This window comes from Alnus glutinosa, chromosome 5, assembly GCF_958979055.1.
Source record: "Alnus glutinosa chromosome 5, dhAlnGlut1.1, whole genome shotgun sequence".
NCBI lineage: Eukaryota > Viridiplantae > Streptophyta > Magnoliopsida > Fagales > Betulaceae > Alnus > Alnus glutinosa.
Genome location: NC_084890.1, coordinates 23,554,724 through 23,698,902, shown reverse-complemented (window position 1 = coordinate 23,698,902; position 144,179 = coordinate 23,554,724). Strand labels below are relative to the sequence as shown.

General features: G+C 36.0%; 9 protein-coding genes, 1 long non-coding RNA gene and 2 pseudogenes across 23 annotated transcripts in view; 10 read left to right on the top strand and 2 right to left on the bottom strand.

Moving 5' to 3' along the window:
- The window catches only part of LOC133868102 (BTB/POZ domain-containing protein At1g30440), a 6,820-nt gene extending 3,469 nt beyond the window's left edge, over positions 1-3,351 (top strand). Inside the window, exons 3-4 of the mRNA XM_062304923.1 lie at positions 532-1,758; positions 2,496-3,351. Coding sequence (XP_062160907.1) covers positions 532-1,758; positions 2,496-3,068 — 1,800 coding nt within the window. The 3' untranslated portion in view covers positions 3,069-3,351. The remainder of the gene's footprint in view (positions 1-531; positions 1,759-2,495) is intronic.
- Positions 3,352-20,799: 17,448 nt separating this feature from the next.
- On the bottom strand, positions 20,800-24,457 carry LOC133869663 (uncharacterized). The gene is made up of 5 exons (XM_062306721.1): positions 24,247-24,457; positions 23,616-23,828; positions 22,668-22,816; positions 22,508-22,576; positions 20,800-22,419 (listed from the first exon to the last, which is right to left on the bottom strand). The coding sequence occupies exons 1-5, from the start codon at positions 24,433-24,435 to the stop codon at positions 20,883-20,885; spliced, it is 2,157 nt and encodes a 718-aa protein (XP_062162705.1). The 5' UTR covers positions 24,436-24,457; the 3' UTR covers positions 20,800-20,882.
- Positions 24,458-25,397: 940 nt separating this feature from the next.
- LOC133869120 (trans-cinnamate:CoA ligase, peroxisomal-like) lies at positions 25,398-26,852 on the top strand (annotated as a pseudogene).
- A 27,583-nt stretch (positions 26,853-54,435) lies between these two features.
- LOC133869119 (uncharacterized) lies at positions 54,436-55,092 on the top strand. Its single transcript, XM_062306084.1, has one exon. The coding sequence runs from the start codon at positions 54,436-54,438 to the stop codon at positions 55,090-55,092; it is 657 nt and encodes a 218-aa protein (XP_062162068.1).
- Positions 55,093-58,027: 2,935 nt separating this feature from the next.
- LOC133868264 (cation-chloride cotransporter 1) lies at positions 58,028-70,126 on the top strand. 2 transcript variants are annotated; one of them, XM_062305078.1, is made up of 14 exons: positions 58,028-58,126; positions 58,342-58,554; positions 59,376-59,525; positions 59,613-59,691; positions 60,177-60,268; positions 61,559-61,673; positions 63,234-63,334; positions 63,505-63,566; positions 64,222-64,446; positions 65,086-65,200; positions 65,875-66,069; positions 67,722-68,122; positions 68,343-68,504; positions 68,738-70,126. In XM_062305078.1, exons 2-14 carry the CDS (start codon positions 58,370-58,372, stop codon positions 69,826-69,828), a joined length of 2,973 nt encoding a protein of 990 aa, XP_062161062.1. In that variant the 5' UTR covers positions 58,028-58,126; positions 58,342-58,369; the 3' UTR covers positions 69,829-70,126. The 2 variants fall into 2 exon arrangements, with proteins under 2 accessions (XP_062161062.1, XP_062161061.1); XM_062305077.1 differs by having other exon boundaries at positions 58,052-58,126; positions 58,298-58,554.
- Positions 70,127-76,196: 6,070 nt separating this feature from the next.
- Positions 76,197-79,591, top strand: LOC133869651 (cationic amino acid transporter 1-like). Its single transcript, XM_062306707.1, has 3 exons — positions 76,197-76,870; positions 77,393-78,098; positions 78,634-79,591. Exons 1-3 carry the CDS (start codon positions 76,447-76,449, stop codon positions 79,286-79,288), a joined length of 1,785 nt encoding a protein of 594 aa, XP_062162691.1. The 5' UTR covers positions 76,197-76,446; the 3' UTR covers positions 79,289-79,591.
- Positions 79,592-89,198: 9,607 nt separating this feature from the next.
- On the top strand, positions 89,199-94,623 carry LOC133868414 (cationic amino acid transporter 1-like). 3 transcript variants are annotated; one of them, XM_062305304.1, is made up of 4 exons: positions 89,199-89,425; positions 90,300-90,712; positions 92,664-93,262; positions 93,782-94,623. In XM_062305304.1, the coding sequence occupies exons 2-4, from the start codon at positions 90,301-90,303 to the stop codon at positions 94,541-94,543; spliced, it is 1,773 nt and encodes a 590-aa protein (XP_062161288.1). In that variant the 5' UTR covers positions 89,199-89,425; position 90,300; the 3' UTR covers positions 94,544-94,623. The 3 variants fall into 3 exon arrangements, with proteins under 3 accessions (XP_062161288.1, XP_062161286.1, XP_062161289.1); XM_062305302.1 differs by having other exon boundaries at positions 89,201-89,341; XM_062305305.1 differs by lacking the exon at positions 89,199-89,425 and adding an exon at positions 90,048-90,218.
- A 1,620-nt stretch (positions 94,624-96,243) lies between these two features.
- LOC133869118 (adenylate isopentenyltransferase 3, chloroplastic-like) lies at positions 96,244-102,259 on the top strand (annotated as a pseudogene).
- A 34-nt stretch (positions 102,260-102,293) lies between these two features.
- On the top strand, positions 102,294-113,123 carry LOC133869117 (cationic amino acid transporter 1-like). The gene is made up of 2 exons (XM_062306083.1): positions 102,294-102,485; positions 112,644-113,123. The coding sequence occupies exons 1-2, from the start codon at positions 102,294-102,296 to the stop codon at positions 113,121-113,123; spliced, it is 672 nt and encodes a 223-aa protein (XP_062162067.1).
- A 9,449-nt stretch (positions 113,124-122,572) lies between these two features.
- LOC133869745 (uncharacterized) lies at positions 122,573-124,878 on the top strand. Of its 2 annotated transcripts, none has more exons than XR_009900515.1 (5): positions 122,573-122,774; positions 122,859-123,172; positions 123,261-123,737; positions 123,965-124,103; positions 124,593-124,878. It is a non-coding gene; the product is annotated as an uncharacterized LOC133869745 (long non-coding RNA). The 2 variants fall into 2 exon arrangements; XR_009900514.1 differs by having other exon boundaries at positions 124,007-124,103; positions 124,593-124,877.
- Positions 124,879-126,316: 1,438 nt separating this feature from the next.
- Positions 126,317-132,431, bottom strand: LOC133867675 (ras-related protein RABC2a-like). 10 transcript variants are annotated; one of them, XR_009900138.1, is made up of 6 exons: positions 131,864-132,431; positions 130,911-131,031; positions 129,762-129,830; positions 128,922-128,987; positions 126,844-128,083; positions 126,317-126,779 (listed from the first exon to the last, which is right to left on the bottom strand). XR_009900138.1 is itself a non-coding variant. In XM_062304432.1 (5 exons), the coding sequence occupies exons 2-5, from the start codon at positions 130,906-130,908 to the stop codon at positions 126,576-126,578; spliced, it is 342 nt and encodes a 113-aa protein (XP_062160416.1). In that variant the 5' UTR covers positions 130,909-131,031; positions 131,838-132,431; the 3' UTR covers positions 126,317-126,575. The 10 variants fall into 10 exon arrangements, 4 of the variants coding, with proteins under 4 accessions (XP_062160416.1, XP_062160414.1, XP_062160413.1 ...); XR_009900139.1 differs by having other exon boundaries at positions 126,902-128,083; XR_009900137.1 differs by having other exon boundaries at positions 126,317-126,979; positions 128,018-128,083; positions 131,864-132,427.
- Positions 132,432-139,971: 7,540 nt separating this feature from the next.
- Positions 139,972-143,972, top strand: LOC133867643 (cationic amino acid transporter 1-like). Its single transcript, XM_062304393.1, has 3 exons — positions 139,972-140,525; positions 141,904-142,502; positions 143,024-143,972. Exons 1-3 carry the CDS (start codon positions 140,114-140,116, stop codon positions 143,795-143,797), a joined length of 1,785 nt encoding a protein of 594 aa, XP_062160377.1. The 5' UTR covers positions 139,972-140,113; the 3' UTR covers positions 143,798-143,972.
- Positions 143,973-144,179: the final 207 nt, after the last annotated feature.

The window sequence follows — 144,179 nt, the reverse complement described above, 5'->3', positions numbered from 1 at the left end:
ATTGGGAAAATGATCATTTATAATGCTTATATACCCAGATTCTGCTTGCCAGGGCTATTAACAATGAACAAGTTTTCAATTACCTGTCCAATAGTCTCTTGGTGTAGAATTAGGTTTAGATTTTAGTAATTCTTCATCCTCCCCCTCCATTTTGAAACCTTGCCTCTTGATTATTGTAAGTTGCATGTTTTGCTACATTGTCAGAAATTTTCTTCTCTTGATTTCTTGCTCAAGCTTGTTGTTGACTCCTACTCAAGGTGGGGGCAGTCTCGTTATAACGTGGACCTGCATGTCAAACTAACTAGAGATCAGCATATGATCATTGTAAAGAACTTTTGATGAACTGCACTTTATTAAGTCTATCTTTTATTTTTCCTTTTGTAATTGTCCTGTTCAGTTTACCTTGTTGTCCAGTAAATTATGCATTAAATGATTGCAGGAATTTTTTATTGCTTCATATCAGCTGTAAGGTATAGTTCTTACTTGTTTAGGTGTATAATTTCTTACACTTTTTAATAATTGATAATGCAGTTCCCTTTGCTCTCTAGAAGCGGGGTTATGGAAAAATTGATTGCAGAAGCATCTGAAGAAGGAGAAGAAGGATGTGTCATAAACCCTCCTGACATTCCTGGTGGGGCTAAAACGTTTGAACTTGTGGCCAAGTTCTGCTATGGAGTGAAGCTTGAACTTACGTCCTCAAATGTTGTGTACCTACGCTGTGCGGCCGAGCATCTTGAAATGAAAGAGGAGTATGCTGAAGGCAATTTGATTACTCTGGCCGAGACCTTTCTGAATCAAGTAGTTCTTCGAAGTTGGAAAGACTCACTAAAGGCTCTGCAAACCTGCGATGATGTTCTCCCCTATGCTGAAGAACTTAACATTACAAAAAGGTGCATTGAGTCGCTAGCTGCTAAGGCATGTACTGACCCAAATCTATTTGGCTGGCCTGTTACGGAGCACAGTGGGCCCATGCAGAGCCCCGGAGGGAGTGTGTTGTGGAATGGGATAAGTACAGGGGCTAGACCAAAGAATTCAAGTTCAGATTGGTGGTATGATGATGTATGTACTTTAAGTTTGCCTCTCTATAAAAGGTTGATTTCAGTCATGGAAACTCGGGGCATCAAACAGGATATTATTGCTGGGTCCCTCACTTCCTATGCAAAAAGGTACCTGCCAGGTTTCAATCGGCGTCAGGGAGCCAGTGAGTCCAGTAACCGTCTGGCACCGGTGGCTATGGGGGCTCCACCATCAGAAGAAGACCAGAAGCTTTTCTTGGAAGAGATTGATAGGCTACTTCCAATACAAAAGGGCCTAGTGCCAACTAAGATCCTATTTGGTCTACTTCGAACATCCATGATTCTGCGAGTGAGCCAGTCTTGCATATCAAATTTGGAGAAAAGGATTGGAATGCAGCTTGATCAAGCTACAGTGGAAGATCTGTTGATGCCCAATTTCTCTTATTCCATGGAGACACTATACAATGTTGACTGTGTGCAACGGATTCTTGAGCACTTTATTGACATGGATCAGGTTTCAGGTGGGGCCTCTCCATGTGCAATTGATGATGGCCAATTGATTGGCTCACCTTCATTGACACCAGTCACAATGGTAGCCAAGTTAATCGATGGGTACCTTGCAGAGGTTGCCCCTGATGTTAATTTGAAGCTCCCCAAATTTCAGGCTCTTGCTGCTGCAGTTCCTGACTATGCAAGGCCGTTGGATGATGGTCTTTATCGTGCGATAGACATTTATCTGAAGGTACTGCTTATTTCATTGTCACATAGAAATCCTGGGCCTGAATAGCTTATAATTCATTTTGACTCCTAGCATAGTTGAACAGGAAATTGTGTGAAAGAACATACCGTGTCTTTAGCCCAAACTCACTACTCTCAATCCTGACCAATTTCAGCTGTTGACCGCACCCAATTTGAATCACCTCAATTCAAATTCAGTTGGGCAGGGTTACAATTTTGGCAGGATTTGGTTTCTTTGATTTTTGATTTTTTAGATCTTATTTTCTTTTTCTTTGGCTTTTCTTTTCTTTCTCCTATTAGAACGTGCCCCCATGTTTATGTAGTTGGTACTTGATTCATGAAAGTTTGGCTGACACTCAGCACTGCAACACCAAGTTGCTTCTCTCTGTGTGAAACTGAAACAAACTAATGCCACCAACCAAAGCGGGTTTCACATCGACTTGGTTTCAGTCTGGAAATTTTTTGCCAGACAGGGCTACCTTCTGCTGAGTCCCCAATTTTTAATCCTTATGTCCTTTTTATTTGTATTTATTTGCACTTAATTGACAGAGCAATGAGCTTCAAGATTGTTGCTGTTGTGCACTGGATTTACCAGGGTCTGAAATCATGTTATAGGCCCTTAGAAAAATGAAAAGGAGAAAAAAAGAAAAAAAAAAAGAAGACAAAAAACGTATACTAGATTGGAAACACGCTCTTTAAGATTGGGCTAATTTGGTTTCCCTTTGGTTGTCAAACCTGCAGTCACACCCATGGTTGGCCGAGTCCGAAAGAGAACAACTCTGCAGGCTGATGGACTGCCAGAAGCTTTCCTTAGAAGCTTGCACCCATGCTGCACAGAATGAGAGGCTTCCGCTTAGAATAGTTGTTCAAGTTCTCTTCTTTGAGCAGCTTCAGCTTAGGACATCCATTGCTGGCTGCTTTCTGGTTTCAGAGAATCTTGATGGATCAAGACAGTTAAGAAGTGGGCTTGCTGGATCTAATGAAGGAGGAGGAGGAGGAGGAGGAGGAGGAGGCTGGGCCACCGCTGTGAGGGAGAATCAGGTTTTGAAGGTGGGAATGGATAACATGAGGTTGCGAGTATCCGAGCTCGAAAAGGAATGTACAAACATGAGGCAGGAGATTGAAAAGTTGGGTCGTGTAAAGGGTTCTAGTGCCTGGGGAAGCGTGTCGAAGAAATTCGGGTTTAAGTTGAAGTCTCAGATGTGCAGTGCTCAAGCTGAATCTGTTAGCAATCAGAATACTGGTAATGGGAAGGTCGAGAAGTTGAAGGAAAGGCATGGAAAGAACAAGAAAAACTCATCTCATATTGAATAGACCACCCTTTCTTAATTATTTATTATTTTGTATCATTTCCTTTATAAGTTCTTATCATTTGTAGTTCCACTTTCTTTCTTTTTTTTGTCCTCTCCAAGTTAGAAACAAAGATTTCATCTCCCCGCTTCTGTTTGTTTTCTTTTAGTTTTTCCATCATCTTAACCAAGTATGATATAGAGATGGATGGAAGAAAGTGTAATGTGTTTCTTGTAACTGAAGCAAGGGTCTCTCTCTGTGTACAATTTAATAACGTACGTCAATGTCAATGTCAATGTCAAAGTCAGTACGTTTCTTGTTAGATTAAAATAATAATTTTCTTATTTTATTAAATATTATGTATTTTTTTATTTATTTTTTTTTAAATTAAAATCTTCAAAAATAGATGGGCGGCTACCCAAAGCTTTTAAAATTGGAAATTAGAAATACAGAGTAAATTGTAATCGTGCGATTACTTCGAGATTTATTTTAAGAATGAACATAAATTTCTTATAAATTGGTTTATAGGAATTAGTTGTAAAGTTTGTATTTGATGTTTCGCTTGTTTAGGCGTAAAATGTTTTCTAAAATATATTTTCTGCATTTTTCGGTATTTGATGATGGCAAAATAATGGTCAATGAAAATTATTTTTAGTTTGATCATAAAAGTTTTTATAATTTTTAGAAAACTGTAAATCTTTTTTTGGATTTAATCTCTTTATTTTTACACACACATTTGTGGGAATCTGTTACCGCCAGATACTGAAGTTTGTTGGTAACTCGAATTTACCGTTGAAGATTCCCAAATTTTGGTATCCAATTGTCAGAATTCGGGGGCCCTTTTTTTTTTTTTTTTTTTTCGGATTCTAACGAGTTTGGCCGGAATCTGAAAATTTCTGTCGGAATCTGGCGACTTTGTCGGATTTTGGCCTTTTTTCCAGATTACGACAACGGTTGCCAGATTCTGTTTTATGCCGTCGGTGATTTTTTCATACAAGCCAAACGTTGGAAAATATTTTTAGGAAATTCATATTTTTTGAAAAATAATTTCATTGAAAATATTTTACGACGAAAAACATTTTGCGTTGAAACAAACGAATCATAATTTTTTCATTTTAACAAGGATGACATGTGTTTTTTAAGCATGTAAGAAACATATATTTTCTTATTAATACTATTAAAAAAAGGTCCAAAATTAGCTACCAACCAATTTGTAGCGGTTTAATAAATTGACAAGTGTCTTAAACCATGTGAGAGACATATACAATTTCAATGTACTTTAACCATGTTAACTTCCTTTTTCTTTTCTTTTTTTTTTCTTTTTTTTCAATTTTCTGTTTTATCGTGATGAGCAGGTTCATTTTGTTAGATTTTTTTTCCTGCTTATAACCCCAGAAAATTTAGCATTTTCTTTTATGAGAACCCAAAATTTTTTTTGTTATAATATTAAGTATAATTAATTAAAAGAGATTTTTTTTTTTTTTTTTTTGTATAATATTAAGTTAAAAAAAAAAAAAAAAAAACGTGGCAGAAGCCTCTAGATCGAAGTCTTCTTCCCCAGCCAAACCAGCCCTCAAACGTGTCTCAGAAATTTTTCTTTTTTTTCGCCACATCTCCCTTCCTCTTCCATACGTTGCAGTTCATTTTTCCACACTTTGCAGCTCACCTGCAACACGTTGCAGCCATGCCTGACCTTCTCAGAATGATGCAGCCACGAACGCCTCTTCTCCTCCTCACCTCCTCTAAAGCTAACATGCACTGGGGTAGAATCAAAAGAACAGCAGGTATTATTTTCTCTCTGTTTTGTCTAGTTGCTGCGCTTGTTTCAAGTGTTTAAGGATTGATAGCATTGAGTTTTATTTTTATTTTTTATTTTTATTTAAAAGGCATTTGTCGTATGCGTAACCCATAATGGGAGGAATAATGATTCCCTTACAACTTTCGCACAACTTCCAATATTACTTCTAAACACATTGGGTGATACCCATATTTGTTGTACGCGTAACCCTTAATGTGAACAACTCTCATACAACCCCTAGGCATATTGAATGGGGCTTACATGTGGGACCCACATACATAGGTTACATCCAATGTATATGGAGTAATGCTAAAAATACAATCTCATTCCAACTATTGCATAACTCCAAGGCATAATGGGGTGTGATCCATCAATGAGTCCCACCCCATTGTGCCTTGAAGTTGTGCAATAGTTGGGGTGGGGTTGTTCGTGAATCAGAGTCCATGTATATGAATTATGTGGGAGTTGTGTGAGAGGGGTTGTAAGAGAATTACTCTTCTAACGAGAGACATGGTGGTGTGAAAGAAAACAAAATAAACGTATAGATAATATTTTTGTTTTATTTTATTTTGGATGAAATAAAATTTTTAATTTTTTTTTTTTAAGAATAATACTAAAAAATTGCACTCCTATGACATTCTCTCTTCATCCTAGTGAGCTGAAATAATAGTGCCGATTAGTTTTTAATTTTTAATTAAGATTAATTTAAAGGCTGATAGGTACAACCACATCAACTTAGCGAGATGGCAGGATTAGCATTACTAAAATGCTAAAAAAACCGATTCTCTTGTTATGGGTCAGTGCCCTCCGCCATGAGATTCTCATATTCTGCAAAAAAAAAAAAAAAAAAAAAAAAAATTGTTCTTTTATTTTTAGGCTACTATTTTTTTAGTAGAGTTCTCCTCCAACTCAATTTGAAAAAAAACTTTGTACTTTCTTAAATTGATTTTCCGAACATTTTTAAATAAACATTCATATCTAAATATTATGAGATGCAGCCAAGAATTGGCAGTAATTAGATCATTCTTTTTCATCATGGAAAGACACAAGTATATATGCCATCACGTCTCAACTGTGCATGCTAGGACAACATAATGGTATATGTTTTTTCTTTTTTTTTTTCTTTTTTTTGGGATGAATAAAATCTTTTATAACCAAACTCATCTCAAATTAAACAACCTCTCAAGCACAAACTCGAAAAAGTTCTCAAACAAGAGAACACCCCATCAACAGGGACAAGGATCATATGGAGAGGATTCTATCCGTTTAGTTAAATAGAAGGAGTATAGTTGTCTTTTCACATTTTTACAAAATGCAAAAAGACAATTATACCCTATTTTTTACACTAAACGGAGAAAATTCTCTCCATTTCAAATGGAGCCCACAATCCCAATACAGGAAAACAACAAACAAATCAACAGAAGCACAAAATACAACAAGGAAACCAACTTAGACAACCAACCGAAACTACATCCTCCAAATCTGTGAAAGCTTAATCGAGATTGGAGTCTTGGAGAATAATTATACTTCTTTCTGGATATAACCCAAGCTTTAACTTCTCATGTAATTTGAGCTACAAGGGTCTTTTTTGTCCGATGGTTATTATCATGGCACAAATCATTTCTCAACCGCCAAATATGGTACACGGTAGCAGCCAAATGGTATTTTGCATGCATTTTAAAGAACAAATGAGCGATTAAATGGAAAAATCTTGGAAACAAACCAAAGATGCTTGAAATACAGAAGCAACACCTATATTCGTTGAATTTAATTTATTAACATTCCAAGACAAATTTAAGAGACTCGCTCGACAAGATATAAAAAAAATTAATTAAAATCACACATAACTAAAGAGTTAATTTCACATGATTATTAGGTGAGAGACTTCAAAGCTTTAGCAATTACAAAGACAATAGCCACCAATGCACAAGTACGGGCATTTCGGCCCCCGCCAAGCAGCGCAAACCCGAGCACATTCGAGATTGATTTTGCATTCAGTTCCCGGTGGTATCTTTCCGCCTTCTTCTGCTTGTACCTCTGATGCCAAACCTAATTGCCAATATATATATATTTTTCTATCGGTCAATACTATAGTTATATATATATATATAAAATAAATAAAAAAATAAAAAAAGAAGAAGAAGAAGAAGAAGCAGAAGAAGAAGAAAAAAGAGGAGCTAGAGAGAGAGAGAGAGAGAGAGAGATACCAGAGAGAGTGATCAAGAGGACAATGAAGAAGATTGATTTGAGAACAATTTTCTCCATCTTCTTAAGGTTTTTTGTTCAGTATGATTTTGAATTGAGAATATTGTAGTTTGTTTCTGTGGTTAAATGGTGAAAGGCTCAAACTATATTGGTCAAGTAACATAAAATCGACATTTATGATGGATGGTAAGATGCAAATATAGTAAGAAATATATTTGGGGTGTTTTTTGTTTTTTAAATAGATAAATCATTTTGTTAATGCATGTGTTTTGAAATGTTCAAACCCTATTTTAGGTATGTTCATTAATGTGTTTAGGGGTTGTTTTTTGTTTTCGCTTTGAAAAAGTGAAAATAATTTTGAGTGTTTTGTATTTTTAGATTATCTGTTAATATTTTTGTTTATGAGAATAGAAAACAAAATACCGAAGAAAGAAAATTTTAAGAAATGGAGAGAAATTCCCTACAAATCAGTTTGTAAGAAATTAATTTGTTGTAAACAAATTTCTAATAACGACATGTGTCCCTTGCATGTAAAAAACACATGTTTTTAAATTACATGTGCTTCTTACATATTTTTTTATTAAATTAAATGACAAATGTCGCTTTTAGAAGCTCGTTTGTATGAGTTTCCTACAATGATTATCAGCCAGATCCTGGCCAACCGGTCAGGATCCGACAGATTTGACCTGGAATCGATCTGGTGGATCTGGATTCGGCGGATCTATCTGGGGAACGGCTGGAGGTGGCGAATTTGGCCGAGGAACAGCTAGAGGTGGTCTGGGTTCTACTGGACTTGGTAGTGGGGAATGAGGTGTGCTGGGGTCATTTTTCGTCTCTAGCACAACAACATACATGCTATTATTTTTATAAGAGTATTTAAGCCAGATCCTATAAATTGTTTTCTTATATTTCCTAAATTTAATCATGAACCAGGCTTTAGTCTATAATTAATAATTAACCGGGCCCAATTTGATCTAATTAATTGGCTTTATGATAATTTAGACGTTTTGATCTTTTCACAAAGAAAAAAGTTAGATTAAGGAAATAAATCCCTTATCCAAAAACCAAAAAAGAAAGAAATCAAGAGGAGCAATATATCTTCCATGATTTTGTATGCCATTCTTTCCGTTTGTGTTTGGGAAGCTATGTTAAGATAATCATAAAGAAGGTCATAAATGCTTTCCTATTTTGAAATTTTAACGTTAATTTTTTTCTTAATATTCTTCCTTGGAAGAATCATACTTATGGTTTTTAATTATTTATTTCCTTAATAATCTAAACTCAATCTTCTCCAAGTGTTATCATGTATATATCTTTATTTGAAAATTCACTTTGATATTAAAAAGTTTCTTCTTATAGAGGGTGATTCGCTGAATGTGGTTGCGGCTTTTCAGCGGGACACAAAAATTTTGTTGCACAGTTTACAATTTTTCGAGGTTAAGCACATACTGCGGGAGGCTAATACAGCGGCCCACATTAGCAAAAAAAGCTTTATTGTATTCGGAAGATAAAGTCTAGATGAGAGAATATTCTTCCTTAATCCAAAGCATTGTATTTACTAAGCGAGGTTCTTCTACTAGATTTGGAGCACAAGATCATTTTTTTCTCAAAAATAAATAAATAAATAAAAATGAAATTTACAACCATCCACCTGACCAAGTTCGGAGTTCAACATATTTCACCATTACCCAATTTCCAAATTCACAAAAGTGAAATTTTAAACCTTTCCTGGCATGTATCCAATACCTATAGACATGTATCAAATACCCCTTTTTTTTTTTTTTTTTTTTCAAAAAAAAAAAAACCATATAAAAATTGGCCATCTTTCCTTGCTTCACAATTATTCTTCAGGTAAGCACTAGAACCACCTTGAGTCAAGCCCGAGTGCAAAAAGATTAAGTCTTGCATTAAATATATATCACAACTGTGGGCGGTTAATATAATAATATAGCATATTAGCATATTTGGATTAGGCTTAGGTTTTTAGATTGAACAGTGTCCCAACCGAAAGAAAAGATAATGCTATAGAAATATAAAATAAAAAGTGGAATAAATAAAATAAGAACAAGAATTTTCCGTGGTTCTATATATGACTTACATCCATATGATAAAGCCCAAAAGACAACATTATGCTTTTATTCTTTGATAAATGTACAGTACAAAAGGCTCTATTTATAGAGCTTACAGATGAAATATAATCCTAATCAAATCCCTTAATTTAGGGTGATTCAATATCATCAAATCCCTAAATTCAAAGTAATCAAATCTTTATCAATTCTCATCAAATCTCTAACTTCACGGTAATTTAAATATACTCTAACACATGTTATATTATAGTGTCACCGAAAGCCTCCCCTCCCCTAACTGTCAATCTCTCTAACAAACTATAGAGTAACACTACAAAAACATGCCCTTTAATAGTGTTTTTCTCTTGGCATTTATGCTCCATTTGTCTAAACGTAAAATGGTTTCCGTCGTAAAATAGTTTCAGGGAACTCATTTTTTAGGAAAATATTTATCACCGAAAGCATTTTTTGATGTTTGGCGCGTACGAAAAATCACAAATATTTTTTATATTTTCATTCAATCATATTAACTAATAAAAATCAATTTTTATTCATAATATCTAAATATTGATGTAAAATAATATAAAAATCACTGGTGACGAGATTTTGTCATTGCCTGGCAGGATTCCGGCCACTTTCACCGAATTTCGGCTACTGTTGCCGGAATTTGGACAATTTTGTCGGAATTTGGGTAGGCCGAATTTCGGCAAAAGTGGCCGGAATCCAACCAAAACGGCTGGATTCCGGCCAATAGGCAACACCTATATTTGCTTGAAATATAGAAGCAACACCTATATTTGCTGAATTTTATTCCTTAACATTCCAATACAAATTAAGGAGACTCGCTCGATCCACATAAAACATTAATTGAAATCACACATATATAATTAAATAGTTCATTAATTTCACATGATTATTAGGTGATCGAGAGGCTTCAAAGCTTTAGCAATTACAAAGACAGTAGCCACCAATGCACAGGTATGGACATCTCGGCCCCCGCCAAGCGGCACAAACCCGAGCACATTCGCGATTGCTTTTGCATTCGGTTCCCGGTGGTATCTTTCCGCCACCGCCTGCTTGTACCTCTGGTGCCAAACCTAATTGCCAACATTGTTTTCATCAGTCGATCAGTTCTATATTTTCAATATAAAATTAAGAGAGAGAGAGAGAGAGAGAGAGAGAGAGAGAGAGAGAGTTACCAGAAAGAGTGATCAAGAGGACAATGAAGAAGATTGATTTGAGAGTAGCTTTCTTCATCTTCTTAAGGTTTGTTTGTTCAGTATGATTTTGAAGTGAGATTGTAGTGTGTTTCCTGCGGTTAAATAGTGAAAGGCTCAAACCATATTTGTCAATTAACATAAAATCGACATTTATGATGGATGCATGGTAAGATGCAAATATAGTAAGAAACAGATTAGGGGTGTTTTTTGTTTTTTAAATAGTGAAACCATTTTGTTAATGTGTCTTGAAAGGTTCGAATCCTCTTTTTGTTATGTTCATTAATGCCTTTAGGGGTTGTTTTTTATTTGAAAACGTGAAATAATTTTGAGTGTTTTGTATTTTTAAATTATTCGTTAAAATTTTTGTTTTTGAGAATAGAAAACAAAAGACGACCAAAGAAAGAAAATTTTAAAAAACGAAGTCGAGGATGCAAATGTGTTTTTAGTGGCTTTCCTTTAGTCGAGGATGCATGGTTAAAAAAGTTTCCATACAAAGATTATAAATTGTTTTCTCATGTTTCCTAAATTGAATCGTGACCAGGCTTTAGTCTATAATAATTAATGGACATAAATTTCTTCCAAATTGATTCATAGAAAAAATTTTACAACTCATATATAAAAAGGACATGTGTCTTTTAAACATGTGAGAAACACTTGTTATTTTATTAATGCTATTAAAAAAGCATGTAAGAAGTACATGCTATTTAAATAACATGTACTTCTCATATACCAAGGGACACATGTCAATCTTATATGTGGGTTGCAGGAAATTTCCAACAAACCGGTTTGTAAGAAATTTTTGTCCATAATTAAGGGGGCCAAATTCAATCTAATTAATTGGCTTTATGATAATTTAGAAGTTTTGATCTTTTCACAAAGAAAAAAGTTATATTAAGGAAATAAATCCTTTATCCAAAGAAAGAAAGATATCAAGAGGGAGCAATATATCTTCCATGATTTTGTATGCAATTCTTTCCCTTAATGCATTTGGGAAATTATGTAAGATTTTTTTTTTTTTTTGAATCATGGAAAGCTTTTCCATTAATCACGAAAATCAAACTTGCTCAGAAACTACAACAATGTTGATATAAGGAGGGCAAACCTCCATCCGGACACAATCAATAGACAAATTAAGAGCAGCTTTAGCCAACCAGTGTGCTGCTTGATTGGCTGATCTACGTACATGACATACATGTGAGTCTGTGAAAAGAACCAACAGGGACTTGATATCATGGATGATTTGACCCCAACTATTCCAGCTAAAAGAATTCGAAACAATAGCAGCAATCACAGGTTGACAGTCTCCCTCAAGAACCACCTTCTACAAGCCCAAGACACAAGTCAAAGTTGTTGCTGACCATGCTGCCAAAGCCTCCCTGTAGTTGGGTCGCTGATAAAAGGGATAACTGCTGCCTTAGTTGCCACAAACACACCACAGCTATCATGCAGCACAACGCCCAGACCCAACTTCTTTGCTGGAATGTCCAAGGCTGCATCCCAATTCAACTCTATCCATCCCACCTTTGGTTTGCTCCACACCTTAAGAGGAATACCCGGAGAGTTCACCCTTTCTTCTTTCCTGTGAACCAAGGAATAAGTTTCCAAGTTTTCCTTTGCTGCCATCACTATAGAAATAGCGGAAGCAAACTCATTCCTAAAAATGAAAGCATTCTGTCTCAGCCAAATAAGCCTAGCCACCGTCATAGCCTCTACAAATTCCTCAGTCTCAAGTTTTAACAATAATTGTTGAACTAAGCCCAGGCCATCATTACATTCCACCACAAGCATTTGTATTCGGCGACTACCTTTCTGCCACACTGCCATAGACGAAGGGCACTCCCACAAGATATGGAAGACTGTCTCTACCTGTTGCGGGCATATTGAACAAGAGGGCTCCTGGTTGAGCATTTTTAGAGCCAGTTTTGCTTTAGTAGGAAGTAGATTATGACCAACCTTCCACACAAAATGCTTCACTACAGCAGGGGCCTCCAAGTTCCAGATTTCCTTCCAAACACCAACCTGTTCTCCCGCCCTAGAGCATTCGCCCAGCAACTGTGCTCTGCGAGATACCTCCATATGGTAGGCACTCTTCACGGAAAAACATCCATGGGTGGTTCCACGCCAAATCAACCAATCCACACTCTTTAGGGGGCTTATAGGGACGCTGCAGATCAATTTAGCTTCTTGAGGACCAAAAATCCTTTGAATCAACGGGTAATTCCACCACCCTAGAGTTTGATCGATAAGCTTACTCACTGTTTCCTCCGAATTCAGAACTGCCACCGGTGAATGAACCTTAAAATTGGAAGAAAAAGGGATCCAGCAATCCCCCCAAATCCTTACCTTCTCACCATTTCCCACCCTCCAAATGAGACCTCTTTCAAGAACCTCCTAGCATTGAAAATACTTCTCCATGCATAAGAAGGGGAGTTACCCAAAGTTGCTTGCATAAACGACTCGGAAGGGAAATATTTTTCCTTGAAGACTCGTGCCACCAGAGAGTCGGGATTCTGTAGAATCCGCCACCCTTGCTTGGCTAATAAAGCTAGATTGAAGAGCTCAAGGTCTCTAAAACCCAAACCACCTCTCACCTTTGCTACCCCCATCCTCTTCCAACTCATCCAGCTGATCTTCCTCTCATTTTGCTGCCGTCCCCACCAAAACCTACTCATATACGGATATACCCATTCAGCTTCTTGCATAAAGTTTTAAGAAGAAGGAACACACTCATACAATACATTGGAATAGCTTGAACAACCGCCTTTAAAAGAATTTCCTTCCCCGCTTAAGAGATGAACTTTTCTTTCCACCCATCCAACCTTTTCCCCACCCGGTGAATAATGCTAGAAAAGTATATGGTTTTGATCTTCCAACCAAGGCGGGTAAGCCTAGATAAGTCTCATAGCAGGCTGTTTGAGCAATCCCCATTGAAGAGCATATAAAATCTCTAAACTTCATCCGAGTGTTGTTGCTAAAAAATATGGCAGTCTTAGAGTTGTTGATCTTTTGTCCCCAAGTCTTTCGTAAACCTGGATCAAATGCATCAAATTCACCCACTCCTGAAATGTCGCTCTACAAAAAAGGAGACTATCATTGGCAAAGAAAAAAGATGACTTATCTTAGGTCCCCTCGTAGAGATAGGAACTCCTGATATTCCCCCCACATTCTCCGCATTTGCCTGCAAAGAACTTAAACCCTTAGCACACAAGAGAAAGAGATAGCGGGATAGTGGATCCCCTTGCCTCAAGCCTCTTGTGGGAGTAATCGTGCCATAGGGGGTGCTATTCACCATCACCGAGTATGAAATGGAGGCGACACACTTCATAATAAGAGCAATCCAAGGATCAGTAAACCCAATTTTTCTCATGATTTCTTTAAGGAATTTCCACTCAACTCGATCGTACGCTTTGTTCATGTCGAGTTTGACTACCATGTATCCCTTTTTGCCCTTCCTTCTAGTGTTCATTATATGCAATGCTTCATATGCCACCAAAATGTTATCAGAAATCAATCTCTCTGAGACAAAAGCACTCTGTTGTTGAGAAGTCACCACCAATAGCACCTTTTTCATCCGGTTAGCTTAGATAATCATAGAGAAGGTCATAAAATTTTGAAATGCTTTCCTATTTTGAAATTTTAACCTTTTTTTTCTTAATTTTCTTCCTTGAAAGATGTTTTTCTATCTCTTATTTACATTGATTTTTTTTTAAAAAAAATATATTTTTCATACTTGTGTTTTTTAATTATTTATTTCCTTAATAATTTAAACTCAATCTTCTCCAAGTGTTATCGTGCATGTATATCTTTATTTGAAAATTGACTTGGGTTTCTAGGCCCCCGCCTCATTCATATATGTATATATAATTATAGAAATGGGATTGAGATTCGTCTAAAACGTTATAGATTAATCCAAATAGTGTCGGTATATGGCTGATTTTCTGTATTGCACTTCGTTACAAAAATATTTGTGTTATGATTGTGATGTTTTATTTTTGAGTATTGCAATTTATTATCCATATGGACCATATACATATTTCTTGTTTGCTTGTTTTGGGGGGTTGAACCGTTCATCAAGTTCTTTCACTGCTATAATGGGATTTCATTAAAGAAATCTGAGTTTTTTTTTTTGGTGTTATTATGCTAATTTTGATTTGTTTGGACATGCTGTTAATGGGGGGAGGGAGAGGAGGGAGAATGGGGGTGGGGTGGGGGGAATTTGAGTCTTTTTACATTTTATGAAAATGTGAAAAGATAATTATGCCCCTCCTTTAAAAGTAAATGGAGAGAATCCTCTCCATTCCTGTTGGGGGGGGGGGGGGGGGGAATTACTTTGGTTCATTTTTTTTTTTTTTTTGGTGTCTTTGAATTCTTCTTTGTTTAACTCAGCGGTTTAAAATCGTAGTCAGTAGTCACATTTGGACTTAGGACCAGAGAGAGAGAGAGAGAGAGGAAAAAAAAAAGGAGAAAACCAAAATCAAATGTTCACCTTCTAGTCCTTGTTATCAGTAGTCACCCTCAAAATTTCATTTGTTAAGGATTTCTTGTAAGAAATACAAGAGAGAAAATGAGAAGTGCCCTTTCTCTCAAACAGTGATTCATTAGGCCTTAGGTAGTTTGTATAAGTGATGAAAAATTTAGGGTGTAAATTCGGAGCTAGTTTCTAGTTATTGGCTAAAACTTTAGCCAATAACCGACTCCGAAATAGCTGGTTATTGAAAATTACCAACCGGCTCTGATAATCGGATAACAGGTTAACCTACTCTAGGTGGTACCCGGTTATCTAGACCGGATACCAAATCATTGTTTGGCTGGGCCCTAAACCATGAGAGACGGTTAGAAAAGCTGTGTTTGGTTGCTGAGAAAACATCGGAGAAGCATTTCTGGAGCTCAGAAAAGAAGATCTTGGCAAAGTGAATTATAGTGTGTTTGGGTATTGAATTTTTAGAATTAGAATTGAATTCTTATTCTCTTTACGAATTTCTAGGCGAATAGAGTTTTTTTTGAAATTGTGTTTAGGTGTTGAATTTTTGAGATTGAAGAGTATTGTTTTTTAATGGTAGGAAATGATTAAAAATGATTGGAGGTATGAAAAGTTGTGTATAATGATTGGTGTTATGAGAAGTAGTGTAGAATTATGATTGAAATAAATATAATAATTAAAAAATGACTTTTAAAAGGAAAATTTCATACTTAATTTAAATTAATTGTAAAATTTAAACAAAAAGTGGCAACAATGATGTCTGACGCAGTAGGTGGAAAAATGAGAGCATTTGATGTAAAGGCCGTTTGAAAAGTAAATTCTAATAAAAAATAAATTTATTCAAAAATAAATAAATATACATATTTTTTTAAAAAAATTAAAATTAAAAAAAAAAAAAAACAAAAAAGAAAAGGAAAAAAGCAAGGGGGTGGCGGCCATCCCTTTGGGGGTGGCCGGGCCACCCTTGGACCAACTAGGGGTGGCCCGATGGCCACCGCGCACCACCCCCGGCCACTGGGGGTGGCCGCGCGCCACCCCCGACGACCACTGGGGTGGCCGTGCGCCACCCCCATAGGCTGGGAGTGGCTGGGCCACCCCTTGCTTTGTTCTTCTTCTTCTTTTTCTTTTTTTTTTTTTAAAAAAAAATTTTATTTTATTTTATTTTATTTTTTAAAAATAAGTGTATTTATTTAATTTTTAATAATTTTGAAATGGAGAGTTATAGGGTGTGGGCACATGGACGATGTTTGAATCTATTGGACAGATCGGATGAAAAATAGTCTACAGTTTACGCATCCAAAGGCTCAAATTAAGTGAAACTAGAATATGGTGTACAAGTTTTACACCGTGTATATCCCTGTGGCATCTTTACCTCTGATGCAGCGGGTGGGAAAAGAAGATGCCTCTAATGCAGCAGGTGGGAAAAGGTAAAAACTTGACGTAAATGATGTTTGATTTTCGTAGCATTTATGGCGTGGGAAGTCGAGAACTGAATATTGGTTTTCCAATCGTACTGCGGCATGGGCGAGATTTCTGACTCTCTTAAGTAATGAAATTCGGGTTAAAATTCAGATTTTTGGCTGGTTGAATGCGGGTTCTCGGGTTTTGAATGCAGGGGTGCAATATGCGCAAGCCTCGTCAAATGCGTTGCCAAAGTGAGAGCACTAGGGTTGCGAAAGGATAACGAAAGAAATGAGAAGAGGAAGCGATGAATCGTGAAGGCTTGAAACGGATGGAAGCATCTAGAAATGAACGTGGCGAAAGAGAGTTCAAACGATGCGTTTTATGGTGCAGGTCAACTGGATCTGCTTCAAGCACTCAATCTGGCGATGGATCAATAACGAGTGCGGCAATGCAAATGACTGAAATGAGTTGATTTTTTTATTTTTATTTTTATTTTTATTTTTTAAATAATCTAAATTAAAAAAAGAAGAAGAATGAGAATAAAATGTAAACCTAATTTTTGAGGCTAATTCACTATTTTTAAATTTTAAATTTTAATATATATATATATATATATATATATATATATATATATATATATATATATATATATGGTTATCCGGTTATAACCGAGTATATATAAATGCAATAACTGGTGACCGATGACCGGCTTTAGATAGCTGGTTACCGGTTATTTTTAACCTAGTACTAAACTGATTTTTTGGTTTTTCGGTTACCGGCCGGATTTACCGCCCTAGAAAAATTATAAACATGCCCTTGTATATTAGTATTAATTCATCCTCTTCCTACACTTTACACTTTCACTCGAGTACTCCTTAGGCATGACTTTTCACATTAAATTCGTTTATTGAATTATGGTTTCTAATATTGAGATTTACATCTTTACCAAACCATGTAATTAATATGAGGTTTAATTTTGCTAATATTATTGTGAAACAAATTGTGTGGTCATTTTGTAAGATCAGAAATTTATCTTGAACAAAATATGTATAGTGCTTAATTAATTTTCATCCTAATTAATAACCTAAATCTATAATTTGGAGTTCTATTTTTTGTTTATCTGGAATGGAATAAAAAACAAAAAAAGCAGGAAAATTAATTTATATTAAGTGTGACATATAAATTTGTTTATTTTTAATTTAAATATGTTATACACAATTCATATATAAATAAAATGAGCTGCGGTCAAGAATTGGCAGTAATTAGATCATTCTTTTTCCAGCTTATGGAATGCATAAATACGAAAGCTTGTAAGAGAGGATGCAATCATCTTTACTCCTCTGCATTACTCATTTATAAAAAGGGAGCTTTAAATGCAAAGTCAAATTTTTGTATGGATTATTTTTTGAAAAAAAAAAAAACAAAAATCTACAAATTATGAATTGCGGTTAATTACCGATTTTTAATAACCGTATAACCGCCGGTCACTAATAATCGTGACCGATAGACTGGTTGCGGTTAAGGTTATTTAAAAGTGAATAACCAGCCACCCCGGTTGCGGTTGTGTTTATAAGCAAATAACCATAACTGCAACCAGTTGTACATCCCTAATTATGGCCATCAACAAATTTGAATAACTTCATTTTCTTTTCCGTTTCTTTTATAATTTTTAGGGAAACTTCATTTAATTTCTTTAAATTGTCGTCGCTTCTGTAATTACTCTCCTAAACTTAAAAAATTCTCAATTTAGTATATTTATCTTTAAATTTCACCCATCCATTAGATCATTCTTTCATGGAAAGCAATAAGGACATTTGCCATAACGTTTCAACTCCATGCTATGACAACATAATGGTATTTCGCAAGCATTTTAAAGAACAAATGGGGGATTAAATTGAAAAATCTTGAAAACAAACCAAAGATATTTGCTGAATTTTATTCCTTAACATTCCAATACAAATTAAGGAGACTCGCTCGATCCACATAAAACATTAATTGAAATCACACATATATAATTAAATAGTTCATTAATTTCACATGATTATTAGGTGATCGAGAGGCTTCAAAGCTTTAGCAATTACAAAGACAGTAGCCACCAATGCACAGGTATGGACATGACGGCCCCCGCCAAGCGGCACAAACCCGAGCACATTCGCGATTGCTTTTACATTCAGTTCCCGGTGGTATCTTTCCGCCACCGCCTGCTTGTACCTCTGGTGCCAAACCTAATTGCCAACATTGTTTTCATCAGTCGATCAGTTCTATATTTTCAATATAAAATTAAAAGAGAGAGAGAGAGAGAGAGAGAGTTACCAGAAAGAGTGATCAAGAGGACAATGAAGAAGATTGATTTGAGAGTAGCTTTCTTCATCTTCTTAAGGTTTGTTTGTTCAGTATGATTTTGAAGTGAGATTGTAGTGTGTTTTCTGTGGTTAAATAGTGAAAGGCTCAAACCATATTTGTCAAGTAACATAAAATCGACATTTATGATGGATGCATGGTAAGATGCAAATATAGTCAGAAACAGATTAGGGGTGTTTTTTGTTTTTTAATTAAATAGTGAAATCATTTTGTTAATGTGTTTTGAAAGGTTCGAATCCTCTTTTAGTTTAGGTATGTTCATTAATGCTTTTAGGGGTTGTTTTTTGTTTATTATTTGAAAACGAGTGAAATAATTTTGAATATTTTGTATTTTTAGATTATTTGGCCACGTTGCTGAATCATTCAGCGACGTGTTCTTCTGGACCACATGGCAAAATAGCCACGTGGCTACAGTAATGGCTATCGTAGTCACGTGGCGATTTGCATATTTTTTTGTGGTGTGTTTTTGAGAACAGAAAACAAAAGACAACCGAAGAAAGCAAATGTTTTTTTTTAGTGGTTTTCCTTTAGTCCCGGATGCATGGTTATAAAAGTTTCCCTACAAAGATTATAAATTGTTTTCTTATATATATTTCCTAAATTGCTTTAGTCTATAATAATTAAGGGGGCCAAATTCGATCTAATTAATTGGCTTTATGATAATTTAGACGTTTTGATCTTTTCACAAAGAAAATGGTTAGATTTAGGAGATAATTAATCCCTTATCCAAAAACCAAAAAAGAAAGAAATCAAGAGGAGCAATATATCTTCCATGATTTTGTATGCGATTCTTTCCGTTCATGTGTTTGGGAAGTTATGTAAGATAATCATAAAGAAGGTCATAAATGCTTTCCTATTTTGAAATTTTAACGTTAATTTTTTTCTTAATATTCTTCCTTGAAAGATATTTTTCTATCTCTTATTTACATTGATTTTTTTAAATATATATATATTTCATACTTGTGTTTTTTAATTATTTATTTCCTTAGTAATTTAAACTCAATCTTCTCCAAGTGTTATCATGCATGTATATCTTTATTTGAAAATTGACTTGGGTTTCTAGGCCCCCGCCTCATTCATATATGTATATATAATTATAGAAATGGGATTGAGATTCGTCTAAAACGTTATAGCTTAAGAGAAAAGATTCGTGCACAACAGTTGTGCAACTGTTGTGTAAGTTTGTAGACATATGGGTTCCATTCCATGTGTCTACAAAAGTGCACAACTGTTGTTCACCATTCGGCCCTCATAGATTAATCCAAATAGTGTATGCAAAATCTTTGGTATTAAAAAGTTTCTTTTTACGTTGACTATCCATGATAACAAAGTGAAATTTACAACCATCCACTCGAGGTTGGAGTACTAGTAATGAACACTATTGTTGGTATGTTTTTTAACGTGTTTTGGGGTTTTGAATTGCCTGTCAATGTTTTTGTTTCGAGAATAGAAAACAAAGATGAAAGAATAAATTTTTTGTCAAATAAGGACTTCAAATGTTTTGGATTGGCTTTCATTTAGTTGAGGATGATTATAAAAGTTTCCCTACAAAGATTATAAATTCTTTTCTTTTATTTCCTAAATTGGATCGTGAAGAGGGTGATTAGTCTATAATTAACCTAGATCGGGATTTCCCTACAATTCTAAAAAAAAAAAAAAAAAAAAAAAAAAAAAAAAAAAAAATTGTAGATTTTGAAATTTTGGAATTTAGATTGTTTTTAGGCATCAAGACAATTGGAAAACGTCACCTATTAAAAAGGTGGCACATTATAGTTGAGAATTAAATATATTTTTCATCAAATTCTTGCTTTTTATGTTGTAAACAAATTTTAATAAAAAAATTGTCTTTTGATTTTCTAAAAAAGAAGCGTCTTTACAAAAATGAAGAAAAAGTCATTTGGGAGGAAAATTATTGCTGGTTCCTTCGATATCATGCCACCTTTTTAATATGTGGCATTTTCTAAGAGTTTTGATGCCTAAAAACGGTTTAAATTCTGTAATTTGAGATTTTACAATTTCTTTGAAATTATAGGAGATCTTAATCCGTGGCCAAATTTGATCTAATTCATTGGCTTTATGATAATTTAGACATTGATTCGCTAGGAAAGTTACTTCCAAATCAATTCTGTCAAAGTCCAAGGAAATGATAATGCAATGAGCAGGAAAGAAATAAGAAAGAGATTGAATCAATGAGACCCACCAATGCTATTTAACTCCAATATCAAATGAAAAATACTCAAAACACTTCCATTTTCAATGTACTATGGACATTCATTGTGCCTCAAACTGGTTCTTGTTCAAGCTTCATGGACTTTCTGAATGAAGAGTTATGCCTTGGAAAACCTGTAACCTGTTTCTCCTCCGAAGCTTTTTGTTCCCACTAGACATAGAATCCCTTCCATTTGCCTTCACAGAGTTATAGCCATCAAGGTTCAAAGCCTTCTTTGCAAATGGTGATGAGAAGAAGTAATCTGTTGATTCTGGCTTCTGCTGCTGATTGAAACACAAAGAACGCTGCACTGCTAGATTCCTTGATGAAACACTAGCCCCAAATGAACCGCTTCCGTCTTTAAGATCAAATGGTTTTTTAATCTGGCTCTGTGGACAAGGACTTTGAGAGATTATGTTGGCATTCAGATTTTCATCATTGAATTCTTCTTCACCATTCCAATCCTCATAAAAATCTGTCAGGGTTCTTTCACTTAATAATTCTTGTTCTTCTTCCTCAACCATATCTGCCCAACTTTTCTTACAATTATCATGTGAATTCTCTGCGGTGGGTTGGTGGAGACCATCTGATAAACCAGGGCTGTTCTTTCTGAAACATTCTTCACACGTAGTCATTGGTTTCCCACTGCCTGAAACATTATTGGATCCAGAACTCTGATCCTGCTCTTGATCAACAGAAGATTCTAATATTCTTGTATTATCAACAACCATTGATTGATCTTCCAATCTAGCTAGATCTCTGCATGACCTCCTCCAGTTTCCATTAGCAGGTGAAGATGGGGCGAGTAAGTCTCCATTAACATCTTGAATTGCCTGTGGTTGCATGTTTTCAGTGGTTATGGGTGGCTCAAAAGAAAGTTTGCGACTTGAAGAGCAAACTGCATCATCTCCCAACAATTTCCTTCTCTGATGTTCACTGTTAAAATCCCATGAAGATCTTCTCGGTTGTGTAAATAAAACATCCAAATTCCTTCCAGCAGTAGCAGGGGAAGTATATGTATTTTTCCAAGCAGGATTTGCTTCTGTTCCAGTTGAACCAACCCAATTTCCCTTCTGTTTGGCAGCAAAACTGGACATCCTTTCACCGGAGTTTTCGTAGTGAGTGCCTTTCTTCCATGTTTCAACAGACGTTGTTTGAGGAGAGGACTGTAAACTGCCTCTTGGTCCAAATGATATGGATCTTGGAGTCCTGTTTCCACGCCAAATGTGGTTTTGATGATAAGAAACTCTACGGTGTTCATCCGATTGCACGGTTTTGTCATCATGACCATCAGTCCGGCTTCTGGAGACTGTGAATGCAGAACCATAATGCTGGCCTCCCCTGATGAAGCTACTAACTTCTTTCGAGTTTCTGTTGACGAGTGATGCGAAAGATGTTTGTATTTCATTTTGGTCTACAATTGGGTTTGGCACTAAGTGTGACTCTAGATCAGTTAACATCTGAAGAGCACGTTCAAAGGATTTGGCATAAGACTCGTTCATCGGTCTATTTCCAGATGAATATCTTACAGCATGAAGTAGAGATTTTGCTTCTGCAATCCTATTCATATGCATCAGGCAGATAGCCAAATTGCACTGCTTATTTTTATCTGGCTCTAAAGACAGAGCTTTCCTGAATGACATCAAATAAAATGCCATTTTATTCCAAAAGTGTAATATTACACATGTAGCTATATGATTCAGAGAATGAAAAAACATACCTGTAATGTTCTTCAGCCTTTTCATATTTGTTTTGTTGCATGTAAGCCCAGGCCAAGTTCCCTAGTATCCTGCATTGATAAAGTATCGAAGTCATCTAAGTCTATTAGAAAACTATAGCATATGGATGAAAGAAGAGAAAAGAATAGAAGCAACATCCACCTTGATATTTCCTCTTCGAGAGTTATCTGAACTTTTTTCCCTTGAGATCTAGCTGTTTTTGTCTTTCTTCCACCAAAGGCTACACCATTTTCAATGCGCTTCAGTTTGAGTTGAAGCATTTGAATCTCTTCTTCAATTCTTCCTGATCTCTGTAAAATATATATATATATATATATAAAAAATGCATACACAAATATATATATTATATTCATCCTTATATATCAAACTCTTTTAAGATAAATAGGCAGTCAGAAACTATGTATATTCTACATGCATGCTTTTTTAGTCCCAGAAACTCCTTACATCTTGTGCATGCAGAAAACTTATTTGACTACTAATTAAATTACATTTCCTGACGTTCTTTTTCTTATTAAAGAATCATCTAATTTTTTTACCCTCATCCTAGATATTGAAGGCAATAACAACCACCTTGCAAAAGTAGCAAAATGCTTTCAAATTTTACATAAAACATGGTAAATCTGATGTTATTTCCATCAAATGCTGAAATAAAATATCACAGAGATAGGCTGGCCTTGCCTCAGTCCCTCCTAACATTTTGCTACCTTCTTAAACTTATGCATGTTATGCATTATTAATCGCCATCACCTACTTGACACACAGATTTACTTCAGCTAACCATTTCTTTATTTTTCATCCTCTTTACTAATTTTCTTTTTTGGATTATATTTCAGCAAGGTCTTATTGGGAATAAACTAAAGAAGTTAAAAATTGGGATCTTTATACATTGATACAAAGACTTCAACTAACTAATCTTTCTAAGGTGATCATAAAAGAGATTAAGAAAAAGGACTGACTTATCAAATTATAGATACATACACAGAAGAAAAAGCTCATTGATTCAACATTAAGTACCCATAACAGAAAATTGCAAAGAATGGAAAAGTGAAATATAAGTAACTACTTAAAACTTGGGCATGGTTCTTTTACCTTGTAGAGTTCAATTAACACATTGTCAAGAGAATCCTGAGAATCATGAGGGCAGAGATGACGGAAGGATTTGATAGCCTCGATCGCCTCGTCAGATCGATCCAATTGTTTCATCACAATTGACATGTCTTTCAAGGCACTATCAACCCGGTCCCCAGCATTTATGGCAGCCCAGAACAGGGAAACTGCCCTGCTTGGATCCTTGTCTATTAACTGTAGTTGAAAAAACATATATTTAATAACTCATATAACAAAAACAGAATAGAAAATGACAAACATGTACATATGGGCAGTCTTGAAGCATGAAATCTTTCAAAGGTGTGATCTCTGAAATCAGTGATCAGCACACTTGAGATACAATTTTTTGGCCCTTCTGAATTTTTTTTTTAATATTCTTCAAACACGACATGGAGACTAGTGCAGTGCTTGATTGTTCATCTACTTTTCTTTTTCTCCCAATATTTTAAGCTTAAGAACAAGAATCAGTAACATTCAGGAACCAGAAATTCCAAAAGAACACATAATTACTAAATCCAAAATGAAGTTTCCTTATAGACAAGAACCAAATCAAGATTGACGTGTATTCAAATCAAACAGAGAAAAATCCAGATAAAACCCATGAATCCCTCACCTGAATATGTTTGGCCCTGACATAGGGAGAATCACCAGCAGGAACTTTATGTAGAACATGGAAGAAATCATCATTATTCGCAGGCGACGATCCCTTCCTCTCTGACATTGGGATCATCGGACTCGCCTTCCGTGTTGGTGGCGGCGTCAAGAACCCCCTCGCCGGGAAATTCTTATCGTTGTTCCACATTTCAATTTTTCTCACAATCCAATCTGTCACTTCTCCGGGGAAAATCTTTCAGACCCTTTTTCTTGAATTTCAAAAGAAAGCGTTTCCAGTTGTTGGAGAATCACTTTCACTTTCGCTTAAGGATAATTTCGATTGTTCAGGAAAACAGAGAAGAGGGATGAGAATTTCCCGGGAAAATCTTTGTGCCCGCTTCTTGAATAAGCGAGAGAGTGAGAAATGAGTCTGTTTAGTTATCTGGCAGGAAAGTTTCCGTTTGTGAGGAAGAATTGTCTAGGAAAGCGTGAGAAAGTGAGAAAGTGAGATTTCTTTAGAGAGAAAAACTGATTGATGAGAGAAAGTGAAAGAGGTAGGAAAGTGAGAGAGAGAAATTGAAAAAGACTAGCCGTTTTATATAATTACTAGCCGTTGGGGTCTGGGGCACCGTTGCACGTGTGATTTGCACGTGCGAGTTCTGGATGCCATTGCTACAAAGCCAAAATGACGAGTGAAATGCTTATATATGAAAAGAAACAGAACTTCTTGGAGATTCTGTGGAGAAGATTTGTCAAGTATATCTTGATGGGTGATTCTTGTACCAACTCTTTTATACAATTTTCATATAACCAAGATACATAGGTGGGACTCATGCATGGTGAGTCCCACCATTTTTTCCCACCATGCACGAGTCCCACCAATATGCCTTGATTGGGTAAAAGTTGTGTAAAAGGGTTGTGAAAGAATCATTTTTCTATCTTGATAGATACTTCACAAAAGAGTATTGAATTATACGCGTTTTAGACGGAAGCCTACCGAACTAACAAATGTTTCAAACTGGGGTAGCTAAGTATCCAAACCTCTCATTTAAGGGCATTCTGTCAAGATTCGCTGTTAAATCCTGATAGAACCCCATCACGTGCGATACACATGATTTCCTTAACCTTTCATACCTGTTAGGCCCTCTACTAAAAAAATAAACTATAACTTTCTTAAAGAGAGCCTCTGCTTTCTATGCCAACCGTACCTCCATCATATATGACTTATGAGGCCACCCACTTCACGTGGGGGCAAACATATGAGCGTTGTCGTCAACTTGCTTCCTCTCTCCGTGCTCTCAACATAGTCAAGAACGATGTTGTAAGTTTATTTGTGTTTCTAGTCATCATCGTCATGGTTTACTCTTACTGTTTTAAAGTTTACTTATTCGAGTGCCCCTTCCATACGGTCATGGTAGAGAATAAGGGGTTTATGCCCACCAATAATAACATGCCATGTCACTTTAGTACACCAGAACACATCAAAACAATATAGGCTCAAAACGCCCGATCACACCGAAGTCATGAAAAAAAAAAAAAAAAACTGAAGCTCCTCAACCCAACCCGTCAGCCGACTGCCTCTTCCTTATTGCCGGACGGCCGCTCCTCCAGCCACAGAGATCCGACGACAGAGTCTCAGCGACCACCGGCAAGCCTCCAGATCCTCTTCCCCGCGACCTCCCGACACCGTCGACAGAGATCCGACTTGAGCCTCGTCCTCTCCCGGGATCTCTCCCTCTAGCCAGCCGTTCTCCCCTCTCGCCCCTCTGGTGGTTTTCGGTGATCAGATTTTGTTGGTGATCACATCTGGTCCGGTGATTTGGTGCTCTCGACATTCTAGTTCAACTGGAGATGGTGAACGGCTATGTTGTCGGGGTTGAACTCGGGTCGGCCACGTGGTAACCCGGCTTCCATGGGCTACGCCAGTTTGGTTCTCTGGGTCGGGGTTGGGGGTTGGTGGTCGGGGATGGGTTTCTGGCGTGAAGACGCCCATCTCTCTCCCTCGATCTCTTCATTTCACTGCAAAGAAAGCAAAACAAATCGGGTGTTTTGCTTGTATTTGATTTTCTTGCTCTAAGTTTATGTGTCAACTTCTCATTGGCTGGCAAACAAAGCTTAGTTTCTGTCACGACCGAATTGAAGTTATTCCCTACTTATTCTACCTTGATTTGTCATGTACAGGTGTCTATGTTGGCTCCCAACGTTCCAGCCATGTATGAGATGCATTTTGTAGTGCTTATGGCTAAAGTTGTGCTTAACACTATCAATTCCCGGCTCGATGCTAAAAACATAGCCACCATTCTCTGGCACTCTGAAGCTAAGGTGTTCTTTGTGGACTACCAATATGTCCAGGTGGTAGGCAAGGCTCTCCAGATACTTGTGGGTGACTCGAAGGTAGCCGAGTCGTCCATTCCTTAGGTGATTGTCATCGATGACATTGACTCACCCACCAGCGTCTGGCTAGGGGAGTTGGAGTACGAGCAACTCGTCCACGAGGGCAATCCGAGGTACGTTCATTTTGAGCTAGAGGATGAGTGGGATCCAATTGCTTTGAATCACGCGTTAACAACTGTAAGAACTCGAAAGGAAATACCACAAGGAAATCTTACTTCCACACAAAAATGAGAGCAACATTACCAGCAGCCCCCACCACTCAATATTGGAGTTTAGACCCTAGGCTGTACAGTTTCTGTTTTACTCTAGAGTTGGTAGTTAGTTTCTGAGTAGTACAGCAAGGCAATTACTTAGCAAGTTAGTCTGTTAATTAAAGCACACGTGCTTAATTGATTGTATATATATATACTCTTCTATGTAAATTTGTTCATTCATTCAATACAGAAGATCAAGATTATCTTCTCCATTAGCTTGTTGAGCATGTCTCTATCTTTTCTCTATTCTTCACTTTACTTTCCTGTAAAGTTTGATATGGTATTAGAGCTTTTCACAATTCAGTGAAAGTTCATTCTTCTTTTCAATTCAATTCATCAATGGCTATGGCATCTTCTTCTTCTTCTTTGCCTTTGATCGAAAATCCCTCAAGTCATTTCTTCTTAAAAAATGGTGATCATCCGGGAGCATTGCTGGTTTCTCAGCCTCTCACCGGTGAAAACTACAACACATGGAGTCGATCCATGATTGTATCTCTGACAGCGAAGAATAAAATGGCTTTCATTGACGGTTCTTTGCCCAAGCCGTCTCCTGAAGATGAAGCAATCTATCATGCATGGACTCGGTGCAATAACATGATAATTGCCTGGATTCTGAATTTGATTTCGAAAGAAATTGCGTCAAGTATAATCTACATCACCACTTGTGCCGACATGTGGCAGGATTTGAAAGATCGTTTCTCTCAAGGTAATGGCCCTCGCATATTTCAACTTCAGCAAATTCTTGCAACCCTATCTCAAGAGAACTTATCTGTTAGTCAATATTTTACCAAAATCAAGAGTATATAGGATGAACTAGACAATTATGATCCGATTCCTACATGTACTTGTGGAGGAATACGATCTGTTCATGAGAAACACAATCGTGATCATGTGTTTCAGTTTTTTATGGGTCTTGATGATTCATTTTCTCAGATTCGAGGGCAGATTCTGTTGAATGATTCTCTTCCCCCAATAAATAAAGGTTTCTCCTTGGTAATTCAAGAGGAATGGCAAAACGAGATTTCGGTTACTCCTTTGGTTCATGAGGCTGCTGCACTCATGACCAAAACCACTGCTTCTAAACCTGGAAAATGGGCCAATTGCAAAGAAAAACCAATTTGCTCACATTGTGGGATATCTGGCCACACAATTGATAAATGTTATAGGGTTCATGGATTCCCACCCGGATTCAAGTTCACCAATAGTCAATCTTCGGCTCAGTCAGTTAGTCATGTGCCAGGAGCTGATTTCACCACTGCCTCACCTCCACAACTACCTATTACACTTGAACAATGCCAGCAGTTGATGTCATTCATTCAGCATCAATCCGCTGCTTCACTGCCTGCAGCCAATTTAGCGAGACATATTGCTCCTCAATCTCATCCAAACACTGTAGGTTCTTCATCAACATCTGGTATATTTGCTCTCAACTCTCAATATTATGTTTTTTCTTCTCAGTTTTCTCATCATTCCAATTTTCATTCTTTCAAAAGGCCTCCATGGATTGTTGACACAGGGGCCACCGATCATATGGTTTGCTCTATCTCCTTTTTTACTAGTATCAGTGCCATCATTTCCACTACTGTCCAACTTCCTAATGGAGCAGTAGCTTCGGTCACCCACATAGGCACTATTAAAATTTCAGAATGTCTTACACTTACTGATGTTTTATGTGTGCCCTCCTTTACTTTCAATCTCATATCTGCCAGCAAGCTTATTAAACATCTTTGTTATTGTTTGATCTTTCTTTCCAATTACTGTTTTATACATAATTTGAGCCCTTGGAAAACGATTGGATTTGGTAAGGAGCCAATAGCCTCTATTATTTGATGTTGCAATCAAATTTTTCTGGTTCGGATTCTGCAAGTTCTTTCCACTTCAATCAAAGATTCTTCCTCTCCTGCTGATATCTGGCATTATAGGCTTGGACACCCCTCATCCTCTAGAATAAATTTGTTACATGAACTTGTTTCTTTTATTCCTTATGATTCCAATAATATTTAACTGTTTGCCATCTTGCAAAGCAACATCGGTTGCCTTTTGTACAAAGTCATTCTGTTACTTGTTCTCCATTCGACTTGATACATTGTGACATTTGGGGACCCTTTTCCACTAGTTCAATAAATGGATCTGTTTTCTTCCTTACTATTGTGGATGAGTACAGTAGATTTACTTGGGTTCACTTAATGAAACACAAGTCTTAAACTCGTCCTATTCTTCGACAATTTTTCCATATGATTTCCACTCAATTTCAGCACAAGATAAAATGTTTGCGATCTGATAATGGTGCTGAATTTCAAATGCATGATTTCTTTGCTACACAAGGCACTATCCATCAATTAAGTTGTGTTGAAACCCTTCAACAAAATTCTGTTGTTGAGAGGAAACATCAACACCTCTTAAATGTGTCTAGGTCCTTGCGTTTTCAAGGCCATTTGCCCTTAGATTTTTGGGGTGAATGTGTTCTTATTGCCACTCATCTCATCCACCGAATTCCTACTCCCAATTTGTCCAATAAATCTCCATATGAACTTCTTTTTTCCACTCCTCCTCTCTATTCTCATTTCAAGGTTTTTGGTTGTTTAGCCTATGCTTCTTCATTGTCTCGGGCAAGAAGCAAGTTTGATTCTCGAGCTATCCCTTGTGTCTTTATGGGCTATCCTTATGCCATTAAAGGTTACAAATTGTACAACCTTCGCACAAAATCTGTGTTCATTTCTAGGCATGTTATTTTTCATGAACACATTTTTCCCTTTGCTACCAATCTTGTCAATCCCACTTTTGATGGCTGTTTTCTTTTTCCTCCTTTGTCTCCTTCTGTTTCACTTGATGATACTTCTTTTGTTCACCCTCTTGTTTCTCATAATGATTCCCATAATTTTCCTGTTTTTGATGTTTCTTCTCCTTCTACTAATTCTGTTTCTACCGATTCTATTTCTTTGGATTCTGTTTCTTCTCATCCTGTTGTTGCTTCCAATGACACTTCTTCTACTCATCTACCTTCCATTCCTGTTGACCCTGAGCCTCCTCTTCCTGTTTCTCGAAAATCCTCAAGAATTCGTCGTCCACTTGACTATTTGCAGCAGTATCACTGCCACTTGGCTTCTACCTTACCCGGATCAATTTCTAAGGACTCCACTTCTGATAATTTAGGTATTCTCTTTCCCCTCTCTAATTTTGTTTCCTATGATGCTCTTTCTCCTTCCTTTAAACACTTTTGTCTTTCCATCTCTTCTGATGTTGAACCTCAGTTCTACCATCAGGCAGTTAAGCATAGTCATTGGCGTGATGCCATGGCTCAAGAGATTGCAGCCCTTGAAGAAAACAATACTTGGATTGTTGCTGATTTGCCTCCTGGCAAACACCCCATTGGCTGTAAATGGGTGTATAATGTTAAGTATAAGGCTAATGGTAGCATAGAACGGTACAAGGCATGTTTAGTTGCAAAAGGGTATACTCAAAGTGAAGGGTTAGACTATCATGAAACATTTTCTTTTGTTGCAAAAATGACAACTGTTCGGACATTACTGGTCATTGTTGCAGCTAAACGTTGGTTTTTACATCAACTAGTTGTCAACAATGCGTTTTTACATGGTGACTTAGATGAAGAAGTTTATATGGAGTTACCTCCCGGGTTTAAGACTAAGGGGGAGTCCATAGTTGGCCGATCAACCTCTCTCTATGGCTTAAAGCAGGCCTCTAGACAATGGCTCTCCAAGTTTTCTAACTTTTTGCTTGATCTTGGTTTTCTCCAGTCAATGGCCGACTATTCTTTGTTCACCCGGACTCAAGGCTCTTCTTTTATTGCCCTATTGGTCTATGTTGATGACATTGCTATTGCTAGCAATGATTTGGTTGCTGTAAGTCTCTCATTAGTACTCTTAATGACATATTTCGTCTCAAGGATCTTGGAACTTTGAAGTATTTTTTAGGTCTTGAGATTGCTCGTTCTACTAAGGGCATTTCTGTTTCTCAAAGAAAATATTCATTAGAAATTTTGCAAGATTCTGGTTTACTGGCCTCTAAACCAGTTTCTTTTCCCATGAAACAGAATTTGAAGCTCTCTCTCGTGATGTTGGTTCTTTATTATCTAATCCTACTTCCTACAGCCGCTTAATTGGCAGGCTCCTATACTTAACTATTACATGACCTGACTTGGCTTATTCAGTCCAAACTCTTAGCCAATTCATGGACTCTCCTCGGCAGCCCCATCTTGATGCTGCCTACCGTGTCTTACGCTATGTCAAAGATGCACCTGGCCAAGGTCTCTTTTTCCCTGCAAATTTTGATTTTAAACTCAAGGCATTCTGTGATGCTGATTGGGCGGCTGCTCGGATACTCGCCGATCTATCACTGGTTTTTGTGTCTTTCTTGGATCTTCTTTAATTTCTTGGAAGTCTAAGAAACAGATTACTATTTCCAGATATTCTACAGATTTTGAGTATAGGTCGATGGCATCCACTGGCTGTGAGCTACTTTGGCTCTTTACTTTGCTTCATGATCTTCAAATTTCCCATCCTCAAGCTGCTACTTTGTTTTGCGATAGTCAGGCTGCCTTACATATTGCCATCAATCCTTTTTTTCATGAGAGAGCAAAGCACATTGATGTTGATTGTCATTTTATTAGAGAGAAGATTCAACTTGGTTTCATTAAGACATTGCATGTTCCCTCTCAACATCAATTTGCAAATATCTTCACAAAGGCCCTTGGCAGTGCTCTCTTCCATCGCCTTTTGTCCAAGATGTCTGTTATGGATATCCACCATCCATCTTGAGGGGGAGTATTGGAGTTTAGACACTAGGCTGTATAGTTTTTGTTTTACTCTAAAGTTGGTAGTTAGTTTCTGAGTAGTACAGCAAGGCAATTACTTAGCAAGTTAGTCTGTTAATAAAGCACACGTGCTTAATTGATTGTATATATATAGAATCTTCTATGTAATTCTGTTCATTCATTCAATACAGAAAATCAAGATTATCTTCTCCATTAGCTTGTTGAGCACGTCTTTGTCTTTTCTCTGTTCTTCATTTTTCTGTTCTTCACTTTACTTTCCTGTAAAGTTTGATACTCAATCTCATCCCCCAAAAGATACCTTTGATTCTGAAATCACTTGCTGAATCACAATCATGGTGTCCAAATGTCTCAGCCTCTATCTCCATCTTCATCCCCATACCCACCCTTAACTGATCACCTCTGCTATAGTCCAAAATCCATGCCCCTTTCACTTTCCCACCATTTCTTTCTTGTCAACTACCAAATTGACTATCACCCATCACCAATCCCACCCCTCACTCCTTGGATGCAGATGCTTTATTTTCACCCATGGCGTCAATCCAAGCCATGCCTAGTCCAGAGTTTGATGAATTTAAAACACATCCCAGTCTTACAAATGACGATCTCAAGCCAGTTACACCCCTTTCAAGGAGTTTCTCCTGGTTGGAAATGGCCCGTCTTTGGATTGGTCTTGTTGTGGGTGTTCCATCATACTATCTTGCTGGCAGCCTTGTCAATCTTGGTGGCAAGGAATTGCCACAGTTGTTGCCGCCAATGTTATTCTATTAGCCCCATTAATCCTAACAAGTCACCCTGGCACCCTTTATGGTATTTCCTTTCCAGTTCTTGCAAGATCCTCTATTCACCTCTGTTTTCATGTTCTAAAATAGAGCTTCATTCCTGCAACAAACTCCCATATATTTTGGATTTGGGTTCCGCATGTTTGTGTTTTGCAATGCCACCCATGTCCATGCCCTCCTTGTAAGGCATTTGCCCCACCACATTTGTGCCCATGTAGGAAGAAAACAATTACGACATGGTGCTCTGATTGGAAGTTTGTTCTTACTTGTGGTCAGCGTTGTGACAAGCTTCTTGAGTGCAAGCATCACAACTGTGAGCGAACCTTCCATATGGATCCTTGTGATCCTTGTTAGGTTCTAGTCAATGCTCCTTGTTTCTAGTAGAAGACGGTGGAGGTTGTTCTTTGTGGAGACACGGTTGTGAAGGGAAAGATGAAAACAGAGGCTGATGTTTTTTCTTGTGGTTCAACTTGCGGAAAGAAGCTTATATGTGGTAATCATGTCTGTTGTGACATTTGGCATCCAGGCTCATGTGGAGAGTGTGATTGTAACGCCCTGCTTTTTACAAAAAAGTGTAAGTGAAAATTTTGATTTCCATGTGACATTACGACATCATCAGATTTAAATATTGGCAGTGGAATATATTTTTTTCTTTACAATGACACATCAGAGCTGACTGAATAACTTCAATGTAAAATAATAACATTTCATTCTGATACAATAATTACATTAAAAAATGATAACATACGTGCCACAGGCGGCACTAATATTACACAACCATATATTATTCTAATACAAACTAAAGGTCTCTTCCTTAATCAACCTATTGGCTGCTCCATTCTTTACTGCAAAAACTCGCATGTGATTGTGGTTAACACCACAATCTCATGCTGTGGTTAAGTGAGTCAATGGTCGTCAACCACATAGTGACACTCTGATTTATCTAACAATATACAATGCATCCAAATGATGACAGTTATATCCATATACATACAATCATATCCACATACAATCATGCTCGTTCTTTTACTTTAACTCCTTATTACACAAAGACATATCTCTATTTATCATATTATTAGTGCCACATGTTACCACTAATTACTGAGCCATACCTCCTTTATTGGAACCGTACTTTCCATATCGACTGTGAGCCTTGTGCTCGCCAATCTACTACGGGGCCTTGTGCCTACCAACTTTGTTATTACTACTTACCTTATCTCACTATTACTCCTTCAACCTTTGGTTTATCCGTTGGTCTTGTCAGTGTATTGATGTAATAGTACCTAAACTTTCGGTTTATCCGTTGGTCTAGTCAATTGCTTGATGCTTGGTACCTAAACCTCAGTTTATCCGTTGGTCTCCTCAATTCACTGAAGCCTTGGTACCTAAACCTCCAGTCTTTTTATTATCAGACATATCATACCACAATATATTCATGCAAACAACATTATATACATAATTTCAACCAAAACATGTTAAACATATTAAATGTCAAACATCACGCATACAATTTAATAAAACAGCAATCACTACATTGCTAAAGACTAAACCACACGTATCATCCTCAGTGAGTAAGAAATAATCATAGTAGTTCTTTTCTGCTACAAAGAGTGTTCCACACACAAATACTCGCTGCAATATAATATAATTCACTACAAAGGCATTTTAACACTATTCTTATTTCTGACTTTTAAATCTTAATATAATTTCCTATTTAAATATTATCTGCACATATACAATTTGTCTAATTACATTTTATTACTAATATTTTATGCGAACATTATCACGACATTTATTAAGGCATTTAAATATCTATTTATCCATATAGATCTCGTAATACCCATTTTATAAAAATAGGTATAATAGTTAAGACTCACAATTTTTACAATAAGATTTTGCAACCCAAAATAATATAACCTTTTTATTAAAATAATATTAAGGCAGGCATTGTTTCAGTTATTTTAACTGAAACTGTGAGATACCAAAATATATTTTAGTCCATATTTGTCTTATTTTTATATCAAATAAACTTAATAAATACATTAATATAATTAACGAGTTTTAAACTTTTAACACAAGTGAAATAAAATAACTTCGTACTTATTTCTTATTTTAATCTTATAAAAATTGGGCAGAGTAACAGCATTAATATAGTAAATGCCTCGAATACTTAAAAGTATTTGGGCAGCATAACGATGATTTAGTAAAATAATGTATTTTCATTCGGGCATCATAACGGCGTAATTTTATATTTAATCACTCCATTTTGAAAACCCTGTTTAAAACACAACTTAAAAACATTAGATTACTTAACAAATGACTCATAAAATCATAATATTAAAACAAAACTTTAATTAAAAACCAAATATCCTTTTTCTTTTTCTTTTTCTTTATCTTGTGTTTTCTTCCTATTTCTTTCTTTTCCTTCCTCTTCTCGGTATCTTCTTTTCCTTCCTTTCTTGCAAATTACCCGAGAGAGTGAGAGAGAGACCAAAAGAGAGAAAGAAAGAGAACTAGACAGGGAGAGAAGGAGAGACTTACCAGTTGAGAGCTACTGGACCACAAGAAACAGAAAGAGAGAAGAGGTTTCTTCCTCTTTTGTTTTCCTGCACCAAACTAGAGAGAGAACAGAGAAAGGATGAGAGATTCTACTTCTTTTCTGCTATAATCCCTTCAAGAACAATATTAGCTTACTGCCCCAGAGAAACACACAAAAGAAGATGAAGAATCGTCTATAAAAATTGGAAAACAAAAAGAGAAAGACAGAGGAGAAACCAAGAGAGTTTCTTGAGAGAATTTGAGAGAATTTCTGAGAGAGAGATGAGTGACCTAACGTGAGGATTCAAATATATTTTGTATTAAATTTCGGATTACAGGTGTTTGGTGCATGAATCTGCATTTCTGCAAAAATCGATCGATCTCATTTTTATACTATAAAATAATCGATCGATCTCATTGAACAGTAAGTCGATCGATTGCATTTTTACACTATAAAATAATCGATCGATCGATTATACTTGGTCAGAATTCCATATGTTTCAGCACTTAATCGCTCGATCGATTCTATAATCGATCAATTGATTTAGACTTAATCTAATTTCTAATCCATTTTAACTCCTACACACTTATACATATATTTCTAATAAAAATTTAATCTCTTAAATATTTATACTTATCTTGATGAATATTTATTCAACAAATATTTATATGTATTTTATTCCTATGGTTAGGCCTTAAATCATATTTTAAGATATTTTACTCATTATCTTAAAATACGGGGTATTACAGTGACTTACTGTCAAGCACGGTTAAGACATGCTACTGTAGGAAAACAAGCTTGCTTTCATGGATAGTGGAGTTGAACCATGTCTTGAACTACTTTGCTTGGTAGTTTGGTTTCGTTTGGGCTATGAAATTATGAATGACCGTTCAAAATGAGCAAGAGAGATGGGTGTCACTCAAGCAAGGAAGTACTCATGGCAGAATAATTTTCACTCGTGGGTATGCTATTGGTTACAAAAATAACGAGTTGGATTCGGTGAGGGGTATAACGGGTATGGAAGGTTAAGTAAATCACTTGCATAGTACGTGATGGGGTTTCCTCAAGATTTAACAGCAAATCCTGATGGAATACACTTAAGTGAGAGTTTTGGATATTTGGTTACCCCAGTTTGAGACCTTTGCTAGTTTAGTAGGCTTCGGTCTAAAACCCGTATAATTCGATTCCTTTTTGTGAAGTTACCCTTATATATATATATACACATACACCACAAAGAACAACATTGTTTCATATGGGGTTTTAAATGATGCCATACATTCGGCAAAAAAATGCCCAAAAAAATCTAAAATAAGCCCGAAAAGAGGTTCAATGACGACCCAACATAAAAAAATAGGCCCAAAATGCCCAAATTTAAAAGCGGTTATGCGATGCAGTTATAGCTTTAAATAACCGTTAACCGCCTAAAGTATGGCGGTTGCGGTTATTAAAATAGAATAATCATCTTTTCACTCTTACCCAATGAATGAGAACCATGGCATATACGTTTGGAATAGATTCCATTTTGAGAGAGTTGAAAAGGAACTGTCTCGTTGAAAGGCTCTATGCTTCTACCATTCCTCAAGGCATTTCTTTAGACAAAGACTCTGTCTTTTTCTCTTTTCAAATGGTAAATATTTCTCAGAACAGGAATGTGAATTGAACCCATGTTTAAATTGAAATTGAGATATGCAAGGAAGACACAAAGGCCAGAGAGGCTAGCCGATATATTGGCAGAATCACCTTCGATGCTTAAGTCAGTAAGGGAAAAAGTAAAGAAGATAAATGGACATAGTATAAGAAAAGGGATGAAATTGAGCGTACCTGAGGGAATCACATCCTTTCCATTTATAGACTTACCGTTCCCGCCCTTTTTGGTAGGGTACATGAATCCAAAGACAAGAAATCAACATATGAAAGACGTGAGATCAACATGGAAGGCAGCAAAATCAGAGAATTCCCAGCGATTAGTTTCTCTCAATAGGATGTCTCAACAATAACTTTCCCCTCATAACCATTCCTAAATTAGTACGGTAATAAAGAGTGGAGTATATTGCCTTAGATAACCTCAATCAATTCACTATATATGTCGAAAGGAACGGATTTGGTTTGTTGCACTCATTGAGTACCCTCTGAGTCCCCTTGGTTTTGGCGTGCCAATGGGTCGAAGGTGTCGGCCTTCCTTCAAGCCCTTTTGACTAGATGGGCCTAAGCAAGATCTAGGGTCCCAGCAAGTGGCTTTTGAGTGAGGAAACTGTTCTTGGGTGGTGAGGTCTAATGGGCCTTTGGGTTTTGGTTGGTGGTGGCTTAGTTTATCGGGTAAACGAGTTGCCCTCCAATTCTCATGAGTGTCTTAATTTATGAATCGATCTATGGTAATTATGACAAGTAAAAAGTAAAAGGCCGTTTAGTTGATAGTTGGTGTTCTGTATCTCAAGGTGGCAGTTTCCCATCTAAACAAGGCAACGGCGGTTAGTTCATTGAGGGTTGAGTCAGCGGCTTGCTTGATGTCAAGAGGCGGCATAATGTGCGTCTCTTTGTGAGCCGATTCAGTGGTACATGGCCAATTTGTTGTTCTTTTTGTCTATGGCATCAAATGGTGCAATAATGGCATGCCTTTTCAAGATTTGAGGCATCAAGCCGATTGTGATGTCAAGCGGCGCTATTATAATACTTCAAGAAATAATTAATTAGTAATTATATCACGGTACGTCTCCCAATTGAATTCCACAAGGAATAAGACCAAGGGATCATTGAGCCCTCATAAAATAACCTATAGCGAAAGCCTTTTCTAATGTATCAAGATAGATATTATCACATCCACAACAATTACAAAGCTAGAGAAAAATAAGACACATCATAACAGAAAGATAATCATCAAAAGTATCGGTATCAACCGGCCATCACGTCATATACTAAGTTATTACATACCAAATCTTAAATTAGTAACCATAGTCTTAGAATAAGCAAATCTACCGATCCATCAAAGGGTTACCATAAAATTGATAATACTCCCAAAGAACTCTGAAAAACGTATCATGTAAAGGATTCTCAAAATCATGCCACAATTCACTACTTAAAGTGGGTCGAACTCCTAAAAAATCACCTTGTAGAGGCGGTCCAAATCTAGCCTCCTATCTAGGTCCCCAACATCCATTCTCAAAGGGTTCAACAACTATAAAACAAGAATGTTTTACAGGTGGAAAAAATAAAGTGTAAGTCTACGACTTAGTGAGTAGGATACACAAGGATTACATGTTATCATATTTAAGAACTTAGTTTGTATAAAAAGATCGTTTAATCCACATGCAATAATATGCAATATTGTTCCATCAGTTTATAAGTCATGTGAATGCAGTATAGATATAAGATCAAGGATAATCAAGTAAACATATCATAGTATACTCCATATGGTCAACCCAAGCTTTTAACCTTGTTGTCCTAAGGAACATGTAGTACAACATAAGTGCCCCAATGTTGCCACATATCGTCATCATTAGTAGCTCGACCGGATTTAAACCTCAAGTGATCTACACCAGTAATGATGCCACCATTGTGACCACCAATCCAACATTATTGTGCTGATCACCTATAAAACCATTGGATCCAAGGCTAAACAATAAGCATAAATCTCTTGACCATAGAGATTAACTCGTATAATAGTAGCCAATCGTCTTCACAGTGGAAGATAAATAATTGTGTAAGTCCATGACTTAGCAAATAAATAATTACAAGACTGGTCATACAATGAGCCTTAGGTGACATTTTAAATTTATGGAATTATAAACATGGGTTTTCACAAAATTGTGTGTTGCCCCCATTATTATACCAAATAAAAAGGTAGTTTGTTTTGAAGAATTGATGAGCCATAATTCCTATAACAAGCACTAATATTTTAATACAGAGAAAAATATGATACACACACACACACACACACACACACACACACACACACACATATATAGTTCTCCATATGGTACCCAGGATATTAACCCCTGTCTAGCAAGGTTGGCGGTATCCCGAGTGACCTGTAATACAACATCGATGCCCTATATATTGTACGCATACCGTCATATACTAGCAGCCTGACCGAGTCCTACCTCGGGTGACCCACACTACTAGCAAAATCATAACTGTGACCCCCATTCGTAAATGGTTGCCAGTCACAAAAAAAAAAAAAAAAAAAAAAAAAAAACAACAACAACAACACTTGGATCCAAGGCCCATCATCATTCCAAGTAACATTTGTAACCATAGGGTCAAGCCCCTATATTAAGCTCATGGTCGTCCTACTGCACGTATTGGTATACCATGTCATATGATGCAAATATTGTTCATTTATTATTATGTAAAATAAGTAATGCACATCACAAAGCAGTTATAGAAATTAGTAGGTTCATGACATATCCTTATAAACATAAAGCATACTCAATCCTCTGACATATCGCATGTTAACGTGAGACAAATTTTGTAAGTATTTACTTACCTCAAACTCAAATGCTCATCCATAGGCTCGAACATCTTGAATCCCCACTATTACGAAACATACCTTAATATTAACATAATACAACAGGGTAATTACATTTTCTCCCCATGAACTATCGGTCATTGTCAATATGCCACCACAAACTGATACCCTCACCAAAAGAGAGCATTGAACTACCATTTACATACCAAAACCCCCTTACTTTAGGGAATCTTGTTAAATCGGATGGAAGATGTTATTTTTAGACGTTAAATTTTGTTTAAAGACAAAAATGCTCTCAAATAGTAATTTAATTAAAAAAAAAATATTAAACCTAATATATATATAGAAAGGAAAAGAAAGGGGGTGGCTGCCACCAGCTTGTGAGCCACCCCCAGAGGTGGCGCCGGCCACCCCGGAACCTAGGGTGGTGGCGCAGCCACCTCGTAGGCAGAGGGTGGCCCATGAGCCACCCCGGATGAAACCCAAGGGTGGCCGGCGCCACCTCTAGGAGTGGCTCGCAGCCACTCCCTTTCTTTCCTTTTTTTTATTGCTTTTTTTTTTTTTTTGTATTTGTTTAATTTTGAGGGTATTTTATGTAAATTTTAATTTTAAGCGGAAAGGGGATTTTGGTATGTAAATGGTAGTTCAATGCTCTCTTTGGTGAGTGTGTCAACTTGTGGTAGCATATTGACGATGACCGATAGTTCATGGGGGCAAAGGTAATTATCCCTAGAAATTAGTAGGTTCATGACATTTCCTAATAAACATAAAGCATGCTCAGTCCGCTGACATATCGCACGTTACCGTGAGACCAGTTTTGTAAGTATTTACTTACCTCAAACTCAAATGCTCATCCATAGGCTCGGACATCTCGAATTCCCACTACTGCGAAACATACCCTAATATTAAGATAATACAGCGAGATTTCTAACCCATGTATGTAAAAAAATCCTAAATATAACTAGGCCCTCTAACCTATCATTAAAACCATAATTAATCATTTTTAACAATTGTTGTACGTTCAGTATCGAGGTCGATCGTTCGACCAGCAAGAGTCGAATGTTCGATCAAATACAGCGAACGTTCGAGAGGTACCAAAATGCATGAAAAACTCAAAGCTTAAACCCCGACCATTCTCTGTCCTAACCAAAGTACATAATAGATTTATAATAATATGCTAAATTATACCAACGTGCGAGTTTTTGGAAAATGGGGCTAAGCTCCCAAATTAATAGAAAATATTCCCTTTTAAAAGAAATAAATCATGAACATCTCATGATATGTTTGAGAATCATTAAAAACATGATATAACACATAACCAAGACACTAACAACATGAAAAATGGGCTTAAAGTTCAAGGTTTTTACCTCATTGAAGTTGATCAACACCAAGAGCACTTCCTCTCTCTCTAAGATCACTCTCTTACTCAAAAAATAGGGTAGCAAGGATGCTTGGAGGTGTAGGGAAGTCTGAAGGGCATGGGAGCGGGAGTGGTTTAAATATACGAGAGATAAGGCTTAATGATGTGGATAGTAGGTTAAAATTTATTTTCAGGCAAGGTCAAACTCTAGGTGTACGTGTTCGACCATTCGGTGTACTATTCTGAACAAAGAAATGGATCTATACCGGATGTTTCAAAGATGCTTCAAACGTTCGGTGTACTGTTTCTGAACAAGAAAAATGGGTCCGCCTCTGACATTCCAATGATGCTTTGACGTTCGAGTAGAGAATCATATTGAACGTTTCAGGGATGCGTCGAACGTTGAAATAAGGGTTAAAAAAAAATTATTATTTTGATGTTTTTAAGAAAATCATTTTAGTAAATTAACAATACAAGATATTTTTATAAAATGGGATTTAGTTACTTATTATTTTCTATTTATTATTAGTGTTATTTTATATTTATTATTATTTAGGTATTACACATATTTTTCAAGATTGATCCCTACTCAAGGAAATCTGATTTTTAGGATTTTCAAAATCTCTAAACGACTATTTAACACTATAATTCATTCTTATCTCAACCCTAGCCTTCTACACATTTTTCAAGGTCTCGATAAGTTGTCTTAAACAAAATAAACTCAAACATAGCCCCTATACACATCAACAAATGAAAATAAAGAGAAAGGGTGAGAGCTTTTACCTCATTGAAGCTTGAGTTTGCTCCCAAAAGCACCAAGCTCTCTCTCTCTCTCTCTCTCTCTCTCTCTCTCTCTCTCTCTCTCTCACTCTCTCTCTGTTGGAAGACGAATGAAAATGAAGGTTTAGGGTTTCACAAGAAAAATCCAAAGTTTGGGAGAAAAGGTGGAACTTTTGAAGAGCTTAGGTTACCAAATTAGGTAGGCACCGTAAAGGGGTGAGCTTTAGGGTTAATAGGTCTAAATGCTTAGAGTTAAGGGATGTGTTGAAGTATGTTGAAGGAAAATGGAAGGAGAAAGGGTAAATTTGGAATCTTTAGAATATATTGTAAAGCTGGGTTTTTAAGGCTCAAAATATTATTTGGAGAAGAAAATAAGATAACTTTAGGGTTTTGGGTGTTTGGGGAGTGAAAAGATGATGAATAGTGTCATTGTTTGAACCCCAGTTCTAACGAGATATGAACAGTGAGTCTCATTTGAACTCTTATTAAAAGGTCGTTATAACGAGGCTCATTCGAATGATACACGGAACTAAATGCAGAAATATTAAGTGTATGCTCTAAGTTAGGGTTTTATGATTTTGGGACTCGACTAACAATAGAAAATACGTACATGCGGAAGAAGCCGAGTTGTATGAAGGAGAATTGATTAAGGAGTATTACACACAAAGTAAGTAAACGGACGTAAAAACTTTAAAGTGATATTTTTGTAAGCATTACTTTTTTTCGATAAATGACAAATGTGCATACTCTTATAATCATGAAATTTTTTTATGATTTATGTGTTGTGAGCCCTAAAGTTTGAGATGAAATGTGTTGATTTTTATGATACTCAACTGCATGATTTACAAATGTAAAATGAAGAGACATAATTTGTATGACATGACCACGAGTGAACTGTTATATGAAAATATTAAAAATAAATTTGGTGGCATGTGCATACCAGTATATATAGATTTGACCTTATTACCTAGTTAATGGGATGACAATTTGTACACTAGATTTGAGTGCTATTGTGACTGGAACAAACACCTACTAGGTAAGTGATGTGTTTTAAAATGTACTCGCAAGTGCACGAATCGTTATGCAATATAGCGTATTGCAAGTGCGAGGTCGATCCCACAGAGAAATGGTCAAATATTAGTGTCTTGCTTAATTAACCTTGTTTTAATCTAGTTCCAAATGTTTGATGCTTAAGAACAAAAGACCTAGGAAAAGAAAGGTGCAATGAAATAAAAGAAACTAAAGCTAAAGAATCCACCAAACCAAATCCTACAACTCACACCCTTGGTTTCCACTTGAACATCCAAAGAACATTAAGCTTAGGGTGTTATTCAAGTCTCTTAACCACATCCCAAAGAACCATTAAATGAATCCAACACTTTGACAAATCACAAAGAGTACCAATTGAAATCCAAACATCCAATGTATCATTCAATCACAATGGATATCTTCATTCAAACCGATAAAACAATGTATTAGCTGGTTGAAACACATAAAATGTCCTCTATCCACCAATAATCACATTCATTCCAAAAGATAAAGCTTTAAATGAATGGAACTTGAACAACTAACAAGATATATCATTAAATGGGCAAGTGGTGCACCAAGATTGTGAGTGTCATCAATGGAAAGGTTTCATCCTCAACCCTAGTTGAGGTTACTACCCCTCCATGACTAAGAACACCACAAGAACATGATGAACACCCATGGAAGTAAAAGAAGAAGTTTTACAAAAAGAAAATATATGAAAATAAACTACTGATTTAAACTACAAGAAGCACGAAATTAAACCTAATTACAGAATCTCTACTCTATTCTACTCTACCCTACTCTACATTATGCTACTCTTCTATCTTGCTCTTCTTCTTCAGCCTTGGCCTCCTTTTATAGCCAAGAGGATGGCCGGTTGGTTTTGTGTGGAATGGGTGAGTGGGTGTTATTTTATGTATGAGTGGAGAGATGAGTGATGAGTGTTTTATGGAATGAGTGGTGAGTGTTTTATGGAAAGATGCTACTTTATGTTGAGTGGGGGAAAAAAGGTGATTAAGTGGCTGAGAATGTGGAGAAAAACGTGTATTGGCTCTAGCTTTGGGGAGACAAGGGATGAAGCAAAAGAAAAATAATAAGAGAGATGGTTCCGGATTTTCGGGATGATCCGACGACTGAAATTAAAACAGCCATATCTTTTTCCACGCATCTCCAAATTGGCTGAAACTTGTTGCGTTGGAAAGCTGACATCTTGAACTTAAATTTAGACCTAAGAAACTCTCAAAAAGGATATCGTTTGGTCCTGTTATGATCAGTCTAAATGTAGTGGTCTGCTGCATCCGAATTTCCTTGTATTTTGCTTGAATTGTATCATTTCTCTCTTATTGTCCTACAAAATATAAAAACACTAAAACTAACCAAAGCATTAGAAAATAACAAAGCTAAAGGTTTAACTAATGTAAATTAAGGGGTCCAAATACACAATATTTGGTACTCATCAGTAAGGTCACTAGTTGTGGGTATCACTAGGTTGAGCAATGTCACCCGTGGTCGAACCCAATCGATCAGATAGTGGGTATCACGCTTTGTGTAATGCCCGGGGGACCGAGGTTGTACCATAAGTTCTACAGGATGTGCAAACCACAACGTAAAAGGATTAACGATACGAATAGCCGAAATTGAGGAGAGATATAACCATTTTCATATACATGTCTCTATATATATACTTGTGCATATCAACGTGATTTTGTCTTACTTTCCTTATAAAAACTCATAATGTATGGAACATATTACATTCACTTGTATTGTAAATGAATGAGTTCACTACATATTTATGCTTTCATGTACAATTTACTTACTAAGTCATAAACTTTTTTTTTTTTTTTTTTTCATTTGTAAAACATCTATTTTACAAAAGAGGTGGCCTTAGCAACTACTTTAAAAGTTTCGAAGGTAGATGCCGCTACCTAGGGGCTAGGGCCTTAGATGTTTAAAGTTTTATTTATAAGTTTTGGACAATATTGGCTTCGTGCCTTAGATGTAATTTGTTTAAGTACCATTTGATGGCAAGTAATTAAGACTTTTTTTTTTTTTTTTTTTTTTTTTCTAATTGAAAAGGCGGGAAGGGGCGACCGGTGTAATTACCCCCCTTGGCCATGATTATCGAGGTTCCCACCCGCTGCGAAATGTTCGGTTTGAGCCATAACTACTGCCCTGAAATGCAAGTCCGCTACCACAACCCTACCAAAGTGGAAGTTGGTAAAGCCCCTTCTTAGTAGTATCTGGTTCGCGGACTACTATCGCAAGCGGGTTCAAACCCGTGACCACTAGGAAGAAGTAGGGGGGGAATTGATGCGGTGGTGGAATGTACTAAAGCCATAGATGCCAACTGCTATTATGTTTATGAGATATCATGTGTGTTGATGACTTATAAATGCTCTGGTTAGCTTAACGATGGTAGTAGTTAATTTATTTTTTTTAAAAAAAATACCCATGTTTTTTCCCTGCAAATCTCATCAAGTAGCTACTGAGGTTAATTATTAGTTAATTAATTTAGGGTGTTACAACAGGTGGCTATGTAGTGTCTCTCTACGGTTTTTGCACAATCTATTCCATATACAAAATCACCTTCAAACTATTAGTTTAGTTATATAAGAATTCAAACGCGTTAACTCTTTATTAAATCATATTCAATGGCCTTGTTTGGTAAGGGAGTGTGAGTTGAGGGTAGTAGTAAGAAATGATAGATGTGATATAAAGTAAAAAGAATTTCTATAAAAAGGTGAAAAAGTTTTGTGTTGTAGTGAATTTTTTTATTTAAATAGTAATAAAAAATTATTGATGTGATATAAAGTTAAAATGTTTTAAAGTTGATTGTTTTTAGGAAAAGTGAAGAGGGGGAGGGAGAATTTTCTCTCCCTTGCCAAATAAGGCCATTATACTTACCATTAAGCCATTTGTTTTTCATGAGAGTGATTTAGAAAAATAAAATAATTTTATAACTCATGCTTAGGGTCCTTGTGATCCGTTTAATTTAATTTACATATGCCTTATTAATGGGCTTACACATTCTAAGCTCATATACTTAGGCTTTGTCTAAGGGCACATTTGGTACGTGGAATAGACCCATGGAATATAATGATCATTCTTGAAAATAACTATTAATTCCCTAAGAAAAAGAAATACATATTCCTCTAAAAATAAAGCAGATGAATAGCTATTCGTTGAGGAATAAATGAGTTTTTTTTTAAAAAAACCATTAATTTTTTTTTTTCTTTAGAATTCTTTTTTTTTTTTCAAGTTATATTATATGCAAGACTCATATCTCCCCAAAGGTGGTGTGGTTTTTAAAATCATCATTGGACCAAAACCCAATAATGATCAATCCAAAATATAATTGTGATTTTAAAAACACATCACTTTTGGGAAGAGAATAAGAAGTTAATAAGAGTCTTGAATATATCATTATTCTTTTTTTAAAAATAAATAAATAAATAAATCATACAGATCTATGGGGTGGTGTGACTAATATCTTATTCTTTTGTCATGGTTTAGTCGCCCACCAAAGATTTTGTTTTTTTAAAAAAAAAAAAAATTATTATTATTATTATTATTATTATTATTATTATTATTATTATTATTATTATTATTATTATCTCTAGCCGCTGTTTATCTTTGAAGATTTCATAACAAAAGCTCGGGTTTTATCTTTGGCAGGTAACTTTCCCTTCTTCTTCCTGGCTGTTATAAGATTTTAGCTATTTGGTTGTTGGGTTTGTGTGAAAAGATAAAGAAATGGAAAGAAACAAATTTTGGGATTTGGGTTGTTTTCACTATTTTGGGTCTACCAAGGTTCAGCAATTGTTGCAGGACTTCTTCGATGGAAAGGAGCTCTGCAAAAAGATTAACGCCGATGAGGCAGTTGCCTATGGTGCTGTTGTTCATGTTGCAATCCTAAGTGTAACAGTTCTGATCTATTACTTCAGTATTTCAAGGAAAAAAGAGAAAGAACAATAGAATATCTGAGAGAAGAAACTAAGAAAAGATTGAAGAAAGAATGGCAACAATTTCATTCATAGAACTTGGCAATTCAAGGAGCCAATATACCTCTGCATCAACTCTGTTTACAACAAGATTGAATGAATGCTTCTACCAACTCTCCTTTCACTTATACCCTCGCATGCCAACAGAATAATGAACTCCACTATTACAATCATTAAACGCTAAAGTTTTACAACTCAACTAATAACAGAACAATTAATAACAACTAGTTGATCCAGCTAAGCTCTTCTTGCGCTAGCTTCTTATTCACCAAGCCACCACGTAGCAACCCTTTAAACCACATGTCATGATCCAGAGAAGACATGTTACAATACCCTCTCCATTTAAAGCACCTTGCCCATAAGATGCGGGTAGGCTTGGGCTAAGGCATGAAAAGACTCCCAAGTGGCATCCTCAATAGATTGACCTACCTACCTCACCAAAACTTCAATAAAAGGTCTATTATTCCTAGGACTGGATCGGCGGTCAAGAACAGCACTAGGTTCAGGTTGTAAAACTCCATCCGAGTCTACTGGAGGCAAAATAGGAATAGGCACTACAGTAGTTTCCAATTTTGGCTTTAATTGGGACACATGAAAAACAGGATGTATCTTGGACTGTGGTGGTAGCTGCAACTCATAAGCCACCTCTCTGACCCTTCTAAGTATAGGAAAAGGTCAATAAAACCTTGGAGACAGCTTCAAAGATTTTCGAGCAACAACAGAATGCTGCCTATAAGGTTGCAATCTAAGATATACCAATTGCCCCACCTCCAAAACTTTGTCACTCCTGTGAAGATCAGCATACCGCTTCATACGTTGCTGAGCCTGATGCAGATTATGTTGAAGAAGGCTGAAAATTTGTTCCCTAGTATGAAGTAAGTCATCCACAACATGCACTTTAGTAGTACCGGAAACATAGGATAACAGCCGTGGGGGAGGAACACCAAAAACAGCCCCAAATGGTGTCATTTGAATTGCTGCATTCCATGTCGTGTTGTACCAAAATTTCCTATAGTAATTGGTTAGTCCAAGAAAGCCTCTCAAAGACTTAACCATATTAGGAAATGGCCACTCACTCATGGCTTGGATCTTCATGGGGTCAGCTTTCACTCCAAATTCTGAAACCACATGACCCAAACACTCCACCTCTTTACATCCAAAGCGGCATTTAGATTTCTTTGCAAACAACTGACGCTTCCAAAGGATAGCCAAGGTAGTCTCCAAATGCAGCAAATGAGTAGCAAAATCACTACTAAAAACCAAGATGTCATCGAAGAAAACCAAAATGAATTTTCTAAGATGAGGCCTAAAGACATCATTCATAAGGCTTTGGAATGTCGAAGGTGCATTGGTTAGCCCAAAAGGCATAACCAAAAATTCATAATGTCCTTCATACGTGCGAAATGTAGTCGTAGGAATGTCATTCTCCTTCACCCGAATCTGGTGATATCCGGACCTCAAGTCCAGCTTATAAAACCACTTAGCTCCCCATAATTCGTCCAACAATTCATCCACAACCGGGATGGGGAACTTGTCCTTAACTGTAACCTTGTTAAGGGACCTGTAATCCATGCACATACGCCATGTACCATTTGCTTTTCTGACCAAGAGAGCAAGAGAAGAGAAAGGGCTATTGCTGGGTCTTATCACACCAGTTTGCAACAAGTCTTTAACTATTTTTTCAATTTCTGCTTTCTGATAAAACAGATACCGGTAAGGTCTTACCGAAACTGGTTGAGCCTCCTCCAACAAGGGCATTTGATGATCATGCTGCCTCGGTGGTGGAAGTTCTGTGGGCTCCTGAAAAACATCTGAAAACTATTGCAAAAGTCTGTCCAAAGAAATGGAAGACTCAGCTGCTACCAACTGCAGATTCTCACTAGTCTCATCAGAGGAATTCATTAACTGCAAAACAACTCCTTTGTTCTTTTGTTGTGAAACCTTAAAGGTATCAGCATTCTCTAGACACCATTCAGCCCCCATCTGCAATCCCTTCAGCAAACATTTAAGACCTCCATAATTGAACTCCATTGTCAAAGTGGCAAAGTCCCACAAAATAGGACCTAATAGCTGCAACCATTGAATGCCCAGCACCATATCACATCCGGCCAATGGCAAGACAAACAAATTAACCTAAAAAGTGGACCCTTGCATCTTAAGCCCAATATCATCACATCTACTCGAACTTACACAACTTCACCATTTGCAACCCTCACTTTAATAGAGTCTTGATTATTAGGTATGATACCTAACTGAGCAATAAATTTGGAGTCCACAAAATTGTGGGTACTCTCTGAATCAATACGAACGATCACCTTATGATGCTTCAAAAATCCTATTAACCGCATGGTTTTAGGTGAAAGGGTGCCTGTAATAGCATTCAAGGAGATTTCAGGCTCCTCTCCTGCCAGCACCTCATAATTCTATTCATCTAACACTAAAGTAGCTTCATCCACACAATCTTCTTCCAAGGCTCAATCATAAAGAGCTTAGGAGCTTCACAGACATGGCCACGAAACCATTTGGTATCACAGGAAAAACATAACCCTTTTCTTTTGAGTTCCTCAACTTGGGCAGGAGAAATCTTTTGCACAGGAATTGTGGCCTTAGGATTTTCTACCCCCTTAGGCACTCTTAACGGTAAAAATTTAGAAGGCCCTTGGAAACTCATCTTGGGGTTGTATGACCTGCCACTAGACTAGAAATTTTTATTCTGAACAAAACTCCAAGAACTTTTAGAAGACTTTCTAGAATTCAAGATTAATTCTTCTTGAATCTTGGCCAATGAGTAAGAATCAGTCATGGTTTTGGGGTTAAACATCCGCACAGGTAAACGAATATCATCACTTAACCCACCCAAGAAACAACTAATTTTCAAATGATCTAGTAATCCTGAAACACGATTAGCTAGATACTCAAACTGGGATTTATATTCCTATACACTCCCTGTTTGTTTCAACTTAACTAGGGTCTCCATGGGATCATCATAGGATCCCGCGCCAAACCTAGTTTGTAAAAGGTTTAGAAACTCAGGCCAAGTGGTCAAGACATTGCTATTATGCAACTCTTGATACCAAACCAGCGCCTTTCCCTCCAAATGAAACCTAGTAATAACAAACCGATGTGGGTCAGGGATAACATAGTAATCAAAGAATTGGGTTGAACGGTAACACCAACCTTTAGGGTCGTCTCCATTGAATTGAGGAAAGTCCAAACGAAGCGGCCTGGTAGAAAAAACCTTGCCACCATCAGAATGCTCCACCGGAAAAACAGGAACAGGATTTTCTTGACTACTGGATCCTCCTTGTGCATTCACACCAGGGACAGCCGCTGGCCTTTTCCCCTTAATCATTGACTGCATTTCCTGAAACTAATCATTATGTCGTTGAGCTATCTTTTCCAACAAACGCCGGAGCGCATCCACCATCATCTGTAACGTGGACTGCCCATTCTACAATTCTTGAACCTCTTGGGACGTCGATCGTGTCTGAGTCATTCTGAGACAAAATAGCAGAAGCAGTGGTTGAAGGCTCTGATACCACTTGTAACAGTTCTGATCTATTACTTCAGTATTTCAAGGAAAAAGAGAAAGAAAAATAGAATATCTGAGAGAAGAAACTAAGAAAAGATTGAAGAAAGAATGGCAACAATTTCATTCATAGAACTTGGCAATTCGAGGAGCCAATATACCTCCGCATCAACTCTGTTTACAACAAGATTGAATGAATGCTTCTACCAACTCTCCTTTTACTTATACCCTCGCATGCCAACAGAATAACGAACTCCACTATTACAATCATTAAACGCTACCGTTTTACAACTCAACTAATAACAGAACAACTAACAATAACTAACTGATCCAGCTAAGCTCTTCTTGCACCAGCTTCTTATTCACCAAGCCACCACGTAGCAACCCTTTAAACCACGTGTCATGATCCAGGGAAGACATGTTACACTAAGCGGTGAGGGTAATGAGAAGGTGCACGACTTCTTGTTGGTGGATGTCACTCCTCTTTATCTCAATACCAAAACCATCAATCAAAGATAATATTTACGATTGGAATCGTATATACCTGAAAAATCATCTAACATCATAAAAGGATTCAAAGACTTCAATTCAATCCTGATAATCATCAAATGGCCCAACAAAAAGAATGAATACCCAAATGATAAAAACTGAAGAACATCAGAATATAAGATCCTCAAATCCTGTAAAAGAGATTTAACATCAGAATATAAGGATCATGATTCATGAACCAAAACTGAAGAACATCAGAATATAAGGATCAAGATAAAAACGAACCAAAATTGAAAAATATCCTCCAAAGAATGAATACCCAGAAGCGGAAAACTCAAGAAAGAAAGAACCCACGAATCAAAATCGATTAATAAAATTTAAAACAAACAATAAAGGCCCAAAGAAAGGCAAGAATACCTTCCAATGTCTCTCCTAATTAACAATAGCACCATCACCCTCATGTTGAGGTTTGGCCGAAACCTTCTTGGCTACCAATTAATCTCGGTCTGTTAAAAGCAGGGGCTTGATCTGATTCAGACATGATGATATTTTTGATTGTTGATTGTTGCTGGCTTTGTGTTGAAAAGTAGCTTGTGTGTTTATGATGAGCTTTGCTCATGCTTTCCGGCAGCCAGCCCATGGGGGAGGCGGCGAGCCCAACCCCCTTTTATCTTTCTTTTTTTAATAAAAATAATAAAAAATAATAATATTTTAAGATGATATAGCGAAAATGAACACGTGGAACTAACAGAAGTTGTGAAAATGGACGGAAAAGTGAAGGAATGACTCATTTTAAATTCGCGAAAAAGTTAAGCACTAAATACTGATTTTAAAAAGTAATATATCAAATTCAAATGGTATTCCGACTCATGGATTTATTAGACATTTACCATATATATATATATAGTGTATTTTAGTAATTTTGATACAATTCCAATAAGAGCACGAGTGTTGTTACCAAACTAAGGAGTCTACCTTCTTGTATTAAAATTAATTTAGAGATCCTTATGGTTGGCTTAATTTACAAATCGCTCCCTTGAGTCAAATTTCGTTAAAATTTTTGATAGATTTTGTTAGGCACCACGCCAACGCCAATAAGATGGTGACACGTGTCAATGATTACAATAATAAAAAATAATACTTAAAAAATCATTTTTTTGAAAAAAAAAAATTTGAAAAGAGAAAAAGGGTGGCTGGCCACCCCTAGCCAATTGGAGGGGACAGGGGGCACACGGCTACCCCCAGAGGTGGCCGAGGGTGGCGCGCGGCCACCCCCAAATGAGTAGCTGCCTAACCAGCGGCCACACCTTTTTTATTTTTTATTTTTTAAAATTAAGTTTTATTTATTTATGTTTTCAATATTTTTTTATTATGATCGACACGTGTCGCCATCTTATTGACACGAACGTGGTGCCAAAGAGAATTTGTCAAAAAATTTAACCAAATTTGATTCCAGGGAGAGATTTGTAAACTAAGCCAACCACAGGGATCTTTGAATTAATTTTGATACTAGATGAAACGATTTGTAATTTAGGCCAACCATAGGGACCAATGGTGCAATTTTCTCTTATTTTTTTCTTATACAATAATCATTCCACATACCAAACATGCCCTAAAGATCAACCTAAGCTAAGACACAAGTAATTACATTTTTTTTATCTTATTGAAGCTTCATAAGCCTAATGCACATTGTTATAAAAGTAATATTAGAAATCATATTTTTATTCCATCTCTATTCCATTTTACTGACATGGGAATCAACTCTTATATATATATATATAAAATAAAGATTGATTGACACTACCACATCAACAGAATAAAATAATAATAACATGACAGTGTAATTTTTAGTATTACTCTTGTTATAATAACTAAGAAAAATGCTATTTTTCATTCTTCAATATTTTCTTGGCAAACTTAGCTATTGTAGCATGTTCCACTCACTTCTTTTTCTTTTTTGTTAATTAAGATTAATGTAAAAGTGATTTGATTTCGAAGACAGTGTAAGATTACAAGCTTGCTTTCAACATTGTTAAAAAGAACAATTTTTTTTTTTTTAACGAAAAAGAACAAAAATTAAAATATCATAATAGTTGATGAAGTTGTTGCTATCTTGTCAGGATATCCTTTAGCCACAGGCCTACAAGCCTCCATTAGTATCATTAACGACAAAGAAAATGAGTGTTATGATATTATACAAAGATATTATTACAGGCCCCACACAAAATTAATGTAGTACGTAGTCTATGTGGCATTATTTTTGAACAATAAGCATTATTAATTCAAATACTTAAATATAAATTATTGCAATACCATATAACCGTCTACCTATTACTTGTTAGGTTTATAAATTAACGTGATAATTTATGTGAATAAATTGTCACATGAATTTAAAAAATTATTATAATAAAAATTGTAATATTTTAAAAATATTTTGTTATGAGCTTAATTTCTCAAGCACATAACGGATAAAACAACATTTCCTTCAAAAAAAAATAAATAAATAACGAATAGAATAAGAGTAGTTCGAGGAATCCTAACACTTCTTAAATCAACTCTAAAACTGAATAATATTAATATTTATTTTGCTTAATTTTATTAATGAACTTATGGTATCTTTAAATAGACACTTGCAATACATAGTAAAAGTAAAAGACTAAGTAGAATAAACCACTTCTAATGTTATCAATAATATATGATAACATATTATCACCACCACCCCTGAGTTCTATTGTTGGTGCTCGATCACCCATTGAGGTGACCGGCCAGCCACAGCAACATCAACATTTTTTGTTTTGTTTTTTTTTTTTTTATTTTTAAGATTGAAGGGTTAAAATATAAAAATTTGAAAAAGTTGTAAAAGAATAGTTAGGTCCCTACCAAATGAAAAGGAATAATAAGAAAAAAAATTTATTTTGTAAAAATAATCATTCTATTTTATAAGTCTATGATGCGAACCAAACATGGCGACGTCTTTGAAATGGTAATGGACTGGCTGAACATTCAAATACCCATGAATTCTTAGAAACAATTTGGTTGAATTTTCTTGATAGAAGGGCTACGTTATCTTTCTTTTGTCAATGATGTGCAAAGCCCCCACATGACTTATGCACTAAGCATTGGAAAACGCAAACACTATATGCTAAAGAAGTTGCTTGCCTATTTTACCGGTCCAGAAAAGTTATATTAATTATTAAAATTTTAAATAATCTAATAAAAAACCAAATAAAACACCACTAATTGAACTCCAACCAAACTAATAAACCTTACCAATATCTTTTAAGATGTCAGTGCTCATGAAGATTTCTTTCTTATTTTATTTTATTCGATTATATAAGTTAATTTCATTCGAGTTCTAAAAGTTACCTTTTTTTTAATGTACAGATAAATTCAGAGTACTTGAAGCATGTTTTGTTGCAATTTTCAAGAATTTTTTTTTTTTTTTTTTTTTTTCACTTTATTGATCATTGAAAACACTTTTGAAATAAGCTCTCGCGTATGGGTCCTACAAAAAACCATTTTCAGTTTTTATTTTTGAAAACATAAAATATTTTTTAGAAAATAAAAAGCACACCATCTATTGTTGTCTTTGGCGACCCTCCCTTGTCACCTGCCACTCCTAAAGGGGTGGTCGGCTATCTATTAAGAAATGTGGTTGAAATATGATTCCATTCCGGTAAGTAAATTTTGTTATTCCTGTGTTAGCAAATAGGTTGAAAGTTGTTCTTCCCCATATCATATCACATAACCAAAGTGCTCTTTTACCTGGTCGACTTATAACGAACAATATTCTGACAATGTATGAGACATTGCACACTATGCATGCTAGAATGTGGGGGAAGGTTGTGGATATGGCTATCAAACTGGATATGAGCCAAGCTTATGATAGCATGGAGTGGGGCTTTATGGATGGTGTGATGAGGAAAATGGGTTTTAACAACAGATGGGTTAATCTGATCATAGCTTGTGTTCGTACGGCTACTTATTATGTGTTTATCATTGGCAAACCTTCGGGGTGCATAGCCCCTTCTAGAGGGATACGACAAGGAGATCATCTCTCTCCTAATTTATTCATAGTCAGAGCGAAGGCATTAAGTTCTCTCTTCTGTCCCACTAAAGCTACAAGGGTCCCAACATCTAAGATTAGACCTAGAATTAATCATCTCTTTTTAGATGACGATAGTTTGTTCTTTTGCAAGGTCAACTTGCTACATTGGCGCAAGTTAAATCAGTTGCTGGACCTTTATGAGTGGGCATCAGGGCAAAAGCTGAACAAAGCTAAAACTTTGATTTTCTTTAGTAGAAACACAAGCCAGGAGGCTCGGCAACAACTTCTGACCCTATCTGGTATCCTAGCTACACAGAGCTATGACAAGTATCTTGGCCTTTTGACAATAGTGTGTCTAGATCTAAGGTTTTTAAAAGCATCAAAGATAGGGTGTAGAAGCGGGTGAATGACTGGAAGCTGAAATTCCTCTCATAGGCCAGGAAAGAGATTATCCTAAAAGTGGTGGTCCAAGCAATTCCCAATTATATAATGAGAGTCTTCATGTTACCAAAGACCTTATGCAAGGAGATTGATTCGATAATGCAGAAGTTTTAGCGGGGTCACCAAGAAAAGGAGTCAAAAATTCACTGGATAAACTGGGAAAAGATGGGGATCTCTAAAGAAAAGGGCAGTATGGGTTTCAGAGATATAATATGCTATAATAAGGCACTTCTAGCGAAACAGTGTTGGAGATTACTACATTATCTAGACAGTTTGACAACTAGAATTTTGAAGGCGAAGTATTATCCCAGAGGTTCTATTTTCGAGGGGAAACTGTGTAAAAACCTTATTTTTCCTGGCGAAGCAATTTACTCAAACATGGGGTTGCTATGGCAGATTGGGGAGGGTTCAAAAGTCAAAGTATGGGGAGATAAGTGGTTGCCTACTCCAACAACCTACTCAGAACAATCATTGTATAGGTTACTTGGGAAGGATGCAAAAGTGAAGGAACTCATCGATGTAGATACCAGGTGGTGGAACACTAGGTTGATCAAGGAAATATTCATGGAGGATGAGGCCGCTACAATATGTAAGCTGCCCCTCAGTGTATACAACCACAAAGATGTCATGATGTGGTGCTCGTCATGATATGGCCGGGCACCACATCAGGAGAATTCTCTATGTGCAGTGCATACTACATGGAAAAAAGAAAGACAAGATGGGCCAAAGGAGGAGGGGTCTCACAATTTTGCTTCCAGTGGAATCAGAGAGTGCTATTGGCAAATGAAGGTTCCCAATATCGTGAAGATGTTTATGTGGCGAACTTGTAACAACTTATTACCAACCAAACATAACCTGTTGAGAAAAGGTATTGTCTCTACACTTTGTTTTCCTATATGTGGTTTGGCCAATGAAGATACTAGCCATATCTTATAGCACTGCCCTTTCACAATGGATGTTTGGGGAGCATGTGGAAAAAAGTTTCAAAAAAGTTGCAGTACTAGTCAAGACTTTGTACAGATTGTCGAAGAAAAGCTTGGAAGTGTACTCCGGAGGAATTTGAATTTTTTGTAGTTTTGGCACGAAAGATTCGGTTCTAGAGAAATTCCATTGTGCATGCAGGGGGGGTGTCTTTAACGCTCAGAGTGGCTTGATTCAAGAGGCAACAATTTCCATTGAAGAATTCAGAAATGCCCAAGTAAAAGACTAAGAGCAGGAGCTAGTAGAGGCTAGCACATCCACTTGTAAATGACATCCCATTCTTGTCAGGCACAGAGTGGGATGTGTCAGTGCAGCTCGAAGTTTTACGAAAGAGATTAACCTAAAACCTGTTGTAGCGGAAGCCATGGGAGTTCTTTATGCAACGGAATTTTGTATTGATTTAGGCTTGCGGCATATCATACTGGAAGACTATGCTTTACAAGTACAATATCATCTCAGGTACAACTATACGCAAATGATATGCATATAACTGTCTTTACAAGCCCTTCGTTCAACAACTCCAGCCTTACGAACAGCTCTAATCTAACCTCCTATGGAAAACCTGCTAAACTGTAAAACACCGAGATGTTTTACAGGTAGAAAATTAACTCCATAAGTTTATGACTTCATAAGAAAATCATCAACGAAACTTAGTCCATACATTGAGCCTGGTTTGATAGGAAATAATCAAGAACATGAGCACTTAGAATTAGCATGCATTTTAAGAAAACTTAGTGAGTATTGTCTCAATTACTACGTAACTAGACAAAAGTAGTACGTTTTGAAAGCAATTTAGGCATAATTCCTTAGACAAGGCACTTAGTAGGGATAATTCCTAAGACAAGGCACTTAGTATTTTAATTCAGAAATCACACTAATGAAGAGTACAATATAATAGTTATAATCATTTTCGGTCCATAACTATCTTCTGTATGGATGATTCATACCTTTAACCTTTTTACGGTAGGTTTCCGTGTCCTGTGGGACATATGGTATAACATCAATGTGCCGATAAAGTACAATAAAATAATTACGTTCATATTTTACAACAGTCGTTTTATAAAACGGTCATTTTTCTAACTATTATTAAATTTCACTACTATTCTACACCATGCTACAGAAAGAATTATAATTCTTGAACTGTTTATACTGCAGTGACTGAATTCGATTAAAACTAATATCATCAATGAAATTGAAAAAAGCTATAAATGCCAAACGATTTTTTTTTGTTTGTGAAGAAGTAAAAAATAACTACTAATTAATTATAATCACAACCGTGAGAAAAGAAGGAAAAGAAGGGAAAGAGGGAGAATGAGAGAGGCCCAAAAGAAATATTAAAAAAAAAAATGCATTTGTGAATAGTGTAACTCCACACATGGAGTTACACTATTCACAAATCCAAGACAAATCTATTTTGCATTTTCAATAGATAATTGGATGGACGGTTTTTTTATGATTTTGCTTAACTATTATGGCTAAAAGTGAGAAATAGATAATCTACAAAGAATGCTCTAAGATCGCAAGAAATCGTAGTCCAAGAATTGAGAATTTGCATAGAGAAAGTAAACTTATAATTTTTTTTGTTTCAATGATTTCATTAAAAAAATATTATTTTAAGGGATTATTTGACAAAAATATTGACGTGGCCCGATGAAAAAGAAATGGAAGGACCTATTTTAAATTCGCTGAAATTCGGACATCCAAAATTAAAAATTAAAAAATAAAAAGTGATTTTAAACCCCAATTTTATTCAATAATTTATAGTGCGGTAAAAATAAAAAATAAAAATTTATAGTACATTTATCCAATATGTGATAAGTTAACCATTGAAACTTTAAACAGCCATTTGATAAAAAGTGATTTTCCCCTTAATTTAATGAATAATTTAAAAAGAGAAAGTGCTAATAACAATGGAACGAGAGCGTTAAAACCGCGCGTGTGGGAACTAGGAAGTAGCCTGCCTTCTTCCTCCTCTCCTCTCCTTCTTCGTCGTCACCCATTCCTGTTCAATAAAAGAGGTACGAAAACTCAACAGCAATTTTCCTCTTCTTCTCCATTCAATTCCAACACGTCTCTCATTCTCTTTCTATTCAATCACATCCAAAACAACACTAATTTACGTAAATTCGAAAGTTCCATTTGAAGTTCCTGGTCTCAGATCTCTCTCTCTCTCTCTGCCTCCGATTCAGTTTTGGATCTAATCCGACTGTGTATAAATTGGGGACTTTCTCAGATCCAAAGCGAAAGTGAAAGCGGAGGAAATGGATAACGAGGATATTGACAGCGCAGAGGAAGAGTTCCCGGCGCGGATAGGCGGCCGCAAGTACCGGCCGGTGGTGGCCAACGATCGCGCCGTGCTCGAGATGTCTTCCATGGATCCTGGATCTTCCTCCTCCTCCTCCTCCTCCTCCGCCGCCACCTTCTCCGATCACCAAGCTTCCCTCAAGTACCTCCTCTCTCTCTCTCTCTCTCTCTCTCTCTCTCTGTGTGCATGTGTGTTTGCTTGATTTGAGATTGTCTCCATAGTGTGTAATGTAGTTCAAGCAACAGTATGTGATGGGAGTGGTGTCTCGGATTGTATTTCTTCATGTTTAGAGTCTCTTTTACTGCGTAAATTCATTTCTTTGTTTTTGTAGTCTCTCTAGAAAAAACTTAAGTTGGGTTCCGCATGTGGAGTGAAGTTTGGTTCCAATTTAAAGAAAATCATTGTCTCTGTCCTGATATTTGAAGTTTCAGTAAATTCTAACTTGTTTGGATGTTTTAACATTTGATCTAAACTTACGATATTAATTGAAAAAATTCTGATTAGTTTTTGGGTGTTCCTAGAATCTAATACAATGTGGTTACTGTGTATGTTAGAGTAATCATTTCTGATATACACCATTCCCTTGTTTGGAGAGGTTTTTTTAGTCCCTCCTAAGCATTCCACTCAAAAGTGAGCAGAATGCTTCCTTCCCTTAAAGGATGTGAAATTTTCATTTTTGTCTTCTTTCTTGAAATATGCAAATGAATTAGGGGTGTAATTGTTAACCCAAACACACTGCAGGGAGAATACCCAAGTTCTTTCAAATCCGTTCTGGTCCATCTTAATTCATCCTTTCCTTTATGAACTCCAAACACAGTAATTGATTTTTTGCACATTATATTTACTGAGCCAGACCTATCAAATAATGAAGTCCAATTTATTAATCAAAATTTTACACGAGAGCTCAAGGAACCTAGAATGAAAAATTGTGTTGCCTGATCTCTTTTATGTGTTTGTGGCAGGAAAGTCAAAGTTGGCACTCAGGCAAACAAGGATGCCGAATTGAAAGAAGGGTCTTTGCCAATACATGAAGAAGCCAATGGCCCCCAGGGAGAGTCGAAGCTGGAATTATTTGGTTTTGATTCTCTTGTCAACATTCTTGGTCTCAGGAGGTGTATAGCTGTGCTTTCTTCTTATTATTTCTGAATTTAGTCCATCCCCTTGTTCAATGATGTTAAAATTCGGTTTATATATTCCAGTATGACAGGGGAGCAGGTTCCTGCACCTTCTAGTCCTAGAGATGGTGAGGATGTAGCCATTACCATTGGGCAGCCTAAGGTATATGCTGGTTTCATAACTTTTTCTCCTGTTTGTTGGGGTATGCTCTGTTTTGACAGAATTGGTTTGTTCATTCAACAACCTCAAATTAAAGCATAAAAATTGACGAAACAACAATTTAAAGAACATTTTTTTTTTCTGTATCTTTAGATGACAATAGAAAGTTAAGAATATTCTTTGAGGTTCTTATTGTGGCATTAATTAAAAAAAGTAAGATATTGTTTCTCTGTAATCTGAAGTACTGGTTCTACTTTACTCGTTCCTACAGATTGAATTTAACGGTATGGATCATATGCATATTTTCCTTGTCATAAGTTTCTTTCTAGTGGTTTGCTATATGCTGGATGTATTCTATTGCTTTGCTGAAATTGATTGTGACTGTGAATATTGTTTCACATTGATCTCTGGTTCCCTGACCTTGGGCACTGCACTGCACTATATTTCTGATGCTTTTTTTTTTGGTTTTTGATGTGCATTATATGCAGTCTGCTGATCTCAAACTGGGTACATTGATGGGTGTATTTGTCCCATGCTTGCAAAACATACTGGGAATTATCTACTACATCCGATTTTCATGGTGAGTCTCATATTGCTTGATGTTTCTTATGCCACCATTGCATTGTAATTTATACTGTGTGCATTGCATACACGAAATTATAGATTGAGCATAAGTTCCTTTTTAGTTGTCGATGCCGTTTGTAATTTAAGACCACAACATTGCTGGAATTCCTGTGAGAATAGTTAGCAAGCTGATTTATAGCCCTAAACCTGATGCATGCATACAAATTTACTTGAATTGGCACTTTCTGGTTGTCGGTAAACTTTGGACTCCCTCCTACCAACTTTTTAAATTGATATCTACTTAACATGTATAAGACACGGTTTTCTCCAAAGAATTTTACGATTTAATCGGATTAAGGATTTTACATGTGAAATTATCCGTTATGACTAGTTTCATAGTTGAAGTTATTAATCAACCAAAAGCTTAACTAATATCTCACAGTAGGCATAAATGTGGAGTTTGATTGCGGGCATGAATTGCCATTCATATGGGGGACAAAATTATATATTAAGGTCTAGAAAATGAGGTCTACAACGGCCGAAGTGGTAAAAATGGCCTACACATTCAATTCAAAAGGCTTTGCAAATGGTTTGACTTTCTCTATAACTGATATCGGAGCCTGGAAATTCATAAATTAATGCTTCTTAGTCCTAAATTTTCTATATCTTATAATTCTCTGCCAAAGGTCAATATTGTTGAACCCGTCAAAAGAAAAAATTTGAACTTAAACTCTAAAGCAATTAGGATGTACAGATTGAAGGAACAGGTCCATACTATAATATCTCTTACATGTTCACTAGTTAGTTGAGTGTTGCCTCTATGTTCTTGGAGTGTCAGAGGTTTTGTTTTGATATAGACATTGCTCCATTGAGAATGTGTCCTTATTGCTGTGACAATTTGTGAGTCATTATTTTCAGGCCATTTGTAGATTCCCTATGGCTTTGTACCAGAGATTTCCTTCATATAAGCCATTTTTTCGAGAAGAGAAAAAAAAAAAAAGGAGAAAAAGAGTGGACATTGTATATTACAATTGTACTCTCTCTCTCTCTCTCTCTTGCTACCTGCCCCCCTTCTTTCTTCTCTGCTTCCCTGCCCCGTCCCCTTTGGAAGAGCTCATTTTATGTTCGTTGTGGGTAAAATACTATGGATTACTCTGTATTTCCTTATTTATGACTGGTTACTGATTGTTATTACTTCTTTTGCTGTGGCTTTTTGTAAAGAATTGAGTTTGATATGTTGCCTTTTCTCTCTAAACCAACTATATTATTGGTGGTTTATTTTTTGTCAAATTATATGAATTTGCAGGATTGTCGGTATGGCTGGCATAGGCGAGTCACTATTGCTAGTATCTTTCTGTGGTTTGTGTACTTTTCTGACTGGAATATCATTGAGTGCTATTGCAACTAATGGTGCGATGAAGGTAGACATTGTTTGTAATTAACTTACTAGCTGCCTTAGTTCTTTTGGGTGATGATTATAAATCTTGATGAAAGCAAAATGGCTAGCTCTCCCAAATATATTAATTAATCATGCTATTGTTGGAGAAGAATTATCAGCAATGACTTTTCTATCACTAAATTGTTGGTTGTTTATTTGATAAGTAATGATAAAGTCTTATTAAAAGTGTAAGGCGAGAAGAAATCAGGTAGTTTTTTATTTTATTTTTTTAAAATTTACTTCTTGCTGTAAATTATGAGGGAATTGGGGACTCTTTTTTTTTTTTTTTTTTTTCTTGTTATTTTGTCTGACCATTAGAGATAATTGACTTGCTCATATGGGATTGAACTTGTGATTTGACACTTAGCTCTTATTTATGCGGAGAGGAGATGTCATTTGGTCCTAGGATGATTTGAACATTTTTGAGAAGGGAAAAGCATGCCTATTATAGAGCCTAGATTAGATGAGCTAAGTGTTGATATTTTTTTGAGAAAGTTTTACTTATAACCTCTGATCTTTCGTCACTTTTGTAATTAAGTACTCAAACTTTAAAAAGTGTCAATTTAGGGTATCCATCTTTTAATTTTTTTTAAATTTCAACCATCCGTAAAATTTTTCCATTAAATTCTGTCAAAATTTTCAAAATACCCCTACATTTTTTTAGGAAAAAAAAAAAGAAGAAAAAATTGAAAGAATTTAGGTTTTGGTCAAAATTTAACGGAATTAATTTTTTTTTAAAAAAAAACACGGGTATTTTGGGAATTTTGATATAATTTAACCTAAATTTCTAACGGAGGGTTAAAATTGAAAAGAATTGAAAAATGGATATTGACATTTTTTAAAGTTTTAGTACTTAATTACAAAGGTGATTTTTTTATTTTTTTATTTATTATTATTATTATTATTTTTAAGTAATAAAGATTTTAATAAAAAAGAAAAGAAAAGAGTAAGGAGCCCTAAAACCCAACGACCCTAAAAAACCCAAGCCCTCAATCCCGAAACCTTCGTGAACCTTCAACGCTACATCACGTGAGCCTTGCCTTTCCTAAGCCAGGAGGATGTGTTATTAATTGCAAAAGTGATGAAAGATCAGGGGTTAAAAGTGAAGTTTTCCCTTTTTTTTTTTATTTTTGCTCATCGTTTTGCATAAGAGATATACATGTAGTATATTTGCACACACTTTGGGTTTATAATTTATTATTTGTGATGCGATACACTAGTGCAGATTGATATGTAATATTGTATTTAGAGCCTGGATTAGATGAGCTAAGTGTTGATATTTTTCTCTTCTTTTTGCTTAAGGGATATAGATGTAGTGTGTTTGCACACACTTTGGGTTTATAATTCTATAGCTGATAGCCTGATAGTTCAAGTGTACTGCTGGATTATATTGTTTATTGCATGTCTCATAGGGTATTGCTTCTGGAGTGATAATTCACTTATATTAAATTCTTCCTTACTTCTATAAGTTATTTTAGCTTTTCCAAATAGATCATGATGGAATTAATGTGAAATGACTTTCGTTTATTTATTTTGCTTCTAGGGTGGGGGACCTTACTATCTCATTGGCCGAGCCCTTGGTCCAGAGGTTGGAGTTAGTATTGGACTGTGTTTTTTCCTCGGAAACGCAGTTGCTGGAGCTCTGTGAGTGGATTCTATGAACTTATCTGTGATAAGACCATGAGATATATGGTTGAGGACCTTGAGGATATAATGGATTTTGGGCATGCCATAAATTTTCTATTTGTTGATTGCGACTAATGTATGATATGTGCTTTTTTTAACTTTGCCCTTTCCTGCGCATGTGGTTCTAGGTATGTGTTGGGAGCTGTTGAGACCTTTCTGAAAGCTGTGCCAGCTGCTGGGATTTTTAGAGGTTGCCCTTGAGATTTTGCCACAGTTGACAGTTTTTATAGATAAAATAATTGAGCCTTTTATTTTAAACAGATAATTGACAGATGACAATTTTGAGTGCTCGACTTTGACCTTCTGCCCTGATGCCAACCTTGGTGTACATCAGCATGCAGAAGTCTACCATTTGCCTAATAGCAGGGATATAGGAAAAAATGGCGTGGATGTTATTGTTATAATTATGAGTCAAGTGTGTCTTCTCCTTGCATCATGAGAAGATTTTCCTCGCATGTAAATTGGGTTGCTATTCAATTGTTACCGAACTTTGAACTTATTGACCTATGATGCAGGAGATCTTTCATAATAGATGTATTTTGTAATTCTTCCATCTGTTCTGCACATGTTACCCCGCTTCCCCAAAACAAGAAGTCTAACATCAAATATAATAAAGAACCACCCACCACTATTTTTTCTTCTCTGCATGCGCAAAAAATGCCTTTGTGGAGCTTACACTATGCATTTTTTTTTTCTTTGAGGTTTGCACACTGTCTAGTTGAATTGTTGGCAGCTATTTTTGGCTGTTGGTACTGATAAGCCAAGCATGCCTTTCAAAGATATTAAAGTTGTATCTTGTGCTAATTGATTTTTTCTTTTTTCTTTTTTTCATGTTATCAATGCAGAAACCATCACAAATGTTAATGTCACAGCAATTGAGCGAGTGGAAAGTCCGAGTTCACATGACTTGCAAATTTATGGGATTGTTGTGACTATTGTTCTATGCTTTATTGTATTTGGTGGTGTGAAAATGATCAATCGGGTGGCACCTGCTTTCCTGATACCTGTTTTATTCTCGCTGTTCTGCATATTCATTGGGATCTTCGTGGCAAGGAAGGATCACCCTGTGGGTGAGTGTAATTGTTTATATCATTCTTTTTTGGAGATGACCCTTCTCGCTCACCGTTGAGGTCCTTCTGACTTTTAATTGCCTTTTGGTTTACGATGTTCTTTGCTGGTTTTCCTGATTTTATTTTTCAGCATATTCTCGGTTGAGTGAAAAAGCAAAGATGGCCTGTTTCTTTGTACCCTAATGTTCACATTCTAAATTGCATGTTTATTCTTGGTTCTACGTGGCTGTATTGGGTATAGTTTTGGAAGTTTATTTTCGATGTGGTTACCCACTCGGTTCACTTTGGACACCTGGAGAAGGTGTGGCGCAGCCACTGTGATCTTGATTGACATATTGCTCTCGTTCTATTTCTTCATATGGTGGTTATATATTGCATTTTTTTATGATTATTCAAAAACCAATTTTTCAGAGGCAGATGTTCTGCTGATCAAGTCAGGGTAATTATGGCTGTAGGTTGTACAACTTACAAGTATGAGTCTGTATTTTGAGTCTTAGACCATTTTGACATTTGTAGCCTTCACTTTAACTTTTGATTAGATATTTGTCCTGCTTGTACTTGTATCCTTTTCTGGTTATTCTGGAATTTGTTTAATGGAGGGATTAAAGAACTTATGTTCTCTTGCAATGTTTGTTACAGTTGGAATCACGGGCTTGAGTTCGGAGACTTTCAAAGAAAACTGGAGTCCAGGTTATCAGAATACTAATGATGCTGGAGTTCCTGATCCTGAAGGAAGTGTGTACTGGACTTTTAAGTAAGCCATAGCACTAATCCTTCACACTAATGATTTGAGTCTTGAGTCAATGCTGCAACTGCTCAAGACATCATCTTACCTCCTTCTGTGGAACTTGTTGATAATACATAGCACATAGCTAACTTAACGGAACCAATTAATTTGCGTGCGGTGTGTGGATTTATATCATTTAGGGGCCTGATGCTATTTCTACAAGACCAATTTAAAATTTTCTCAGCTTTGGTGTTTGGTGGATTGTTGGGCCTCCACATTACATATCCTTAATCATATAAGTAGATGATTCAATGGCCCATCTCTGTTAGCGATTTACCTACAAGTCATCATATGCTAAGCCTAAGCAATAATAAGGTTGTACATCCACATTTGAATTTATTCTCACAATACCATGTCTCTGTTGACATTGTGTTTTCTCATTTATCCTCAGAACTGTAACTAATCAAAAAAAAAAATATCCTAAGAACTGTAGCAGCAGATAATGTGATGTATTTTGACTCCTTTTCACCCGCACTTTCCATTAAGACCAAGTAACCTAATATGTCATGCTTATTATTATTAGAATAGAATCTGGAGTTTCCGTTTGATTCTCTCTCTCTCTATTTTTTTTTCACTGCCTAGTAAATAAACTTGACTAATTGTTTGTTTTTCTAACCACAATTTTTTTTTTTTTTTTTCAGTGCATTGGTTGGTCTCTTTTTCCCTGCTGTGACGGGAATTATGGCAGGTTCAAATCGATCAGCTTCGCTGAAAGATACTCAGCGTTCGATTCCCATTGGAACACTGGCTGCAACTCTCACAACTACTGCAATGTATCTAGTTTCTGTGTTGTTATTTGGAGCCCTTGCAACCAGGAAGAAGCTATTGGCAGACAGGTATTTATATTTCTTTCAAATTGTTGCTTTTGTTACACACAAATTTCTTTGGTATTTTTCTCTTCCCTCCTTTGACTTTAGATTTATAGTCATATCCATGCCTAAAGTTGGGTATATTGCATATTTGCCTATTATTCTCAGCACCTTTTTTTTTTCAGTTATGAGGTAAATCTTTAGGGCTCATTCCTTCTGAGGCCATCTGTTTTTATATTATTATATGGTAACCAATTAAGAACTAAAAGAAAGGGCAATGAAGCCATGCCGTTGGATCTGTTTGCATCCCTCCCAACCCTAAATGAAGGGGTGGAGGGTGTGGTCACGGTACAATCCTCCATGGCTGCATGAGTTTATTTCTTTGGGAAAAAAGGAATTTCAATGAAAGATGAGGAGTCCTTGAAGGTAAGCGAGAAAAGAGAGGAAAAACTTGATGCTTAAAATTGCTGAATTAGTAGTTCTTTAAAATTTTGCAAAGCAGTATCATCTTTTCTGCCAGTAAGTTGGTACTCTATAAGTGCTGGAGAAATATGTAACAAACTGTTGCAGAGAACATTTCATCAGATCTCTGTAACCTAGGGCACATATTCATCCAAAAAATTACCAAATCATCATGATTGCCTATTGTGCTTTGTGTGTGCAGGCTAATTTGTAGGAAGTGTTGAATAATCCTGCTTATACCAGAGTGCAGTAGAAAACCATGTTAATTGTAGTGAAGAGGGAGTGGTCACTCCATACACAAAGGAACTGATCACTGCATTTAATGCGCAAATCCTATATTTCGTGAAAAAAAATTACGCATGAAAACCATAGGATCACTTGGTTTATTACCATGGCAAAGTTTGACCTCCCCATGAGAAGGAGAGGAAAGAAAATAGGAAAATAAAAATGGAGTAAAATATGAGCAGTTTTGTGAAAACTGCTCTTGGTGCAATCCAGGCCATCGTTCTCTTTTGTTTTCATACCCAAGAAATTATTCCAAGGGTCTGCAAGGCGATTAAATTTTTTTTTTATAAGTAATTGAAATATCATTAAAAGCGAAAGCACATGAAGTATGCAAGAGAAATGCCAAGCTAGAAGGAGAAGAAAGAACAATAAAATCATGAAAACTAATGTCCAAAGGAGCTACAAATGCAACTATTCAAATATAAAGAGAATAAAAGAAAAAGGCGATTAAAAAAAAAATACAAGAGACATAAATGACTTGTGCCTATATCGTGAATGGCTTACTTTTCTTTCGTATGGATTTAACCTGAGTCATACATAACTAGATTTAAGTTACAGACAATCGAAGTCCCAAGTCAGAAACACGAATGAGAAGATTTTTTAGTGAGTTCATATATTCACTAGTTATTGGAATAGCTTATGGTGTCTTCTTGTTGCTAGTCTATGGTCTTACCCAGTTGTTTATCCATCTAGAGGTTTTAACATTTTAACTAGTTGATCTAGGTCCTGTAATGCCCATTTAATTGTTGTATAATTGATTTCTTGAAGAATTTTTTTGATATCTGTTTGTGCTGGCTGAGTTTGGATACACGCAGTATTAATTCAGGTGCTAGTAGCTGTGTCAATGTGTATGTTAAAAGGAAAACCTTTTCTGAATGTTAGTGAATTAATTTCTTTAATCCTTTGAAAGCTGAAATCGATTTTTTATGCAGGCTACTTACAGCTACAGTTGCTTGGCCTTTCCCAGCCATCATTTATGTTGGAATCATTCTTTCAACATTAGGGGCTGCACTTCAGAGCCTGACAGGTGCCCCACGCCTTCTTGCAGCAATAGCCAATGATGACATCCTGCCCATTCTTAACTACTTCAGGGTTGCAGATGGTAGTGAGCCTCACATTGCTACCCTCTTTACCGCATTCATCTGCATTGGGTGTGTCGTAATCGGGAACCTGGATCTTATCACACCGACTGTAACTATGTTTTTCCTTCTGTGTTATGCCGGTGTGAACTTATCTTGCTTCCTCCTGGATCTTCTAGATGCTCCCAGCTGGCGTCCTCGTTGGAAATTTCACCATTGGAGCCTCTCTCTTCTTGGAGCATCACTTTGTATAGGTATGCTTCCTTGTCACATATCTCATTTGTATGTTTGTTTGGAATTATCTTGTGATTTAATCTATTTGATGGAGTAGCTTCTCCTAGGTACATTTTGCTAATTTTGACACTCTGGGTTCTAGTGCTTGCATGCACAGTTCATGCCCATGTGTGTGCAACCAGTACAAGAATGATGTTCTCTGATCGTCGTATTAACGTGCTGCTTTTGTTTTGCATGCAGTGATCATGTTCTTAATCTCATGGTCATTCACTATAGTTTCTCTAGCCCTTGCAAGCCTTATATATTATTATGTGAGCATTAAAGGAAAGGCTGGGGACTGGGGTGATGGTTTCAAGAGTGCATATTTCCAATTAGCTCTCCGCAGTCTTCGATCACTAGGAGGTGTGTATACTTCTGAAAAGATTATATGATGTCTTAAATACTCCTGATTGATATTTGACATACTACTTATAAAAAAAAATAAAAAAAATAAAAAAATAAAAAAATTGAAGCACTGTGCGCTTTTTGCTTTTAAAATGGTGGAGCCTCCACTCTTCGGTCCACGTTTGAATCATGTATAATGTAGGCACATATAGCACTCTTGTAATAATGATGTATAATCGTTATCTTTGCAGCAAACCAAGTGCACCCAAAGAATTGGTATCCAATCCCCCTGGTATTCTGCAGGCCATGGGGTAAACTGCCAGAAAATGTACCTTGTCATCCAAAACTCGCTGACTTTGCAAACTGCATGAAGAAAAAAGGCCGGGGAATGTCTATATTTTTCTCCATACTAGATGGAGACTATCATGAATGCGCTGAAGATGCCAAGACTGCCTGCAAGCAGCTTGCTGCCTACATTGACTACAAGCGTTGTGAAGGTGTAGCAGAGATAGTTGTAGCACCTAGTATGTCTGAAGGCTTTCGTGGTATTGTCCAAACCATGGGCCTAGGGAATCTCAAGCCAAACATTGTGGTGATGCGGTATCCAGAAATATGGCGTCGTGAAAACTTAATCGAGATCCCTGCTACCTTTGTTGGAATAATAAATGACTGCATTGTTGCAAACAAGGCTGTTGTTATTGTTAAGGGTCTTGATGAATGGCCTAATGCATATCAGAAACAGTATGGTAGCATAGATTTGTATTGGATCGTGAGAGACGGTGGCCTCATGCTTCTCCTCTCTCAGCTCCTTCTTACTAAGGACAGCTTTGAGAGCTGTAAGATTCAAGTCTTTTGCATTGCAGAGGAGGGTACTGATGCAGAGGCGCTCAAGGCTGATGTGAAGAAGTTTCTGTATGATCTTAGGATGCAAGCTGAAGTGGTTGTTGTAACAATGAAATCGTGGGATGCACAAGTAGAGAATGGCTCTCAGCAAGATGAATCATTAGAGGCATTCACTGGTGCACAACGCCGGATTGCTGAATACTTAGCTGAGATGAAAGCGGCAGCTGAGAGACATGGAACCCCATTGATGGCTGATGGAAAGCCGGTAGTTGTAAATGAGCAACAGGTGGAGAAGTTTCTTTATACGACTCTGAAGCTGAACTCAACAATACTGAGATACTCGAGAATGGCTGCAGTTGTGCTTGTGAGCCTACCACCGCCTCCAGCCAACCACCCAGCGTATTTTTACATGGAGTACATGGATTTGTTGGTGGAGAATGTCCAAAGGCTTCTGATTGTAAGAGGATACCGAAAAGATGTTGTTACGCTCTTCACATAGTTGTCTGTGGATTACATTCCTGGACGGTAATTACTGCATACCTCACTTATTGTTCATTTTTTTTTTTCTTCCCCCTTCTCTCATTTTTGTAGTTTAAATGTTGCATTAATTCTTTTATTGTCCTTGCTAAAAGCGGCATTTTATTATTTCCTTAACTACTGTAGAAATTTTAGAGTCACACAAGTCCTTTTGGGGGAGTTTGTAAGTTTATCAGTATAGTTTTAGACTCGGAGCCGAATTTATAGTGACACTTTCTTTATTTGATCTTAAAGATACATTCAAGAGTACATTCCCATCAGTATTCATAAGATTATTTATAGATTAGAGCATTCATAGATAAAGGTAGGCTGCTTCTGTATTTGGCTTGAGTTAGTAGAGTCAAATTTTTTGGATTGAAATATATATATATATATATATATATATATATATATATATATATATATATATATATATATATATATATATATATATATATATATATATATATATATATATATATTTCTCTTAGATTTTACCCTTAATTTTTTAAAATTTTAATTTGGGCCTTGAAGGATTGAAAAGGGTGCAATGTCATCCCTTCAGCCCTGAATTAAATTGTTTAAATTTTTTCAGTTATGAAATTTCAAGAACCAAAAAAGTGTGTCAGTCTTTTATTTATTATTTAACTTGAATTTGAATAATGGAAGGCAGTGCATGTATGGGCAAGAATAAAATCTCTGTTTTATGTAATCGAATAAATACATTCAGTTCTTATTTTTCTCGTGGTTTACTTTTGGATACGAAAATTGTTAGAAAATTTAATTATTATAGGTGAAAGGAGATGAGACTACAATAATTTTATATCATATCACCTTTTTTTTCTTTTTTCTTTTTCTTTTTTTCTCCAACGAGTGCAATCAAGGACAGAGCCGGGGTGGTCGAGAGGGGGCATCAATTTTTTTTTTTTTTTTTTTTTTACCCTTGTAAATTTTTCTTGAATACTCTGAATGCCCACCCTCCACCACTCAACAGGAGATCGTTATTATTAGCAGTGACATGCGGCAATGGGTTTTTGATTTTTCAGTCTCAGACTCTCAGCTTAAACTTTTAGAGATTTAGAGATTAGGTTAAGTTAGATTTACGAAGAAGAAGATACAAACGATGCTGTTTCCGGTATGTTTTTATTATATGACAAAAACGCTTCGTTTCACTTATGAGGTTTGAGTTGAGTTACGTAACTTACGTTGACCATGCTCACATTGAAACTGATTTGATTCATTTGAACATGAGGTAAATGTTTTTATTAATTATTTTTAATGAAAAGCGTTTCAATTCGTACCGTGGGAGTTGAAGGCTTGATGCCATAAAAACTTAAAAAGTACAAAAGAATAAAAAACAAAAAACAAAAAACAAAAAAAAAAACTAGCTAGGTGTCCAAGCTATATAGCCCACGTCTGCAATTGAAAGTACTCTAGTATGATTCTTAGCTTGATTAGTGGCAGGAAGGGAGCAGTGATTGGGAAGGGACCCATAGGCTAGCCGCCCCCTTCTCCCTTTTCAATAAACAAAACAACTTTATTGAAAAAGAAAAAAAAAAAAAAAAATAAAACAATTGACTTTTTGAATATAATTGTTTTGTTTATTGAAAATGGGGGAAGGGGCCGGCTAGGGGTTCCCTCCCAATCACTACTCGTCAGGAAGGTCTAAAAAAAAAAGTGCTAATGTCAGGAAGAAATGATCAAAGTACTTGAAGTCTTGAACTCTCAAATCCACATTTACGTATATAAAAGTCATAATTATATGAAAATAGGGCCCAACACTAGTTATTTTAGAATATATTAAACTGAACTTTCGAAACTAGGGACAAATTCAATGCAATTTTTAGCCATAATTGTCGATAATAAATTTAATTAAGTTGGGGGGGGGGGGGGGGGGGGGGGGTTGCAAAGAGAGTGCTTAAAATAAAGCAAAATGACAGCTTTTTTGTTTCTTTAAAATTTTACACTGATTTGTTTATAAATTTACTATTTAATAATAAAATCATCTATGTTGATTTTTATAAATAGACCATTTTTTAAAATTAATTGTTGATGAATATATATATATATAGTTAAGATTATAAACAACAACAATGATTCATTAATTTTAAAAAAGTAAATTAACGCTAAGAGTACAAGTTACATTTATATGAGTTAAATAATAATTAAAATTTGCTTAATTGTTTATTTTTTGTCATTTAATTTTTTTAATCAATTTTTGTTAAATTTTTTTTTTTTTTTTTTTTATTTTTGCCCCCCCTTGAATCAAGATCCTGACTCCGCCACCGATTGCAACCGTATTATCAAAATCTTCCAGCGGTAAATTCTTCTCCAACCCAATTTAAAAGAAATTTATACCCTAAATTAGAGAGTAGTGATTACAAACTCTATGAATATTTTGGAGGGCCAAGATACTATTGATAGGCCCACAAGATTCATATAATCAACCAAAGGAATTGCGATATAACTGGAGGAGGCCCATATATTACGTACCAAAAGGCCTCTAAGTGCATCCCCATCAACCTCTCACCAAATCTGACCCCCAAATCCCTTGTGCCATTTACTCTTCTTTTTTTTTTTTCTTTTTTTTTTTCTTTTTTTGTCATTTGTTTTCCTTTTCCCGCTTCTTCACCCTCTTCTTTGGCGCCCCTTTTTCCTTTCCTTTTCCTCTGCCTGCTTCACTTTCTCTCGTACTCTCTCGATGGATCACACCCATTCTGCAGAGTCATTAATGCAGAAATCGCAATGCATCAAGTGTTAGCTGCAGCCAAGTCCTTCTCCCAAGAAGTGGTTGGTTCAATTTAATGGATTTGTTCAATTTTCATGACAGTGGTTCGTTCCAATATGCGAATTGAATGCGTCTCTTGATGGATGATGTATTACAATACACTTATCACCAACTCAGTCAAAACAAAATTAAAGATGCTTCGGCGCTAGGAATTTATGCTTATGGAGATGAATTGAAGCATGAATTCCTAGCTTCGCCACTGAAGGTGTTTGCTTAAAAATTGGTATATACAAAATTCTTCACTAACACAGACATGGTAACATCATTGTAACTTGTTCAGCTACCCTGCACGTTTCAAGCTATAAAATTAAATTCATATTACACTATATAGTAAACACATTAATCACATCTCCCACAATACTTTGTTTATGCAATCTAATATTAGGAATTATCATCTAAAAAAAATTAAACAAGACTATAAAGGAATAATAATTGTAAAAAATAAATAAAAGAAAATGCATCTATCATTTAATTGGAAGAAAAGAAGTTGACTTTTTTTTTTCCACTTAAAATTAAACAAGACTATAAAGGAATAATAATTGTAAAAAATAAATAAATAAAAGAAAATGCATCTATCATTTAATTGGAAGAAAAGAAGTTGACTTTTTTTTTCGCTTAAAATTAAACAAGACTTTAAAGGAATAATAATTGTAAAAAAAAAATAAATAAATAAATAAAAGAAAATGCATCTATCATTTAATTGGAAGAAAAGAAGTTGACTTTTTTATTTTCACTTAAGGTTTAAATTTTTTAATAAAAGAGTGCAACAAGCAAAGTTTTATGAACTTTTGTGTCAGATCATTTCAAAGGGGCAACAAAATTTATAAGGGTCCTTAACTCTTGCATGGGATGAGCTCCTAGGAATTTTTTTTTTTTTTTCAACTATTGCAGGGGTCATGGCCACCGCTGGCCTATAAGTGTCTGCCACTGTCTCATCCCACAAATTATTGGATATCTTATATCCAGAGATCTCAATTTCAAAATTCATGGGATATCATCTAGCATTAAGCTAGATAAGTCCTACTCCTACTCACAAAAAGACAAAAAAATATTTATGAGTGTTCACTTGTCAAAAGCAACGGTTTTCTTGCAGCGTTTTAAGGCAAAGCCATTTGGTTGTTTATTTCATGATAGCTAAAGTTGATAGGAGTGGTTGTTTAAAACCAACAAAAAATTAATATTGAGTTAAAATAAATAAATATTTAGAGAGTTTGATGTAGGAAATTTCTTAAAAGTAATAGTTAAAATAATAAAAGTAGATTTTTTTAAAAATTTGGAGAGCTTGTTGGGAATGCTCTAAGACCCAATTGCTAAACAGTCCAAAGAGGCCTAAAAGGATGCATGCACCACTACCCCCACGGGGTACACCGCAGTTAATCCCCTCTTTAGGCTTATAGTTTCAAGCACTCTTTATCTCTTATTACCACGACGAGGGAAACTCTAACCCCTTTTTACTAGCTTTTTTCTCTCCATCAGTATGCTTCTGATGACTTCTCCCTCTCCCTTCTTTTGCAAGTAGGCTCTCATTCTTTTGTCTGGAAAGGAATAATAAACTGTGCAATTGATCCATATGTCATTAATGCAGTTAATATAGTTTGGAATTTCATAAATTCAATAATTAAAAAAGACGTCCGAATGAGATGATGATCATCAAACTCCATTCTCTGGCTTTAACTTTTTCTTGATCCAACGCCTGCGAGAGGAATATATGTTGGGATCAACGGATAAATTTGGGGCAGTAGTGCACTTGGCATTAATTTTTGGCAATACGGAGAAGGTATATTGTGTTTGGATTCCCCTACACTCACAATCACGTGAGTCCTTCATGCGTTGACCATGAATGAATGAATTTTTTTATTATTTTTTTTTCTCCAAACTGCCCGTTCTCTTTGATGCTCTCCCTTGCAGTGCCGATTGCTGAGTAATGGTTTGATGAGAAAATTTATGAAAAACTCGATTATATTTTTTAATCTTACGGTTTTTAAGGTCTTAGGTCGTTTTAGTTAGTTGGATGGCTTTTTCCTATAATTTCTTAGCATCCAAATAGAAATGTTCTGAAATTCTAATATGAGAGTATATTTTCTTATTCACAAATATGACCATTAAGAAAAGATAAACATTCAAAAAAGATTATAGAAAAAGAATAAAAAGATCTGAAAAAAAAAAAAATTATTTAAATAGAATAGTGATAGTGGATAGGTAAAATGATGAAGATGCTTTAAAAAAGTTGATGTCTAAAATAGAAAAAAATAAATTTTCACTATTTTGGCTAGTAAAATTTGGTGAGACTACTAGGAATGCTCTAACACTCTGCCTCCCTTAGAGAGTGGTTCAACAATCACTCTTTTCTTTCTTTATTTTTTAAAAAGAAAAAAAAATTGGTTTTTTTATTATAATGTAATCTATAATATATTTCCACTCTCTCTTCCACTCTTTCTCTCTTGTATATTTCTCTAATATATTTAACAATTATAACACAAATTTTCTATTGAAGTATTGATGACCGTCTGGGATCACTCTGAAGACTAATTTACCCCCAACAACATTTCTTTCTGTTTTTTTTTTTTTTTTTTTATTAATTTCTTTTGCAAGTAGTAGATTTTATATGTGTGGGTGGAGAGTAGTCTAGAATTTAGTACTTTACAAGACTGGAGGGTAAGGTCATCCCTTCTGGATGGATGTATGAGTAATATATATAATATATATATATATATATATATACGTTTGCCGATCAAATAAATACAATATTCACGGAACGGAATTGAATCCCATCTTTGACGGTTACCCTGATAATTACATATATTAATAAGTATTCCTGCTTAAACAGCATTCACATTCCTCTCAGCAAATGTGTTTGACTAAAATATAGCTACTTACTTTTCTAAAGCGCGTATTTAAATATCTTCATTTACTATTTCATTTACAATATATATATATATATAATTCTACCCCAAATTTGCCTCACAAATTTCATGAGCTATTCAATTTTATTTTATTTTATCATTTTTTGAATTCTTATCTCATTTCACTTTTCCTCTCTCCTCATTTGTTAAAAGTGATTGCTTAAAACCAATAAAAAATTAATATTTAGTACTTAAAATAGAGAATTATTTGAAGAGTTTGATGTAAGAAGTTTGTTAAAGTAGTAGTTAAAATAATAAAAATAAATTTTTTAACTAAAATTTAGTTAAAGTTAAGAGCTTGATAGGAATACTTTCACAAGAGCTAGCCAATTTCTTAGTGAATGTGGCTAGCCATATATATATTGATGATAGCATTTCTTTGATGGGGTTTTTTAAATTGCTTGGCCTTTTGTGAATTTTGTTTTGTTTTTTTTCCCCTCTTTATGTAATTTATTAATGCTCCTAACTCTTTGTTGTGTTCATAATATATATATATATATATATATATATATAATAAAAAAATAAATAAAAAAGAAACTCTTTGTCGTGTTCTTGTAAACACATCCACCTGTTCAGTATCTAATTAGCTGCCAGCCGCTGGCCGGCGGTTTTTGTTGTTTTCTATACAAAAAAGTTTCATGGTCTGTTTTCAAGAAGGAATCGACGTCTTAGTACTCTCTGCTTTATATATCTCCCACACTTTGCTTTATCTCCCACACTTTGGAGCTTCAGGGGAATTTTGAAGCTTTCGATCGAACTCTCTTCTGCTGCCAAAATCTCTTAGATAAAGTAGCTTCATTCATTCATGTCCTCATCTTTCCTCTGTTTTCTTGGCAACCAAACGTAGAGTAGAAAACATTCCCATTCAATTTCACATACTTCTTCACGTTTTTAGTTTGTGCATGTTAGAATGGACGTGGGTGATGAGGCGAGTTTTGAAGGGATCATCGAAACAAGATGCTGTGCCTGCTACTCAAAGAATGGTTCTGATCACCCCAAGAATTCATTCGAGAGCAGCGGAAACTATTTCCGAGCACTTATGGAGATTCCGTGGCGGTTGGCAGACAGGATCTCGAGCCGGTCAGCTGACCAAATGGAGCTGGTGGAGGTGAAGGCTCGGAGCCAGCATGATATGAAGAAGACACTCACGTGGTGGGACCTTATGTGGTTCGGCATGGGCGCCGTCATCGGTTCCGGCATCTTCGTCCTCACCGGTCTTGAGACCAGGATCCATGCCGGCCCTGCTGTGGTCTTGTCTTTCGTTGTTTCTGGCATCTCCGCCTTGCTTTCTGTTTTCTGCTATACTGAGTTTGCGGTGGAGATACCCGTAGCAGGTAAAACACTTTCAATATATATATATATATATATATATATATAGGCATTTTTCCTCTTCAAAATTAATGTTGAAAATATCTACTGAAACAGTAACTGCACGCCAAGCTAGCCACTTTTAATGATTAAGTAAGAATGGATAGGTAAAAATGAAGGTAAATTGACAGGGTGAGGGGGGTTAGAGAATGACCAGAGACTTGATTGAGGGGTCTTATCCTCCTCTATGTATAGGTTGGTGTTTCCGACCTTCTTTGCCCGGCGTTTTAGGGGCCTCAGTCGGAATTTTGTTGAGGGAATCAGAGGCTATTGAGGTCACGTAGTCAGAGTATGAATATTCATTTCCACGAATATTGGGGAGGCGTGGGAGGAATCTGTCCTGGCGAGCAGGGGCGGAGCCATCATACGCATTGAATTCAACACAAATGAACTCTGTTTTCTTAAACTTTATGCAGAGGATAGTGCTTATAGCATACTTAACTTTATTCCATTTCACTTTATTGATACAAAAATCTGCTATATTTTAGGCGGTTCATTTGCGTACCTAAGGGTAGAGCTTGGAGATTTTGTGGCCTTCATCGCCGCCGGCAACATCCTTCTCGAGTACGTAATCGGCGGAGCTGCTGTAGCACGTTCTTGGACATCTTATTTCGCCACTCTCTGCAATCACGTAGACAATGATTTCCGTATTACAGTCCATAGTCTCCCAGAGGACTACAGATATCTCGACCCCATTGCCGTTGTTGTCATCGCCGTCATCTGTGTCATCGCCGTCATCAGCACCAAGGCATCTTCACGTGTCAATTACATCGCCACAATTGTTCATATTGTCGTCATCATCTTCATCATTATTGCTGGCCTTACAAAAGCAGATATTAAGAACTACACGCCGTTTGCCCCTTTCGGTGTTCGGGGCATCTTTCAGGCTTCAGCAGTGCTATTCTTCGCCTATGTTGGATTTGATGCCGTTTCAACCATGGCCGAGGAGACAAAGAATCCCGCTCGAGACATCCCAATCGGTCTTTTAGGCTCGATGGTGATTACCACATTGGTGTATTGTTTGCTAGCGGTAGTTCTATGCCTTATGCAGCCGTATAGTGAAGTTGATACATATGCTCCGTATTCAGTAGCATTTGAAGCCGTAGGGTTGGGGTGGGCTAAGTACATAGTTGCTGTCGGAGCACTGAAAGGCATGACAACCGTTTTGCTTGTCGGAGCTGTAGGCCAAGCTCGGTATTGTTACTAATCACTTTTCTAAAAAGTTTAAGGCTTCGTTTATTTCAAGGTAAATTGTTTTTTTTTTTAAAAAAAAAAATGTTTTTCCTATTTTTGAATGTTTAGTACGATAAAAAATTCATGGTCAAATCAAAAACATTTTCAGCCGACTACAAAACGTTCTTTAATTTTCGTAAAATTATTTCTCTTTTCTAAAGCTGTATACTATTTTTTAAGTTTGAGCTTCTCATTCTCGCACGCATTCCCTCTTGCATTTCATTCTCCGCCACTGCATGCCAAAGGTCGCCAGCCGTTTACCGACTTCGCCGGAATCCGCAGCCAAATATGTCAGAATCCTCTATCGAAAGTCGCTGCCTGAAGTCACTAGCCATCGCTAATTTCCGTATAAACCAAACGCCAAAAAAAATCTTTTCAGTTGAAATCATTGTTCAGTTGAAAGAATTTTTCAATTAAAAATATTTTATGTTGAAACAAACGGAGCCTAATTTTATAAGAAAAGATAAATTTAAACATTTAATTTATATTATAACAGGTATCTCACACACATAGCGCGTACCCACATGATTCCCCGGTGGTTTGCCAAAGTGGACGGCAGAACAGGGACACCCATCAACGCCACAGTCGTCATGCTCGTCGCCACTGCAGTCGTCGCCTTCTTCACAAAGCTCGAGATTCTTGCGAACCTCCTCTCAGTCTCCACCCTGTTTATCTTCATGCTTGTTGCTGCTGCGCTCCTTGTGCGACGCTACTATGTCAGCGGGGTGACGACATTGGCGAACCGCGTCAAGCTCATTGTGTGTCTCTGGCTTATAATTGGTTCTTCCATTGGAACTGCTGCTTATTGGGGAAAAAGTGACGGTTGGATTGGGTACACAATAACTGCGCCAATTTGGCTGATTGGAACCGTCGGGCTTTGGGTTTTGGTTCCACATGCAAGAAATCCAAAACTTTGGGGAGTGCCATTGGTTCCATGGCTGCCATCAACTTCGATTGCCATCAATATATTTCTTCTTGGATCGATAGATAAAGCGTCGTTCATAAGGTTCGGGATATGGACTGGAATTATGTTGGTTTACTATTTGTTTTTCGGGTTGCATTTGTCGTATGACAAGGCAAAGGCGTCTGGGGAGAAGAGGATGGATGATGGTGCGCATTTGAAGGTGGTCGAAGACGGGGTTAACACTTGAGCGACTGGTTCTGGTTCAGCTGGTATGAACGTCGGCAATGCTTCAACATTTGGTGGCAGTTCGATGACTAAAACAAATAGCCGTTCATATTGTGAAGGAGAGAGAGAGAGAGAGCCAAGTATTCCACACCCTTTTTCTTTTTTTTCTTTCTCTAAATGTGCACATGATTTCGGATCTGGATTGTATACAATAATTTGTCCGAATCTTAGAAAATTCAAGCAGGTGAGATGATTGTAAGATAACATTTATAAACTCACTTGATCGAATAATTGATTGAATAAACTTTTTATTTGGTCAAGTAAATTTCATAAATGATCTCCCACAATTAATCACGTGAATAAATTATCTCAAATGCTACAAATAATTATAAAGGATCCTAATTCCATGAATTCTCACAATCTGCATCTATATGTTTAAAAGTTGTGTTCGGAAGGAAAAAATAAATGTTAGGATGTAATGCTATATTTTATGGGAAAATGTTAAATTTACAACACCAACACAACAACCATACAACAACCCCTCACATGAGGGTGGACCCCACACACTGGGGCCCACTCTCATGTGAGGGGTTGTTGTGTGGTTATTGTGATGGTGTTGTGTATGAATCAAATCCCTATTTTATGAATGTAGAAACAATTCTATGATTATCCAATGTTTTAATTCACTACTTTTCCAAATATTTTAATTAAACTGATAGAAAAAAAAAAAATATATATATATATATATATATATATTAATTTAATTAAGAAAAATACTACCTACCACATCACTATTTTAATATGTTGATATGACATTATCAATTTACGATTGAGTTTTTTTTTTTTCTTTTAACAAGGGTCAATGAGTAATGTTACATAGTACATCTTTATCTCACTCCCATTCCATTCGGCCGATATGGTAGAGTTTTCGGCCCTTAGATCAATCTTTGTTTTAAAAAAAAAAAAAATTAAGGGCAGATGAACACTGTCACATCAGTCCAACATGATGGAAGTGTACTATATATGTAGTATTAATCTTTTTTTTTTTTTTTTTGTTTCTTTCTTTATTTTATTTTATTTTGAATGGAGTATGTAGTATTATTCAATGGCTGATCTAAGGGTAGATTGGTAATGTCACGTACGTCAGCATAGTGTGCTATTTAATTTATGAGATATGATACGTTTACAACTTCCGTACAGCTCTAACAAATTTTTTTAAAATCAACCATTGGATATTTATGACTCACATATAGAAAAACAGATCCAATGGTTAGTTTGAAAAGAAGTTTTTGGAGTTGCACAAAAATTGTGTCAAGAGTTTACAATAATCATTTCTCTTAATTTATACTTCTTCTATTTTAAGTAAACCATGTGATGCCAAATCATGTTAAATTACTATTTATTTTAAAAGTTTAAATTAATAAATTTAACTATTTAATTAATCCTTTAATACATCATACAATAAATCTAATACAAAAGTTTATTATTGTATGAACTAAGTCTAGTTTACACGCGAAATTCAAAATCTTGAAAGAAAAATGATGGATTTACAACACCACCACAACAATTACACAACACCCTCTCACATGGGGGTGGGACCTAGTGTGTGGGGCCCACTCCCATGTGAGGGGGTGTTGTGCAATTGTTGTACCGGTGAAATGTAGGAATCAAACCCCCATCTTGAAATAGACATACTATGCTCTTTCTCTAGTCTTTCTCGTATGCTCTTACTTTTTAAAATAACCATGGGATCTATGGGGTTATGTGTGGGATATACATGAACCCCACATATTTAATAGTTTTTGTTTTTTCGATAACTCTATAATAGTAACTTTTAAAAATGAGGAGATTGGAGAAAGGTCATAAGAAGGTAAATGATAATTTGTATATACTGTACACACACTCACATTTGATATGTAACCCATAACATAAATTTAAATGTGTGTACAAAATATTTTTAAATAGTACATCTCTAATAAAAATAAATAAATAATTGAATCATTCCACGAATCTCGGTCATCGGATTTCACGGCACCAAACCAGATTTTGTATACTGCTTTGTTTTCGGCTGATATAATAAAGGCACCTTATTCACCATTATTTTCTTATTAATGGGGACTTGAATACGGCATGGCTCAGGCAACCAAATTAAAGTTGGAATTTAAGCCGACTTTGCCCAACTAATACCCGCAATTCCATTTGATTGGATTTGGATTTACTTTGTCCAATTTCGGTAAAATTGAGATAATTTATTTTAGAGTAATGATTCATTGCCATCTTTTTGTACAACTTTTCACCACCTTATCTATGTGGCAAGATGGTCCCCCCTATTACTTTTTGAGTTTTTAAAATAAAGAATAATGATTCAATGCCACTTAGATATACAACTTTTCACCACCTTGCCTATGTGGCAAGGTGATCCCTCCACTACTTTTTGAGTTTTTTTATTTTTTTAAAATAAATTAAGATGAGGGACCATCTTGCCACATAGATAAAGTGGTAAAAAGTTGTATATTTAGGTGGTAGTGAATCATTACTCAAAAATAAAATAAGGTAAGGGACCACCTTGCCACATAAGTAAGGTGGTGAAAAGTTGTATAAAAATGTGTCAATGAATCATTACTATTTATTCTATAGTTAAGATTTAAAGCTAGTCTATTTAACTGTGCATATGAAGTTAATGTTGACACGTCTTTTAAAATTTTTGAATAATGTAAAATTATGTACACGGTTATATGCACCAACTTTAAATTCTGACTTTATTTTTTTAAAAAAAAAACTTTAAATTCTAACTATAAAAGAAAATATTCATTTTATTTGAAATGAAAATGATCTTATTCTCAATTTGATTGGATTTTAATTTGGATATTAACTTTATCCGATCTCTTACTGCCTTGTCTAGAGTAGAGTTGACAATTTTTTACACGACCCGCAAATTCGACACAAACATGACACGAAGTTATAGAGTTTGGGTTTATGCTAATCGGATTCGGGTCATGACCCATTTATAATCATGTCAAATGGGTCGACACATGAGTGGACCCGTTAACACATTTAGGAAATAAAAAATAAAAAAGAAGAAGAAAGAAAGAAAAAGAAATTAGAAGTTAGTTTAGAACAGGGGACAAAAAAAAATTTGGTCATTCGGGCCATGTGAACCCAACACAATCTGTTAGTTAAATGGGTCAAGTGTGTCGTGTCGGGTTGCCCGGCTTATAGGTATGTCGTGTTCGGATTTCATGTGTCAACTCCTTTAACTAATCGTGTCGGGTTCGGGTTGGCTAGTCAATCGGGTCAAGCCGAACTCAACACGTAAACCCGTTTTGCCAACCTAAGTCTAGAGCCTTCGATTCATTGTGGACCTTGCTCTTTTTGTCTCTTTTATTTTTTTCTTATAAATAAATATTTGGATTTCATTCATTAATCAAGAAATTATATATAGATGATTTCTCTAAGAAAATAATATCACAAATATAACTGAGAATTTTGTTACGTAAATGAATTCTCGAACACATAACGGGATAATTTCTTCGGTTTTGAGGGAACCTAGACCCTTTAGATTCGTTGAAAGGAACCTAAACATTTTCAAACACAAAGTTTGGGATTAATTTTGCTTTCTTTATTATCCATCAACAACTCTTTAAATAAAGATTACAACTTCACTCATAATTGAAAGATAATACTAAGAGATAACTCCCCTAAGATAACAATAGTCTCCTAATGAAACAATAAAACATAAGCTTAACACTCACGGAGATATACTCGACATGGATAACTTCAACTAAACTAAATAACCAATAAGACTATTCACCAATAAGAAATACTAAAACACAATACAACTCAAACACTTAAACTATTCAAACTAAAGATAGGATAATAATCTAACAATTGACTAATGACTCAACCAACATAGTTGACTCCAAACTCTAAAGTAGTAGTAGACTCTAACTCCAAAGCAGGTAGTGGTCTCCAACTCAAAAGTGATGTAGAAGACTCCAATACATTTGATGAAATGTGATTGATCGAGATAACTCGTCCATATTATAACAAATTTCTTCCAACCAAATCTGATTTATGATCCATTAGCTGTCTAAATCTACTCCAATTATGACCTATAAAATTTAATGCAATTACCACATGAAGCATGTCAACCTCCAAAATTATGTATTGGAATCCCAATACTTGCTTGTTTCTTCATCTGCTGCATCTCATAATTTTTATCTACTACTATTAATTGTTGCAGGGTATGCACGCAATTTCCCCATCTCTCTTCTCGGTTCCTTTCAGGGTAGAGTTATTCTTTTTTTCAAACCCTTGGAATTTTAAAATTAAAATTAAAAAAAAAAAAGAAAAAAAGAAAAGAAAAAAGCGAATCATAATATTATTTAATTATAATATTAAAAACTAGCATATAAACTCTAGTGCAGGTCATTTTTTGGAAGGAAAGTTCCAATCAAATGCTGCCACTAAAACTTTGTCTTCTTGTATATATCCCAAAGTCAATATTAAACATCAATCATTCTGTTCTACTACAGAAGGAAGAGATGGAACTCAATTATGAGAATTCGGTGGATATAAAATGTCAATTTTGCGTACCTCAGATTGTGGAAAAGTTTATTAAGATTGTATTTAGCTTATTTCTTTCTGGCAAGCATCAACTGGCCCCCCGTTTCAAACCATCTAAGGCTCAACTGGCCTGCTGATGTCCTTTTCCAAAGTGGCCAGTATAGGTTCACACTAGTACAATTATCAGCTAGCTGACTCAGGGAGAAAAAAAAAACGGCTACACATTTATCTCTTATTCGAGTTTTATTAAATTTAATAGTTGATTTTCACATCTCTTGTAACGAGATAAATAAGAGATGGGCAAAAAAAAGATGAAAATCAAATATTTCTAAAACTAAAAAGAAAAAAAGAAAAAATATATAGAAAGCTAGAATTATCTAGGAGTGTATATACGAGCGGATATTAACCGCTTGCATCAGTTATCCGCAAGTGCGGATGCGGTTAGCAAAATCTACAATCTGCATATGCAAATGTGGATAGCGGTTATATATACATCACCCCCTCACCCGCATCCTCAAACCTTATGTGGCATGGTCATTCCAACAAAAAAATAAAGAGAAATGATATACAGAAATCTCTACACATTTCTATACAACCAAGTTTTAAATCTATCCTTGAATTTGAGGGACCCAGTGTAAAAATGAGATGAGTAGGAGATGCATGTATTTATATCATTTCTTAAAAATAAATTTTCATGCACTAAATACTATAGGAGACCTCAACACTTCAAAGGATGAAAAATTATGTATAGCATTACTTAAAAAGATCAACGTTTTGCTAATCTCTTTAGCAAATCCAATATAGAATCTGTTGAACCTACATGTAAATACCAGAGATTCATTCAATAGGATATTTGTCCATTTCTTGTATGAAGATGGATAAAAGTCGGACAAAAGTTGAATACTAAACATTAAAAAAAAAAAAAAAAAAAAAGCCTTAAAGTATCAACCGACTTGAAATAATAATAATAATAATAATAATAATAATAAACTAAATTATCAGGTGGCTTTGACATATATAATGAGACACATCATGTTCTCATCATTCATACTTCCATATCCATGTAAGAATGGTCTTCGAATACGACTCCCACTTCTCTTTCAAACTGTACACCTCATAATATCAATGAGATTATCCCCTTTGACCAAATACGGATGTGTGACCACCGCAATTCTTCACAAGGGGTGCGCCCACCCCTTATCTCTTTCGTACGAGATCATCCACACCTCTTTTTAAAAACACGTGTGCCAATCATATTTATTTTAGATATATGTCAATTTAATAAATTAAATCAGTGAAAATTACCTCGAACTAATTTGATGGAATATTTTATCCTTTTGTTTAAATAAAGTTTTCATTTCTAAAAAATAAAAATTATGGGTTCGTTTAGAAAAACCTTTAAAGATTATTATTATTATTATTTTATGATACGACAGAAATGTGAAAGTAATTTTAAATATTTTGTGGGTTGAGTTGTTTGTAAATACTTTTATTCTTTTATTAAAAAGTAAAATCTCCTTTCAAAAAAAAAAAAAAATTGTTAAAAGAGAAATGACTAACAAATCCAATCATAATTTTAAAAGTAAAAAATTAAAAAATGTGATCAAGAGGAGAGGATGTAGCACGTCTCATGTTAAAAATTGCTAACGAAGCCCTTTATTATTTTACAAAAGGGGGTTTTAAGTTTCCAAACTACCAGCTGTTTCGGAAGTAACCCTACAAACTACCAACTCTTGAACTTTGGCTTTTCAAATTACCAAAAAGTTTCAAAAATACCATTTTTGTCAAAATATGCCTATAATATCTCTGTCACGTGTAACTTTTCAATTAAAAAATAATGAAAATAAATAAATTAAAAAGCTAAAAAAAAAGTTAAAAAAAATATATATGAGGGTGGCCGGCCTCCCCCATTTTGGTTCCAACCCCATATTTTTTTAAAAAATTATATATATATAATTTTATTATTTTTTTAAAATTGAAAAATTACATAGGACAGAATAATTATAGGCATATTTCGACAAAATAAGTCTTTTTAAAAATTTTTGATAGTTTGAAAAGCCAAAGTCTAATAATTGATAGTTTAATTGCTACTTCAAAACTACCTGTTTGAAGGGCTAAAACCTAATTTTTCCTTTACAAAATTTACCGGAAAGGAAGGAGAAAAGAAACACAAAGTTCATCAGATTCAGGCCGTCCAAAGTCAGCGCCGTTAATGAAGACCATTTAGTGGCAGTAGTAGTCATATCTACAACCACAACTCCGCCGGTTCATACCTTCAAACGCTTTAATGAAGAAAGATTTTGATACCAGCAAGCAAGCAAGCTCAGAAGAATAAATAAATAAATAAAGCAAGCAAGCAAGTTGTTGCCTCTGTTGGCCGCAGACTGAAAAAGTTCGCCAGGTGTTGACCCAAAAAGTAAGTCAATCGCGTGCTTATGAAAAAAGCTCGTGGTAGACTGGTAGTTGGTAATTTCATATTGTGTGAAATTATTAAAATATTATTATTTACAATTAGTTAGCTTCTCTCCGATTGAAACTTAACTAGAAAGGACCCTATTGCTAACTGGTAAGAGCATCCCCATTAGATGATGTAAACTTCAATCTATTATAGATAAGCAAAAGTTACTTTTGCTAGTTTAGATAATGAGTTTTAAAAAATGTCATACATCCAATTATTTATTTTTAACTCTACATCAATTAAATATTTATTTTTACTATTTTTTTTTTTTTTTCTCTTTCCTACTTTTTATCATTTTATTCTACCGACCCTAATCCTTCACCCAGCGTGCTTTCTAACTGAACCAACATTGCCAACATTGTGATTTCAAAAAAAAAAAAACTGAACCAACGGTCCAACATTGCCATTATTTTTTCTCAAGAAAAAAATAAACCTGCCCTTATTTATCCTTAAGTTGCCACGTGTCCTACCAAGAGCCACTCCACCCTTATCTTCTTTTGACTTCTAGAACTCCTCTCTTCACTCTGCACGAAACCATTCTTCCCATTCTTTCTTTTTTGGATGAATATTCTCTCTCTCTTCCTTCATCTTCAAGCTTCTAACTTTACAGAAATTGCCATGACACACCACCTCCTCCACCCTCCTCTCTCTCCTCCCACCTCTAGTTCCCTCACGCCCAGTCCCTCTCATCTCCCATTTCAATCGCCTCCAGACCCAACTCTTCGAAGCTGTCGCCCTCTAAAGAAGAGGAAGAAGAGGAAAGAAGAAGAAAAAGGCGGGAGGAAGAAGAAGAAGGAGGAAGAAGAAAAAGGCGGGTGGTGAGCGTGAGACAGAGAGACGCAGAGATTGTCCTTTTTGCCAGTAAAAATACAATAAAAAAAAGAGCTTTGTTACCTACACAACAGGTTGTGCACAACCTGTTGTGTAGCAAGCATTTTTCTAAAAAAAAAAAGATGTATGAACAGTGCAACGCCACATGTAGTGTTGCACTGTTCACAAATCTCCGTCAACGCCGGTTTACGTTTAGGATAGAGAAGCTATGGAGCAGGCTTTTTATGCTTTGGTTATCTATTATACATTTACAGTGGATTTTACATAACCTGTGAATGCTCTAAGGGCCAACTTATTTAATTATCACGTAGATCCATTTAAAAAGCTTTTAAGGAAAAAAATATACATATTTCTTTTAAATTATCACTTAATTTTTAATTGTTTTTCAAATTATCAATTATATTAATATTTTTCTTCAAACTACTAAAATATAGGTGCATTTGAGATTGCAATTTTATAGAAAAAAAAAAAATGCGATTTTAAACCAAATCGTAGAAAATGAATCGTTTCAAAACTGCGTTTTTAAAAAATTGCGATTTGAAAATGCAGAAAGGTGCTTATTCAAATTGCATGCAATGTGGTGTTTTTTTGAAAACGCAGTATTTTAAAAGGATAACCTGCGATTTTGTCAAACGCTTAAATGAGTTTTTAAAAATCACTTTTTTTAAATCGCATATTTTAAAATTGTTATTTTGAATTTGCAAATCTAAACAAAAAGACAAAAAAATGATTCTAATTTTTTTTTCAATCAAACAAAAATGTCCTTAAATTTTTTATTTTTTTTTTAAAAAAGTTAAAACGAAAAAAAAAAAATTACAAAAAGAAAAAGAACGAAAAAAAAAAAGAACGAAAAATAACTGAATTTTTTTTTTTAAAAAAAACCTTTTTATAATTTTTTTTTTTTTTTAGTTTTTTAGTTTTTTTTTTGTCTAACTTTTTTGTTATTTTATATTTTTTTAATAATCTTTTTATTTTTTTTAATTTTAATAATTTTATGAATGATATTTTTTTTTCATTATGAAGGACATTGACATTTTTGATAATTTAGGAGAAGAGATTGACACAATTGCCGATTTGGAGGGATATTGACAACGAGATGATACTTTAAGAGGATAATATGTACTTTTTCTAACTTTTAATTATTATTTTAAAGTTTTAAAATTTTATATATCATTTTTATCAATTCAATATTTGTCATCTTTTCGTATCTATAATATTTTTCTGTATTTTTAAATCAATAAATATTATACAATAATTTAATTGAAAAATAATAATTTAAAGGAAAAATTACAATTTAATTTCTCAAACTATTAGTCATTTTACGGATAGCCCCTCGAACTACTAATGCTTGGACTCTGGCTTCTCAAACTACCAAAAAGTTTTAAAAAAGCCCAATTTGACTAAAAATCTTGGCAGCCGGTGCCTAGGGCTGGGGGTAGCCGCCCGTTGAAACCTTTTTCTTTAAAAAATTAATTTTTATTATTTTTGTTATTTTTTAATTGAAATATAATACGTGACAAAAGTATTATAGGCATTTTTCATCAAATTGGACCTTTTTGAAATTTTTTGACAATTTAGAAGGTCAGATTCCAAGTGTTAGTAGTTCGAAAGACTATTAACAGAACAAGGACTATTAACCAAACAACCGATAGTTTGAAGGGCAATATTATAATTTTTCCTAATTTAAATAATAAAAGATCTATAAGCTAGAATTCTAGACTCGTTGTATCATTTGTCTCTCGACTGGGTCCCGATGATATTAGGATCCTCCGGTAACAGTATCCTGATGGGTCGAATGCCAACCGTCGAACCGGAATTTTCTCTGAACATAATTTGAAAGATTCTTCCCAAATACGAATCTTATCACCATTCTCGCACTCCGTGTCATACGCGTAAATCAGTACCTTAAAACCCTCACTAATTTGAATCTAAACACCAATTTAAGAAATATAATCAGCTGTTGCCCGGCTGTGACCAAATAGACTGCCAGGTGTCCGTCTGATTTCCTTCTTTATCTCGTCCTCGCTAAACGAAGTTACCGGCAATTACCTGTCCATGGAAAGAACGTAGTAGCTAGCGAGCGAGCCTGTTTATTACCAGCGCAGCGGTGTACATTTCATTTCCCGCTTCGAAACCACAGCCCTCAGAGAGAGATCGATCTCCCTCCAACGCTCTCCTCTGCCGGTCACCGGAGAACCTCTCAGATAAGCCAGGCCTGAGGTCTCTCTCTTTAAGCATTTTCTAAAGCCGAATCATGATTTGGTCATCATTATTTTCTCTTCAGTTGTGCTAGAGTTCAATAAGGTGTTAAATCTTCTTTCAGTCAAATTCTTAATAGAGTCCTAGTATAAATTTAATAGAATTCATCTTAATCTTAATCGGTTAGTTAAATAATTTAAAAGTCCTATTAATCATAGTAGTTATTTTCGTAACCAATTAGTATTGCTTCTCTATTTAAATGTGATTATTAATGAATAAAAATATGTTAATTATTGTTATGTGAAATATAGTTTACTGTGTTTGTTTTTTTTGGGAGATTAGGCTTTCTCGAATTAGCCATCGGAAGATACGGTTTCTTCGAACGAGCTAGTCTATATATCATTTTCATGTGTTTTGTAATAATTGATTTGCATCGATTAGTATTAGAGTCAGGTTAATTATTTCTTATATTTTGTATTAATTGGTTCTTATCAAATCTCCAGAGATTCCGTATCTAGATCCCAGTTTAATTTTTTTTAACATTTTTTCGTTTAATTAATTGATTCCTGGGAATTCGTCCGATACTTAATATAGTCAATGGGTTGAGTGAAAATTGAAATGATTAATTTTTTTTTATTGCATTTATTGTAAAATAAGTTTTGTTTTTTTTTATTCCAATTCTGAAAATGGTTCCCGCATGCTTATGACCCCTCGTTTCAATCTCATACAATTGTCCCAATGCTCTCGCCCTTTAACGTTGTTTTATAAACAAAATTTCCATGCTCTTCTTCAAACAAGCTTAATTTCCTCCATTCTCTCTCTCTCTCTCTCTCTCTCTCTCTCTCTCTCTCTCTCTCTCTCTGTTTCCTGGCAACCAAACAGGGCGTGCACAAAGATTGTAATTGGATTTTTATTTTGGATTTTTATTTTGAATTTTCTTTTCTGGATCTCATATTTTGTGTGGTGGTGATCGAGACAGAATGGGAGAAGTGAACGGCGGCGATGAAGGGATTAGGAGGAGGGGGTGCTCGTGCACAAAGAGCGATTTTCTACCTGAGGAATCGTTTCGGAGCTGGGGCAACTACGGGAGGGCGCTGAAGGAGACTCCGATGAGGCTGAAGGATCGGGTCCTGACGCGCTCCATGGACCACACGGAGCTCGTGGAGGTGAAGGCTCGAAGCCAGCACGAGATGAAGAAGACGCTCAACTGGTGGGACCTCATGTGGTTTGGCATCGGCGCAGTCATTGGCGCCGGCATCTTCGTCCTCACCGGCCTCGAGGCCAAAGAACACGCCGGCCCTGCCGTCGTCTTGTCCTACGTCGTCTCCGGCATCTCCGCTTTGCTCTCCGTCTTCTGCTACACCGAGTTTGCCGTGGAGATCCCCGTAGCCGGTACGTACCCAGAGCTTAATTATTTTAGTGTTTTTTTTTCTTCTAATTTTAACACTGCATATGGACAAAATCATTGTTAATCTACGAATTGAGATTTAGAAAACGAAAGAGCTAACGAATTTCGATGTCGTTCTTCTTCTTGTTTATTGGAGAAAGTAAACCGATTTTGACTCTTTTCTGTTTGTCTTTTACTCATCCTCCAATTGGACCGATCGAGTCCTTTGGGCTGATGAGTGATGATCTAAGCTGTTTCTCAAACGTGAGGGCTGAAACGCGCGTTTTGGCCAAATTGTCCGTTTTCAAATCACAAGTCTTAAAATAGTTTTTGTTTGGGTTCAATTCCATTTCTCATTTCCAACAGGTGAGACTTTTCAATGAAATGGGTTGTAATGAAAAAGGTCCATATTTTAATAAATGCCAATAATACTGTGATAATAACCAAAATTATGATATTTTTGCAAAAGAAACAAAAAAAAAAAAAAAAGCTATTTAGTAGACCATTAAGACTATTTTATTACAAAATTGAGTATAGCGTATAGAAAGAAGACTCCTTTTTTTTTATGTGTAGATTGAAGTGCACAATAGGAGAGCTCATATTCAAAGGGTGGACCTTAGCCCTGTTACTGTTTTATGACTTTCTTAGACGCCCTTCAGTTCCGTAGTCAACTAATATTGTTATATAATTGAGATGGTATTATAATAAAATTTAACTAATTTTTTTATTTATTATTTTCTACAAACTTTTGTTAATTTTTATTGTTATGTCATTTTAGTTGTATAGCGTTACTAATTTGCAGCTGATTCTTACGTATCAATATAATAAATAGCATTACAAAAAGAATGTCTTTCAGCTGTCTGATTAAAAAAATACATCAGTTGTCTGATTAATAAATATCTGCCTCACATGCTTCTGGTCAACTAACTAAATTCTAGTCATCGAAGTCAGGCTGGCCCATCCATTAGTAAGTTCGTAACCCTATCTAGACTTAGATTAGCCTGGAAAAGTCCAGGCTGGCCCATCCTGTATTACTTTTTACCATTTTCGGTTGTGCTTTTTTTTTTTTTTTGGACTGGTTGATTCTACCATTTTATTTATTTATTAATTAAAGTATTATGCCAGTTGTTTAAACCGTAACGAGGTTCCACATATTTCTGGGTCCCAGTTGAATTGATACGTAGGAACTGCACACGTTGCAAAACCCAATGGTTCGGACTTGTGGCATGCCGGCTCCACGGTTAAGCCAAATTATGCTACCGATTAAAGTTTTTAATTTATAAAATGAGAATATGCCATTTGACATGCTTTCAAACTAAAACACGCGCGATCCACTTTTATATATATATATATTTCCATTCATTACTTCTAATCTTTTACTTCTTGTTTTATATTTATATTTATATTTTATTTATTTAATATCTTATATGTAATACTTACTATATGTCATTGATTTTAGTTGGTTGTTATTTCTTTTTACAAGTTCCAATTGCGTATATATAGTTTGGATTAGTACATAACTAATTACATCCTATTTACAATCCTGTTTTTGGCATATTTATTTCATCAATTGTGAATGGTCAAGGTAGTTTTTAAAAAGACTCGTAACATAAGATACATAGTACTATCTGTTGCATAGTTAATTATGGTGAGTTTGTGTATGATTTCAACTCAACGATCAGTATGTATAAAAAACAGTTGCATATGTTTGTTCACCAATTGTTTTCCGTATATGAAATGACTTCAAAGTAAAAAAGAAACAAGAAAAAATTGTTTGGTTTTATTACATTATTTACATGATTGATCCTGAAGAAATTGTCAACTCGCTAGTTAATATCTTCATAACGGCTGGAATTCATGATAACATCCTGCTAGCATAGTTGAGCAACAGTTTTAATTTGTAACTGCAAGACCTTCAATATATAGTTCCATGGTTAAATATTGTTTCCCTTTCAGGTGGATCATTTGCCTACCTAAGGGTAGAGCTTGGTGACTTCATGGCCTTCATTGCCGCCGGCAACATCCTACTCGAATATGTTATCGGTGGAGCAGCCGTTGCCCGTGCCTGGACATCCTACTTTGCCACACTCTGCAACCACAAGCCAAACGATTTCCGCATTGTAGTTCATAGTTTCTCACCTGACTACAGAAATCTCGACCCCATAGCTGTCGTCGTCATCGCTGCAATTTGCGTCCTTGCAGTCCTCAGCACCAAGGGCTCCTCGCGTTTCAATTACGTCGCCTCTATCATCCATGTTGTCGTCATTCTCTTCATCATCATCGCCGGCCTTATTAAAGCTGATACCAAGAATTACACCCCATTTACTCCTTTTGGAACCCGTGGCATCTTTCAAGCATCAGCAGTGCTTTTCTTCGCTTATGTTGGATTTGATGCTGTCTCAACCATGGCCGAGGAAACAAAGAATCCCGCTCGGGACATCCCCATTGGTCTTATAGGCTCAATGGTGATTACTACGGTGGCATATTGTTTACTAGCGGTGACACTATGCCTTATGCAATCATACAAAACCATCGACGAGGATGCTCCATTTTCGGTACGGTCAAATTACCACTTATTTCAAAATATTTAGGTCAATTTGTATTTATGATTTCATAAAGTACAATTTAAAAATAGAGAATTTAAAACTTGCGATTTGAAAACACGGTTTTTTAAAATGCATTTAAGCATTTGGTAAAATTGTAAAATCGTAGTTTGACATTTAAAATTGTGCGTTTTTAAAAACACACCCCTTTCTTTACTATTTGAAATCACAAATTTTTTACGTTTTCAAATCGTAATTTTTAAAAAACGCACTTGAAAATAATATATTTTATGCGATTTGGTTTAAAATTGCATTTTTAATTTGCAAAATCGCAATACTAAACACATCCTCATATTCTAACACTGAACACGCGAAATATTTAATTTAAAATAGAATGTCAATCAATAGAGATAAGATTCAAACTCAAGATTTTTGACTTTGATACTATTTTAAATTACTACATATTTTAAAAACTTAAACCGATAAAAAAATAATAATTATTATTTAATTATTTAATTTATATTATGACAGGTAGCATTCGAAGTTGTTGGTTGGAATTGGGCTAAGTATGTAGTTGCTGCCGGTGCGCTGAAGGGGATGACGACCGTATTGCTGGTGGGAGCTGTCGGTCAGGCTCGATATCTCACACATATTGCAAGAACCCACATGTTGCCGCCATGGCTCGCCCATGTGAATGAGAAGACTGGGACACCCGTGAATGCCACAATAGTCATGCTTGTAGCCACGGCGGTCATTGGCTTCTTCACAAGCCTTGGTATTCTCTCCAACCTACTCTCTATCTCCACGCTGTTTATCTTCATGCTCGTCGCCGTTGCCCTTCTCGTCCGCCGGTACTATGTCAGCGGGGTGACAACACAAGCAAACCGTATAAAACTCGTTGTGCTTATTTTGCTAATTCTTGGATCTTCCATTGCAACTGCTACTTATTGGGCCACCAGTGATGGGTGGGTCGGGTACGTAATAACCGTCCCAATTTGGCTGATTGCAACCGCGGGGATTTGGCTTTTTGTTCCGCATGCAAGAGAGCCAAAACTTTGGGGGGTTCCATTGGTGCCATGGCTGCCATCGTTATCAATCGCCATCAACATTTTCCTTCTTGGGTCGATAGACAAAGCTTCTTTTGCAAGGTTCGGCGTGTGGACTCTAATAATCTTGGTTTACTATTTCTTCATTGGATTGCATGCATCCTATGACACAGCCAAGGGATCTAGCAATGGAGAGGAGGGGAAGAATGCTGAAGAGGGTGGAGTAAGGGGCAACATTGCGTTCTAGGGGAGTTTCTAATTAATCACAAGTTTGTGATGCAAGTGTGTAGTACGTTGATGTTCATATTAATATTGTTAAGGAATTAATCCTAGGTGTTTCACTTTTTCTTGTTATAATAATAAGTGTTTGTTCATGAAGAAAGCAAAAAAATTATGTTTCAAGATGTTAAAATATAAATTAATTTATTAAATTCATCTCTTCTTAATTATCAGTTTAAGCTTTCGGTATAAGTGGTGATTTAACATGGTATCAAAGTCAAAAGTTATGAGATACGGTGAAACGTTGATTCTATCGTTCACTTTCCATTTTAATTAAATATTCAACGCTTTTCCTATCGATGTTTTGTTATTTAAGGGAAATTATAGGATGGAAATTATATAATGATATTAAATGTTACCTGAGAATTTTCTTTTTATTTCTAAGCCGGAGAATTTTCCCCAGCTGCCGTCTTGCTAATTTGCATGTGTTTTCCTTCATCTGAGCTATTGCTTCATGGAGAAGAATCAAACGTTGATGTTCGTCTAAATATGGTTCCTGTCGGAAGTATTTATCGAATTCTGGAACCCCAATTTCTCTTCTGATCCCTCGTGAATAATCGGCGTCGGGATCGAACGTTTTTCTCACCTCCTCCACCAACCCATTTTCGACCATTTGATCGACGAGTAATGTTACGGAGTAGCATTTTGTCCGCAGTGTTTCCGCATTTTCAACCCAACTCGGGTTAACCTTTTATTAAAAAAGAAAAAGAAAAAGAAAAAGAAGAAAGAAAGAAACAACCAAAAGTGTGTGCGTCCATATCATTTTCATTTTCCCTCGTTCACTCTTTCCCCCAATTTTTTTTCCCTCCATTTTCTCCCACCACCACCGTTCAGCTCCGGCCACCACGAAGCAGTGCCGACGCCCACCCAACGCCGACCATCCGGTAAATCTCCCTATTTGGTCTTTTCATTTTCCCTCTTTCACTCTCTCCCCCAAAATTTTTTCCCTCCACTTTCTCCCACCACCATCGTTCAGCTCCGGCCACCACCATTCAAATCTGGCCACCACGAAGCAATGTCGACGCCCACCCGACGCCGCCGACCATCCGGTAAATCTCCCTGTTTGGTCTTTTAGATCTGTTTTTTTTTTCCTGCTATTTTCCCCTTGTAAGAGCCTCTGGTTTCTTACTCCGAAGTTTCCTAGTCTTTCTTTTTGTTTTGGTCCTTCGCCATTTTCCTGCAGAGATTTTCTGTTTGTTTCTTAGGAAAGTTTCTGTTCTTGAATTTTATCAGCTACTTGAACTGCAGCTTGTCTGGTATAAACTGAGAAGTAAAAAAATTGAAACTGTATTTGTTGGGCTATTTTCTGTATTTGTTTTCTGTCCACTGAATTTCTAGAATTTGATTGTACTCTATTTTGTATAATCTAATTGTGTATCTAATCGGCCATCACTCTGATCTAGTTAGAGGCTTGGAGCTGCTCTTCATTTACAAACTTGAGAATCACAATCCCAAGAAAAATTGGTTCCCGTTTTCTCTCATATAAGACTGTTGTGCACCCTGAATATTTCCATGCATTTGACTAAACTCAACTCAAAAGATCCATGAATATTTTCACAAACGTTGTAAACCTCTCTTAGTTCCTACCGGTCAACTCATGAGACTTGGCTCTTGTTCTTTAACATCCCACTTGGAGAGCAGTACCCATGATGCAGCGTCTGATTCATGATGGCATTTTCAGCTGTCCTGGCTTAGTTCTTAAGATAGGTCAAGCTGTTCAAAAACAACCAAAAGGGACATCATCAACTGAAATAAATCATACCATAACATTTTAGCATACAGATATTTAGACATGCGAAAGAAAGAGCTTAGTAATTTGTGAGAAATGCAAATGAAATTATTTGTTATGAACCACATTCTCTCTACCATGGTCTTTTGCAGTTGTGGCCACTGCTGCTTTAAATAAGTATAAATGAAGGCTGAAACAGAATCACCCTTGATGGACACAGACAACTATTAATTATGTAATCTTTTTACCAGAAAGAGAGAATATTCAGCATCTGTTTCATATATCAGCATCTGTTTCATATATCAACATCATTAAGAGGACTGGAATTGCTTGTTAAATTGATGTTTTGTAGTATGAAATTAAGAGGACCGACGCGTCTAGTTGAGCCATTAGGAAATAGTGGCAACGGAATGTGGTTAATTGTTAGGTGTTTTGTGATCTAGGGTTTTGTGTAATTATTATTAATTTTTTTGTACTCTCTAAATCCATTTTGTGGGTTCGGTAGTAGCATTATTTTTTCTTTAGTTAGAAGTAAAAAAATTGAAACTGTATTTATTGGGCTATTTTCTGTATTTGTTTTTCGTCCATTGAATTTCTAGAATTGAATTTTGTATTTGGTTCATTTTTGTATTCGTATTTAAATGAATCAGATATGTTTGATTTTTACTCTATTTTGTATAATCTAATTGTGTATCTAATCGGTCATTTTACCTTGGATTTATTGTTTATCATGATTTTTTATTTTTCATTTGGGTTGATTAAAGTATTCTAATTTTAACTTGGATTTATTGTTTATTATTCAGTCAATTGCTTTGTGTTCCTAATGCTGCTTTTGTTCACTATATTTTGGTTGTGCATAATACACTTTTGTTTCATCTTGTGGTTTTGTTTAGGTTTGGCATCTAATTTTAATTTTTTCTTATAATAACTCTTAGATGGACTTGGGGAATGAGTATGATGATGATAATTTGCTTCCACATATTATGATGATGATAATAGCCTCTTACTCACAATTTTGCAGGATATATGGCCATGTGAGCTATTGGAAGGGTAAATGGAACAAGTGGAATGGAAGGAATGAAAATTACAAGGGGTAATTACCTTTTTCCCCCATGAACTACCAAAAAATGCGCAATGCCCCCATGAACTACCAACTCGACCAAAATAGAGCATTCAACTACCAAAGACAACCATTTTCCCCCCTTCCGTCAGTCAAAGGGGTTAAAACAAACGGTCAACGGGTCATGTGTTGTTTTATATGGGGGCATGTTGGAAGATGATGGTAGTTCATGGGGGGAAAAGAGGAAGATGGTGGTAGTTCATAGGGGGAAAAGATGAAGAAAATGAGGGTAAAACGACGTGTGACTGACGGAAGGGGGGAAAATGGTTATCTTTGGTAGTTGAATGCTCTATTTTGGTCGAGTTGGTAGTTTATGGGGGCATCGCGCATTTTTTGGTAGTTCAGGGGGGGAAAAGGTAATTACCCCAAATTACAATGTATTTTTGTTGTTTTGGCATTTTTTTGTGTTTGTATAAACAAGTAATATGTTGTGTAGGATATATGGCCACGTAAGCTATTGGAAGGGTAAATGGAACAAGTGGAATGAAAGGAATGAAAGTTACAATGTATTTTGTTGTTTTGGCAATTTTTTTTTTTTGTATAGACAAGTGAATATGTAGATTTTCATATGTAATAGTAGCTTGTCCATTTTTGTTGCAACTAGTAGATTTCCAAGGTGTTGCAACTACCTGAACAAATTGATTCCATGTACTTTGTTGTGATGTTGAATATTGTGATAGGATGGGAAGAATATTATCTATTAAGTTGCCAAATGTTCTACCTTCGGAGTTCCTGTACTTGTATTTTAGGTTTCAATAGCATTTTCTTAGATGGGATACAACGAATACAGTACATTAAAATGCACAAATTGGTTAAACATTTAATCAATTATTTGATGCACTGACAAAATGGTCATCCATCATTTTGATTTGTTGTTGCAAACTTTTTGGTGTTAGTGAACTCTGTATTGGAAGTTGTATAATACTTGAAAGTTGATACTCAAGTAATGGAGTTCATTTGTTTTGTAATTGGAATTGGATGTTTAGTGCCCTACATTTGTGTTCAAATGTAAAGAAAATATGCACACTATTATGCACCTTTTAAATTAGTGCATACCTCCATGCACTGATTTGAAGTTGCATAAAAGTGAACAATGTATACAATGCACATTCGACTGTAGACTAAAAGTGAACAAAAAAATATACCAAAAGCCCATAAGCTTGAAATAAGGCAACATTCTATAATAAATATCAAGCTATCAGCATTACTCTAAAATGTCAAAACTATTAGCACTATAAAAAAAATCCTCTCCCACTAACACCCAACTAAACCAATCAAAAAAATTGTTTATACCAACTATATCTTTTGGCTTCTTGATCTAGTCTAAATCACATCATAGGGAGAACTTGTACGTTGCCAGTGAAGAACTTACATGTTCCACTGGATATGAGACTTTATCCTGCATCAACATCATGAAGGAAAAAAATCATATAAAAGAAAACAACTTATATGACATAGCTAAATGCTATATCAAGCAACATAACTCTCCGAACATAAAGAGCACTGAGACTAGTTAAAAAATAAACAGTTTGTCAGTCACACTAAGAGATGAAAATATGAACTTCACCCAATGCCTATATGGTGATGGTTTTGTGATCTCGTGGCTTAAAGCAAAACCCAACTACCAATTTAACCCCATGCCAAAACTCATACCCATAATTTAGTAGTTAATGATCAACAAACATAAAAGCTCTATCAAACTCACACCAATGGTTAAGCATCTGATTGCCAACATATACAAAATATTCTTAAACAAGATTAAGCTAAATTTAGTCCTTCACAAGGAGCATTTAAGACTCTGTCCCAATATGATCCCGAAGGGTCACCGTCTCCTTCACTTTCCAGGTTTCTCTACCACTAAAGGAAACAATATCCATATGGAAAACAATAATTTTGAGTTCCGTATTGAGTAGGTGGTATGATTCCAACAATGAAGTGAGTTTTTAAAGTTGTTTTTAGACCGACCTTATCCACCAGACATGAAAAAAAAAAAAAATCTCTTCCTAATGTTGTTAAAATACAGGTAATGTTGAATACCTCTGACACTATTAGCCAAGGAGTAGCTCTTCCTAGAGAGCATGACATCGCTAACTGTATGGAAAGTTGGTCAAACTTGGAAATCAATTAAAACAAGAGTTCAAACTATACATAACAAACATGGAATATAAATGAGAATCTTCTGATACAATGCCCTAGTAAAGGTGAATGAGAACAAGATGAAAGAGAAAGCACTAAGACTCAATTCAAACATGATTTTGTTCAATACGTATGTATACAAATAAACATTTTAAGAGGAAAAAAAAAATAGAAAAATTGTCCTGACACACAATAAAAAGCAGCCTGGGCCCAGCTTTGTCCACCAACCAAGTAGTGATCCCAGTAGCAATAACCTATTGGAAATAACAGGCCTATTTTAAGTAACTCTAATAAGAACTTCTTGTGCGATGTTTGGATATCTACATGAAGCAGCACAAAATTTTATGTACCAGGGCATCTTTTACCTAAATAACACCAAGTACTAAAGTTGCCACATTACTTAATTATACCCCCGCTTATATTCATGGCAAATAATTAAACCATCAAAGTCAAATAATGGAATGCAAGCCAATATACAATATTGTAGCCATGACTATAGCAAGGAAAACCATGATTTGATTTCTACCATTGACCTAATAAAGATGCATTTAGTTAGGATGAGAGAGCTAGAGTGTGAAAGATAAAATTGGTATGTAAATTTGAGACCTTAAGATGGGTTAATTCTATCAAATTAAAGTGACCATGTAACACAGTGAAGCATGAATTAGGCAATCTCAAACAAACAATAGATGTTTTCCTTTCCTCTTTTGTAGAAAATGATTATCGAGTAGATGTCAAAAATCAGATTTTTCATACAAATGTATCATACCGAAATCCATGTAATATTGTAAACCATTAGACTAACTCTATATATAAAGCTTTAACTAAATAACTAATAATACGATAACAGTTCAAAGCCCAATAAGAATCTTGGTCAAGAGAAATTTCCTACAGTTTTTTGCCGGTGAATCCATGTTTTGACCCAACAATAAGAATCTTGGTCTAAACCCCTATCATAAAGGGATAAAAATTCAAGAGTATAGAAAACAAAAATTAATCAGAAATTTCAATGTGTATGCTAAAGGGAGCTATAGATCTTATGGGTATCCAAAAAAAAATGGCCGATTGAATACACAACCAAAATCAAGCACCAAAACCAACAAATCCAAGCAAAACCCAGATGAGTGAACCCAAAAAAAAAAAAACAAAGAATCAAAAGAAACACAGACCGGTGGGCGGAGGCACTGGCAGCGGCTACACTACTTGGTGGTGGCCGGTGCTGCTTGGTGGGAGAGGGGGGAGGGAAAGAATTCGGGTGGCTCGTCCGGTTCGGAGCTTTTCGTAGGCCTGGGGTGCTTTCCGTTCACGAAGGGGTCGTTCGTTGGTCGTGGTGGTGGTGGTGGGTCGTCCGGCGGTGTACGGAGAATCGTATACCTGGGTCGTACGGTGTTCTGCGTCCACGATTTGCAGTCAAACTAAGGGATGGTTGATCTGCAGAGAGGAGGGAGAGAGGTCGCGACGTTCACTGCGGGGAGGAAGGAGAGAGAGGAGAGGGAGGAGCTGAAAATTGTGGGTGAAATTTTTTTTGGAAACAAATGTGTCTGGCAAACGCAGGGGATGAATTTAGTTTGATTTGAAAATGTGGACAAAATGCTAACGACCTGGTTCGACACGAATGACCGGAGCACAGGCATATTGATACATCCACCCAAATAAAGCAACATTTATACTTCGACCGGAACATGTAATCGTCGTCGTCGATCAACTCCTCAATGTACGAATTGGAGCCGCCGACAATGAGCGGGAGGCAGTCTCTTCCGATAATTGACTCGACGGCGAGAGACGCCGCGTCGCAGAAGTCTGTCGCCGTGAAATCTGCATTGGGATTAAGTACCCCGAGCAAATGGTGTGGCACGCCGCGTTGCTCTTCCTCGGTGACTTTATTGATGACTATGGGAAGTCCCTCATACACTTGCATTTTGTCGGAATTTATGATTTCCGCCGGAAAACTGGCGTACCATTGCTAGATTTTCCATCTGGTAAGCTGAACATGAATAATGTTGTCTTCAATCCACGTAGACACAAAGAAAAAGTTGTCATTTTAATGGGGGCAACCGGAACGGGGAAGTCAAGGCTGTCCATTTATCTGGGCCAGTTTTCCGGCGGAAATCATAAACTCCAACAAAATGCAAGTGTACTAGGGACTTCCCATAGTCACCAATAAAGTCACCGAGGAAGAGCAACGCGGCGTGCCACACCATTTGCTCGGGATACTTAATCCCAATGCAGATTTCTCGGACTTCTGCGACGCGGCGTCGCTCGCTGTCGAGTCAATTATCGGAAGAGACCGCCTCCCACTCATCGTCGGCGGCTCCAATTTGTACATTGAGGCGTTGATCGACGACGACGATTACATGTTCCGGTCGAAGTATGAATGTTGCTTTATTTGGATGGATGTATCAATGCCTATGCTCCGGTCATTCGTGTCGAACCGGGTCGATCAAATGGTCGAAAATGGGTTGGTGGAGGAGGTGAGAAAAATGTTCGATCCCGACGCCGATTATTCACGGGGGATCAGAAGAGCAATTGGGGTTCCAGAATTCGATAAATACTTCCGACAGGAACCATATTTAGACGACCATCAACGTTTGATTCTTCTCCATGAAGCAATAGCTCAGATGAAGGAAAACACATGCAAATTAGCAAGACGGCAGCTGGGGAACCCACATGTTGCCGCCATGGCTCGCCCATGTGAATGAGAGAACTGGGACACCCGTGAATGCCACAATAGTCATGCTCGTCGCCAAGGCGGTCATTGGCTTCTTCACAAGCCTTGGTATTCTCTCCAACCTACTCTCTATCTCCACGCTGTTTATCTTCATGCTCGTCGTCGTTGCCCTTCTCGTCCGAGTCCATCACGAACTCCTCCAATTCTTCCAATCCTGCGTCCCCACCAGCGAGCAAGCACTCGCCAATCTAGTCGCGGTACTCCTACTGAAGCGGGACGAACCCAGCTGGCGGTGGTCTCAGACAATGAAATCAAGATTGACATATCACAAGAAAACAGTATAAATTTGCGGATTCCATTTTTGGAGAGGTGGGGCTGTTTGGTTCTGTTTGGGGGTAGAGGGAGAAGAACGTAGGCAGGCTTGGGATTATAAGTGACTGTGGGGGCAGAAATGCCACTAGGTTTGGGGGTAATTTACGGAAAGGTACCACTTGACTCTTGACTCGTAACGCGCTTGCTTGCAAGCTAAGAGTGTCAAGTATGACTTTTTGGGACACCCACTAATCATCTTTTCATTTAATATTTAGAACTCTCTTTTTTAATTATTTCAAAGAGAAAGAAAAGGAAAAAGATAAAACATATAAATAGATGAAATAAAAGGAAACAGAAAAGAAACTTTAAAGTGAACCATGCAGTAGAATCAAATTTCACTAAGACAATAAGATTTTTTTGTGCATTTCAGGATGCTCCCAAGAGTTGCAAAAATTTTTCCGTTCACATTTCCATTTGCAATCCCATTTCAATGATCAACAAAGAGTAAATTTTTTCAATTACAAATTATACAAAATTTTCACTCTTATTGCCATAGTTCAACCAACTTACGGACAATAAAACGCAAACATCATATGAACTGCGTGAAAATGAGGGAGCGAGAAGGAAAGAGGGGCGTAGACAGAGAGAAAGAAGATGTTAATAAGACTATGCATATGATTCTATCATTACATAGTATTGTGTATTGTTAAATGTATCAATATGTCATTATATTATGGGATGCAGTTGACTTATTGTTCTTACAGTATGGGATTGTGGTGGTAACCACAATCACATACGAGTTTTTGCAGGACCACAATCACATACGAGTTTTTGCAGGATGGAAGGAATGATGCAATTATTAGTATTTATGTTTAAGGCTAAGACTTTTAATATATGATATTTATGTGTTAATTTGTATTAGTTAAGAACAATGTTGAAGTATTATTAAGTGTTGCGTGTGGCATATATGTTATTGTTTTACGTGTATTTATTATATTAAAACACATGGATCGTATTTTAATATAATGAGGTAATTCAGTCAGGTCTGACATGTTATGTTTCCTAAGTTTTTAAAGGAAAAAAATATATTCCGCTGCCAATTATTTAACTCTGATGACGTCATAATGACACGTGAAAATTGAAATTTTCACTTACGCTTTTTTGTAAAAAGCGGGTCGTTACAACTATACACTCTTAAGTATGGGCTTGAGTTTTATCCTTAAGGTCTAATGCTCCTTTAACTCCTCTTAAGCCCATTGAAATAAATTTTAAGAGTTCAAAGCTCTTTAATGGCTTAAGCCCTTAGAAAATTAATTCATAAGCCAAATCATCTCTAAGTATTAAGCTACTTAGGAATTAAATTCATTTGCCCATGTTTTATCAAATAAAACAGTTTAAATAAATAAATGCATAACTAAGACCCAAATCATATAGTCAATTTAAATCAACTCAAAGATGGACCTAAAGGTATGTAACAATATCACACGACACCATTAATCACAATTGATTCCACTAAAATAATGTAACTGCACTTTAATATGTATTTTTTATTTAATAAATTAATCCATATAACGTACTTATTTATTACATATTACCTTCACGAAATTATTCTGTAGTTGAACTAAATTTAATATACTATAACTTTGTTCACTACCTTTTTTCTTTGATAACTTAAATTAATTAAATAATTATTTTTTTTATACAAGTAAAATTTCATCTCACACTTATACAAAATTAAATTTATGTCAACCGTCCATAGATCTATAGCTTTTTTTTTCTTCATGTGGAGCACTATTCAGTTATTTGAAACATGGACCCTGCACTCTTGCTCTCTCACTCTCTAGGTGAACAGAAAATCAATTCCGTACTAAAAGGCCCAAGTAAGATAAACAGAGGAGGGGCAAGAGGGGAAACTATTAATAATGTGGCCCGGGTGTAACGGGTTTTTGGCAGTGTCGTTACGAATCCAAAACCTTTTACAATCTGTCTGGTTTTGTGATTTTAAAAAGTGCGATTTAAATTAACGATTTTAAAATGTAAGATTTAAAAAAAATGATTTTTAAAAACGCAATTAAATGTTTGGCAAAATCGCAGTTTAGCCTTTAAAATCGCAAATTAACCTTTAAAATTCTGCGTTTTCAAAAAAGTATCATTTTACCTGGGATTTGAAAAAACAGATTTTTTACGTTTTCAAATCGCAATTTTTAAAAATGCAGTTTCCAAATTATTTATGTTCTGAGAATTGGTTTAAAATCGCACTTATTGTCTACGAAATCGCAATCCCAAACGCATCCTTAGTGTATGTAAATAACGGCTACTATGTTGACTTGTGTGGTTTCTTCTAACCGTTAATTGTGCTTAATCTATGTAGATACTATGTACTTTGTATAATGTAGAGGAAAACCTTCCTGCAATTCATGATTGATTGCATAAGGAAAAGAGAGGCAGAAGACTTGAAAGCTGGCTTAGAGTGTCATGTACATTTTTATATATATTTCCCTTTGCATTTGTTACCCATAGATTTTGGCATCAGCATGTCTACCTGCATACAGCTCAAAAAAACAAATTAATTCATCTACCTTCTCAGATTTTTAGTCCATTGTCGGCCCTTTTTTAGTTTTCTAGCCCATTATTTATTTATAGTGATGGACGTAAGTGTCTTACTTATACCGACTATTCGTAATTTCCTATATTCTTTTATCTCTCTTGCTTACGCTATTTTTCCCATTCCCTACATATTTCAACATACCTGTACACTACTTCAAAGCCCTTTTATTGCAGAAGACTTGAAAGATCATTTGTGTGCATATTTTCATTTCTTTTATTCTGCAGGGTCAGATTGTAAGAATTTACATTTTTCAGGGGATTAGTGGAAATATCCCAGATAATAGGTGCCTCTGTGCAAACCAAATTGACCAGTTCATGTTGAAGTTTCTGAATTTATAAGGATAATGCTTGTGTAATTCTGAAAAGGAGTGGAAGAGAAGTTAAAGGACTTCTTGGTTTCTTTGGGAATGAATGTCATAACAAATACAATTTTTTAATCTTTGTTCCAATTGAAATTGAATTTATTAATTACGTTCTAAATTTGAATTTTATTTGATCTGAATGAACATTTATCTCCGAACCTCCTTCTCCAAAGCCTTTTTATATTTGGAATATTGCTATCCATCTTGCTTAGTTGGTTAAGAACAGCTTCTAGAATCTTCTTATCACATGAAAAAGGTTCTAAATAAGTACCCCATATTGGGCTTGTTTGGCAATAGGGAGAAAATTCTTTCTTCATCACTTCACTTTTTTCAAAAACAATCAATTTCAAAACATTCTGACTTTATATCACATCAATAATTTTTTATTATTATTTAAATAAAAAAATTTCAAAATAATACAATTTTTTTTCTTTTTTTCTATACAAGTTTTATTTTATTTTATTTTATATCACATGTATCACTTCTTACTACTACCTCCAACTCACACTCTTACCAAACAAGGTCATTGTTTGGTAATTAAGGCCTTATTTCTTTTTGGGGAATGAAATATTTCATTAGAAAATGAAATAATTTATTACTGAAAATAAATGAGAGTGGAATAGAATAACGATTACTACTCCTTAGTTTCGTAGTTTAATGACAATACATATACTTTAATTGAAATCAAATTAAAATTACTAAAAAAACTCCATATTATTATTATTTTTTTCTTCTAAAAAAAAACTCAAATTATAAAAACAAATAATTTTTTTTTTTTAAAAAAAAAAACTAGAAAATAATGAGTAGTTTTTTCCAGAAAATGTAATTTATTCTTTTAAGAATTGCTATTTCTATCATTTTCCTCTTCATAAAAGGCCGATTAATTATTCAAAAAAATAAACCATACCAAACAAAGTAATGACTATTTCATAAGAATAATCATTATATTTTAAGAGTTTATTCCGCGAAATTCTAAATCCTTAAATGTAGGTACGTTAGGTTCCATGGCGGTGATGATATGTGAGAGTTGTGTCGGTTTGGTTTTGGTTGAAAATGGAGAAGCATGGAGTTGGTGAGACTCATCTACATGGGTTTGAACGTACAATTTCATGAAAATACTTGTTTAGGGTTTAACAATTGAGAAATGATTGGCAACCATCCCCACATACCACTCCTCACCACTATGGATGATTTCTCAAAAAATAATTAAAAATACAAGCCACTTAAGAGAGGTGGTGAGGAGTGGTATGTGGGGGTGGCTGCCAATCATTTCTCTTAACAATTAGCATACTTTATTAATAAAACAATAATCAAACACAAGCAATTTGATTACATTACCATAAATACAATTTAGACTTTCTTCCATTCAAATTCTATCTATGACACTCTTAATGGCTTCTCTGGTTAAAGCATGAATAGCTGAGTTAGCAAGATCTCAATTGACACATTCTCAATTTGATGCAATCTACTATTTGACCAAATTTAACGAAAAATCCTATCAGATTGTTAAAATTAAAAAAATGAAAAACGGATACACTAAATTGTAAGTTTTTTAAGTTTATGAAAGTAATTGCAAATCTAATGAAAGTTCACAATAATTAAGTGAAGTTTCCTTCTTTTTTTGTAATTTCATTTTTTTTTTTTTAATTTTCTCTTTCGATTTTTAAGAAATTTGGAGTTTTATAAGAAGAGAGACCCAAAAAAAAAAAAAAAGAAGAAGAAGAAAAAAAAAAAAAAAAAAAAAAAGTGGTCACATTATGTATATAAGTGTCACACCTGTTAATGAATTCCGCATATCAAAATCCCTCCTGAACTTCAAATAAATAAAATTAAAATAAACTCAAAATTTAAGAATTAAAAAAAAAAAAAAAAAAAAAAAAAAACAAGAGGAGTAAAAAGACAGCAAAAAGAGAGAGGTAGAAAGGAAGGAGAGATGTGAAAGACAGAGAAATGAAATAAATTTAGACCGTTAATTTTATTTTATTTTACAAGAAATCTCCAGGATTATATATTTCCACAGTTTCTACTAGCAGTGTCCAAAATTCGGTTGAAAACAAATGGGTCTAAGTAACTGAGTAATTATAGAAGTCACTCTTAAGTGTTTTTTTTTTTTTTTTTTTTAGTCCCTTCAAGAATGATATAATTTTTAAAATCACAACTTGATCAAAATTCAATAGTGATCAATCACAAGCGAGTAATGGTAAAAGTTCATCTTCTATCACTCTTGTATCCCTTAAAAAATGAGGTGGCTTTCAAAATTAAAATTAGCTTGTAATTGGTCACTATTGAATTTTAATCAAATAGCGATTTTAAAAGTCACCTTATTTTTAGAATTACCCTTCACAAGTTTAATGATAATTTTAAAGTCACATTATTTTTTAAAAGATAAAATAATAAAATAATAAAAAAATAAAAATTATTCCTACGTAACTAGGTTGTCTATCTTAATTAAAGCAACCTTTTGAATAATGGACACATTTGATTGGAACCCAACAACATTCCAAAAATATTTGTACGTACTATTAACCAAATTGTCAAGATTTCTAGCGAAAGAAATAAAGATCACGATTCACAAATAAAATTAGTGTAAATTACTCACAGAAAAAAAAAAAAAAGTGTAAATAAAAGAATCTTGTTAACTTTAGCAATCCTTCTTCTTCATTGATTATTTTCGGATGAGCAACGAAATCCGTTCTGTCGTTTCATTCTTAAATTCTTAGCCCTAGAGACATGAGTGCTCTCCCCCTTCCTTCAATAGCCGAAGAGAGCCCATTCTGTCCGGTAATGGCAGAAAACATGGATTTTTTGCCCACCAATAACCAATCGACACGTCAGCTAAAAAAATTAAAACCAAAAAACTGAAATGCTCCTGATGCAGTGAATCGCTTCTCTTTGTTCTTTCTTCTTCTGTTCTTTTTCTTTCCTTTCACCGGGACACGGTGAGGCAGAGGGAGAGAGTGGGTTCGAGAGAGGGGAGATCAGGAGAGTGAGATCAGGGGAGAGAGTGAAACAGAGAGAGATGCTGTCGGAGAGCGAGAGGATCCGATTGACGGTGGGCCAGCGCCAGAGGAGCAGGTCCGGTTATGGGTCGTTGACCGGTGGCTAGAGGTGCGATTTTCAGTGGCCAGAACCGACTTCCTGCGAGGCAAGGACGGTCCGGCAGTTCCTGTGGAGCGGGGTTGGCGCCAATCGGAGCTGAAAACGCCGGAGATGCGCTGACTGGGTTCGAGAGGGGGAGATCGGGGGAGAGAGTGAAACAGAGAGAGAGAGAGAGAGAGAGAGAGAGAGAGAGAGAGAGAGAGAGAGAGAGAGAGAGAGAGAGAGAGAGAGACGAACAGACAGAGGATCTGATCGCCGGAGGAGCAGGAGGAGAGAGAGGATCCAATCTCCAGAGGAGCAAGAGGCGACGTTCGGTTATGGGTCGTCGACTAGTTGCCGGAGAACTGACTTCCGGCGAGGCAGGGACGGTCCGGCAGGAGCTTTGCAGACTAAACAGTAATTGGAGGCTTTGGAGCTTTGCTTGTTGATTGATTTGAGAAAGGGAGGTTTTGCTTGTGTGTGTTTGACATATTTTCATTTGGTGTAATATGCTGATGTATATGTTTTCTATTAGAGGGCAAAAAGGGCTTGGTTTCTGCCAAGTCCGAACTGAAGTTATTCCCATAGCCAAATCCATGTTGCCTCTGGATTGCTCTTACCTTTCGTTAACGGGACTTTGACGTGACAGACTGACAGTGCTAATTAGCTGTTATATCAACTCTGATTAAAAAATAAGTAGAAGAAGGATGGATTGATCTCCCGTTGACGTGACAGACTGACAGTGCTAATTAGCTGTTATATCAACTCTGATTAAAAAAATAAATAGAAAAAGGATGGATTGATATTGCCATGTAAATAAAATAAAATAATAATCGGGTAAAAACTTGCAATTATGCATGTTTATACTTTATGTAGGTATTGGCAATTCAGCAATTGGTTGTTAAGCTGTCAACTTTTTTATTTTTTTATTTTTTAAAAGAAATAAAAGAAAACGATTAAATGGTATTTCAGGAAGAAAAAAAAAAGATGGCATAAATAGATACATCCAACCTATCTCACAAGTCCCAAGGACTGCATTAAAATTAGGGATAATTGCACCGTTGGTCCCTGTGGTATGCCATAATTATTTTTTACTCCCTATGGTTTAAAAAGTTCATGGGAGGTCCTCGTAGTATGCAATAATTACATATCGATCCCTGGCGTCAAATTCTGTTAAAATTTTTAACAAATTCCGTCAAATTCCACGTCAGCGACACGTGTCGCCAATAAGATGGCGATACGTGTCCATTGTAATAAAAAATATAAATTTATTAAAAAATAAATAAAAATACTTATTTTTTTTTTTAAAAAAAAATGAAATTCAAAAAAAAAAAAAGAAAAAAAAAAAGAAGAAGAGAAAGTTCAAAAGGGTGGCTGGGCCACCCCTTTGAGCTTTCTTTTTTTTTTTTGATTTTTTTTTTAAATAAGTATTTTTATTTATTTTTTAATAAATTTATATTTTTTTATTAAGATGGACACTTGTCACCATCTTATTGGTGACACATGTCGCTGGCGTGACATTTGACAGAATCTGTTAAAAATTTTAACAAAATTTGACGGCAGGGATCAATTTGTAATTGTTGCATACCACGAAGACCACCCATAAACTTTTTAAACCATAGGGAGTGAAAAATAATTATGGTATACCACAGGGACCAACGGTGCAATTATCCCTTAAAATTAACCACTGAGACCTAGAAACTAAGATAGTATAAAAATCCAACACTGGGATACTAACCACCCGATACTTCAAAAAAATAAAATAAAAACCCTTGATATGTCTTCCTTTCGTTTTTTGACTAGAAATTATAACCATGCATCATTTATATATCTCTATATAATTAAATTTTAAATTTATCATTTATTTTGCGGAATTCACACAAACTCAATGTACGTGTCATCCAATTATAAATTTAAAAATAAAATGTCTACGACATATATTTATATTATTTCTTTTCTTTGACATGAACTATTTCATTTGAAACTTGTTTTCCCTTATCACATCCGCATTCAAATAGGCTTGACAATTCGAGTTCATGGGTCGGATTCGTGTTGATCCGACCGACCCGATTACACAATCAGGTCCAACACAAATCTGATCCGATTATTAATCGGGTTGAATTCTTAAACTCGAACACGACTCATATATCAACCGAGTTACCCGAACATGACCCTGGTAACCCATTGTGAAGAAGAAGAACTGAAGAAGGCAAGAAGTTTGTCCGAGACTCCGAAGTCCGAAATCGTCCAAAGAAGAAGGATGAAGGATCGTCTTAGACTCTTCGTCTCAGTCACCTCCACTATCGTCGTCTTAATGGCAATTCCAGTGGTTTTTTTTTTTTTTTTTTTTTTTTTTTTTTTTTTTTTGATTAAGGTATCCCGCATCACCTTTAGCCAGGCATACATCACGTCGACTAAGCCCTCGGTCCGCCGAAACAGTCCTTGAGCTAGTACGAGTGATTCTAGAGGCCCAGCTAGGATCCACAGACTAATCCCTGGCCCATACTCTGCGCCACAGCAGGTATAAGACATTGAGTCGCGGGCTTCGCCCGGGTGGTTGGCCCCAAGAGGAATGTAGCACCTGGAAGTTTCGAACTTATGACCTCGCGGGTAGCACACCCTAGAATTTCTGTGGTTTCTTCACTGGCCAAGTGCATATTTCCACACAAAATTGAAAGCTCATCTGCCATGTCTGTGCTTGGCCGTCGTAGAAGGAATCCTTCCCAAAGACCCAGCAAAAACCCCACACTCCACTAAAGGGAGACGAACGCCCCAACCTCATAATTCCGATCGTCTGCAGCTAGGGTTGAAGGGAAGGGCAAAATACATGCTTAAAAAGATGCTGGTGCGGCTAGGGTTTCTAACTTTTTGCTAGGTTTGTTTCTTTTCTTTTTTTTTTTTAATTAAAAAAAAAAAAGGATTATAATCATGTTAGTGGGTCAACCCGCGGGTTGATCCGCTATGCATGATTATAACCGTATAATAATCGGGTTAACCTGATTATTACCCAAACTCAAACCCTTTATTTTCGTATCGTGTTCGTGTCGAGTTTACGAATCGCGTCAAAAATTGCCAAGTCTATATCCAAAAAGCTGTTTTTTATCATGCTCTTCTCACCTTGTTCTTGCTGACTTCCTTCAAAGGTATGCATTTCTTTAAATTTCTATTTCTATTTCTTTATTATTATTTTTATTTATCCCCATATGCAGTCATTTTTTCTTTCATTGTCAATCTTTTTCTTCCTAGGCTAAAAGCTCTTGTTTTTTTTTTTTTTTTTTTCCTATATAAATTCCATTCTTTTCTTGCCTTTACTTTATGATTTTGGGCCCCTTACTCTCCCAAAATTGATGTGGCTCTTAAAATAATCATTAAATTTATTATAAATCACTATTAGATTTTGATCCAATGATGATTTTAAAAGCCACATCAAATTTGGGAGGACAAAAAGAAGATAATATGGTATAACATTACTCTTTGTAATATTCTGCTATAATATTACAAAGAGTAATGCTATAAAAATTTGTTTCATTTTCGTAAAAATTTGTTTCCCTTTCATAAAATTGTACAACATTTTTTAAATTTGAGCTTCTCCTTCCTGCACACACACCCTCTTGCAGTCCACTCTCTGCCTTTGCCAAAGGTTGCCAACCGTTTATGGAGTTCGCCGGAATCTGCCACCAGAGGCATCAGAATCCCCCATCAGAAGTCGCCGTTAGAGGTCACTAGTTGTCCCTGATTTTCCTTCGAACCAAATGCCAAAAAATCTTTATAGTTGAAATCAACGTCCAGCTAAAAGAATATTCAATTGAAAATATTTTATGTCAAAATAAACGGAGCCTAATTTTATAAGGAAATATGAATTTAATCACATAATTCATATTACGACGGATATCTCACACACATAGCGCGTACCCACATGATTCCCGGGTGGTTTGCCAAAGTGGACGTCAGAACAGGGACACCCATCAACGCCACAGTCGTCATCCTCTCAGTCTCCACACTGTTTATCTTCATGCTTGTGGCTGCTGCGCTTCTTGTGCGACGCTACTATGTCAGCGGGGTGACGACAAGCTCATTGTGTGTCTCTGGCTTATAATTGGTTCTTCCATTGGAACTGCTGCATATTGGGGATTAAGTGATGGTTGGATCGGGTACACAATAACTGTGCCAATTTGGGTGATTGGAACCGTTGGGCTTTGGGTTTTGGTTCCACATGCAAGAAATCCAGAACTTTGGGGAGTGCCATTGGTTCCATGGCTTCCATCAACTTCGATTGCGATCAATATATTTCTTCTTGGATCGATAGATAAAGCGTCGTTCATAAGGTTCGGGATATGGACTGGAATTATGTTGGTTTACTATTTGTTTTTCGGGTTGCATTTGTCGTATGACAATGCAACGGCGTCTGGGGAGAAGAGGATGGATGATGGTGCGCAGTTGAAGGTGGTCGAAGACGGGGTTAACACTTCAGCGACTGGTTCTGGTTCAGCTGTCATGAACGTCGGCAATGCTTCTACATTTGGTGGCAGTTTTTAGATGACTAAAATAAATAGCTAGCCGTTCATATTGTGAAGGAGAGAGAGCCAAGCATTCCACTTTCTTTATTTCTTTCTTTTTTCCTGTAAATGTGCTCATGATTTCAGATATGAATATTCTACAATTATTTGTCCAAATTTTAAAAAATTCGGGCAAATTAGGTGATTGTGAGATAACATTTATATATAGACACACCTGATCGGATAAGTGGTTGAATAGACTTTTTATTTTGAGAAATGATTGCTGTACAACTCTTGACACAACTTTAATTTTATATAACTCAAACAACTTTTTTTCAAGCTAACCACTGAATCTATTTTCCTACACGTGGGTTCTACATATCCAATGGTTGATTTAAATAAATAAATAAATATTGTTGGAGTTATACAAGAGTTTTAAAGAAGTTGTAAACTTATTATATCTCTTTTATTTGGTCAAGTAGATTTCATAAATGATCTCTCACAATTACATGCATAAATTATTTTAAATGCTACAAATAATTATAGATGATCCTAATACCATGATTTCTCACAATCTGTGTTATAAGAATAGGAGTCTTAAATTAGTAATAACCTATTATAGTTATTTCTAGGCTATTAGAGTTTATTTTGAATGTTATCCACGTCGAGTATATCTCCGTGAGTATTAAACTTATGTTTTATTATTTCATTAGGAGTTTATTGGTATCTTGGTTAGTAGAAGGATGATCGTGAGATCAACTAGGGGAGTTATCTCTTAGTATTATCTTTCAATTAGAAGTCAAGTTGTAATCTCTATTTAAAGAGTTGTTGATGGATAATAAAGCAATTAAGCAGAAAATTAATCTCAAGCCTAGTATTTGAAAAAAGGTCTAAGGTCCCTTCAACGACTTTAAAGGTCTAAATTTCGTCTACAAACCAAAAACTATCATGTTACGTGTTTGCGAAAGCATTCTTGTAACAATCTGCACGTCTATACGTTTAAAAGTTGTATTCAGGAAAAAAAAAATTGTTAAAATGTAATGCAATATTTTATATTGAATACTGAAACTTCCATGATTATCCAACGTTTTAATTCACCACTTTTCCAAATATTTTAATTAAACTGATAGAATATATATATATATATATATTAATTTAATTTAATTAGTAAAAATACTACATACCGACCCACATCACTATTTCAATACGTTGATATGACATTATAGATTTACGATTTTTTTTTCTTTTTTCTTTTTTCTTTTTTAACAAGGGTTAATGAATAATGCTACATATTACATCTATATTGCACTCCCATTCCATTTGGCCAATATGGTATAGTTCTCAACCCGTAGATCAACCTTTATTTAAATAAATAATTAAAGAAAAATGGACACAGTCACATTAGTCCAGCAAGATGGGGGTATACTACTTAGTATTAAACTCTTTTTTTTTTTGTTCTTTCTTTTAAAATTGAGTATGTAGTATTATTTAATGGCTGAAATATAAGGGTAGATTAATAATGTCATGTACGTTAGCATAGTGTGTTATTTAATTTATGAGATATCATACGTTTATAACTTTTGTACAACTTTTGTACAACTCTAACAATTTTTTTAAAAATCAACCATTGAATATTGGGATTTGATTCTTGTACAACACCAATACAACAACTGTACAACAACCCCTCACATGAGGGTGAGCCCCAGTATGTGGGACCCACCCTCATGTGAGGGATTGTTGTACAGTTGTTGTATTGGTGTTGTAAATCTAACATTTTCCTTGAATATTTAGAACCCACATGTAGAAAAACAGATCTAATGGTTAGTTTAAAAAAAAAAAAAAAAGTTGTTGGAGTTGTACAACAATCATTTCTCTTAATTTATACTTCTTCTATTTAAAGTAAATCATGCGATGCGATATCATGTTAAATTACTATTTATTTTAAAAATTTAAATTAATAAAATTTAATAAATTTAATCATTTAATTAATATTTTAATTCATTATACAATAAATAATACAAAAGTTTATGATTGTATGAACCAAGTCCAGTTTACACGCGAAATTCAAAATCTTGAAATAGACATATTATGTTCTTTCTCTAGTCTTTCTCATATTGTCTCACTTTTTAAAATAACCATAGGATCGGTGGGGGTTATGTGTAAGATATGCATCAACCACACATATTTAATGGTAGGTTTTTTTTTTTAACTCTTTAATAGTAATTTTTAAAAATAAGAGGATTGGAAAAGGATCATAAGGAGGTAAATGATAATTTATACGCACATTTAATATGTGACTCATACATATAAGACATATTTAAAAATATCTACAAGATATTTACAAATAACACATCTCTAACTCTCTAAGTCATTCTACAAACCTCGGGCATCGGATTTCACGGAACCAGACCAGACTTGGTACACTGCTATTTTTCGGCTGATACAGTAAATGCACCTTATTGGCCCTTATTTTCTTATTAATGGGGACTTGAATACGGCATGGCTCGGGGAACCAAATTAAAGTCAGAATTTAAGCCGACTTTGACCAACTAAAACCCGCAATTCCATTTGATTGGATTTTTATTTGGATTTTTTTTTTTTTTTTTACGTACCCACATTAGAAGGGAAAGTGAATTTAAACTAGTAATTTTCGCTTCATGAAGCGTGGTATTTAGCCGATTGAGCTATCCCTTCCGACAATTTTCATTTGGATTTACTTTGTCCCATCTCCTTCTTGGAATTGGAATACAATTGAGATAATTTATTTCATAGTTAAGATTTAAAGTTAGTTTATTTAATGATGCATATGAAATTAATGTTAACACGTCTTTTAAAAACTTTAAATTATGTAAAATTATGCATCAACTTTAAATTCCGATTATAAAATACAATATCCATTTCATTTAAAATGAAAAGGATTCTATTCTCATTTTGATTGGATTTTAATTTGGATATTAACTTTATCCAATCTCTTACTACCTTGTCTAGAATAAGGTTGACAATTTTTATACGACCCGAAAATTCAATATGACACGAAGTTATAAGATTCAGGTTTATGTTCGGAATAATCTTAAGGGCTATCAACGAATTATGCAACGTTGGGTTCGAAAAGAAGGTGGGAAGCTTGAGGGCCAGATACAAGCCAAAGAGCAGGAACTCCAAGCCCTTCAATTGCAACCACTGATTGAGGAAGAACAAGAGCTCCAATTGAAGGATGCTATTCATTCTCTCCTTGAACAAGAGGAGATGAAGTGGAAACAACGGGCGAAAGAAAATTAGTTGCAATTTGGTGATCGTAATACAAAGTTTTTCCATGCAAGTGCAAATCAGAAATTTAAAAGCCATCGTATAGAAAAGATCCTTGATCAAGAGGGGCAGCTGTTTATTGAACATTCTGAGATTGAAGGGGCTTTTATTAATTATTTTACAGAATTGTTCACAGCAGGGTCTGATTTGGAGGTAGAAGCCAGCTCGAATGCTATCCAACCGAAAGTCACAGCAGCCATGAACAATCAGCTGCTGGTTGATTTCACTCCAGACGAGATTGGCATAGCTCTTAGCCAAATGGCAGCCCTTAAGGCCCCGGGACCTGATGGCTTCACAGCAAGTTTTTTCCAGAAGAATTGGAGCACCATTCATGGGGAGGTTTGCAATGCTATCATGTCTTTTTTTGATACTGGTGTGTTAGATCCGAAGATTAATATGACTAATATTGTATTGATTCCGAAGATTTCTTCCCCTCAAAGTGTCACAGATTTTAGACCTATTAGCTTATGTAATGTCATTTATAAACTAATTTCTAAAGTCTTGGCTAACCGGTTTAAAGGAGTGTTGCCAGGAATTATATCCTCTTCACAGAGTGCTTTTCTAGCGTGCAGGTTGATAACGGATAATGTTATTATAGCGTATGAGATATTGCATACCATGCAAAATCGGCTGTGGAGCAAGGTTGGTTTTATGGGGCTGAAGTTAGACATGAGCAAAGCATACGATCGAGTGGAATGGGCCTTTTTGGAGACTGTGATGAGGAGGCTCGGGTTTGATGATCGGTGGATTAATTTGGTGATGGCTTGTGTCAAATCGGTGACCTATTCAGTTGTGGTTAATGGCAATTCAGTGGGTTCTATCACACCTACTAAGGGAATTAGACAAGGGGATCCCATTTCCCCTTATCTCTTTCTGTTGTGTGCTGAAGCTTTAAGCTCTTTGATTTCCCATGCTGCTGAAACTGGTGTCATTACAGGAGTGCCTACTTCACCACGGGGACCAAGAGTCAGTCACTTGTTTTTTGCAGATGACAGCTTGCTCTTCTGCAAAGCAAACTCGGTGGAATGGAGGCGGCTTATGAAGATTTTAGGGATCTATGAAGCGGGTTCCGGTCAGAAACTTAATCTTCAAAAGACATCTATACTTTTTAGCCGTAATACAAGTACTGAGAAGAAGGCCGAAATCCTTAACCTATCCGGGTTTACAGAAGCACAGAGGATAGACAAGTATCTCGGGTTGCCATCGTACATTGGAAAATCAAAATTACAATCCTTCAACTCCATTAAAGACAAAGTCCAACAAAGGCTTAACAACTGGAAGGTAAAATTCCTATCACAGGCAGGGAAAGAAATTCTTCTTAAAGCTGTTGTACAAGCGATCCCTACATACAGCATGAGTGTCTTCCTTCTGCCAGTGTCATTATGTAAAGAGTTGCAGGGTATGATGCAGCGGTTTTGGTGGGGGCATATGGCTAAGGAGTCCAATGTGCATTGGATGAGTTGGGAAAGGATGGGCAGATCTAAAATGATGGGAGGACTAGGATTCAGGGATCTTTTGATGTTCAACAAAGCCTTGCTTGCGAAGCAAGGGTGGAGGATTTTGCAGAATCCTGATTCCCTTTTTGCCACAGTTCTAAAGGCCAAGTATTTTAAAAATGGCTCGTTCATGGAGGCGGAGGTGGGAGCTCGTCCCTCTTTTGTGTGGAGAAGTTTAACTTCCAGTAGAGATCTGTTGCAAGAAGGTTTATTGTGGAGAATAGGGGATGGTAAGAGTGTCAATATTTGGAAAGACAGGTGGCTGCCTACCCCCACTTCTTTTTCAGTGATGTCTCCAATCCGGGTGCTTCCGGATACTGCTACGGTCTCAAGGCTTATTGACCCTAGATTGGGAGGGTGGAATTGTAACTTCATTAAGGATATTTTCCACCAAGATGAAGCGGAAGTCATTGCATCTATCCCTCTTAGCCCTTCCTACCCTCCGGACAGATTGACATGGCTTGGTACTACTGATGGGTTGTTCACAGTTAGAAGCGCCTATCATATGGGCATGGAAATCCAAGCACGTAGCCACGGTAGCACATCAAGGGCAGCGTCCGGCCAAAGAGTTTGGTCTTGTATTTGGAGCCTACCGGTGCAAAATCAAGTCAAGATATTTTTATGGCGTGCTTGTAATAATTTACTCCCTACTAGGTGCAATCTAGCTTTGAGGAAAATTGTGGAAGATAACATTTGCCCATGCTGTAGAAGAGAGGTAGAAACTACTTTGCATGTTATTTGGAACTGTCCGGCAGCCCAAGATGTTTGGGGAGGAGGTTCTATTCTGTTTCAAAAATCTTATTTTATGGGGGACAATTTCATGCAATTTATGGAATATAGTATGGACAGGTTTTCTAAGGAGGATGTGGGGTTATTGGCCACTATTGCAAGACGTATTTGGCTGCGAAGAAATAAATTTATTTTTGAAAATTTATTCACCCCTCCACAAGTTGTTTATAAGGAAGCATCTGACGCTTATAGTGATTATTGTAGAGTACATCTTCAGGAGGAACATGGGGGACACATTCGAGAAGTTACAGAGCCTCATGTAGCTTTAACCAATTGGCAACCACCCCCGAATGGTATTATAAAAGTTAACTGGGATGCTTATTTAAACATGAAAGATAGATATGTTGGTATTGGGATTGTGGCCCGGGATCATAGTGGAAATTTTATGGGGGCAAGGGCAATCACCAAGAAGGTTATAGGCTCTCCGAAACTAGCTGAAACTATGGCTGCCCTTGAAGTGGTGTTGTTTTGTAAAGAATGTGGTTTTTTTGAAGTAATTCTAGAAGGGGATCCCAAACAAGTGGTCAATGATGTTAATGCTAGGAAGACAGATTTGTCGGCAGCTGGTTTGTTTGTGGATGACATTCTTTCAGAGCTTAAAGGTCTGAGGTATGTTAAGGTAGCTCATATAGGGAGGAATTCTAATAATGTAGCCCATGTCCTAGCAAAAGAGGCTTCGGCCAAATTTTTAGACATGGCGTGGCTGGAAGATGTTCCAGATTTTCTTGTGTATGCTGTAAATAGGGATCGTTTATATCCCTAGATTCCAATTTTGGGATCATTTTTATTTTCAATGAAGGCACGTCTACTTTGTTCAAAAAAAAAAAAAAAAAAGATTCAGGTTTATGATAATAGGGTTGGGGTCATGACCTGGTTACAATTATGTCAAACGAGTCAACTCATGGGTTGACACATTAACACGTTTAGGGAAAAAAAAAAAAATAAAGAAAGAAGAAAACACTACACGGCTGCTGCCTAAGTAACCCTAAGTTTTGTCAATTATTTAAGTTCTTCCCAAAATAGCCGTCTTTCTTCTCTTCTCCTCTATGATTCCATCTCTCTCTCTCTCTCTCTCTCTCTCTTTCTCTCTCTCTCTCACACACACACACACACAAAAATCACTGAAATTTCTGTTTGGTTCCCGAGAAAACACAAGAAAGTACAAATAAAATTAATGGATGAACGAAAATTTGAGTCGATTTTATCTGTTTTTGTTTGTTTCCCAAGATTTTAATGTAATGTCTTTGATCTGGCTTATGGGAAAATGGGTGTTTCTAGTCTTCTAGATTTGGGAATATAGCAACAGCATATCTCGTTCATACCTAAAACAGAAAAAAGAATTGGGTCATTCGGGTCGTATCAACCCGACACGACTGGTTAGCTAAATGAGTCAAGCGTGTCGTGTATTACAAGGCTTATACACGTGTCGTGTTCGAGTTTCGTGTATCAAGCTAATCGTGTCGGGTTTGGGTTGTTTGTTCAATCGAGTCGTCTTGAACTCGACACGTCAACCCGTTTTGCCAACCCCTAGTCTAGAGCCTTCGATTCATTGTGGGCCTTGTTGTTGTTTGTCTCTTTTATTTTTTTCTTATAAACAAATATTCGGATTTCATTCATTAATCAAGAAACCATAGCTGATTTCTCTAACAAAACAATATCACACATAAAATTGATAATTTCTTTCAACCAAATCTAATTTATGACTTGTTTAACTGCAGCCTTTACTAGGCAATGGGCCGCAGAATTTGCCTCTCAACTTGTATAGCAGAGCTATAACTTTCAGTGTATCATCCATTACCTATCTATACCTACTCCAATTATGACCTATGAAATTTAATGCATGTCAACCTCCAAAATTATGTATTGGAATCCCAATGCTTGCTTGTTTCTTCATCTACTGCATCTCCTAATTTTTTTTTTCTACTATTATTGTTGCAGGGTATGCACGCAATTTCCCCGTCTCTCTTCTCGGTTCCTTTCAGGGTAGAGTTATTCTTTTTTTCAAACCCTTGGGATTTTAAAATTAAAATAATAATAAAATAAAAAATTACATGGGTGAACAAAAAAAATATAAATTTAATAGTTGATTTGCACATCTTTTATACCAAGATGAACAATGGATGAACAAAAAAGATGAAAATCAAATATTTTTAAAACTAACAAGAAAAATAAAAAATAAAAAGTTAGAATTATCTAAAAGTATATATAGCCTGCATTCATTATCTGCACGTGCAGATGTGATTAACAAAAAAAATTATCCGTTTATGCAAATGCGGATAGCGGGTATATTTACATCACCCCCTCACCCACATCCTCAAACCTTATGTGGCGTGGTCATTCCAATCAAAAAACAAAGAGAAATTGTACACATAAATCTTTACACATTTTTATACAACCAAATTTTAAATCTATTATTGAATTTGCAGGATTCAGTGTGAGTCTTATAAATTTAATGATAGATTTGAAAATGATATGGGTAGGAGATGAATGTATTTATATCATTTCTTAAAAAAAGAAATTTTCTTGCACTAAATATTAGGAGACCTCAACACATAAGTTTTGGAGGATAGAAAGTTATGTATAGATTACTCAAAAAGATCAATTAATCTTTTGCTAATCTCTTTGACAAATCTAATATTGAATCTGTTGAACTCATATGTAGATCCTAGATATTCATTCAATAGGATATTTGTTCATCTCTTATACGAATATGGATAAAAGTTGGACAAAGGATAAAAATCAAACTTAGAAAAAAACCAGAAAAAAAAAAAAAAAAAAAAAAAAAAAAAAAAAACCTTGAAGTATCAAGGGCTTGAAGATTAATAATAATAATAATAATAATAATAATAAGCAAAATTACCTAGGGGCTTTGACATATATAATGAGACACGGCATCTTCTCATCGTTCATACTTCCATATCAATATAAGCATATATGGTCTTCGAATACGACTCCCACTTCTCTTTCAAACTGTACACCTGTTAATGTCAATGAGTTATCCATTTGACCAAATACGGATGTGTGACAACCGCAATTCTTCACAAGGGGTGCGCCCATCCCCTTATCTCTTTCGTAAACGAGATGATCCACACATCTTTTTAAAAACACGTGTGCCAATCAAATGCATTATGAATATATGTCAATTTAATAAATTAAATTAAAGAAAATTACCTCAAGCTAAAATTTGAAGGAATATTTTGTCCTTTTGTTTAAATAGAGTTTTCATTTCTAAAAAATAAAAAATTATAGATAGTAAAACCTTTTAATTTTTTTTCTTCTTCTAGTTATGATACGAGACAAAGGTGAAAATAATTTTAAATATTTTATAGGTTGAGTTGTTTGTAAATTTTTTTTATTCTTTTATTAAAATGTAAAAAACTATGTTAAAAGAGAAACAACTAACAAATCCAATAATAGTTTTAAAAATAAAAAATTAAAAGAAAGATCAAGAAGGAAGAAAATGTACAGAACGTCTGATGTTAAAAATTGCTAATGAAGCCCTTTATTATTTTACAAAAGGAAAAATTACATTTAAGCGTCCCACACTACCAAAAGAGTTTCAAAAAAACCTTTCATTTTTTTGTCAAAATATGCTTATAATACTCATGCCACATGCAATTTTTCAATTAAAAAATAATAAAAATAAAATTTAAAAACTAAAAATAATATATATATATATATATGGGGATGGCCGGCCACTCCGGTATTGGCAGCCATCCCTATATTTTAAATTAAATTTAATTCTATTATTTTTTTAATTGAAAATTACCATTATAGACATATTTCCACAAAATTAATATTTTTTTAAATCTTTTGATAATTTGAAAAGTCATTTGATGGCGACCTCGAAACGACCTATAGCTTAATGGTCTAAAACATAATTTTTCCTTTACAAAATTTTCCGGAAAGGAAGGAGAAAAGAAACACAAAGATCAACAGATTCAGGTCGTCCAAGTCTGCCAGTTCATACCTTCAAACTCTTTAATGAAGAAAGATTTAGATCACAGCTCACATAATCAGAAAGCAAGCAAGCTCAGAAGAAAAAATAAATACCAAGCAAAATGCGTGATGTGTCAATTTTGAATTGGCTATGTTCCCAGGTAAATTTTTAGAATGACTTGATAGTATTGTGTTATTAAAATGCATTCATTTTAGAGTCTGAATATTGAAGCTGATATTTTCAGGTTGATATACGGTGGGTCTTGACTATGGATCCTCTCCCTTTGAGCCAGGAAGTATTGCTTCAATTGTTTTGGCTTTTACCCTATTCTATCAATACCAATCCAACCGAAATAATTGCTTGGATGACAGACGTTTTTAATTCCATAATCCCAACTGATCCCGCAATTGAAATGCATGTGCGGCCCATCTTCAATGAAGTCTATGCCACACTCAACCATCTAAGTGTCTTGCCCACAATTACCGATGCTGTGCGATCAATTATTTGTCTTCTGATGAAGTCTTTACTTCCACCTTGAAACCAATATGATAGTTAATGGTATTTGATGCACATTTTGGTTGTCGTTATGTTTTCTTGAGACGAATATAATAGTCCTATTTTATAATATGTATGTGTTTTCTTGCAGAGCTAAAATGAATATTTTGTGTGGGAGTTGTAATGGAGCTGGCTTTCAAATAGACTTCTCAATGTACTGAAAAAGATATATGATGTTCATATATATTGTGTACTAGTTAAAGAGGTTGAGGTGAATTTTGATAAAGTGTTCAAGCTTTTTGGATGGTGTATGCATGAAATGGCATGATTTATATTATTTTCTTTACATTTTGTTCTGGAATCTTCTTCTTCTTCTTCTTCTTCTTCTTCTTCTTTTTTTTTTTTTCCTTTTTCTTTTTTATTTGCTTGGATGTTAGGTTTTTGAGTTCTTTTCATAAGATCTGAGAGAGCATGGGCCGAGGAGTTAGCAGCAGTGGAGGACAGCGTTCATTGGGCTATCTGTTTGGGAGTGGAGAGGCTCCTAAACCAGCTGCAACTAATGCTGAAACTGCTCCAAACCTGCTGAATTTAAACTCATTAGCAACGCAGACCTCAATTATTCGCCATGGTACTCTCTTTCAATCTCGGACCTTTCAAGCATTATATTTCTCTGATCTCTACTACTTGTTTGTATTTCTTCCTTCGTGGTTATGGTATATGGGGCTTGGCTAGATTGAGCTTAGCAATGATCTAGCTAGGTGCTGAGTGTTATCTTTAAGGAGGATTTAGGCCAAAAGGGGGAGGAATTAAAATACCTACGCTCAAAAGTTTTTTTCCCTTAATTTCACCATGCAGATTTTGCACATTCACTTGGAATTGAAATTTGATTGTATCTAGGGATGGAAGCAAATTATCTACACGAGATTTGCAAAAAATGGTTCAAGCTTTGCCACAGTACACTGAGCAAGTTGACAAGATTTCTGTCCATGTGGAGGTTAGTCTTCTTCTTTCAGCAAGTGTCATATTTTCTTGTTGAATGTAACATGTGGTGTTTATATCAAAGACATATGAAGTACTATAGCCATCCACATGCAACCTGAGAAAAACTTTTTTGTTCTTTCTTTCTTTCTTTCCCAATTCTTTTGGTGTTTGAGAAAGTTCAAGTTGCTGTGTAATATTTTTATAAACTAGTTCAGTCTTGAACCAAGAGAAAGTAGAAAAGAAAAAGATTACAGCACCATCTTTACTGTCAACATAAGTAGAGCAAACATGCAAGTCTACAAAAGTTGCTCATAGCTTTTATCTGCAAAACCTGGAGTCTTGTGTTCGGAATATATTCTACCATCTGATACTTTGCTCTAAGAGTACAATTAGAAACAACTATTTTTTTAAAGCAGTTGAGAATATCATAAAGAGTTTTCTGGGTGAATCCAGTGGCATGTTTGTTCCATTCTGATTGTTTCTTTTGGTTATTTCATTACAGATTGCAGGAAAAATTAACAGAATTATTAGAGAGATGGGACTTCAAGAAATTGGGCAACTGGAGCAGGATCTAGTTTTTGGAGATGTAGGAGCCAAGGATGTTATTAATTTTCTGATTACTTTTCCTGGATCTCCGCTTCACCTGAAGGAATAACTTATCATACTAAGTCCATTCAGTGCTTACTTCGCAACCTGAAATTACCTTTTTGTTTTTTTAAGACCAGCAAGATGGTTGTTACTTGGTTGTGTTTGTAATTAAATGCAATGTAAGAGTAAAAAAAGTTGGTTCATGTTGAGGAGCCTGAGATTTGATTCCAAACTTCCCTCTAAGGATAATTAAAATATAATTCACTGACCGCACAACTGTATAACCGCTTTCAAAAAACGTTTATAACGGCTTAGGCGGAAGCAATTAGCGATTATAGGATTTGAGAAAAGCGGTTAATAACCGATAACCGCTTATATATATATATATATGAACATCTTTTTCTTTTAGCCTTTAGGGTTTCACTTCATTCTTCATTTCCTCACCTTGCCGCCGCTCACCCCTTTGCCTTTAACCTCTCCAGCACCATTCTTCTCCACTCAACTCATGCCTCGTCTCGTATCCACCGCCGCTACTCTGTAGTCCGTAAGCATCTCTACTCTTTCTCTCGCTTTCTTTCCCTATATCTTGAAAAAAAACTCTCTGAAACGACCATTCAGCGAATCACCATATCCTAGCGATTCGCTTTCCATTGTTGCGTTTGTCTCAGCTTTTTTAGAGTTTGTGCAATTTTGATTTCTGTGATTTTAAATTGCTTGTGTTAGGGTTTTTCATTTTAGGGTTTTGGTTGTGGAGGACTGATTGAGAGTTTCAGTTTTAAGGTTTCATTTTTTTTTGTGTATTTGAGCTCCAACCGAGTGGGTGTTAGTTTTTTTATAAAAATTTTGGGTTGATTTTAATGTCGGCAGGTCGAAGTTTGGATTTGTATGCTTTTTCGTTTTTACATTGTTTGATTTTGATTTTGATATTGATATTGATTTGGATGGTTTTCCGTTGCTTCAAACCGTGCGACGAGGAGTCCGCAGGAAAGGAATACGGATTGTATTTGTATTTGTATTTGTGTTTGGATTTGTTCGGCTTTTGGATTTCATATCTGCACCAAAACCAGCCCAAAAGTGGCTGAAACAGGCCCAAAACAGGTCTAAAACCAGCCCAAAAATGGTCCAAAATCAGCCCAAAACCCAAATTGAAAAGTGGTTATAAAACCGCCGGTTATTTTTTCAATAACAGCCTCCGCCTAGGCGGTTAGCTGTTAGCGGCTTTAGCCAATAACTGTCAGTTATAACTGTTTGTACACCCCCACCTTATATATATGAGAAATGTTTGAACTTCAAACAATTTTGATTTGCCAAAAGTCCGTGAAATAGTGTAAGTGATAAGAAAGAAAGAGATTTGTTATTTTTTTCGACTCTAGTTCATCTCTAGTTTGATATCTTCTTTTGTCACTCGTTCAAGATGGAAACTGAAGCCTCCAAAACTGTATGGAGCTGCTCCCTTAAACCATAAACATAAAATAAAACTTAATTGTAGATATCAAAGAATAAAACTTGAAATAGCTTCTCTAGCATTCACTTGCTAGTTACATCCAAAACGTTTTTGAGAACATTTCTAAAAGTCTTCATCAATAATTGAAAACACATTCTCTAGAGATCCCAAATTTGTCCATTTAACAATATGGGTTTGACTAATCAAGTACTGATTTTATAGAGCAACTTCCATTAAAAATTAAATTCAGAATTTCTATTGTTCAACTAATAAGAACGTAAAATATCTGACAATTACCATTTTTAACCTAATAATGTTTCCATCATTTCATTCTAACATCAAGTAGCTAACTTTAGAACCACTATAACCACTGAGATAAATTACGAGGCCCAAAATGATTACGACTACTGCTGCCCAAAACATCTTTCTATTACTTTGACCCAGACCTAACTCTTATTGAAGTCTAGCATATTGCTCCTTGTGTTTTGTTTCAATCAGTTTCTCAAGGCTGTTAATATTGGTCATTGTCATCTTCTCAACTTTATCAATATTGGCCCGTCTACCTTCCTCCATATCTCTCATATGTTCCTCCAATCTCTTCGCATAAGAAGTCATTTGGTTATTAGCCCACTTAAAAAAATCACAGTCATCAACTTCCTACGTGAAAACATAAGAATAAATGTCATAAACTATAAATCACAATTAATTAATTTAAAATTACCTTATACTTTATACAGCCATATCACTTTCTTCCGGGGTTGTCACTAGTCCATGAGTACCTTAGACGTGCACGCTCTCCACAGTAACATAATGGAGGAGGTATTGACGCATCACTATTTACCGACATTTTTTTGGGCCTACGCAAAATAATAATAATAATAATAATGGGTAATTACCTTTTCCCCCCATGAACTACCAAAAAATGCGCGATGCCCCCATGAACTACCAATTCGATCAAAATAGAGCATTTAACTACCAAAGACAACAATTTTTCCCCCTTCCGTCAGTTAAAGGGGTTAAAACAAACGGTCAACGGGTCACGTGACCGTCACACGCCGTTTTACCCTCATTTTCTTCATATTTCCTCCCCGTGAACTACCACCATCTTCCTCTTTCCCCCCATGAACTACCACTATCTTCCAACATGCCCCAAGTAAAACAGCACATGACCCGTTAACTGTTTCTTTTAACCACTCTAACTGACAGAATGGGGCAAAATGATTATCTTTGGTAGTTGAATGCTCTATTTTGGTCGAGTTGGTAGTTCATAGGGGCATCGCGCATTTTTTGGTAGTTCATAGAGAGAAAAGGTAATTACCCCTAATAATAATCATGCCAATAGGGTAAACTTTTCAATAGTGCATAAAAAGAATTGTGAATGCTTCATTCGACTACTCATTTATTGCAATCCTTCCATTAAACTTTAAATTTCGGCACCTTACTCCCTAATTTTGGCACAAATTTGAAAGGCAACTATCCATTTATTAGTGAATTCCTATGAGCTACATATAATACAAGCAGGATGATTGATAAAGATAAAGGTCCACACACTACATGCATCTATTAGGAACATAATATAGAGGACAAAATCCCCAAAAAAGGGAGTCATTATTAAAGTTATTTCTCACAATTTAATTTCACAGACAATTACTTTAATTACCCATATTATTCTAGAGATAATATCTAGGCAAATAAGGAGTTTTTGATAAATCAACTTGTTTAATTTTTTGAAACAAAATATAGAACTTCCTTGAATGGTATTTTTTGAAACAATTGCTGCTGGCACTGTTAAGCATAGTCAATTTCAACAATGTTGTCCCTATTTCTTTAACACACACATATATATTAAAAGAGAAATGGGCAAGTTTAAGACAAGATGAAAATCATAAACTAACCAAAAGAGTCTAGCAGAGATTGGGCAGGCAGATGATTGTTGCCTTAAGCTGACACTTCTCAAGAGCCTATAGATGAAAATGATAAAACATATATATTTTTTAAAGAATAAGTAGATCTATATATTAACAAAAGAATCAACTGTAAAAACAAAGGGAAACAACTCTGAAACAAAACACCTTACAACCAGAAATTGTCTCTAGACAAACAACCAAACAAAAATACAAAAGAAACAACTGAGCAGCAAGCATGACTACCTAAAGATTCTTTTCATAGCTACAGAAGGACAAACAAAGCCTTAAAAGAAAGTTTGTTTCCCTCTGACTGGTTCAATGTAAAATAGGTTTCTGAACAAGGTACCGTGTTTTAGATCTTGGCATCAGTCAAACTTAGATAATAGATGTGAAAAAGATCAGGGATATCTTTGGAGTTGAAACACAATGGTGTTTTGTTTTTTTGTTTTTTTTTTTAAGTAATCGCTAGTTCACTAAAACGTGAAACACAGTGGCTTTATGAAACAAAAATATTAAAGAGTGGCATTCATAAAATAAGTTTGTAACCAAATATGAGTAAAGAAATGTTATTCACTTTTGTATAAAGTGTCTCTGCACTACACCAGAGTTAACCTTGGCAGTGCAAGGATGAGTGATGTATGCCAATATACAAGATGATTATCACATTAGTGAATATTCTTCATCTTAGCTGTAAATCTGACAGAAGACCATGCTCAAACTTTTTTTTATATAACATTTCAGCAGAAATAAGAGGGGCAGCAGCAAGTGCACTAAAACACTGATTAATTACATGTTGCAACCAAAACAACATTTGCTCACACCAATTTACGAAAGTGGATATTCCCATGAATGATTCAAAGAAGAACATGACTAAAGGTTGTTGCTAGCATACCAAGAATGATCCCCTGGGCACCTCTATAATAAGAGCTTGTTAATGTTCTGAACCTCTCCTGTCCAGCTGCAACAGACATTACATTTTCCTAAGTCAATCATGATTCATTTAGGCTGTCAAACAATTTCTCAATGAATATTTCGCAACAAAAGTTACAGACACAATCATGAAATGACAAAGAGCATAAGATAAGTTCTATCGATGAAGCCTAGAGTCAGTGCATTATACATTTACCTTCTAACTTCATGATAGAATTAAAAATTGCACAGAGTAGCGTAAAGAGTGAACTGAATGTAAAGGTCAGTTATCTTGTTAAATATTGTAAAACTGCCAAAATCTTTGTTAGAGAGCCTCAGAACTCAAAAATCCGCTGCTATAAAATCTCCAGTGAAACATCATTATAAGGTCACTAGTTCCATTACATGCAAAATGACATGTTTGATGCATTAAAATAACACTACTACTGAAAAACTGGGAAAATAGAAGACTTGTGTATTGCAAGTACAGATAAGATTCCAGATTCAAGTTGAAAAAATGGAAACAATTCTCCACTAAAGGAGTGAGAAAAAAGTGCAGCAGTTGTTGGCAGCTTAAGTTGAACAAAAAAATAATCACGAAATTCTTATTTGACAAAATTCCGCTCCTGCAACTTAATAGCCCCACAAGAGGGCATGGTAATGAAGCAATAGCAAATGTACAAAACGGTGAGGGGAAAAGAAAATTGTGAATCTTTCAACACTGTAGGAGAGAGCTGGCAGGATTCTTTAACATACAGACGGATATCTTTAAATTTCCAATTAGAAACATATAGTGAGAGAATGGACTACTGCCACTACTTACCAGTGTCCCAAATTGTGAGCTTCAATTTCTTCCCGCCGACTGTGAGCAGCTTGATCTTAAAATCCACACCTACAAACAATAAGAACTACTATATATGCATCACATAAGCTACTCAACCCGTCAAAAGGGATAAAAATGCTTGCATTGATTGTTCAAAATTAAATATAAGAACTTCCAAAGAGAAGTGATTATATATTTATTACGTAGACAACATTTTGCAATAACTAATTTAGAAGAACAAAGCTTTGAAGAAAAAAGAAAACACATTTTTAAGGTTCTCATACTTAAAAAAATTCACAAATTCAATCAATTTATTAACTGGGTGCCTTTTGATGAGTCTCAAATAGTCAAATTGTAGGGCAGCTAAAGTAACTAGAACACTCAAAAGAATCTTATTATATATAATCTCCTATAATTTTCAATCACTTAAATTTGTATGAATCTTTTTATAGATCCAACAGTGTTTACCTCTCTTTGGTTGCTAAGAAATCGTGGAAAAAGAAAGATGACATAAACTTTCTACAAAATCTTTCATATGTAGTCATGCTTGCTGCTCATTATTATTTGAATTTTTGTTCTCTATTTAAGCGCATAGTGCAGATTTTGGATGTTTTGGAATAGTTGTCGAATAAATATGATATGATCGTTTCCATGAAAACAACTTTCTTCAGAGAATGTGGGGTTTCTTCACTCAAGAAAATGTTCAAATTTCTGGCGATTAGTGATTACCCAAGGGTCATTAGATGTTTTAATTGTATGAGAAAGAATATTAAATTCAGCAACTCAAGTTTGACAAAAACAGTTATGTTTGTGGTTCAACCCTCTTAGACACATTTGTGAAACTCCCCTTGGACATTCCTTCACGTAATTCCAAAGTCCATTTTGTAATGCCGGAGTCAAGACTCAAGGACAAACAACATGAAAATTAGCAATCAGAAAAGAAGAAAACAAACTTCTATGTAAAATCAATAAATCAGCTAGGTAATGAATTTGGGATCTCCAGATAAATTTTATATATATATATATATATATATATATTCATTGACAGCCTTATGCACAATACATACACAACAAGTCTTTATAACAACACACATGATGATGATATTAGGACACAAATGATAGTGTAAACAGCACAAGAACCTCTCATACTTGAAGCATATTTTAGAACTTGGTGATAAGAATCAGCCCTGCTTCTAGTCAAGCAAATCCAGGAGAATGGCCCCTATGGTTGGGGAGGTCAATAAACAGAGCAACTCTGTCATTCCTTGGCCTGAAAGATTCACACTAGACAATGTTATATGTAGTAACATGATTTGGATTATTAAAATAACACTGCATAATCATCAACAAAGGTCAGAAACTGGGTTATTAGAACCAGGCATATGTTGGGAACACTTTAAGAGCCAGCCCAAGGGACAAATCAATGCAAATTTTATACTGGAGGATGGATTATGAACTGACAACTGCAAGGCTAGAAAAACTACATAAGTGAAGAAAACAATTGAGCAAAACTCACAGACATAGCGCAATTGAGACAAACTTCAAACCCCTAAGTACTTGCAACAATTTAATCCAAATCAGCATTCTGATTAATCCTAAGAACAGCAAATTATTATTGGATCATTGGTACGCTGAAACAAACTATGGTCAGTGTCCAACAAAAGCAAATCAGGTTGATCCTACAGAGAAAGTAGAGTTGAACAAATGGAAGTGCCGTCTCCATATAGGAAGTCTCAAGATCGAGAAACTGTAGGAAACATCTTAAAGTCTATATTTCGCTCAGAGTACAATCAGCACGTAGCTCAAAATAAGTAGATGTTACTCCATTTTTCTTGCAACTGTTTTGTGCTGTATTTCATTGCTATTTGTTTTTTGCTTCTTCCCTAACATTATCTAGTCAATGAAAAAATGAAAATCACAACAATTAAAAAAGGTTCTAAGTAATAGAGGAACCACAGCTCTAGAGTGCAACAACTGCCCATTTTAGGAGATTCCTACAAAATATTGTTTTTTTACGTTTTTAAGTTCAGTCTAGAAATTTTCATGTGCGTCCTGATTCAGTATTACCATAGCTACCTTCTAAACTGGTTCCTTTTTCGTACCACTTGTTTTTTATTTGTAGCAATAGATTCGGCCAGAGAGAGAGAGAGCCTGTTTTTTTTAGCCGGAGAGGAACGCCAGACGACGGAGGAGGCCGACCGCCGAGAGGGACGGGGGCTATCGGTGACTGAGCTACGGACGATGCAGAGAGAGAGAGAGAGAGAGGGGGGGGGGACCGCCGGAGAGGGATGCCGGACGCCGAGAGGGACGGGGACTGTACGGATGATGTCGTTGAGAGAGAGAGAGAGAGAGAACCTGTTTTTTTTAGCCGGAGAGGGACGCTGGACGACGGAGGAGGCTGACCGTCGAGAGGGACGGGGACTACCGGCAACTGAGCTACGGATGATGCAGAGAGAGAGAGAGAAAGAGGGGGACTACTGGAGAAGGACGCCGGACGCCGAGAGGGACAAGGACTATACGAATGATGCAGTTGAGAGAGAGAGGGGGGGACTGCCAAAAAGGAGAGTGACGCCGGACGCCGAGAGAGACAGGGATTGTATGGATGAGAAATTTCAAAGATAGAGAGAGGGGGAGGGGCAGCGTTGGAAGGGAAATGAAATATCATTTCCCTCCAACCAGTTTTCAGGCCACACAAAAAGAAAAATGAACAAAACAAAATTTAAAACCAAGCTTCCACGTCAGCTTGTTGGGCTGTTTTTTTTATTTTTATTTTTATTTTTATTTTATTATAAGTACAAAAGGAGAACAACAAAGCAAACAAAACAACTTAAGGAACTAGAAAAGGAAAAGAGGAATCCGTTCCAAAACATGGAGGAAAGGTTCCAGAAGCTAATAGACTAGAAGAGTTGGGAATGCAGCTAGAAGCAAATCTAGTTGCGGCCCAGTAAGCCACATGGTGGGCACAGAAATTTGCACTTCGGTTAACAGAGCTAGCGAACCAGAAAATGGAAAATGGAATGGCGGAAAGAAAATCAGAGATGACAGAAGCGATACGCCAATCTTGTGTAATCAATGGATTGTTGATGGCAAGATTAATAGTGAGAGAATCCCCTTCAAATATCATATGAGACAAACACAAAGAAGAGCAAAGCCGAGTTGGGAATGCAGCTAGAAGCAAATCTAGTTGCGGCCCAGTAAGCCACATGGTGGGCACAGAAATTTGCACTTCGGTTAACAGAGCTAGCGAACCAGCAAATGGAAAATGGAATGGCGGAAAGAAAATCAGAGATGACAGAAGCGATACGCCAATCTTGTGTAATCAATGGATTGTTGATGGCAAGATTAATAGTGAGAGAATCCCCTTCAAATATCATATGAGACAAACCCAAAGAAGAGCAAAGCCGAGCAGCAAGAAGAGCGGCAGACGCTTCTCCATACAAAGCCGCACAGGGTGGCCTAATCTGAGTAATACTTTTGACAATGAACCCATTGGAGTCACGACAAACTGCAGATTGTGCTAAGAAAGTAGAACGAATGGTTGTGTCATAGTTGATCTTGAAACAGCCAGGATCAGGCTTCTTCCATAATTCCTTCAAACGAGTGGTACTTGTAGACCATGCAGAGAAATGAATCTTAGAGATTTGATTAACAGAATGGGAAATTGATAAAGCATTGGGAATCAAACCTTCATGCAAAGCCTTATTACGCGAGTACCAGATCTGATCACAAGCAATCACTGCAAAAATCTGAAAGAAATGCGTATCCACTAGAGGAATACCTATCTTTTCCGGATGCAAGATAATAAGTAACCAATCAGCCATAGAAGCAACAGGCAAAGCAGAAATATCCAAAGGCCAAAAAGAGTTTCTCCAAATTACTCTTGCAATGGGACAGTAGAAAAATAAATGAAGCAAAGAGTCACTAGTATTAGAGCAAAGGGAACAAACTGTATCCAACCCAGACTAAATGACTAGAGAAATACGAGATTTTGTTGGAACAATGTTCCAAACTACTTTCCAGAGGAAAAGTTTAAGTCGATAATTAAGCTTAAGCTTCCAAAGACCTTTCCAGCTGGAAGCCGAAACTGGAGAAGGATGAAGAGGCCGCTGAGCAGAATAAAGATGATGCTCTGATTTGGTAGAAAAACTCCCCGAGGAGGAAACAATCCATAGGAGAGCATCAAAATCAGATCGAATTTTGATACGCATAATCTCTATCACCGATAATGAGTCAAACAAAAATTGTAGAAGAGATACATTCCAGGTTAGAGTAACAGGACAGATGAGATCAGATATTGCTAAAGGATATTGTGCAACCAAACAAGGCCTTCGAGGAGTAGGAACAAAATTTAGCATAGTAGGAATCCAAGGAGAAAATCAGATTGTTAGAGAACTCGAGATATGCAGAACATAACAAGAGCCTAATTTTAACAGGGGAACAATAGACTTAATACCATTCCACACATAGGATCCCAAACCCAAAGGACAAGAGATGAGCGAACCATATTTAATATATTTCTCCTTAAAAATAGATACCCAGAGGCAATCATGATTTGAGAGAATTTTCCACCCAAGTTTGGTGATAAGAGAAATATTGATATCCTTCATCAGACGAAAACCCATACCACCCTGATCCTTTGGTAGACATAATGAATTCCATGATTTAAGAGAAAGATTATGGTTTTTACCTTTAGGAAAACCCCACCAGAAATTCTTGAAAGATGTGTCCAAACGACAACAAAGAATGTCAGGGAACGGAAAAGAACTCATTGCATACGAAGGAATGGACAAAGCAACCACTTTAAGAAGAACTGACTTGCCAGCTTGAGAAAGTGTTTTTGCTCGCCAACCTTCAATCTTATTGTGCACTTTATCCAAAATATCCATAAAAGAATTCTGTTTAGATCTACCAAAAAACATAGGAAGACCCAAATGCTTTGCTGAAAGTGGAGTTTCAGAATAGGGAATAATAGCCAAAATACTTGCCTTTTTGAAGAGGAAGTATTCGGACTAAACAATATGTTTGACTTTCCCATATTTATTGACTGGCCGGACCACAGACTGTATTTTGCGAGACACTCTTTGATGATACCAGCCTGGAGAGAGCTAGCTTGTGTAAAAATAATCAAGTCATCCGCAAACAGGACATGGGTAAGAGGAAAGCATCCTCTAGCAACTTTATATCCTTGCAAATTTTGGTGAAGAAGTCTGGAAATAACCTCAGTACCCAAAATAAAAAGAAAAGGCGATAAAGGATCACCTTGACGTAAACCCCTAGAAGGCCGAAAAAGACCAAAAGGGGATCCATTTAACAGAACTGAGAATGAGGAAGTAGTAATACAAAGTCTGATCCAATTGATCCATTGAGGTTTGAAGCCCAGTTTCTCCATAATAATCAACAGAAATTCCCATTCCATTTTGTCAAATGCTTTCTCCATATCAATATTAACTGCCATATGGCCACCACGTCCACGTTTGGACTTAAGAAAGTGAAGCATCTCATGAGAAAGAATAGAATTGTCTTGGATATGACGACCTGGAACAAAAGCAGTCTGGAAAGGAGATATGAATTTAGACAGTAAAGGCTTAAGTCTATTAGGAAGGATTTTGGAAATAATCTTATAGATAATGTTGCACAGACTAATAGGACGAAAATGGTGAACCATAGAAGGGCCTAGTTTCTTGGGAACCAAAGTGATAAAAGTGTGATTCTGTTCCTTGAGCAGAGCATTAGAAGTAAAAAAATTCCCAATAGCCAGGAGAATAGTAGATTTTATGCAATCCCAATATTTAACATAAAATAAAGCTGTAAACCCATCAGGTCCAAGAGCTTTTTCACGACCCAGACTAAGCAAAGCTTCAAAAATTTCTGCTTCCCCAGGGATAGAACATAGTGAGAGGTTATCTAAATCCGAGATAACAGGATGAAAAAGATCCAAGAATTCCGGAGGGGAAGGTGGAGCAGTAGATGTGAATAATTGTTTGAAGCTATTCACAAAACAATTTCCAATATCAGTTTGATCAGAAAGCCACCCACCATTCGGAGTCTGGAGAAGAGAAATAGAGTTACGGCGTCGACGAATCAAAGTACTAGTATGAAAAAATCTGGTGTTTAAATCAGAAGCAGTAAGCCAAAGCTCTCTTGACTTTGTTTTCCAGAGAGACTTCTCCTGTTTTAAATATTCATCCAATAATTTCTGAAGATGGAGTTCCATTGCCAAATTAGGATCCGAAGGTGAAGCTTGTTGAACCTTGTCAAGCAAAGAGAGAGTAGTATCCAACTTGTGTTTAATATGACCAAAATAATGCTTATTCCAGTATTTGATTGCATCTTTGGTAATCTTTAACTTCTTAGATAAACAGAATGCAGGAGAACCTGCAATAAGCGCTGACCATGCTTCATCAATAACAATACCACAAGTAGGATCCCGAGTCCAAAAAGCCTCAAACCTAAAAGGCCGAGGAAGGGATTGAACAGGAGAATTAGAATTCAAAAGTAGAGGACTATGATCAGAAGTATGAGCTGGGAGATGGACAACCGAATAAGAAGGAAACGAAGTTATCCAAGAACTATTAGCAATCCCCCTGTCAAGACGCTCCTTAATCAAACTAGATCCCTATCGGTGATTTGACCAAGTATAAGGATTTCCACAGAAACCTAAATCAACCATTCCATAACCAAACCTAAATCAACCATTCCATAACCATCCATAAAATTAGTAAACGGATTGGAAGAATAAAAGTCAAAGGGCCAACCCCCCAATTTGTCATTTGGCGAGATAATAGCATTGAAATCCCCAATACAAATCCACGGATCATTATAAGAAGCTCCAAAAGCATCCATAGCATTCCAAAAATCAACACATAAATTCGTATAAGGAGGACCATAAACAAAAGTAAGCAAGCATTTAATGCATGGATCATCAGAATAGTGCCAAACACAGATTATATTACATGAAACATGAAAACAGACAATATTAACATCTGTTCGCCAAGCTAACAAAAGACCTCCCTTAGAACCAGAGGGAGGTGCATGAGTCATTAAAGAGAACCTCAGTTGACGCAAAATAGGGGTTGAAACCAAAGGAGACACTTTAGTTTCAGACAAAAACAAAATATCAGGATTATGTTTCCTGATCATAGCCCTAAGACTGCGAATTGTAGAGGCTTGGGCTAAACCCCTACAATTCCAAGACAAGGTAATCTTATGTCTGGAGGGGGCATGGCCAAGCCAGCCGCCTCAACTTGTGCAGAAGTATTAGCCCCTGCATGAGAGATAGAAGCCCCTACAAGAGAAGTAGAAGTCCCTGGAGGAGAACCGACATCCATCAAAATTAACTGAGTAACACTTCTAGATTTTTTTGCAACCTTATAAACTTTTTTCCCCAAGGTAGGTGACATTGGAACTGTAGATACATCCCTTGAATCCATCCTGGCAGTAGGGGAAGATTCTGCAAAAGAAGAATGGGTCACCAACAGAGATGTGTGGAATACTGGAGTGGTTGGCGCCGGTGGAGATTCCCTCAAAGCTGAAAGAGACTGTGCCGCCTGCATCAGTCGATCCTCATAACTACCAACAGAAGCAAACTTTTTTTATGAAAGGGGAAAAAGCTCAAATATTTCTGAAACAGCCATCTGTTTCTGTCCACTAGTCTTACTAAGCTCAGAGAGTGGAGAGGGATAGATATTATCAAGAGAGGGTTGGTCAGGGTGCTCTGAAGAGGTTGCTGCAAGGCCTTTTTTATGATATGGATAATGTCGAGTTACTGAACGAGTGGAATAAGTAGGCATTTTATGAGGTAAGGGTGCTGTAGGATAAACAAGATTAGGAACAGTCGAAGTGTAATGGTGAACTGGGGAAGGTGGCAGAGAGAGGACGGGTTTAGTGTATATTTGTGGAGGAAAGTTTGAAGGATGAGAGGAAGGTACCGTGTATGTAGGTGGAAGAGGAGGTTCACCAGAGACCATAGAAGGCAAGGAAGAATCAGTTGCTAGAGGACTAGCATGGAAGCTTGGAGAAACCAGAGGTCCAGGGGAAGAAGACGCAGGGGCCAGCAACGGCAGGCCAAGAGAAGAAGGTCCCTGACAGAAATGGAGAGCAGATGGGCCAAATAAAGTCAATCCAGAAGAGGAGTGCCCCATAACTCCAGTTAATTGCTGGGCCAATTGCAGATGGCCGGAGTGACAATGTTGAGTAGTAGCACCATGGAGAATGGGCCCAGAAATGGATGGCCTCAAAGCAGGAGGAGGAAGCCCATAAGTCAGTGGTCCAAAGCCAGGTGGATAGAACTTATCAGAAACACCCCTAGAACGAGATTCCCGAACCTGTTCAGCATGACCCGAAGAAGAGGATATTTTTGCCTTGCCTTTAGGACACTTGTCATGATTCAGCTGGTGAGACGTGGCAAGATAGGGATCATGGAAACCACCGTCAACTGGAGGAGGAGCAATATCCAGAAAAACCGAAGAAGCAACACCTTGCATTGGCTGAGCAGATTCAAGAAGAAACAGGCTAGATCCCAAATCACCATGTGAAGAAGCCGGGTGAGAATGGTAACCAGAACCCAAAGTCTCGGAACCAAGTTGAGAAGAGGAAGAATACAGCGCCTGGGAAGAAGCTGGTCGAGGAGGAGCGATTCTGGAAACCGAATAAACATAACCCCAAAGTGTATGAGTAAATAATTCCTGCTGATTAGGGGGGATAGGACCAGGGCAGAAAAACTTCCGATGACCAATCAAACCACAATAAACACAGTAATCAGCCAAACGTTCATACTGAAATCGAATCCAAATAGATGGAAGATCCAGACGAGGCAGAAAAAAAAACCCGGAATGAGGGGTTGTAAGACATTAATCAGAACACGAATACGAAGATGATGATGATGAGCAATAATCCCTTCTAAATCACCATTCTCAATATTAAGAACTTCAATACCAATAAACTTCCCTCTCTTGATTGCATTCACCGCAGTAAGATTTTGCAAGGGAAGACTATGAACTTGCACCCAAAAAGCACAAGAGGATAGATCAACTTCATCAATTGAAAATTCTGGGGGCCAAGGCTTAACAACTAACAAAGCACCTTTAACATTCCAAGGTCCATTATCTATGATCTTAGCAACCAAAACCTCAGAAGATACAGTAAACAAAAAACGATCACCTGGGATAAGATCAACCGTGAAAGAAGCAACAAATTTCTAGGTTTGAAAAAGAAAGTCACGAACCGTAACCAGTGATGGCGGATTGGGCGAGATGAGACGACCCAGAAGTCGAAAACCAGCCTCCTGAGGGAGAGAAATAGGCACCGACTCAAGGGGAAAAGGGTCATCACAATTGAGAGCAGCAGTAACATTGATAAGAGCATTACTAGCAGCTTCCCTACAAGGGATCTGTTCCCTAAATTTTAGGAAAAATTTTAAGAAAGTCAAAAAAACCATCCCACAGCAGCTTCCCTACAATTATCTGTTCCCTAGGAAGTGAACCGTGCTTCCCAATGCATTGGGAAGCACTGTTCACATCCCATTCAATTGTTTATTCTAAAAATATAATCTCTCTCTTACTTTATCTCTTTCTTTTCTTAGTTTTAATTAAAGTAAAAGTAACAAAATAATATTTTAATGATATAGGGAAAAATGAAGGGAAGCTGCTGTGGGGTGTTTTTTGATAGGGAAGCAAAAAGTAGTTTTATTCCCTACATTTAGGGAAAATGAAGAGGAAGGGAAGGGAAACTGCTAGGATTGCTCTAAGTGCCTGTAAGTTGGTGGAAACCAAAGCCGTATTGAGACAAAGAGAGACAGAGTGAAGATGGGGCCTACGAAAGTGGTTGTTAGATGGTGATTGGGAAAACAGGGAAAAGAACAAGGTGGGGACAAAGTGGAAAAGTAAGGGTGAGGAGTTTCTAGAGAGAAGTCAGACCTTCTCACTCTAGAATTTTAGGTACTAAAGGTTTGAGAAATGATCCATACACTCATTTCTCACAACAGCTTCACAACAAGCTGATGTGGCTGGTAATATTTTATTATTTTTTTACAAAAAGAAAACAAAACAAAACAAAAAAAATAATAAAATATTACAAGCCACATCAGCTTGTTGTGGGGCTGTTGTGAGAAATGAGTGTAGGGATCATTTCTCTTTTTCCAAACAAAATTTACATGCTCTTCTTCAAACAAGCTTAATTTCCTCCATTCTCTCTCTCTCTCTCTCTCTCTCTCTCTCTCTCTCTCTCTCTCTCTCTCTCTCTCTCTGTTTCCTGGCAACCAAACAGGGCGGGCGTACACAAAGATTATAATAGGATTTTTATTTTGAATTTTCTTTTCTGGATCTCATATTTTGTGTGGTGGTGGTCGAGACAGAATGGGAGAAGTGAACGGCGGCGATGAATGGATTAGGAGGAGGGGGTGCTCGTGCACAAAGGGCGATTTTCTACCTGAGGAATCGTTTCGGAACTGGGGCAACTACGGGAAGGCGCTGAAGGAGACTCCGATGAGGCTGAAGAATCGGGTTCTGACGCGCTCCATGGACCACACCGAGCTCGTGGAGGTGAAGGCTCGAAGCCAGCACGAGATGAAGAAGACGCTCAACTGGTGGGACCTAACGTGGTTTGGCATCGGCGCGGTCATTGGCGCTGGCATCTTCGTCCTAACCGGCCTCGAGGCCAGAGAACACGCCGGCCCCGCAGTCGCCTTGTCCTACGTCGTCTCCGGCATGTCCGCTTTGCTCTCCGTCTTCTGCTACACCGAGTTCGCCGTGGAGATCCCCGTAGCCGGTACGTACACAGAGCTTAATTTTTTTAGTGTTTTTTTTTTTTCTTCTAATTTTAACACTGCATATGGACAAAATCATTGTTAATCTACGAACTGAGATTTAGAAAACGAAAGAGTTAACGAATTTCGACGTCGTTCTTCTTCTTGTTTATTGGAGAAAGTAAACCGATTTTTTAACCTTTTCTGTTTGTCTTTGAATTACTCATCCTCCAAATGGACTGTTCAAGTCCTTTGGGCTGATCTAATTAAGCTGTTTCTCAAACATGAGGGCTAGCTGAAACGTTTCAGCCGAATTGTCCGTTCTCAAATTACAAGTCTTAAAATAGTTCTTGTTTGGGTTCAATTTCATTAATTCTCATTTCCAAGAAGCTAGGGTACGTATTAATTAGCATGGATTATCTCTGTGGCCCAATTTTGTTAATTGATACAAGTTAATAAATATCTGCCTCACATGCTTCTGGTCAACTAACTAAATTCTAGTCAACGAAGTCAATTATGCTACCGCTTAAAGTTTTAATTTATAAAATGAGAATATGCCATTTGACATGCTTTCAAACTAAAACACGCGCGATCCACTTATATATATATGTATATTTATTTCCATTCATTACTTCTAATCTTTTACTTCTTGTTTTATATTTTTATTTTATTTATTTAATATCTTATATGTAATACTTGCTATATGTCATTGATTTTAGTTGGTTGTTATTTCTTTTTACAAGTTCCAATTGCGTACAGTTTATATTAGTACATAACTAATTACATCCTATTTACAATACTGTTTTTTGCATATTTATTTCATCAATTATGAATGCATGGTCAAGGTATTTCATCAATTACTGTTGCATAGTTAATTATGGTGAGTTTGTGTATTATTAAAACTCAATGATCGGTATGTATAAAAAACGAGACATGTTACATGCACATCATTTGTACATTTTTTGTACATCACTTTTTTAAATCAACCATTGGATCTGTAGGACCCACATGTGAATTCTTGTGGGTCCTACAGATCCGATGGTTAATTTAGAAAAGTGATGTACAAATGATGTGCAAAAATCATTTCTCATAAAAAACAGTTGCATATGTTTGTTTACCAAATGTTTTCCATATATGAAATGAATTCAAAGTGAAAAAAAAAAAAAAAAAAAAAAAAAAAAAAAAAAAAAAAAGAGAGAGAGAGAAAAGAAAAAATTGTTTGGTTTTATTACATTATTTACATGATTGATCCTGAAGAAATTGTCAACTCACTAGTTAATATCTGCATAACGGCTGGAATTCATGACAACATCCTGCTAGCAAAGTTGAGCAACAGTTTTAATATGCAACTTCAAGACCTTCAATATATAGTTCCATGGTTAAATATTGTTTCCCTTTCAGGTGGATCATTTGCCTACCTAAGGGTAGAGCTCGGCGACTTCATGGCCTTCATTGCCGCCGGCAACATCCTACTTGAGTATGTTATCGTTGGAGCAATCCTTGCCCGTGCCTGGACATCCTACTTTGCCACACTCTGCAACCACCAACCAAACGATTTTCGCATTGTAGTCCACAGTTTCTCACCTGACTACAGAAATCTCGACCCCATAGCTGTCGTCGTCATCGCCGCAATTTGCGTCCTTGTAGTCCTGAGTACCAAGGGCTCTTCACGTTTCAATTATGTTGCCTCCATCATCCATGTTGTCGTCATTCTCTTTATCATCATCGCAGGCCTTATTAAAGCTGATACCAAGAATTACACCCCATTTACTCCTTTTGGAGCCCGTGGCATCTTTCAAGCGTCGGCAGTACTTTTCTTCGCTTATGTTGGATTTGATGCTATCTCAACCATGGCTGAAGAAACAAAGAATCCTGCTCGAGACATCCCCATTGGTCTTATAGGCTCAATGGTGATTACTACATTGGCATATTTTTTACTAGCGGTGACACTATGCCTTATGCAATCATACAAAACCATCAACGAGGATGCTCCATTTTCGGTATGGTCAAATTACCACTTATTTCAAAATATTTAGGTTAATTTGTATTTAGGATTTCAAAAAATGTGATTTAAAAAAAGTAAATTTAAAACTAGTGATTTGAAAACGCGGTTTTTTAAAATGCAATTAAGCATTTGGTAAAATCGTAAAATTGCACTTTGGCATTTAAAATGATGCGTTTTTAAAATCACACCCATTTCCCTGTGATTTTTACATTTTCAAATCATAATTTTTTTTAAAAACGCACTTAAAAACAATATATTTTATGCGATTTGGTTTAAAATTGCACTTTTAGTTTGCAAAATCATAATGCTAAACACACCCTCATATTCTAACACTAAACACATGAAATATTTAATTAAAAATAGGATGTGAATTGATATAGATAAGATTCAAACTCAAATCTTTGACTTTTATACTATTTTAAATTACTACATATTTCAAAAACTTAAACCGATAAAAAATAAAATTATTATTATTATTATTATTATTATTTAATTATTTAATTTATATTATGACAGGTAGCATTTGAAGTTGTTGGTTGGAATTGGGCTAAGTATGTAGTTGCTGCCGGTGCGCTGAAGGGGATGACGACCGTATTGCTGGTGGGAGCTGTTGGTCAGGCTCGATATCTCACACATATTGCAAGAACCCACATGTTGCCGCCATGGCTCGCCCATGTGAATGAGAGAACTGGGACACCCGTCAATGCCACAATAGTCATGCTCGTCGCCACGGCGGTCATTGGCTTCTTCACAAGCCTTAGTATTCTCTCCAACCTACTCTCTATCTCCACGCTGTTTGTCTTCATGCTCGTCGCTGTTGCCCTTCTCGTCCGCCGGTACTATGTCAGCGGGGTGACAACACAAACTGACCGTACAAAACTCGTCGTGTTTATTCTGCTGATTCTTGGATCTTCCATTGCAACTGCTACTTATTGGGCCACCAGTGATGGGTGGGTCGGGTACGTAATAACCGTCCCAATTTGGCTGACTGCAACCGTGGGGATTTGGATTTTTGTTCCACATGCAAGACAGCCAAAACTTTGGGGGGTTCCATTGGTGCCATGGCTGCCATCGTTATCCATCGCCATCAACATTTTCCTTCTTGGGTCGATAGACAAAGCTTCTTTTGCAAGGTTCGGCGTGTGGACTCTGATAATCTTGGTTTACTATTTCTTCATTGGATTGCATGCATCCTATGACACAGCCAAGGGATCTAGCAATGGAGAGGAGAGGAAGAATGCTGAAGAGGGTGGAGTAAGGGGCAACATTGCGTTCTATGGGAGTTTCTAATTAATCACAAGTGTGTGATGTAAGTGTGTAGTTGATGTTCATATTAATATTGTTAAGGAATCCTAGGTGTTTCACTTTTTCTAGCTTGTTATAATAATAAGTGTTTGTTCATGAAGAAAGCATTAAAATTATGTTTCAAAATGTTAAAATATAAATTAATTTATTAATTTCATCTCTTCTTAATTATCAGTTTAAGCTTTCGGTATAAGTGGTGGTTTAACAAAGTATCGAAGTCAAAAGTTATGAGGTATAGTAAAACGTTGACTATATCTTTCACCTCTTATTTTAATTAAATATTCAATGTCTTTCCTACCGATGTTTTGTTATTTAAGGGAAATTAGTGGATGGAAATTATATAATGAGACCAGCAACAAATATGGAA

Excerpts from the sequence above, each read along its gene's own strand:
- LOC133869119 (XM_062306084.1), top strand. The coding sequence starts at position 54,436 with ATGTATGAGACATTGCACACTATGCATGCTAGAATGTGGGGGAAGGTT.
- LOC133867643 (XM_062304393.1), top strand. The coding sequence starts at position 140,114 with ATGGGAGAAGTGAACGGCGGCGATGAATGGATTAGGAGGAGGGGGTGC. Across the intron at positions 140,526-141,903 it reads CGTGGAGATCCCCGTAGCCG|GTGGATCATTTGCCTACCTA; the intron begins GTACGTACACAG and ends TTTCCCTTTCAG. Across the intron at positions 142,503-143,023 it reads ACGAGGATGCTCCATTTTCG|GTAGCATTTGAAGTTGTTGG; the intron begins GTATGGTCAAAT and ends ATATTATGACAG.
- LOC133868414 (XM_062305304.1), top strand. The coding sequence starts at position 90,301 with ATGGGAGAAGTGAACGGCGGCGATGAAGGGATTAGGAGGAGGGGGTGC. Across the intron at positions 90,713-92,663 it reads CGTGGAGATCCCCGTAGCCG|GTGGATCATTTGCCTACCTA; the intron begins GTACGTACCCAG and ends TTTCCCTTTCAG. Across the intron at positions 93,263-93,781 it reads ACGAGGATGCTCCATTTTCG|GTAGCATTCGAAGTTGTTGG; the intron begins GTACGGTCAAAT and ends ATATTATGACAG.
- LOC133869651 (XM_062306707.1), top strand. The coding sequence starts at position 76,447 with ATGGACGTGGGTGATGAGGCGAGTTTTGAAGGGATCATCGAAACAAGA. Across the intron at positions 76,871-77,392 it reads GGTGGAGATACCCGTAGCAG|GCGGTTCATTTGCGTACCTA; the intron begins GTAAAACACTTT and ends GCTATATTTTAG. Across the intron at positions 78,099-78,633 it reads GGAGCTGTAGGCCAAGCTCG|GTATCTCACACACATAGCGC; the intron begins GTATTGTTACTA and ends ATATTATAACAG.
- LOC133868264 (XM_062305078.1), top strand. The coding sequence starts at position 58,370 with ATGGATAACGAGGATATTGACAGCGCAGAGGAAGAGTTCCCGGCGCGG. Across the intron at positions 63,335-63,504 it reads AACGCAGTTGCTGGAGCTCT|GTATGTGTTGGGAGCTGTTG; the intron begins GTGAGTGGATTC and ends ATGTGGTTCTAG. Across the intron at positions 66,070-67,721 it reads AAGAAGCTATTGGCAGACAG|GCTACTTACAGCTACAGTTG; the intron begins GTATTTATATTT and ends TTTTTTATGCAG.
- LOC133869663 (XM_062306721.1), bottom strand. The coding sequence starts at position 24,435 with ATGTGGAACAACGATAAGAATTTCCCGGCGAGGGGGTTCTTGACGCCG. Across the intron at positions 22,817-23,615 it reads TGTTAATTGAACTCTACAAG|AGATCAGGAAGAATTGAAGA; the intron begins GTAAAAGAACCA and ends TATATTTTACAG. Across the intron at positions 22,577-22,667 it reads CTCGAAGAGGAAATATCAAG|GATACTAGGGAACTTGGCCT; the intron begins GTGGATGTTGCT and ends TTATCAATGCAG.
- LOC133867675 (XM_062304430.1), bottom strand. Across the intron at positions 128,988-129,761 it reads GCTCACAATTTGGGACACTG|CTGGACAGGAGAGGTTCAGA; the intron begins GTAAGTAGTGGC and ends TGTCTGTTGCAG. Across the intron at positions 126,776-128,921 it reads TGCCCAGGGGATCATTCTTG|TTGATGACTGTGATTTTTTT; the intron begins GTATGCTAGCAA and ends TCACGTAGGAAG.
- LOC133869117 (XM_062306083.1), top strand. The coding sequence starts at position 102,294 with ATGCTCGTCGCCAAGGCGGTCATTGGCTTCTTCACAAGCCTTGGTATT. Across the intron at positions 102,486-112,643 it reads CACTCGCCAATCTAGTCGCG|CGGGGTGACGACAAGCTCAT; the intron begins GTACTCCTACTG and ends CTACTATGTCAG.